This window comes from Scleropages formosus, chromosome 5 (assembly GCF_900964775.1).
Source record: "Scleropages formosus chromosome 5, fSclFor1.1, whole genome shotgun sequence".
Taxonomy (NCBI): domain Eukaryota; kingdom Metazoa; phylum Chordata; class Actinopteri; order Osteoglossiformes; family Osteoglossidae; genus Scleropages; species Scleropages formosus.
The window spans coordinates 14,662,873-14,807,051 of record NC_041810.1 but is presented as its reverse complement, the minus strand read 5'-3'; the positions used below and the strand labels follow the sequence as shown (position 1 = coordinate 14,807,051).

Here is a 144,179-nt window from a genome sequence, read left to right as displayed (position 1 = left end):
ATGATGACTAATAGGTACACCAGAACATCAAGTTGTAATGCATGAATTCACTCATGTTTAACTGAGCAAAAAGGATTTATGTCAGTAATTATTTAGTTTTCTTAATGTAGTAGTGGTGACTAGATAGCAATATGTATCCAATTTGGCTGCTTCTGTCAATATCAACTTAAAAAAAAACAAACACACACACACACACACACACAGTCTGAAGTAGTGTCGCGACGAGCTGGAGCCTAACCCGATAATAGGGCGTAAGGCTGGAGGGGGAGGGGACACACCCAGGACGGGATGCCAGTCCATCACAAGGCACCCCAAGCGGGACTCAAACCTCAGACCCAGGAGAGAGCAGGACCCGCTCAAACCCGCTGCGCTGCTGCGCCACCACGCCTCTCTTAAAAAAAAATAAATAAATTTATCTATTTATGAAAGAGATGTTAAAAAAGTCATGTGGGTTTGAAAAATAGAAATGTTGAAGTTGTTTCATCATTTATGCAGAGTGTTTTTCCACGTAAGCTGGTAATAAATTTTTGGATTTACAAAATGTAGCTGAGCTCCTGACCACCAAGAATAAAGCATGAAGAGTTTACTGATAATGTTTACAGGTTCACTGACCTCATCTTTAACTATATTTCCTCACCTATAAAAGACAAAGTTCATTATGATTTCTGGTTCTGAATACACGATCAGTGAAATGAAACACCTTGCAGTTCTTGCAGTCTTTTGCTGATCAATAGCTGCTCCTTACCCTCCCAGTGATAAATAAATGAGAAGCTTCATATTCAGCTTTTATGAACTCTGAAATCTATGCATAATGTCATTGCAATTAATTGAAGTACACAAATCGATAATTAATTTGTAACTTTTCAAATCTTGCTGGGAGAATTTTAATGCTGTAAATCATTTCACCAATAAATACCAACAAACATTCTTTCTATACTGATAATCTAAGCTCAAGAAAATATCTGCATTTCCAACTCACTGAAAAATTGTTAGTGATTCTCAGCTCATGGGCTGTGGGTTCAGATGTGGGTCTATCGCTAGCTCAATCCGTGTGGAGTTTGCGTCTCCTCTCCCACGTGCGTTTCCTCCAGGTGCTCTGGTTTCCTCTCACAATCCAGTGATGTGTTTCGGTTGGATCATTGACCGTGAACTGCCCACAGCACGTGTATGTGTGAGTAAATGAGTGTGTGTCATTACCCTGTGATGGACTGATGTTTCATTCAGGGTGTACCCTACCTCATGCTGTGTGCTTTCAGGTTAGACTCTAGACCACTGTGACAGTAATATGGACAAGTGGTTAACAATGATGGATGGATGGATGGATGGATGGATGGATGGATGGATGGATGGATAGAATAGTTACTCAGAGCTAAGGGTACCCAGAGTTAAATACCTCTGTGGTCTGCAGCAATCATCAAACAATACATCATGACACAGGAAATCGGAGCACATTTCAACTTGATTTTGGCAAACTTCACTGAACTGGTGAAAAGAGCATTTACAAAAAGCAGAAACAGGTCTTAGATGTCATGTATAGATGTTCCTGAGATAAAATCCTTCCCTCTCACCATATCCTGACCTGCAGACTTCCGTGTAAAAAGGCCTGGTCACCCTTAAGTAATGAGACATGCTTCGGTGAACATCCCACCCACCTGCTTGCGGACCTCGGAGCATGGCGGCTCAGTCCCCTAAGATGACCCTTTAGACGAAGGAGGTTTAGATTCCTCCAGCAGGGATCCTCTTTCGCCAGGACATACCGGGTGCTGTTTTTAAACTAGGCTTCGCCTGTTTGGGTGGTCCTGTCACAGACTGTTAGCTGAACTGTTGGGTGAGCAACATATACGTGCATGAGCTTTCAGTCATGAATTTGAATGACAACCATTCATACAGAAAAGCCCCTGCAGGAAAGCAAGGTCACTCTACAGTGATGGGGTTTGGAGCTTTAAGGCAGTGTGACATGTGCCCCTTTGAGGAATGTCAGAAATCCCTAATATGGTAACCATTAAGGTGAAAACAGGAGAAGAGTGAATTCCTTCCCTTCCTCACTCCCTCTGTGTAGGTGTGTTCTCCGTCACCGTGGCCCTGACAAAACTGTTTTTTGTTAAACCGCTGATTCTCTACAACAGCCGAACAGCATCTGCTTCACCTCCACATCCATTCAGATTTCACTGGCATTATGCAGAAGACATAAAAAAAACGTTTAAAAAAACTCGTAGGGGGTTTTGACTGATATTCATGATGCAAACTGGATTGCAACAGTGAAAAATATCAATTTCAAGGCCAATTTGCTTTAGAATACGTTGACATGATCCTCCAGTGAACCAAACACAAAGTCCATAGACAAAGGACTAAGACGCCAACATCCCCAGAGGACAAAAACACTCATTGTCAAACATTTCAGTAAAAGCGCATCTAAACGTCTACAGTTAACCTGCAGATGCCAAAAACGTTATTCCAAACAATGAAAGCATTTTAGGTGCACTGGGAATTTTGCCAGCAGAGGCAAAAATATATCTCTTAGCAGTGTTTAAAGAGACGTTTCATACTGCTACAGAAGTCGCTGAAGGAAAACCTTTCCTCTTTTCTACTGGAGTCCTTTGAAAGATTCCAGGTAGAAGTAGGGCAGTGCCGGCGGGGGACAGGGTGGGTTCAGATGACAGCTTTCTGGCAGATAAAGCAGAAATACCGAAATTGTTTTATTTTACAACAGAAAACAGGGCATCGTTAAAGGCCCGACGTGTTTTGGCAGCGAAGGATCGACACCGACAGAGGCCCGAGCGGAGTTCGACCGAAATTCACCTTGACAGCTGCCGAGGCCAAATGCGCCACAAGATGTTACCGCGTAAGCTCTTGTCGGCTTGGATTCTTTGACTCGTCGCAAACTTACAAGTTTGAAAGTTTCACAAATGTCAAAGGCTTTTTCATTTACGAACATCTTCCACGAATATCCTTCCAAAATCCATCATGGATGTCAGGCCTGAAGCCAGAAAAATGTCTTGGAAAAATAACTTCTGTATGGGACTTGGGCAGCATCAGACTTAATGTGCAGATTTTCATTAAACGGACTGCAGCGCCTGCCGATTTCCACATAAAACAGCTCCGGAACAAATTGGTTGGATGGTCTCATTAGGCAATTTGTAATCTTCATTCACTTTGACTCAACCTACATCTTACATTACTACTACTTTTAGCCATGCCTTTTATAGCTTCAAACACTGTTTTCCAGGCAAATACGGAAACATATAAATTATTTCCTCCTAATGCTATTTTGGTGCAATGATTAATTACACTTATTACATTACATTTTACCATAATAAGAACAAGCTTTACTGATATATTTAAAGACAGACTTGAAAGGAAATTATGTGACAAGGATGTCAAGTAGAGACTAGATACTGCAAGTCTGTACAGATGGCATGGTGGCACAGCAAGTAGCACTGCTGTCTCACAGCGCCTGGGTGGTGTGAGAAAATGTGGGCTTGATCCCTGCTCAGCCTGCGTGGAGTTTGCATGTTCCCCCCGGTGTCTGCGTGGGTTTCCTCCGGGTGCTCTGGTTTCCTCCCACAGTCCAAAGACATGCTGTTCAGGTTCCCCCATAGTGTGTGAGTGACAGAGAGAGTGTGTTCCACTGATGTATGGATGAGTGACCCATTGTAAGTAGTGTGTCTAGCAGTGTAAGTCACCGTGGTGAATAAGGTGTGTGGGCTGGTAACACTACATAGTATCCATTGTAAGTTGCTCTGGAGAAAAACATCTGCTAAGTGAATAAATGTAATGTTTCTGTTGTGAATAATGGATGATTTTTTTCAACTGGGTTCAATGAAACAAAATCAGCTGTTGCTTCTTTGAGCAGTGATAAAAGAGGACTTTTTTTCAGCACCTCCTTAACTCTTTACATTTGAAATGTCATTGTGCACCATGAAAGATGATAATGTGTAATAAAGAAAAGGTAAAGGTAATTATAGATACTCTGCTATGAATTATTATCCATAAAATGCAATTTGCGTTATAATTTTAGACGTGCTGATGAGCCTAATGTGCTGTTGGTAGAAATATGAGTGGCGTGGAATCACTGCCGTAGTTCTAAAAGATTCTCAGAAATGTTGGGGGAAGCCAGAATAACCATCTGCTGGATAATGTGGACTGCAGTCTGGATGGAAGTTCAAGAGCCTGTGCTAACAGATGCTTCACTTTGGGAATAATTTACTTGACGTCACTGCTTACACTGGTATGTGTACAATCAGCTACCCAGAGAAAAGAATCTGGGACCCCTGTCATTCACTAAAAGGTGATCCCTCTGAAATGGATGTGCACTCAGCTGCACCATGCCACTTGGTTCAGAACCACATGATCGAGCTCCGACATGCATTATGTCATCCATGCTATTGCTTGGTATGGTCGTTCACACCTTCTGATGCCTGAAATGCTTTCCAGCTGGTTAACCTATCTGTTTTATACTGGGACAGTTCCTTTTTTACCATACTATTTGTTAACTAGTTCCAGAACAAACATTTCAGCTGATTTGCAGTATGTAATTTTGAGTCCACCTATTGCAAATGGTACAGCAATAAACAGCTTTCAATGTGATGAAATGGAACAGCATTATGGATCATTGCTGTTTTATGTCTAATATTTGACTATTTTAAAGTATTTTTTGCTTGTATGAAAAAAAAACAAAATGCACATGAAAGAATAATGGATATATTTATGCCATCATCCCGGTAATTCTGTATTATTAAATATTTGCTGTGTCATTGGAATAAGAGTTTATTTCTCATTTATACCAATGACAAAGTCAACTAGAAATACATAAAAGGCTGATTAAGGGGTTGTTTGTATTCCGCCTTTATGCGGACTCCTTTCATTTGAAAATTATTTGCCATTTCTTTCCATATTTCCATGCCTAAAACTATGTAATTGTAAGCCACACTGATGCTATTTTGGACCTCACTTTAGACTATGTTTGACCAAAATACAAAAAAAATAAAAAAACTTGACCACTCAAAATGGAATGAAATACCCCTGTTATGGTTTGGCTGGATCATAGTGCGGCTGCTGTTCGACAAATAATTGCTCAGAAGTTGCAGGGCTCCTTGGAGGAGCTGCACTCTCCCCCACAGAAACATGAACTGAGTTCAAACCCATTTTAATATGGAACAGTTGTATTACGGCTTTTTCCAAAGACAGAAGCCAAAGCGGCCGAGGGCTGTTAGGCAGCAAGAAAGGCCGGTGTGACAGGCGTTGAGGTAAAACTAGGGAGCAGAATCACCACCTGCGAACATCAGCTCTACAGGGCGTTGAAAATCTTTGCTTCGCCAGAAAAGCTTGGGAAGAGTATTTTAGCTCCCCCATCTCTGCCATGTGTGGCTGCCCCCCTCCCTGCACCAGGACCCCACCCCCAAAAAGTTAAATACAGGGCTTCTGAACCCGCGGTCTGTGGACCCCCTTGGGGCTCTGTAGATGATCTTCGGGGGTCTGTGAACTGCAGGCTTGCTTTGAAAACAACACCGTCCAACTGAAAAAGCTAAACATAAAAACACAGTGTGCTATTACTCTCAATCAGATAATTCTGCAAAATAAATTTACTGCAGTATTTTGTATGAATTTCAAGATAGTTTTCTAAGAGGGGTCCTTAGCTTTCATCTGATTCTTCAAGGGGTCTGTGTATTAGACCCTCTGATTTAATGGATAAGAAGTGTAGGTAATAAGGTGCTGCTACACATTTCAATCAAAAATTAAGCTACATTTATCAACAACTTTTTTTTTCATAAATATACCCTCTAGCCCTAGCTGTCGCAAAATCCTCTAAAAAATTTTAATGAACGCAGTTTCCGTGACAGAAGAGTCCAAGTCTATTTATCACGTTTATCCCTTGTACCTTGTGACTGTGGTGGATCTTTGCGTTCAAAGTCATTAGAAATCGACATATCGTGTGGGGTCAACGTGTGAGGAAAAGGGCCCAACTAGTGCACTGATGAAGAAACATGCAAAAAATGGTTTCCATTGGCAATGAGTCTTTGGCCAGGATGACCATCCAGTTGAAGAAAATGGGGGGGGGCTGGCTGTCCGCAGCTAGCGCTCACCTCCATTTCCATAAAAGAAACCCTTTCTGTGAGACCAGTAACTGCTATGTTTCGGTCCAGATCTGTACACCCCACAAAATAAAAATAAAACATTATACTTACTCACTCGCAGCTGACACTTTTCTCCAAAGCAACTCGATATGTTAAGCTACAAGCAGTGATTTACCCAGTTAAACAGCTGGGTAATTTAATTACCGTTTCAATTCAGGGTACGCACCTTGATCCAAGCACCGTTGTACTACAGCATGATGTGGGATTTGAACCAGGGCCTTTGGATGGGCAATGGCCGCTCTGCTACTTCCAAACTGGCTTCACCAAAAAAGTAAAAAAAGAAAAAAGCTGAAATCTTTTTAACTCCTTTGAGGTGCCTGTATGCCGTACCTGCAAATAAGAGCAGAGAAAATGGCCAGGGAAGAGTGACACGCTCGTGCAGCGGAGCGAGCCGGGAGTCAGCATTTCCACGGGAAAATTTCAGCAGAGCTGAGCCGTCCCTGCTCGCCCAGAGATACCGCCACCGCTCCCGTCGGCACCAGCGAGGCCCAGACAGCACACGGAAACTGAAATTAGCCGCTGAACCAAAGGGAAGGTGCCTGCTCGCTCTTTTTTGGACGCATCTGTTTAATCCATGGGTGTATGCAAAATTACATTACTACCACATAACTTTTCCCCTTCTGATTCAAAATGACCAGATCCCTGCGTTGGGGCCCGATGTGTCGTTTCCTGCAGCTCATGCACATAGCGCTGGGCAGAGAGAGGCAGAAAATAATTTACTTTAAACTGTACAATTCATGGCTTATCCTTTTCAAACACAAAACAGAACTACATTTTTCTGTACATAAATTATTAGAGAACTGAAATATTATGACAACTCTACCCATAAATAGCAATTTCACCGTTTTCTTTTTCTTTCCCTGTAACAAAAAGCTCGAGTGAGATACTCTTTGCCTTTTTTGTGCAAGCTGAAAACTCAGTGGAAGCTGAAGTATTTGGACGTCTTTATCTTCCTGAACTTGGCCCGTGACCGAGCTGCGCTCCGGAGCGCTGCAGGTGTTTTGACTACAGTCTGCCCGATTGTATCGGAAAGCAGACGCGGGCCCCGATACAGCAGCTGCGCCCGATAGCTGGGGAACGTGCGCCGGGGCTGCGGCGTCCGTAAAGATGGAGATAAAGTGGCGCACAAAGTCCGTCTTTCTGCGCGGCTGTTTTCCGCAGCATTTGAGACTTTCGTCTCGTGCGCCCTTCACTGGTCCGTCAGAGCGCGTCACAAACACCACCTACATCTAGCGCTCAGAGACCCACGAGGACACGTCGCGATGTCCGAACCATCATCGCGAAAGAATATGAGCCTTTCTGCACAGCACGGGACTCATTTTCTGCTGTTCTTTATCCGCCGCTGCTTTTGACCCTTACACCTGGAAGCGTGGGTGAAAATCTGGGAGCCCCTCCTTGTCCCTCTCCTCGTAGAGCTCTCCAGACGGCTGCAAAAATAAAAATGTAGGTCATGTCAACAGATTATGTTGCCGGTGTAACGTTCACTGCGCTCTCAAATACAATATTGCGAGCCCTCAGATTCATACTTCTTCCTCCATCATGTCCCGACTGAACAAGACAATGTAGCAAAAGCAAAAACTTTTGTACACACACACATCATCTGAATCGCTTGTCCCATACGGGGTCGCGGGGAGCCGGAGCCCAACCCGGCAACACAGGGCAAAAGGCCGGAGGGGGAGGGGACACACCCAGGATGGGACGCCACTCCGTCGCAAGGCATTCCCAAGGGGGACTCGAACCCCAGACCCACCAGAGAGCAGGACCCGGTCCAACCCACTGCACCACTGCGCCCCCTAAAACTTCTACTTTTACTTTTACTTTAAATTTACTAAGACGGGCCCACAAGGCCTGCTAGATGTTCGGAGCAGCTAGATGCTCTATTGCTCATCTGTATTCTCATACAACACAATCTCTATTTCGAGTCTCAGTTATAGGTTTCAACGGAAAGAACAGCTGAAACATGAAGTATACTGTTCACATCATTAATCTTGAGGCCCGCCGATGGTAATTACCACTGCTTCCCTCTGGACACTTTGTCTGCCGCACGGGACAAAGCACATAAAGGAGCAACAGGATAGATTTCACTTAATAACAGTAAGGAACCCCTCCCCACCCCCAACGACCTCTGTTCTATTTTCCCCTTCTCTTGTTACGTTTAAGTCTCATGCCGGTCACACACCAAGAATAAGTTCCCAAACATATGTTTAGTTAGACGGATGCCATTCTAACACAAACACTTGTCATCTATCTATCTATCTACTGTTGATCTACTAAATCTACAGACTCTTAGACCATCAGCTCATGACACAGTGAGTAACACGTATGGTCTACCAGTGTCTTGTGCTCAATCCTTACTCTAAGTGTCAACGTGGAACACCTGGGGCGCGGCGCAGACTAATGCATAAAAGGCAGCGTCAGACCAAGAACTGAAGCGGAACCTTGTTCAGCCTTGTAGCTTGCGACCTCCTTACTGATTCTCTACTGATCCCTGAGTCCTTTCCCTGTCCCGGAACCCTAGTCCTTAGTCCTCGTACCTCCTTATGATCATCGAACCCTTGCCTGGGTACCGACCTTCCCTTTTGGATTGTCCCTGTAATGACGTTCGCGCCTCGAAGACCTTTTGCCTGTCCTGTGACGAAGTCTCTTGGATTTCCCATAATAATGCCCGTATTCCGCTCTGCGCTTGGGTCCGCCGCTTCCTTCCGGAACCATCCATGACACTGAGCATGAAGTACTGCTGAAAAGCTGTGAAAATAAAGAACCATGCATCCAGCACACTTTTTTGGGTCTGACAGGACATTTCTTCAAAACGAGGTGGTTCTGGCTGGTAAGATGCACTGCGGAGGCCACCATAACCTCCCAGCTCCCCCTTCGCTTGGCTTCAAGGCTCAGCAAACACTCTGTCCTATGTTCCAGCTGGCTAGACCTGTAACCAAAACCAGGCCATTGCTAACTTGTTCCACATTATGTGGTGTTTAATCATGTGAGTATCTGAAAATTCGAAAGGGCTTATCATAGAAGCCCTGCGGGGATCAATACAATTGGACCGAATGTGATTTATAACACATACACTTTTTTAGGTATTATGGCTCAGAGTGTTTTGGGGAAACTGTTTACAGAGCCTCACCGATGCCGCAAAACTGAGTAACTGAGAAACTGCAACAAGAAAACCGCAGACTGTTTGCTCGTACCATTCGTTAATTTCTTCACTGAAAAGAAATGTTCATTTGTTTACCAGAAAAGAAAATATTATCTGGTTGGAACATGATTCCATTAAACACAACTCAAAGTAAAACCAGTGGCAACAGCAGCACACTGTGGCTGGGATGCCCTTCCTCACTGGGTTCCCTACCATTGCAATGAGCATTTCAAAAAACCAAACACTGATGCTGTGGGATTATATTTTTTCACTGTTTATGTTTTTCTTTACCACATTTTGTGCTCCTTGATCCTCTTCCCCTTTTAACGCATGGAGAGCAGCATAAATGTGAAGCACACTGGTAAAAGACAGATTCCTACACCCAGCTCATGGGGAGCTGAAGAGCCCTGAGGCCCAATTGTGCTGGAACTCTAGGGTGCTTCCAAATCGAATGTGCGCATATGTACAGGCAGTGACAGATTTACCGCAGTGCATCTTCCAGCTAAGATGCTGTTTCAATACCTCCCCTGTGGTCATTGTTCAGATTTCTCAAGACTTCACCTTAAGAACAGTTTGGAAAGACTAAGAACACAAAATTGGTCAAAGGCATCTGTGTTCAGTCGATCTGAAGCATCACATTTCATCACAGCAGGGTTTGCAATAACTTCTGTCAGACCCGTAAACAAAAATAATGCTTCAAAAAGGTAACCTTCAATGACACTATTCTATCTTATAGAAGTTCATTATTATTATCATCGTGTATTTATGTGTTTGTTTGTTTATTTACTTATCAATATACAGTACTGTGCAAAAGTTTTAGGCACTTGGGGAAAGAAGCTGTAAAGTGAGAATAATTCCAAAATTACAGAAGTACAGGTCCTAATTAATAAACTTCCTACAAAGCTTAGTAACCATCTATCGTCAACAACCATTTGGCGCGGCAGGTTTGGCCGGGTCCCGCTCTCTGGTGGGTCTGGGGTTCGAGTCCTGCTTGGGGTGCCTTGCGATAGACTGGCGTCCCGTCCTGGGTGTGTCCCCTCCTCCTCAGCTTTGCGCCCTGTGTTGCCGAGTTAGGCTCCGGTTCACGGTGACCCCGCTTGGGATAAGTGGTTTCAGATGGTGTGTGTGTGTGTACTGTAATACTGTAACTTTTTGCAAAAGGAATGCTTGGAAATCTAAAATATGCTCTTTCCCCATTGACACTAATGCAGAAGACATTAAATAACCATCTAAAACAAATATTTTGTAAAACATCTAAGTGCCTAAGACGTTTGCACAGTACTGTATATATTTTTATTGATTTTTTCATTCATTTTTACTTTCTTTAGAAACTAGGGAGAGATTATGAGACTATAGGACCGTTGGTATTGTAGTAGTTTGGAATACTGACCTTTAATATAAATGTTGTCAGTTCAAATCCCACCCCCTAACACCGATGTACTGCTTTTCAGAAATGCCTTTTCTCTCAGCTTTTGTAATATAAGCCCCCGGCTGTATAAACGAGTAAACAGTCACACATTTGTGGAGGCTGCAACATGCACGGCAGCAAGTGCTGCTGCTTCCACTCAAGGAGCCCAGGTTTGAGTACCGCCTTGAGCTGTAGTGCCCTTGAGGAAGGTACTTATGAAAAATTGCCCCAGTGGAAATTAGAAAGCTGTAAATAGGCAGATCTGTAAGAACAGGTAAGAAAATCATGAGCTAGATAAATGAATGCTTATTTCACAACTTTTCGGTTGTTCTTGCTTAGTACATGATGGTATACACTGATGTGGTCAACGTGATGGTTCCTTTTACATTATTGATAGCCCTGTGAACGTGCTCTGAATCTCTCCTCATGACAGAGCACTACATAAGAATAAATGTTACTTGTACATTAATTAATGATGGGAAATACATTCAGGGTACAGTCACTGAGCGTTTCAACCTCAGGGCGGAAGCCTGAATCTGGCTTTCGGGCTTCTGAAGATGCCTGAACATTAAGAGCGGTGTTTTATATATTTAAGAGACAAATTGATGTCACACAAGTCTCTCTCATTCGGGTGTCTGAGATGAGGGGGAGGAGCAAGGACATGGCTTTCTTAGAAATAATGAAATACACAAGGGGGAAGACAGCATCTCACAAAAGATAATTAGCAAAAGGCCTTGAACGGTCTGTCGATTACACCTAAATTCAGAGGCCCTCGTGGATGAGCACACAGGTTATTGTATGTATATTTAATATCCTAACATCCCAATTTAGGTCTGGTTTACATGTGAAAGGCCCTTGATTGCCTTTTAGCTGCATGGAATCTAAGCTTTTTTCAGGCACATTATCATGATTATCAGACTTTAGTCTGTGGGAGCTGAGGTCACTTAATTATCCTTTATGTTTGAAATTCAATAGAAATTATACGCACAGTGCCTTAGGACAAAATTGTCTTTATAGTACTGTATAAAGAGCTAAATCAGATCATTAATTAATGCTTTCTCACCAGTATGACATAGCTTTTATAATTTAACAGACGTTAATTTAGTGAGGGAATGTTTTTATTCTCGAAATTTCCGAATAGCAATTATTTAAATTAAAAAAATTAAAAAAGAATAAGTCATTGCTTTAACTGGAGGAGAACATGCTTTTGTGTCAGTCAGTTTGTCAGAGATACTCACACAGCAGAACAAAAACATTATGCCTTCTTTCTGACGGGGAAAGAAAAAAAGAAACTCTTGAAATATTTGCAAATGCTAGATTTTTATGACAGCCAATACAGTGAGTCACTGTTCAGAATGGAGGGGACTCATTATTCTCTTAGTCATTAAGTGGATTTTCACAGATGCCGCCAACAAATATGGGCGGAAGGCATCGCTGAGAGCAGGAAGCGAATAAAGCAACTTTGCATTCCTGTCAACGGGCACCTGTGCGGCAGCTGTTTCGACTGAAAGTCGAAGACGTGCCCACACACCACAGCTGGCTTTCCGCCTTCCACAGGCCTGCTCTGCTTGGGATGAAATATTGATGCAGGCGCAGACTCTGATGCAAATCTCGGATGCCGAACCGGGCCTAGAGGACCTACTTCCGCTCTGGGTGGGGCGGAGCGCTGATTAGCGACGCTGGCTCCCAAGCAGATGGGGGGAGTGATCCAGCCATGCTACCTCTCACCTTCGAGCATTTTAATTGATCTGTGGGGGAGGGGCAGGACGCAGCACGCACGTGTGGCGAGCGGAGTGGGGGTGCGGCTCCTTTGCTCATTACCGCGGCAAACAAAAGCCGGCAAGCAAGCCCGAGAATTAGCAGCCTGGCCGGGTTGAAGCGTAATTACCTGATGAATATGGACGAGTGCCCTTCAGCTCGCATGGCCGGTCTGCCGAAAAGTGATAACGACTCCCTTTGTGGATCATCAAGGGCACTAATACTCCCCAGTCCCGGTCTCTCTATTCCCGCCTGTCGACTCACCCCTGAAACAAGAAAGAAGGCAGTCAGCTGAGACCCGTACATTTCTATCCCAAGGTTAGGGGTTCCATTTATTACAACAGGGTGAAAAGAACAGTCTTTTTTCTGCTGTGGTTTGAGCAAGGCAAAGCAATACACTTGCTCTGTGTGGAAAAATAGCTTGCCTTCCTTGCATGTTACAAACATCAGGTACAGTTCCTATCTGAGCATTATTTGGTTATTCAGCTTTTAAACAGGGCTCTAGTGTCACCAGTGAAAAGGTGTGTGTGTACTGTAAAAGCACATATTCTATCAGCATTATGCGAGGAAGCAGCTGAATTCATATCGCTGCTCAATCGTGCTCAAAGCATACTCTCCTGCGCTTGTTTTGGAATATGCGGTAACATTAGAGAGTGTCTCTCCGTCACTCCTCCTACTGGAACATCTGTGATGCAAATAGTCCAGCTGGAATGCAACCCTTCCCCATCTCCCTGACGAAACTGCCAGTACGCACATTAAAGGCAATTTAGAGTCACCAATTTACCTGAAACACGTCTTTGGATTGTGGGAGGTAACCAGAGCACCTGGAGGAAGCCCATGTCACCTCGGGAAGAGCATGCAAACTCTGGTTTCAAAAACTATATCTGAACCCAGAGCCAGGGGACTGTAAAGCATCAGCACTACCGGCTGAGCAACTGTGCCGTCCTATTTTGTCACATTAATCAAGGGACATTCTTTGAATGGGCCAATGTACAGTACTTAGTGAAATTAAAACAACATATTAGCTGAAATGGGAAAAGAAAAAGTAAGTTACTAAAGAGTTTCCTGGGATCATGTGCTCAGTAGGTTTTTTGGCTCCCGCTGCAGTTTGCACTGCCTTCTTCACAGCACTTTGAGCCATACTGGCTAATTAATCGGTGGGTCTCTTCAGTCTGCGGTAGACAGGTGAGACAGCCAGAAAGATGATTCACATCAGCTCATTAATTTCCAGGCCCTTCCATCATGCTGCTCATCTGCTCCTGATTGCTGTGGCATCTCTGGGGCTGTTACTCACGGGGTGCCACCCGGTCCGGCTGTGGCGGACGGGGCCGGGAGACGCGGGACCCCGGCTTCCTCCGTGACCCCTTCCCAAGATGCACTCAGCTTTGAGGCGCGTTTCAGGTCGTCCTGATTTGGTCACATGGCAACCCATTGACCCATATAGACCAGTTAGGTCCACAGACACAAGCGCCATCTTGCTGTTCGTTTGTTTCTTCTTTTCCTTGCAAGTGGACAATTTGAAGGTACAACCACAAATGCTGGATAACAAATATCCAAAGACAATAGCAAATAAGCGAACATGTACATTCATCTCAGTACACAAATGTAAACTGTAAGTGTATCTGACAAAGTGGCAAAAATTCAAACTCGTAGCTCAAACTTTCATGTTTGCACAAGCATGCTGCTGGTTGGATATATGCCAGAGAACACAGAAATGTGTACCTGTGTGGACCGATGGGCTGCGTTTACATAAAGGGCACACGTTCTGAAGGACAAAGGCAACCGCAGATGATAAATAGCCTCAGACTGGGGTTCGGCTGCACGGAATCCCGCCGAGCGAAATGAACGGAAAGCTGAACTCCGTTTTCTAGACAAGACGGAACAGTGACCAAGACCAATCTCTTATGTATCCCATCATTATCTGCTTTTCAGGCTTCTCCGTGAACCTCGCTGTGGGCTTATGGGATGTGCCATATGAGTGTCACATGGTCTTTCAAGTGGCTAACTGCACAGTTAGCTCTAGGGCAACACATAAAACGTGTCTAATTTAGACGAGATGGCCTTTTATCCCAGAGTCCGTGAGCAGCCCCACCCAAACAAGCCGCACCGGAGGGCTTTTCTCTTTAATTCGTTAATAAACCCATTAGCTAGTATATGGGCCCCGGACAATTACGTACAAACAAAGCTTACAGCGTTTAGCCAAATCTACTCTGAACAGTTTTTGTCGCAAACTCAGAATTCGCACACATGCCCGCACTTGCATTTCTAAACTTCCACGACTTCTGCAAAAGATAAATGAAGACTCAGCAAACGCCTGAGACACCTTTCGGCCACCGATTCCTTCTGTTGGCACTTTTGCCATTGTGGGCCCGTGCCGTGTTTTGATACATTCTCAAAAAGCTCAGATTAGCGGGTCTCTGCTAGCCGAGGTGCTGGCAGCGTCTTGCTCGTGCTGCAAAAACCGTACCGGTTCAAGCGTTGCCCACCCTTGGGTACGCAAACATCCTTTGCCGAAGGAATCCGTGGAGTCGGATAGGCCAGTGTGGCACGAGGGCGAGTTTGAGATCTCGAGATTGTGAGACAAGATCTGGGCCTTTGAAAAAAGCACTCAAAATATGTCCTGACAGTGATCTGCCACTCAGATTTACTCAGGACTTTTGATCTTATGCCACGTACTTGGCAGAAATTCTACCTTTGCTTCCTTGCGCCAAGGGACCCGGGACGCGAACCGCATTCCCAGTGTAACCATATCCCCCCAACTATATGAAACTGTCTTCACATCTCTGCTAGAAGCTGATACTTCATACGGCACGCAATAGGAGTAAAAACTACCACTTGGTATTGGGGGGGTTGCTTCTGGCAAATGTGTTGTCTGGAGAAACCGTTATGTTGTGCCTCGTGGAATTCCTCTCATAACTCGTATATCTCCAAGAATGACACCCTGATGAAGTGTCCTGTGGCTCCTGCTCTAAATACGGACGGTGCGTGCCACATACCACGCGTGTATGTGTGCTCGCGTGCGTGCGGTAAGTGTACCGCGTCTGGGTATTCCGTGTGAGCTGTGTCTCCTGGAAGCTTCTCGCTGCAGAACCAAGCTACTTCTGCTGTTTTTCCCTCGCTGCGAGCAAAAACGGGCCGATCTGCCAACATTTTCTTTGCCAAATGTTTGCTGGATCAGAGCTGGCAGGCCTCGCTAAATGCTTACTGTGTTCAACATCTGTTTTGCTGCAACCGCATGAGAAGGGAAAAGAGGTACTTTTATAAATACACATATATTTATAAACATATAACATATATCTTCTATATACAGTATATTCCCTGTTAAGGTGCAAATGAACATTGTGGTGTTAATATACAGTACGAAAGAGATGCCTGACAGTCTCACAGAATGCCAGTCTAGCGCTTAGTCTAGCATGTCTAGCAGCATAAACGGATCCAGTCCATCTCTTCTCCTCTCCGTTCATTTCTGCGAGTCCTCGTTAACAACCGTTGAGTCGAGGCTAACTGACAAAGGCTGGATGAGTTATGTATTTCTCCCACTTATCTTATAAAGACATTTGCTTTGCTCCTCAACGACCAGGCTACATGGATGTCTAATAGTATGGTAGGGATTATCATGATCATGTTTTTGCTTTCAGTTAATAAAAAATTAATGGAATTAATGATGTGCACTGTAAATCCAGCACAATACCAGAGGGTGAATATAACAATAGCATTAGTGTTCTTAACCAAGGAATCATACTTAAGAAATACCATTACAAAACTGTACTATTATTTCATGCCTTACCATAGCCAATACAAAAGCTAACAGTATAATTAGGCTCAGGGTATGGAAATGTCTGTACAGAAAATTAATAATAATAATAATAATAATAATAATAATAATAATTTAACTGAAAGTGGCTTTCAGTATTAGGTTTGTACTCTTAGCTCTTTTCAACAATTTATACAGTACGGTAATTGTTACTGGAGTAATTGCTCAATGGTACTACAGCAGGGGGTTGGATTTCAACCCGGGTCTTAAAATTGGTCCTTCCACTTTCACGTATGAATGTAATAAACAATGCAGTCAGCCATTAAAAATTTCATATTGTTCAGTTAAATTGCAAAGTGCCTGGTGAAAAACGGCTGAAACAATTTTTAGATCTGAAATTGAAATTAGAAGCGCTGACTGTTTGGGGAATTTAATTTACTTTCACAACAAACTCCCTTCCAAACAATGGAAATCACAGCGGCACACGCATGAATAAACAGCAGCACTTCAAAAGCTCTGGACTTGCGCTGATCCATTTTTTTTTTGGTTCTAACTGTGGTAGCTCAACCATACCTCGTTCATCCCCCTGCAATGCATACTAATTAATAACCCTACCCACCGATTCTATGCAACCTGGATTAATCAAGGTAAAGTTAGTGGGAAAAAAGTAATGTAGCTTGTTATGTCCATATGGTAAGGTGGTGTATCTGAAATTTTCATGCAGCTGTCTCCTTCAAATGAAACAATAATGTGTGCTGTATAATAACCAGCTTTGACTAAATGGGACCTTAACTTTCACAACTATGAGATGGAAACGAGAAGTGCTGAAAATTTGGTGTTTACCTAGGTGGGCCTCCAGCTGCTGTTCACATGCAGGGTTCTGATGCATCAAGTTCGGCAATATGATACTTTTATATTAACGTGAAGTCAGTAAAACTGCATGTTTACTTCCGGTTATGTATCGCTGTTATCGTTTTACACTTTGAAAGGAAACTTTCAAGTCTGAGCAATGCTCCGTGAGCCACAGCTTTTTCTCGTATCTGGATTCTTGCGGGGTTCTGCCAGTGCCCGGAAGTGGTGTCGACACTTGACCCTTGGTCTAGAAGCGGGAGGGAGACTTTCTGGCATGTTTCAGAAGAGCAGAATAACAGAACAGAATACCCTTTCCCTATCCTTACATGCGCAGTATGCATAACAGGTGGACAGTGCCCATTTCCAAGCAAAGCTGTCCTCGATGAAAACTAAAACTGAAACATCAGTAACAGCAATGCTGATCACTTCCTTTAACTGCCGTGCACTAAGAACTCATTATTCAGTGACTGTAGATTGTAGATACTTCAACGTGTGACTGTAGAGACTTCATCATCTATTATGTTGTAGAGACCTTACTATTTTACTGTGGTCGGTTTTCTCATAGACTAACTTTCCCTCACTACCAACACATTGTACTAAAGAACATAAGGATATTAGGTTATTGTCAACCTTTAACTAGTTGATCCATTTGCCCAAGGCAGCTTACAGAGCTAGGAGCTAAAGTTACAATGACTTACCCATTTAAGCTGCAGGCTACTGTTATTGTATCAATACAGTACTGTGTTCAAGTGTACCACAGGAGGAGTGGCAATCTGAACCTGTGCTCTTCACAATGCAAGGCAACAGCCCTAGCCACTAACCCACCTGCTGCTATAAGTGATGCAGAAAAATAAAGAGCAGCTTGTCACATTTTTTCAGCCGTTAGGATATTTCACAAGTTATATGAAGACTCCCATTAATACTAACGACCTAGTATTACAGATACAGATACAATATTATCGTCGATCACTGCATATGTGATTACATGGGTGATCAGCGCAGAACTCATTTGCATAATCACAGAGTGTACATTGAGATAAAATTGCTTTGCACGGACTTTTAAAACACATTGCACAAAATAAAAATTATCTATGGAAACATTTGCGTTTCCTTTAACCGTCGGCCAATTGTACGGCCCGCGCTGCTCCGTCTCGCCGCTAGAGGGAGCCGGGGCGTAGTCGGTCGGACACAACGATTGACAGCTCTTCCGTGCTCCTTCAGCCCTGTCTGACGTCGGTTTGTTTTCCGCGGCCACATGTTTTGGATGGAGGACAATGCGTAGTTTATGAGGCTGGACAGGACCTTACCGCTCAATCAGCTGCAGCGGCTCATGTTCAGTACGCAGCAGTGACAGGAGCAGGTGCTGCAAACTCATCGGAGCCCCTTATCAACAGGGTCTTTCTCTAAATATGAAGGCATCACCTGTTCATTACAGCAAACAGAGCTGCCATTATTCTCCTCAGCATCTGAGCTGTCACTACACAATTTCTCTTTTTCCTGGCTTGTCCTGTACTGTAACCAGTCATGTCAACTTATAAAATAAAGTCTGTGTTGTACCACATCTTGATTTGTTTAATCAGAAGTCAACGGTAATGGTCATAAATTTGAATCATATAGGGAATGCTTTCTGCCCACATATATACAACCATATCTAACCATGTATAAAGAGTGAAATTCAACTTTTTCTTTCGTGTTGTGCATTGAATCATATCTTCAAAACATCAGTGTTGCTCTTTTTTGGACACCTGAAGAAAGCAGCCTATCTTTGATGGTAAACATGGTGGATGACTGAGTCCTTTCAGGGCATCCGTGAGGACACCACAGATTAGACACACTTGTGGTCCAGCATTATCAGTGCCTCACATTTCGCGCTTTTGTTTATGGGCTTCTAGTAAAAATAGTTTTGTGGGCTTCAGATCACCAGACCGACAAACTCCTTCCAAAAGCGGGGCTTAGAGAAGCATTGTGCTCCCTTTAGTCCTGTTCCAACATGAAAGGTGAACTCAAGGCTGTACTGGGTGTGGTGTGAATACTTTTTTTTTTAATCTTTCTGCTCCTTCAGGTAAGGGATATGAACAGGGACTGCTGCTTGGTGGGGACTTAAATATCAGACCAAGTGCAATGGCCACCAATTCATTACTCAGAACTTATTAAACAAATGTGTGTAGAATGGGATGCAACCGACCTCATCTTTGTTTCGTGATGGATTCCTGACAGAATCATTCTGTAGCCTTCATACACTTTGACTCACCAATGGCCTGCCGGCCAAGTGATAACAAGGTCAGCAGCCAGAGATTGTTCTGAAAACTTTGTGGTGTCAAACCATAAAAATATAATCAGTCACTGCAAATGTATAAATATCATTAGCATACATCCGTTACAACAACAAAAATACTACTACTACTAATAATAATAATAATAATAATAATAATAATGATGATGATGATGAAGTATTCCGGGGCATGGCAGCTGACCTCAGAAACAGTGTACATTTTTTGCAAATGATTAAATTAATTACATGTTAAAATGGGCACACGTAACGTATTCACATAACACTAATATCTCATGTAATGTACTGACGCAATGAGACGTGGTCATTTTCCGTTCTTTCTTCTGTCCTCCTGGCTCATTCATCTCTTTGGCCAATGCGGTCCTTCAGGAGTCCCTGAAAACAAAGGTCACCAACAGCAGGACCCTCAGAGCTCTGAGTCTGAGTCCACCCCGTAAAGGTCACCGTTTAGCACCGACCCAAATGTTGACAGATGCAGTCTGATGCCACAAAGACCGCAGAGGCATTAAATGAGAAATCACAGTAATGCCTAGCACTGTGGCTGGGAGAGAAGACAGAAAGGGACTGTTTATACATTTTAACCCCCTACCAGCCCCAGACACCCACCACTCCTTCACTGATTTGAATGATTTTACATTAAAATGGAAACTTCTTGCAGACTATACACGGATACAAAAAAAAGAGAAAAGTTGCATAATGTGATACAACGTCTTTCTTCCTAGAAAGTCCTTTTCTGTCCTTTTGTACCACACTGTAATGACTGTGTACATCACGATGGAAGCCGAGGCAGGTGTTTAAATATGCATTTTCAATATAGGAGGAAATGGACAACATCTCTGCTACGAAGGAAGAATATAAATAACTCTAGAGGAAATAGGTGCAGCATCGAACCGCATATTAGGTATTCATCAGGTATTCCCGCAATTACCTGTGCAGTGACTGAAAGCCTATTTAAATTCCATGTGCTTGCTCCACTAAACCAAACGACTTGTCAGACTTAAAATACTGACACGAATAAAAGGCTTACCTTTAATTACCCACAGTTATGCAACATCCTGTATCTTCATTGTTCAGCATGTAGTTACAGAGTAACAGAGCATGAGCTAATCGTGTGCGATGTATTTAAAACTTAATTTGGCCGTATCAGCTTTACCATGTTATGGTCAGTCTTACTGTTGCCTGGAACGTTAAACAGTGTGAAACGCTGGTGGTCAGTTCAGGATGCTACAGCTCTTTCATGTAGCAAAGTCCATTGTAACTGTCAAAACCTGAAGGGCAATTCTCTCGCTCCTGACCGGTAAGCAGACGTGTCTACAAGCTGGGAGAACTCGTGATAAGATTTGGACCACACGTCTCACATTTTCTGAGGCTCCAGCAGCTCGGGTTATTGCTTGGCCAAGTGGGAACGGCGGTATTTTCAGATCTGAGATGTCAGTTTGTCACCTGCAAGAAGTGAGAAATGCGCTGGCGTTCTACTCCCGGAGGAGAAATACATCCCCTTTACCCCAGCAGATGAGTACACGGGCCTGGCGCGACTCAGATCTGTGAGGATGCCTTTCCGGAATCTGGTAGAGAGTCCGTCAAGCTGACGCTCAATGGAAACTGCTCTCCTTCTGTTTCAGGCACCGATTGCCTTTCTTCTTCACTCAGGTGTCTTTGTCACTCGCTGCTGGATGCTGCGGGGCACTTCTCTCCTGCGGTCTTGAGAAAGATGTCTTTCACCTTCCCTTTCTCTAACGCTGCCAGGATTTCCTCTCGGCCACACGAGCTCTTAAATGTTGGTCTTGGCGCTGAGAAGAAGCCAAAGTGGACCCCCGAGCTAGACAGTCCTTTCCTGGCCGGGTAGCGGAGCTGGGGAACGGAAACATTTAGCTGACTGGTGGAATTAGAAACTGTGGCTCCAGCATCTGAACTGTTGATGAAGACTTATCGCTGGCCAACACCTGTCAATACAATTTTTGTCTGCTATATATGCACACACACTTGGGTATTCCAACCAAATAAGACTGAACTGTTTTCAGTAACTCTTTCACTTATGCTTAAAGATAAAACGAAAATCTTAGCAGATGATGTCAGACTCATTTATGTAGCTGTCAGGAGAGAAATGAGTCTGGAAGAGATGGGTGAGATGCCCTTTAATGCTGGGAGGGATTCGGCAAAACTGAGGGACAGAGGGAGTTCATTTGACCACGTTTAGGCAAAATCAGGAACCAGCATGCTTTTGATTCTGCACCTCACATGTCAGCTTTGACTGGTAATGCTTTGAATGAGATTCTGCTGCATATATTTCCTTCTCCAGTTAAAAACAGCGTATAGTAGAATTAAAATGCTGACACATTAGCATTTGATATTTGGCAGCATGTGACATTTGATATAGATAGGTTAGGAAGTCTAGAGGACCGAACACGTACTTCCACCGCCATTGAGGAGCTGACCCACGTTCGACCCGAAGTTCCACAGGCGTTGATGTCAGCGCAGCTAGAAGAGGTCTTCTCAACCGCTGCCAAACACACAACTTGAAGCTAGCGTTGGTACATCTAAAAGTTTGTTCTTTCGGCTTGGTTCGGATCGCTAGTTTTCAAAAAAAAAAAAAAAAAAGAAAAAAAGTACAAGCTTTTCATTACATTTATTTAGCCCACGTTCTCTCCAAAGTGACTTCCAATGAACTCTATGTAGTGGTATCAACCCACACACCTTATTCACCGAGGTGACTTACACTGCTAGATACACTACTTACGCTGAGTTATTCATCTATGCATCAGTGAAACATACTCACTCCGTGACACTCAAACACTACGGGGGAACCTGAACAGCATGTCTTTGGACTGTGGGAGGAAACCCACGCAGACACTGGGAGAACATCCAAACTCCACACAGACTGAGAGGGGATCAAACCCACGTCCTCTCGCATCACCCAGGCGCTGCGAGACAGCAGCGCTACTCGCTGTGCCACCGTGCCGCTATTTAGTTTTTATATGATAGATTGTGCTTTTCTGTGAAAAAACTGTTTTTTTGACAAATTCATTCAGCGTTGATATTGCTAGAGAATATTTACACATGATTAACTACCGAGTTCTGAATATTACATTGTCTTGTTCTGGACAGACATGATACTAAGCGTATCATTGCGAGGACCCTTCCCATGTAAGAGCACCATTTCGGTGGTTCGAGCTCATTAAAGGCATATGGGAAAAAAAATTCTCCTTGGGCTTCAGCCCACGAATGAGGGATGTCAATTATGGGCTCACTTCAATAACCGCCGGTGCGAATCGAACCCTGATCTACCCAGAGGAAATGACCTCTGAGTAAGGTGTCTGGTTATGGCAAATGAAACCCAACTTAGAGAACCGGCTCAGTAGTTTTCATTCTGCAGCTAAACGTAACACTGAAAAGTTCTTTGTTTCAAGGTTAACGTGTTATTAATATTGAATTTTTCTGTGCATATATCTTTCTAGTGCTCTTACTTACTTGGCTCCCTGAAATTAATACAAATATTCTTCCCTATTAAATGGAAACTCCTTCAAGACAAGGTCTGGCAGCCTAAGCTTAAACTAAAGAAGGAACAGGGAGGGAGAAAGTGGAAGTCATGGAAGTAATCTCCAATCAGTTATATTCTAAAGGCCAAAACTATGGAAAATCCCTCATTTCTCTGTTAAGGTGAAACAAAGGAAGCCATTGAGAGTTGGGATTTTATTTTGAAAAAACACAAATAAACATCTCCAGTGATGCTACGTAGCCAATACTAACACACCGTTGAAAAAGAAAGAAGTCTAAACAGAGGAATGACATGCCTCCAACATAAATATAACATTGCCGGAACACCAAAGTGATGGTTGTGTAAGAGACGCCTGTGACAGTGATTCCTCCAGCTGTCGCCCCCAGAATGACGCTGTTACAGTCCATTAGAACAGCACCAGCACGACCACTGTAATCATCAGGGCAACATAAATGTTTCCCGCGGAGTACGTCGAGTTGTGGAGAAGCACATTCCCAGGGAACCATATCCCTTACATGGCAGGTCCATTTAATGTGAGGATCTGACAGCTGGAAGCAACAACAAATTCCTGTCGATAGCGAAGAGAGGGAATCATTGTGAAAAGGGGGAAAGGGGCGTGAGCCAGAAGCATTATCTCATCCCGAGCAAATCTGTCACTTACAGCAAGTGTCCTTGCTCTGCACGTACAGCGCTACAGTCAAGATACACAGGACAAGGTGTTACACCCTATGCGTATATTACGAGGGTTGTACACAAGGAGCCGGTCCAACGAACTGCTCCATGAAGCCACGGAGAAAAACATCCAGCGTTGCCGTCATACATCTACCGTGAAACCCATGCGCCGATCGCTCGGAGCAGAACGGTTTTATGCATCCTGATGATACCGCTCCCCCGTTGGCTAGATTTGCATGAACCTATCATAAAGATGGGTGCTTTCACGTTCTTCAAAGAGTTGCTCAGGTTACCAAGTCTCATCCCGTGGGCTCAGTGAAGGTGAACAATTCCAAGATGTTTTTTTTTTTTTAAGGCCAGCTGGCCTACAGAAGCAAGTCGCTACTGGAAAGGTGATCACCGTATGTTTAAAATTTTACTGTCCTGCTATCTTATTTTTTTGTTTGACCCGATGGCTCCAATGCATTTTGATATCTCCGTTTTAATTCGTTCAGGATAAAAGTCGGACCGAGTTCTCGTTAAATGATTCTCACCCCCTTCTGGAGTGAACACCAAAAACAACAGAGCCCATTCTGTGCTTTTAAATGATACCACATGTTTGCTGGAGGGGATTGGACAACTTCCTAGAAATTCTAGAAATATATTGAAAAATGCTTTTTTGCAGTTGTTTCCGGAATTTTTCGGAGACTCATGTGGAAGACTTACACAGCGTTGTGCTATTCCTTTGATGATTTTGTCTATTTCTGACATATCCTAGGGTGACCTAGACATTTAATGGTTTTAATTGTATAAAAGTGTACATTAGTATAAAACGTAACCTTTAATGTAATACCTAAAATTTGTGTACGTACTGAAATAATTTATGAGAATCAATACTAGTTCCCTTTTTCGCTTAATATGGTCACATTTCTTTCGTAAATATCCAATTTTACTGACCTTTCTATACCTCAATCGGGCTTTATAGTAAATCACAGTCATTATATAATTTATCTGCGATATAAACGTCAGAACCAAAAACTTTTAAATCTAACCACACGTGCAGTATACACCCTGCACTTACGTGCATATGTGACCACTTGCAACTTCTTTTTTAGTTACTCCTCCCTTGACGTTCCCAGTCCACAGTAGCGGGACGAGTAAAAAGAGTTTCGCTGGGCCGTCTTAGTTAACCAGATCAAACAACACACAGAGTTATGGATGATCACTTTGTGGGACATGTCACACGTAACTAAAAATGGCAAGAGCCAGGAAGCGCCCAACAGCTGCCTTTATGGTGTTCGTAAAATCTTTATGCACATCTTGCACGGAAGTTCCTACGGCAGTAAGTGCGTTAAAAACCAAAGCAGTTAACACCTTTATGGGGTTTCCAGCACTCTCTCAATGTCCATATGAACTACTTAATGTTAATGTTACTCTTTCCTCTTCTTCCCTTAAGAAACAGATGGAGATTCTGTAGCTGGAATCAATATAAATACTGACATTTAAAATTTTTTTTTTAACTGCAACCTTCTTCCTGCACGGATACCTTTTTATACCAACGAAACCAGTACATGACTTCAGTCAGACCAGCTATCAGTAGTTTGTTTGGTCTGCTCTATCTGCCATGGACTCTTCCAGCCCATGATAAAAGGTTTATCAGAACAGTGTCAACAAGCCATACAACAAGAAATGATCGAAAGTTAATCTCATTCTCTTCTGCTGTGGTGCTGGAACTAAAGTTTCTAGCAGATGATTTTCCCATGCACGCACTTCCGATCGGGCCACGACCGGTCGGTTTATTCTCTTCAGGACATTCCGCAGAATGAGAACCATTTGCCATTTTGCCCCGGAGTCGTCGCCCTGCGGTCATCACAGCCTTCGCTCTGCTCCACGGCGAATCGTTGGGAAAGCATGCCCGGAAGCCACATGAAGCCCACCATAATCGCAGGCGCTCTCGGCTGACGTGACCACCCTCGTGGAGGGAGAGCGGGACGGCCGAGCCGGGTGATGTCATACTGCAGATCGCATGGTGCGTTGGGTCTCGCAAAGCAGCTTCTATATGGGCACGCTGTGATACTGCATGTAACAGTAACTGTAATTTAAATAATAACACTTCAAATACAGTACAAGATGGCTATAATAGTTACACATAGGCTGTTAACCTAAACTTTTTGCTTTCTGGTGCAATTATTGATTTTTATTTAGATGACATCTTTATCCACGGTCACTTAGAGCGTTTAGTATATATGCTAAACTACTTAGATTTTTCACACAATTATACTGCTAGGTAAATACTGTTGTATCCATTCAGAGAAAGTACAGGGGTGCTACAGCGAGAGCAGGGTTCAAATCTGGGCTTTTAAACTGTGAGGTTAAGGCTCACATTAACCTATTTTAAAACATGCTTCAATTACATTTCCTTACGTGTGCGCTCTCGCACACTTAATACAACCACAAACGCAATGTTAAGACGGATTTCTTCGCGAATGTCTCTTCCAAACACGCACTGTACTTCTCCGTCGTCTTCTTCTCTGCTTTACGGCCATCTGGCCTGAATAAGACACGGACCCCTAGGCTGTGACAATAGCCTTGATTATCTCGCTGACCGCACGTACTGTGCAGCGATGCTCATCATCGCTAATGGCACCTTTTCTTAATGCCATTCACGCTGCTGATGACAGTAGTGGCCAAACAACTGCCAATCAGAAGGGACATCTTGATTGATTCGCATCCTTGAAGAAAAGCCCGGAAGAGATCATCATCATCATCATCATCATCATCGGTTCTGTCACAAAATGACTGACAGCTGATGTGTTCGCAGTTAGGTGATGCAACACCTCCGGGACAGGACGGTGCTCTAAACACAGAAAGAGCCTAAATTCTGCAAATGACATTTATTCTTCCTCGCTGGCAGTGTCCACAAAGACACCCTGCAGCCGCTTCCTTAAAACTTCAAGAACGGACTTGCTCTGTTTCCATGGTGACCAAACGGTCAAATTACCAAGTGCAGCTGGTCTTAAACAGTAATGGCTGGAGTTACATAAAGAGACACCTGTCAACATCGGCTAACAGCCCTATTGTATAATGACCGCAGCCACAGCGGCAAGTGGGGAGAGAACACATCCGTACGTCTGTTTAATGGTCCTCAAACTCTCCGGGAACAGTAGCGCTGAGCAAAGCTAATTTCCTTAAGTCCAAAACGACCTTTCTTACATTAGACCAAAGATTTAGACATGAGCGGAACAATGAGGGAAGCAGTTCTAAACACACTGAGGCCTAGCAGGGAGGTTATATATGGCAAGCGGTGTGAAACGGGACTCAAAGCAGCTGTTGTTATGAGCGCATTAGCCAGGCAGCAGTCTTCAATGGCCAGCTGGAGGCGCTATTTTCCGAACAGCTGCTCCGCCGTGCACATGTGTGCATTCGCCGGCCTGAACTACCACATCCGGTAGAGGCAGGGAGCCAAACAAGCGGGCTGGACTGTAGACGTGAAGACCCCCTGTGCCTTGTGCTGTCTTCCCCTGCATGAAGGAGTAACAATCACTCTTCGGAGATGCAGATGTAATGTATGAATGGGGCTAACAAAACTAAAGATGTACCTCTTTATACTGTATATGTGAATATCGCACACACGTTGACCGAAGCCGCTGGTCCCGAGCGGGGTCGCGACAACACGGGGCACAAGTCCGAAGGGGCAGGGGACACACCCGGGACGGGACGCCAGTCCATCGCAAGGCACCCCAAGCGGAACTTGAACCCCAGACCCGCCAGAGAGTAGGACCCGGTCAAACCCGCTGCACCGCCGCACCCCCTATATGTGAATATATTTATATATATTCATTCAGTCAGTGATTCAGATAAATTTTGCCTGTGATGAACTGATGCCCCATAAAGGGTGTGCCCTAACTATAGTAACTGCCCTATACCTCTGGGATAGGTTCTGGACTGCTGTGACATAGACTCAGAAATTGGTTAAGGAAGGTTAATGTGAGTGAATCAATTTTATAAATGGTACTTGATCACAGCAACACAGAAGCGAAAGCACTGAGGTACGTAAAACATAAAACGAGGACAAAGGGTCAAAAAGTTGCAGTATTTCACAGGTTTGACTCTATACCACTTCCTAATACGTTCCTATATGCTTCTTTATAAAAATGCAAGACTTTGCACACGCCACAGACATTAGAGGAGGATACACATGGTCTCAGGTGCCGAATGTGACACGACACACACACACACACACACACACACACACACACACACACACACACACACACACACACACACACACAGGTGCAGGAAGCGCAGGTTGGAGTGTGACGCAGAGGCCCATCAGCTTCCCACCCCCACTTTCCGGTGTCAAGAGCGGTTAATGTTACATCCCCTTCGGCTGCTGACATACCTCTGCTGGTCGAGGCTCTGCGAAGCAGAACCCCAAATAGAACAAAGCGCTCCATCAGGTCAGACACAAAGCGGGGTCCCTGGGACGTGGCAGCAACTGTTCTTTTCCCTCCGCTTCCACAGGACAAGTGACAAATGTCAGACGCGGGATGTTCTGGCTTTAAAAATAAATGCCTAAGAAACTCGAACCTGGAGAAGGGTTTTAATGCAAAGCTTCCAGCTGTTTCTCGGTCTAGACGAACAGGCGTTAGAAATTAATCTTTGACACATGAAGCTAAAGTGGAAAAAAGGAAAAACGCAGCGTGGGGCCTCTGTGAACGCTGAAGTGTGACAGCAGCTGGATGACCCGTCACGACAGAGGGACGCTCGGGTCGTCGATCGCGTCCTGAGCCGCGCGGAAATGCTGCCGCTAGAAGACGAGGAGGAAAATACAGCGGAGGGGCAGATGCCTCGGTTGGAAACCAGCGACCGAGGGGTCGGAGCCACCGTGAACGTCGTGGGTCCAGACTGACGAATGACAATCCAGGCCGATTCACGATAAGTGGTACGAACGAGTGAAAAGCTGGATACTGGGAGACCGAGTAACCGGGGATGAGCGTAACGCAAAACAGCGAGACGGAACAGTGTGTTTGGAAACCATCTCAGGGGTCAGAACCTTCTGGCAGCTGCTGATGCTCTTCCAGGTGCTCCGACTTTCAAACAGTAAGAAATACGAAGGATACCGAGGATACTTGGAGGAGGCCTTTTAAGGATTGTATGGATGGTTGTTGCACACATTCTCATTTATCCTTAGTATTAATACTTTTCCACATCTCGCTCTCAAAGGTGACCATATGACTAGGGTGCTACACAAAATTAACGTTAATTTGTTGTCGGTTCACGGAATATTCTTTGGATCAACATCTATCTTATCCTGCGCAATATACATTAATAATGTAAATAAATTCACCACAACTACCATTCCAGTCCAATTTATGATCTCAATGCAAGTACATATTCAGGTATTATAAGTTATATTTTAAAACGGCAAGACCTTCAGGTGTGAAATGCGATGATTCAGAACCTGCGACACACCTGCACCACTTTTCCAGTGCAGGACCTCAGTGGTCCGCTCTACCCTGGAAACACAGGGTGTGAGGAAGAGTACAAGCTGGATGGAACACCAGTCCATCACAGGGAAACCACACACATATTCACACACAACACAGGCAGTTAAGAGTTACTAATTCACCTAAAACGCACATCTCTGGACTGTGGGAAGAAACCAGAGCACCTGGAGGAAACCTATGCAAACACAGGGACAATGCGCTAACCCCACACAGACTGAGCTGGATTCAATCCCATGTCCAAACCCACCACCAGCGCTACTCCCCGGGTCACTGTGCCCCCTTTAATTTTGCAACATTAACATAATTTTTTTTTTTTTTTTTTGTGAGAGCTCACTTTTTATCTTCCTGCTCTCAGCACCATGATGATTATGAAGCATTAAATGAAAGGTACCCTCATCAGGCAATGGGAAACTACAGTTTTCTTTGACACATTTTGAGATATTCTGCATTGACGGGCTTAATGACAGCGGACTTCACTTTCATGTTCCCTTCATTAAAATCAGGAGCTTTGTTTGGGCGCCGAAGCCATTTTCCCTTTGTCCGATTACGTTCCGTACCTTGCAAGGAATCAGCGAAACAAGTTCAATTAGACTCAATTTTCTCTTCTGTGGCTTTGATTAAGCCTCTCCCAAAAAATAACACGCTGATACTCTGCATGAGCAATTACAGTCATAGAAAAGCAAATTGCTTTTATGCAAATGTAAACAGCTTTGATGCCAAATATCGCGAGTCGGAAATAATGATCAGCTCGTCTTGAGCTGTAAGACAATGAACGCACATATTTGGTGGGGTTCTTCAGGCTCGTATTCTTCATTATTGGCTTTCGGTATGAATCGCAACACTTAAAATACGAAGATCAGGCTTGCGGGATAGCGGTGGCTAATTTGTTCTCTTTCTGAACTATTTGGTCTACAGACTTACGGTAAAAATGCCACAGTGCCGTAGCTCTAGCAGAGAAATGGCCTCACGATCAAGTGACCTATGAGCAATTTAGCAATTATTAATTAACTTATCAATAGGTTAGGCTCCTTCCACATGGAAACCTCTCATACGTGGAAATGTTGGCATCCTCGTTGTTGAGTACCGCTGAGTGGATGCTGAGTCTTGCGAATCACGCATATAGCGTTTTTCTGCAATTTTATGCCTTTCATGTATGTCCTTAGTGCTGAAAGGGATGCCTCCGTTCTCAGTGTCCATCCATTTTATTATTGGTTATCTTCTTTTATTACTATTTTGTATTCATTTACGCGACGCTTTTCTCGAAAGTAACTTATACTGTTAAGCCACTGCTTACACAGCAGGATAATTTTTACATGTATAAATGCTTGTCAATCATACAACTGGCTCATTTTAACTGTACCAGTTCAGGATACATACATGATTTAGGGTATGACAGCAGGAGGTAGGACTCGAACCTGGGTTCTGCAAGTGCAAGGCAGGAACTCCAACTGGCGAATCGCATTCGGCCCCTTCCTATTCTTCTTTTTCCCCCTAAGCATCATTCTCTTTTATAGAATGCAGCCTTTAGATTGTGTGTCCAAAGTATGAAAGCCTCAGTATTATATGGAAAACGAGCATATAATTGATTCAACTTACGTATGCATTTCTACGTGTTTTAAGAAGTAAGAGCCTTGCTTTTGGTGAAGTCTTCATAAAGATTAGAGTGCGTGAAAGAGCTGAGTCAGCAGAAAACATCTGGATCGGAAAGAAAAATCCTCACTCGCAAAAAAAATTTTAAAAAAAAACCAGTTGTGCTGTTCACCCGAACCCACCTTTGGAAAACAGAGACGGCATGAACTGCGGGAAAAAAAAGGAAACAATATCATGTTCTGAGGAGCACCTGGACCGCAGTGCGCTGCAACGGCTGATCCCAGCAAGCTGCCCTCTGGGAAAACTGGTGAGCCACAAAAAGCCTCTTGTAAGAGGTGAGGGAGCAGCGCCCGTGTGCGAGGGGAGCGCTGCCTACGGCACATTGCTTCACTGACCGCAGAAACGTTTTTTACTCTGGGACAAAAGGACACCAGCAGGCTGCGTTCCACCTTCCGCGAGGTGGCTCTTGATTGACACCTGCAGCCGGTGACTCACAGCCGCCCTCAGCCTTGGGGGGACGCGGTGGTCGGAGAAAAATGGTGCGGTAATCAGACTAAAGCCCCGCCACGGTGTCTTGCTCACCTGTATGACCAGCTGACCCCCCGCGGGGCCAGACTCACGCAGACACCGAGATAACAAACACGCTGGGAACCGTGGAGTCAGCAAGGTGCGGAAAGATCCGGAACACCCATTACGAAGCCGCATCCCTTCTTGCTCTAAGGATCTCGAAGGAGGCTCAGCCGCAGATCTGCAACCCCAAACAAAGGTGCCGTCACGTGTCGAAGGAGCGTTTAAATGTGGAAGGATTCGCCTTCATCTACGGCCTTTTTGAAGCTGCCTGTTCAGACCCATTTAAGCTTCTTTATTTTGTTTGCATTCCTCGATGTCTGTTTAGATGGCATATGAACAACTGCAGCGCGCTCAGCTTCCAGAGAAAAACACATATTCAACTCTAATTCACAGCTCCGACATTTCGGCATGAAGACCTTCGTGAATTAAGAGGACTTTACTGAGCATCCGTTACCGTAAACTATACATGTCAGTACCGGGGCAGCAGGTGGCGTAGTGGTTCGCGCTGTAGTACGCACGAGCAAGGTATTTACCCTGAGCTTACACGGTAAAAATTACCCAAATGTATAAATGGGTAAATAATTGAACGCAGCTTCGTTTACTAACCTAACATTGTAATTTGTCTTGGAGAAATGTACCATTTAAAAGGAATAAATAACAATAATAATGTCCAAAAGGCAAGTTGAGAAAGTTTTAAATGCAGTAAACGGCTGTTTTGATCCAAAGCCGCTGAAGTCGCAAAAACCCCAAAAGCTGGGTGTTTTTAAAGCCCGGGCAGGAAGTAATTAATCACCCCGTACCGCAGCGGGCCCTACCGCCCTCGCGTCCATCTAGGAGCCGTTAGCACCGTTACGTTCCGAAAGGGCTGCGGCGCGAACGCATCTCGGCGGCGCAAAAGTCCTGGACACGCAGAGACGGTGAATTATAACCAAACATCCACCAGAAAGCCAAAACATGCCAAGGGCTGGATATCATTAGCGCAACTGGGCTAAATGCTACCCTGAAGGCCTCTTCCACAGAGCAGTCGTGAGACTTTAGACTTCAGAGCGGCATACTCTCTGGGGGAGGAGGAGGAGGCTTCTTCAGCATTGAACCATCAGTGTTGCTGTTCATTTGTGTGCACCCTACCTATCTATCTATCTATCTATCTATCTATCTTTGCAATTCAAAACGAGACTCGGCACACCATACAAGAACGAACCTGTTGGGGAACTCAAAAGCAGCACTCCCAGATGAGGCGTAGCAACTGTGGGACAAACAAGAGTTACTGGAACAATGGAGGATACATCGCTCCCACCCACTGTTGTTACACCTGGGATCTTTAGGTATTTCATCACCTCCTCATTGTCGTATCCCGACGAGCCTCGCGCAACCGCTGTAACATCTCTCACTCCATCTCTCGGGGGTTCTGCTGGCTACAGGGTGTGTATAAATAGTCGTTCATTGTCTGTGCCTCGGTGTACCTGTGCTAATGAACCTCGACTCAGGCGAGTCTGCGAAGAGGCGGCTGGAGGGCTGGTCCCCGCTGAACACCTGCTACAGTTCTGCGAATCGTTCTAAAGATAGTTATTGAAACACCAGGCTTCTGCCATTGCGGCTAAAGACGAACACATCTTTACACGGCGAGCGTGCAGGGTGGCGTCGGGGTGCCGGGTGATGTTGCGGCCACGGCTTCGGTTCCCGAGCCTTTCCTCGGAGGCCACCGGGCCTTCCGGTCATCCGTCCCACCCCACCGCAAGCACAGATCATCCATCGATCGAGGGACTGATTACTTGTTTAGATGAGTGATGAGCGCTAGCGGGAGAACAGAAAGAGATGTGTTCACGGAAAAAACGTCGGGCAAAACCGGGGATTTCCATGGAGATTGAGGAAGGCTCGGTTAAGGTCTCGGAGCGGGAGCCACAAAGTTTAGGTTCAAAACCACGGAAGACACTTCGGAACCGTCTCCTTACAGCTCGTGAGCCAAGTTCAAATCCCCGCTCCTGCTACAGAACCCATGAGCAAGGTACTTAGTGTAAACTGATCAAATTTGCCAGGCCAAATAAATGGCAAATTCGCTGTAAACGGAAGTGTAATGAAGAAACTTAACACTGTAAGTTGCTATGGAGAAAAATGATATATAAATTAACTAATAATTACTTCGAATATGCCACTACAACTTCTTCTCTATATGTAAATAACGAACATTTATTTATGAAAGTTGGATCCAGTGATGAAAAACTGCACAGCAGGCAAACAGACGTACAGCGAGTCCCAAATACGCACGAAAACGTCCACGTTACCCAGCAAGCTACTATTGTATAGAAAAGCTGTATCGTGGGATTTGAGTCACACGGTCACAGCGGTGGACGTATAGCGGGAAGCTGAGCGGACGATGCAGCGCATGAGCTCCAGGGCATAATGGAAATCACAGATGTGGGCCAAGCTTCAGACAGTAACTCATGTTTATGATGAGTGTGGGGGGGGCTGTTGCGGTCTGCAGAGAATTTGGAAATTGTGTCTTTTCACGGTTAAGGCTAGACACCAAAAGCATTCTCGCAGTATATAACGGTCTGATGGTTACTCTGTGCAACTCATCTGCTACATAGGCAACGCATCCACACTTACGTAAGATGCAAAAATTGTGAGGCAGATAAATGAACAGTGTATCAGTGTTAACGCTTTACAAAACACCAATGGAAAAACACATATTCATTATTATATATCACATCGGTGAGACTGCATAGTGGCATTGCAACTAGAACCTAACAGCTCCCAGGCTGTGGGTTTGGACGTTATCCGTATATTCACGTGGGTTTCCTCCAGGTGCTCTGGTTTCCTCTCACAGTCCAAAGACATGTGTTCCAGATGTACTGGTACCTGTAGCGTGTGTGCGTGTGTGTGATGGATTGCTGTACCCCGCCTCGTGCACTTTGTTTCCAGAGATTCGTTCCAGACCACTGCGACCCTGAACTGGATAAGCAGTGGATGCATATTAAACTAATGGTATCCGTTAATTTAATGTGGTGCCGTTATATATACTTACGCGAAGGGTTTTTGTCTTGAAAACAACTACTTACACAAAGTTCCAACTATCCATCTATTTAAACGCCAAGCGAGTATGAATGTCTTTTCCAGAATCTCCACGACTTGCTTTAATTCCGTCGCTCCAATGTTCTGACCCAACTAGGTACCGGGTTCACGGGAACAGAGTGGGTACGGAGACCCGTATCACATGACGCGGGCTCCCATGCGCTCGTCGCCATGTCCAGTCAAAGCGGCCGTTGTTGCCCTTAGCCGCGGGACTCCCCGACGTGTGTGTTCAATTAGCGCCGTGACGCAGGAGAATTTTACAGAGCGCACATGTGAAAATGATCAGCTGAGATGGAAACCTTCCGCCACCGCAACACGGGCTGCGCGCATCAGCGGTCCAAAGAGCTGGGCATCGTTCCTCCCCCATTCCGCCCCTCCCAGCTTGAGTTTTGGATGGAAATGTGCTGGCGGAGCCCCGGACCCTCGCCCCCTTATCGCTTTTTTCCATCTGCGACTGCAAGAAAGGAGCATTTTGTTTGCCTTTTTTGGAAGTTAGACAGCTATTCCGCTTTGTGCACCCGTTTAGCTGAAGGATGCCAAATTAGCCTTTATTGCTCTGTTTATATAATACAAATGGACCTGACAGAAATCCCCCGAAATTTCAGTTCAATAAATTGGTTTGAATGAGCTAAGCCTGGCCAAAGAGAACGGTGTTTTACTCTGGGTAACGTTACCCGAGTGTCACTAGCTCTTTTGATTGGACATCCGAGATTCTGCTTATGTGGTAAAACTGTGTCATATGGTGTGCCCCAGGGGACTGTCCTTGGCCCCTCACTTTCTTACATTTTCGTCCTCTCACTGGAGACATTAATCAAGAGATTCTGCTGCGTTCCATCTACCAAGACCAACAGGTTGGCTTGCACTCAACACTTCCAGGCACCCGAGCTCCTTCACAGCGTGATGGGCTTTATTAGATATCAGAAGTATCGTGTTCCTTTGTAACAAAGATGAAGAAAACATCACAAGAGCTTTTTTTGAGCGTGAAATGTCACTCGCATAACTGTGAAGCAAAAAGATGAAAAAAATGAAAGCCTTACATCGTCATACTGAAGATAATTCCTATGCGAGGCCAGTGAGCTTGTGTCGCACGCAGTAAACCCTCTTCCGTCTTTATGGTTTCCGATGCCAAGGAGTTAGTGACACTCAGAGGTACACTTTTCACTACATAAATGCTGTAACATATTTTATCTGGGGAAAAGAAGCGAACATAGCAGTCAAAAATACGTTATTATGATCTGATGTTCACCCCAGGCCCTGGAGTGGTCGTGTTGTAGTAAATTTAGTAAAGTACTTAACCCTAACTGCTGTAGTAAATACTATCAGCTCTACAGTTTAGTAAAGCTTTTAAGTTATTTTGGATGAGAGGGTCAGCCTTTATTATTTATTAATTTACCGATGTATACTATGGTACAATGATTTACCCATTCATACAGCTGGGTAATTTTTACTGGAGCTATTCAGTGTAAGTGCTGAATGTACCTGCAGTCAAATAATAATAATAATGATAATAATGAACAATGGGAGGGCTCAACAGGTACTGCATAAGATTATTTGAAAATGATCAACTGCTGCTGGCAGAGCAAAGCAAGCACGCAGAGAGAAATGAGATGCGACCCGCCCCTTCTTTTTCGCTCTTCATTAAAACGCTGTCACCGCGAGAGAAGGCCAGCATCCAGTCCCAGAGTTTAGAGCGGGAATGCGGAATGGCGGCAAATTAACTCGGGGTCCGAGCAGCTGCGGGGTCAGCGGTGCGGAGGAAATGACGCTCTGACGAAATTAAGGTCCTGAAAATACGACAAACATCAGACGAGCAGACAGAATGACAGAACGCAGGGTTGCAGGCCAGGCAGTATACTGGGTACATAGAGCGTAATACAAAGAACATCATGACATTCAGAGCAAAATCACCACAAAGCTTTCCTTAGGGGGGACTTGAAAAACATCTAAAAATAAGCTCAGGCTTCAATTTCTCGCGCCGCTGGCCAAAACATGATTGATAATAAGCTGAACGCGTTGTTCGGTTGCACTGGGACGGCGCAATATACGATGCCTCCTGTCTGCAATGAGAGTGGGTGTAAAGTGGGAAGGAGGGAACGGCTAAGCCCGAAGCACAGCCGTGGAGCGACGTGACGACACATCGAACGGTACGCTTTCCGGAAAAGAACGTGATCGCAACCTGGGGGCACCGTTTTCACACAACTCCCCGTGACCCTCTGATGTACGCTCCTGGCCTTTGGGTTCATATTTAATAGCGGAGCGCAAATTGGGCATCGGACTTTTTCGACGTCAGTTCGGTCCTTAAGTCATGCCTTTTCGCCGGACACGTGGGTCACTGGTACAACACTCATTAAAGCTAAATTCATGAAAAAAAGAAATACTGAGAGGACGAACACTTTATCGCTGGCAAAGATTTCAACTGTTTGGCCATGCAAAGACTTCTGTGTTACCCTCCAACAAGCTGTTACTCTTCAGTTTGTAGCTCATTGAGACTGAATGTGGAATTTACATTACATTTACTATTTAGCAGATGCTTTTCTCCAAAATGAGGGTATGCGGTGGCGTAGTGGGCTTGGCTGGGTCCTGCTCTCTGGTGGGTCTGGGGTTCGAGTCCTGCTTGGGGTGCCTTGTGATGGACTGGCGTCCCGTCCTGGGTGTGTCACCTCCCCCTTCGGCCTTGCGCCCTGCGTTGCCGGGTTAGGCTCCGGCTCGCCGTGACCCAGCTTGGGACAAGCGGCTTCAGCCAATGTATATGTGTGTGTGTGTGTGTGTGTGTGTGTGTGTGTGTTTTCTCCAAAATGACTTCAAATGAACTCTATATAGTGTCATCAGCCCACACACATCACTCACCAAGGCGACCCACACCACCCACACCAGGCCAACCATGCACACATCATCAAAACACACTCTTTCTGCCACCCACACGCCACAGGGAACCCAAACAGCATGTCTTTGGACTGTGGGAGGAAACCAGAGCACCCGGAGGAAACCCGTGCAGACTCCACACAGACTGAGCGAGGACTGAACCCACATCCTCTCGCACCACCGAGGCGCTGTGAGAGAGCAGCGCTACTCGCTACGGCGCCCAATTATGATCAATTAATCAATTAATTCAATGCAATCACACTAAATGTCAGAATATCCGATAAGATTGTTTCACCGTTCTGTTAAATGAAGTTGATTCTGAGTGCAAATGAGTTTTTTTTGGTGTTGGTGGATCACAGTATTGACATCGAAGCAGCAGCATCATCACAGGTAGAGGTGAAACAAAACTGTCAATAATGACATCGGTACCAACTGTGACATCACCGCCTATGTTGACATCACACTCAGCAATGACATTAATGCCAATTCTGACATCACAGCTAATGATGACATCTCAACTAAGAAGAACACCCAGCTGTTCCATGCACTGGGCCTGTTTACCGAGATTATACTGCTTTCCACGTTGATTTCCTGCACATTCCCGTTTTCACCCTTGACAAAGAAGGATGCTTGCACTGTATCCGATACATTATTATATCACTGTTCGTTTACTCTAAGGTCACTAACCTAACCCATTCATTTATTTTACATGTGCTCCACATGTTTTCCAACGCAAGTACAACGGCTGGACCTGAAGAGATACATCTCAGAACCACTAACGCAACACTTTGCCTTTACCTGCTCTTACACAAACTGCTTGTAATACGCAGTGAATATAATCCTTCTCTAGTGATTTACCGTCAATTAAATTTATGACCACTACCCTGTTATTCTGATGCTTCGAAGTGTTACCTCTTAAAGCGTTCAGTCTATCTTAAGCTTCATATTGAAGTGCATTTCAAAGGTACACAATCACATGGTCTTATTCACTCTCTGGATCAAGCTGTTGAAAATCGGCTCTTTCCTGCATACGTACAACTCATCAATGTAGCGTTACCTCTTCAGGGGCGCATCCTTTTGGGTCGATTCGCAGCACCCTTCTGAAACTGGGCAGCTCATCTTCTCCCTTCCGTGAGAGAAGCAGCTATAATAGGTATTGCATGGGAAGCCTGGCGACCCCCCGCTTGCAGCGATTCACGGAACTACCGTGCAGTCTCTTTAGGGCCCACGGACGTAACCCGAAAAAGAGCAGCAAGGTGGTGCAGCGGTTAAAGCTTTCACCTTGACAATTATCGAAGGGCCTGGCTTGAAATCCCACTTCCTGCTGTGGTACCCTTGATCAAGGTACTTACCCTGAATTACCTTACACGGGTGAATAAAGGGGTAAATTAAATAATAGAAAATAGCTGAGAATAAAAATGTAAGACTTTAAGATTTTTTGGATAAACGTGTCCAGTGGATGAATACATTATAACAGACCTGTTTGGCTTTGCTGATTTCAATTATAAAACTGTGATGAAGATCCAACAGCAGCTTCCTCTGTTTGGTTTGAGGTATTTCCCCTTGGCAAGGGTTGCCAGTATCTGCTTCTCCAAAGCACTCTCAGTTTATTGCTTTACGGTTTACAACATTGACTGCTCTCCGAAGGTTTCGGAGGCGAACGGCACAAAATGAGGCTTCCGATCCAAAATGCGCCCGACCAGAGAATGCGTACTTACAAGAATTTATCTGTGAGGTTTTAGGTGAAATGTGTTGTCACTGATATCTGATTCTTTTCCCTAGATGCCACTGGAAAGAACAACAGCAGCTCTGAGCTTTCTGAATATGGCTCTTTGTGATTAGGATGCTCACCATCTGCGTGTGACCATGTGCTTCGGCAATACACATTCTGTCAAAGCATGCTGTTGCATGACAAACAAATGATTTTTTAACAGAGTATATGACTGTATACATTATGCGCTAATTGTACAAGAAGAAATGTCAGAAGTACGCAGGCTCTTGCTGGACGTAATGAAATTCCACTCTTAACGGCTTCCCGTTCCACCAGAGGCTGGAGAAGGACAGAGGGTAAGGTATGTATCTGGGCAAAACTGGTACCTCACAGCTCCAGGGATGAGGGATCAAATTTGGCTCAGTCTGTGTGGAGTTGGCATGTTCTCCCTGTGTTCACATGGGTTTCCTCCAGGTGCTCTGGTTTCGCTCCCACAGTCCAAAGACGTCTATTTCCAATGGACTGGTGAATCTACATTGCCCTTAGTATGTCTGTGTGTGTGAGATTCATTGCTCTAAACAGGTGAATGACTGTACAAAATTTAGTGCAGTGTATCCATCACTTTAAGTCGCCTTGGATAAAGGTGTTAATGACATAATTAATAATCATTACATGTTGCTTAAAAAAAATTATCAGCTAAACATCCATCCATCCATTTTTATGCCCGCTTGTCCTTCTAGGGTTACAGCGGCAACAGGGAGAGCGGAGATTCCCAGCCACCCCTGTCCCCCGCAACTTCCTCCGGCTCAGCCCGGGGGATCCCGGCCACTCCCAGGCCGAGCGGGAGATACGATCCCTCCGGCGGGTCCCGGGCCGACCTCGGGGCCTCGTCCCGGTCGGCCGTGCCTAGCGTACCTCCAAAGGGAGGCGGCCGGGGGGCATCCTTACCAGATGCCCGAACCACCTCAACCGGCTCCTCTCGATGCGGAGGAGCAGCGGTTCTACTCCGAGTTCCTCCCGGACGGCCGAACTCCTCACCCTGTCACGGAGAGCGAGTCCCAGCACCCTGCGGAGAAAACTCGTTACAGCCGCTCGTATCCGCGATCTTATTCTTTCGGTCGTTACCCGGAGTTCACGGCCATAGGTGAGGGTGGGGACGTAGACCAACCGGTAAATAGAGAGCCTTGCCTTATGGCTCGGCTCCCTCTTCACCGCTACGGTCCGGTACGGCGACCGCATTACCGCCGTCGCTGCTCCCAGTCTGCAGCCGATCTCACGCTCCCTTCTCCCCTTGCTCGTCAACGAGACCCCAAGATGCTTAAACTCCTCCACCTGAGGCAAATTTCCTCCCCTTACCTGAAGGGGGCATGCCATCCTTTTTCGTGAGAGAACCATGGACTCAGACTTGGAGGTGCTGATCCTCATACCAACCGCTTCACACGCAACTGCAAACCGTTCCAGCGTGTCCTGGAGGCATCCGTGTGACGGTCCCAAAAGGACATCATCATCTGCAAAAAAGCAGATACATCATCTTCCGGCCCCCACACAGAATGCCCTCCTGACCTCGGCTCAGCTAAATAAATAAATGCAAATGTGAGGTGACTCAGGGATTGACATACAGTCCAGTCCAGGCTATTCAGGAACGTGGCTGCAGCCCCAGCAGCAGCAATCTCTAGAGTGCTTCTGTCTGTGGGGGTGGGGAGGTTTCATGTCCCGAAGCTCCTTTGCCCAAGTATGTTTTGCTAAAGGACTTCCAGAGAGTCACATTAATATGCATCTCAACATCCTACAACCACATATACCTCAATGTAATAATCAGGGTTCGAGGGTATGAATGGTGAGGAACCACAAGGCCACACGGCACACCGAGGAATGCAGAAGAAGCATAATGTGCCCCCCAACCAGGCCGTGCGGCTCCGCTTAGGCCAACGGCTCGATCCCGACGCTGAAACGCCAGGTCGTTCCTCACAGCGGCGGGCAACGCTCGGCTGCCCCACGTTTACTAATTGTTTTGTCTCCAGGAGATCCTTAACCATGCACCTCTGACCCTATGGACAGCAGTGTGCAATGAGAATATCTGTATCTTGAGAGATGCAGTTGACATTTAGGCCCTTTCTGGAAAATTTCCTCTGTGGTTTGAGGACATTGGATGGGGAGAGAGAGAGAGAGAGAGAGAGAGGCATCGGCTCTCGCACCCACATCCTCTCTGCCATTGCGCTGCATCATGAGTTTGATGAAAGGCACATTATTCAATGTCTGCAAGTAATCTAATGTAGTGCCTCTCCGTACGCTGCGAGCCTGTCAGCGAGAGCTGTGAAATATCTTACGTCTCATGTTTCATCTTCTCCCCGTGTCCGCAGTTTTGGGGGAGGAGGCCAGAGACAATACACTAACGGGTATAAGGATGGGCAGTCTGGCACAGATTGTATGCGTCTAAGATTAATGTGAGGACAGCAAATCCCAGTTGCTAGCAATTTCATTTAAAATGGCAGAGCCGATCAGCAGCTCTTCCCTTCGTCCCAGATACAAAACATTTAGTAAATACTCTGTTTCAACATGTAACGCATACAATGCTTACTTAGGGTATAAAGAGTCTGAAACAGCCTGCGGTAAAAAGGATAGAGGGTAAGAACCGATAGAGCCGAACAATCGATCAAGGTTCTCCCCTAGAACTGCTCCAGTCCAAATGACCCATGATGATAAACGACTAAATCATTTTAATTTCAGTTCATTATTTTCAGCTCAAAGCGTCAGTGATACTAATTTGTGTTGGAAATCAGTGATACTAATTTGCGTTGTAAATGTGGATTTAAATTATTTTAATGCATCCGATAAAAGTCGATTACAGTGAGTTTTGACTTAAGTGAATGATGTGAAAAGAAGTCGCTCAGCGCCGCTCAGTCTCATTACGAGCGATCGCAACGAGCGGCAATTCGGAGCAGAAGCAAAAAGGTTCGCGCGATGCTAATTGAACATGTGGAAGTGTGACAATAGTGACATCTGGCGGTTACAAGGTGCTACTGCAGAACAGCGGATAACGGGCTTCACTCACCTTCACTGTTACTTTCCACAACATTTTAACGCTATATATATACATACATACATATGCTCATTTAATTCTTAATTTACTGTGAACTAAAGACGCATTTTGTTTATATAGCATGATATTAACTTGGTCATTTTTTTCAAGACATTGCTTGCCGTTTAGAACTATGCAAAACGGTGACAGAGTCGGTGGGTTATATGTATATTTAATGTGCACTTACATTACTCTGGAAAAATGATCTGATATGTAGTGGTCGGGACAAAATCTGCAGCATTTATACATCAGTTCCATTCTGGTGAGCTCCACCATTACTTTAATGTCTGCTTTGCGTTGAGTTACGCCTGCAGCCCGACCAGGGAGGAAGGATGGAAATGCAGAGTTTGTTCAAAGGAGGTGTGGGATGTAGGGAGGGAAGTGTGCGCCTTCTGCTGCCCACTGAGGCTCCAAGGCTGAGTGGGGTGGGGTGAAACCCTTGAGAAAAACACGAGGACTGTTTCAAGGCCAAATTCTATTCAACAAACTGAGCAGCAGGTGGCGTAGCAGTTAGAGCTCTCTAATCCCACCTCCAGCTCTAGTGCCCTGATCTTTCCACTTATTCTGAACTGACGCAGTAAAAATTACTCTACAATACAGAGAGTAATTTATATAATAATTTATAGAATAATTTTTTTCTATGAGACGTACGTCGCTTTGGAGAAAAGCGCGTGCTAAATGAATTAATTTAAATATAATAATAATAATAATAATAATAATAATAATAATAATAATAATAATAATAATAACAACAACAACAACAACAACAACAACAACAACAACGTAAGTGTTATTGCGTACAAACCCAACATTGGACATTGTCTTGGATGAAGATCTCACATAAATGAACTATACAAATATATCTAATTAGACTATTTAGATTTAGTCTTGCAATTAGCGCATTAGCCAATTAACAATTAATATTAATAAATACTTCTTTTATAGAGGTAACTTCTACAATTAGACGTTCTCTGAATAGGTAAACGCGTTTTAAGTTCATTCGTCACTCTTTCTAATTAAAATAAAATGCTTCCGATAAAAATTTTAAGGGTGATGATAAAATTACCTTATGGTTTTCTTTCTTTTCAAACGTTTAACTTGCGGTTAATTATTATGTTCAGGAGCACTGATGCAGAAAATAAACTATCTATCGAAATAACTCGTTTAAAGAAATAAGTAAGAGCCGTTTCACTATTACAGATTTCAGTTCTCACAATACAGAAGAAGAAGGGGAAGGAAGGAGGAGGAGGAGGAGAGAAGAGAAGAGAAGAGAAAAAAGAAAAAAGAAAAAAAAAAAAAAAACATTCTCCGTACATCAAACGCAACAAACTGACGGTATTTAAAGAGTTCACGTCCTCGGACAGATGAATTTACTGCCAATGAAGGCGGGACGAAATTCAACTCCAGCTCTGATTGGACAGCAGTGAACTCTGATTGGTCTCACCGCTAGCAAACTTGGCCAATGAAACAACAAACTAAGTCAGCTTACTGAATGTTAACAAGTTCACCGTGAACATGACTGGTGAACTCCACAGATGACGTCATAGTTCAGGTAATACTGATTTGATAAGCATTAAGGAGGGAAAGATTAAAATTCAAAAGTAAGAAAAAGAGGGTGGCAAAAATGTAACAGACTAAAAGCACATTTTCCACACCATGTGCTCGAGTGAAACTAAAAATTGTCAGTGTCGAAATCTGAAAGTGTAAAAGAGTTACAATTTTGAAAAGTTAAAAAATACAATTCCTCCAAAAATTTCAGTAAAGTAAATATGGCTTGCTGGGAACTACTCTTTGTTCAGATTCAGCCCAGAAGCCGTGAGTCTGGCCAACCATGCTGCCCAGTAATAACCAGAAATAAGAAAAATTTAACTATAATTAAAAATGAAAAAAACACACACACTTTCTAAACCACTTGTCCCATACAGGGTTGCAGGGAACTGGAGCCAACCCAGCAACACAGGGCACAAGGCCAGAGGGGGAGGGGACACACCCAGGACAGAACACCAGTCCATTGCAAGGCACCCCAAGCAGGACTTGAACCCCAGACTCACTGGAGAGCAGGACCCAGTCCAACCCACTGCGCCACCGCATCCCCTCAAACACAAACAAGTTCCTGAAATTAATTCTACAGTAAAAGTATTGTTGGGTATATATCTGCCTTTGACAAAAAGAATATACTGCTTTCCAGTTTAATAATTTGTTTTGTTTACGCATATTATTCAGTGCTATATTTTACGAAAAAATGCCCAGAAAACAATTTTTTTTTAAAAATCCATGTCTGTTACTCTGTAACACTTCAGAATGCTTAGACAGTCATACTGTTCCTTGGAGATAGATGTATACAGTACATTTGCCTTGAGAAACAAACAAACAAAAAAAAAATGGAAAGGAACACGATTCAATAGCAAAACCTGTACTTTCAATAACACCTGCATGCTGCTGTAAGTACGGCAGTGAAGCGGCGGAAATACAAAGAGTAAAATTCTGAACACCGTGCACTTTAGCTGCCCTTGTTGTCTTCCATTTGTTTTCCCTTGATTGCAAACCCTGAGCTGGCCAATATTTGCAAGGGCCATGACATACGAAAGCATTGCAATGACACAAACAAACACTGCAACGAAGCAAAGTTAACTGCGAATTAAAAACATCCTCCTCATTATGGGATTAACATAATCAGGTTACGAGCCTGGCAGAACGCAGTGGCTGGGAAAGGGCCTAATCTTCTTTGATATGGGAACATCCACAAGGAGTCGGTCCCTCTTACAGACCGAACAGCCAGCCCAGACTAATGTGTTCTTGAATTACTCTTGTCCAGTCCTATGTCTGTTGACCTAAATTGTCTGATGAACTGCTCATTTCCAAAGTGACCTAAATCCTTCTTCGTTCCGAGCCCGTCTGTGTAAGCAAAGCAAGTTCTTGCAGGTATGCACTCATCAAAGGAAAAGTTGTTATTGTCAAACGCACTTAACCCTAAGAATAATTCGGCTTGTCATCTGAAAAAATCATCCACCTCATCAATTATACAGCTATGCGGATTTGATTGAAACCATGAGTCCTGCTGCTGCATTGTTCTCCCAGAAGCGCGATGCTGCGGTGAAAAAGTGTCAGTATCGCAGAGCACCACTAGATGGCACTGTTCCCCAATCTGAGACACTTCAATAGTAACTAGTCGTTCGGTTTGTTCGCCTATGTAATGCAGAAATTTCATCTCATTTTGTTTTTTTTTCCAAGTACTAATTTTTATGAAAACACGAGATTGGCGCTACTGACTACTTACGAAAGCAGTAGAAGGTAATCATATCATGAATATCAAACCTTGTTTTAGTAGTTCAACAAAATAATATCTTGACATAACCAGCAACGGACGAAGTTTTTCTCAGATCGAAAAAAAAAAATCACCGCATTTCTCATGTTTAAACGGTTTCAGCGGGATTTTGATTTGGGGAACTGATGAAAAACAAGGCACTATCTTAATGCTGAACAACAATATCTGTATAGTATTACTCTGTTTTAAACATGCTCATTGATTCTGCCTTGATGATCGGGTTCCTTTTCTAACTGCGCATATGCCTTACGCTTTACAAAATCATTAGAAAAAACTGATATTACTTATCTTCAACAGCTGTGGATCAGGAGTGGAGGACCTCATCAGACCCTCTCACATTTTACCAGTAATAAAACACACTGAGAAATAAGAGCCTCCGCGGATCCCCATTCGGGACATGAACTAACTGTCCCATCGAGAAAACTCCCGGCTCCTCCCACTGCCTCTTTGCCCGTCGATCATTTTGAGTGACATCCCCTCCTGCCACTCCCATTCAGAGTTGCCCTGCACAATGGGCAGGAGCGAGGCGGGGTTACAAGAAAGAGGCCAATCGGGTGCGGGGTGGGCTGGGCTTCGCGGTGAGTTCCGAAGAAGCTCCGTCCCAATGAGTGAAGTTGGTTCTCGGCTGTGGAGCCCGAGGCTGCGCTGAGACTACCTGGAACCTCGATCTCGTCCGTCCCGTCCTTCATCACCCTCCTTCCATTTCTCACTCCTCACTTTGACGGAGGGGGAAATCCTTCATCTTCCTAAAACCGCCGGACCTTCGCGGAGTTCTGTGCTTTTAGACGTGATCTGTGTCATTTTGCCACACTTTTGCGCTTCTTTTCTGTTTTTCGACACGCACGACACACGGGACTCGTGTTTTGGGGTTTTGAGGAGAAGAAGATGGACTGTCCTCCTGCCGCGCAACTTGCACCGCTCTCACCGACAAGCTGAGGACACATCATCGACATCATCATCGCGGCTGCAGTCCTCCACCTGAGGATGCGCGCACATCATCAGCCTTGGGACTTTTGCAAACAATAAAACATCGCAAAAATACGCCAGTTCCCAAAGCGGGGGAACAATCATCAAATCAGCGCACATCCGAAAAGTCCGCAGCGGTACCGATCGCCGATCGACGCGTCTCGGGAGCGGTCATGCGCGTCGCCCCGCGCGTCCTCCTGTTAAAGTGACACCAGCAGTCGATGCGCACGAGACCCGGGAGCTGTCCCGAGCAGGCGGACCGCACACTTTCGGACCATGGCTCTTGCGGCGGGGGCTCTGAGCCGCGCGCCGCTGCTCGCGCTCGTGCTGTGCAGCGTGTGGGCGCGTGGCGGCGCGAGCCAGGCGCGCCAGGACTTCCAGGTGGTGGAGGAGCAGCCCGTGGGCACCACGGTGGGCACGATCGAGACGAGGCCCGGCTTCACGTATCGCTTCAGCGAGATGCACCGGCTGTTCGCCATCAACGCCTCCACTGGCACCATCTACACTAGGGCTGTGATTGACAGGGAGGCCCTGCAGAGCAGCGTGGTCAATGTGGTGGTGCTGTCCAGTCAGCCCACCTACCCCACGGAGGTACGCATCCAGGTGCTGGACATCAATGACAATGCCCCCGTGTTCCCCGACCCCTCCATACTGGTGTCCTTCAAGGAGGACGCCAGCAGCGGCAGGCAGGTCATCCTGGACACGGCCACCGACTCGGACATCGGCACCAACGGTGTGGACCACACCACGTACCGAATCGTGGAGGGCAACGAGCGGGGCAAGTTCCGCCTGGACATCACCGTGAACCCCAGCGGCGAGGGGGCCTTCCTGCACCTGGTCTCCACCGGCGGGCTGGACCGGGAGCTCACGCCCTTCTATCAGCTCCTCATAGAGGTCGAGGACAAGGGTGAGCCCAAGAAGTTCGGCTACCTGCAGGTGAATGTCACGGTCCAGGATGTGAACGACAACCCTCCCGTGTTTGACGACGACCACTACAGCGCCGCCGTCCTCGAGGACGCGGCGATCGGCTTCAGCGTTTTGCAGATCGCCGCGAAGGATCGGGACGAGGGGACCAACGCGGACATCAGGTACTCCCTGGACGAGGGAACGCCTTTCCAAATCGACCCGGAATCGGGCACCGTTACCATAAAGGAGCCTTTAGATTTCGAGAGCAGAAGGGAGTATTCACTGACCATTCATGCTACGGACAGCGGGGTGCCCCCCCTCTCAGGTAGGTCAGAAGCCACCATTAAGCTTTTGGATGTGAATGACAATGACCCTGTGGTGAAGTTCAGGTATTTCCCCATTAGCTCCAAATACGCCTCCGTGGATGAAAACGCTCCGATCGGCACGGTCGTGGCCCTCTTGACCGTGTCAGATTCGGACTCCCCCGCCGCCAACGGGAATATATCCGTCTCAATTCTGGGGGGGAACGAGCAAAGACATTTTGAGGTTCGCTCATCTCCGGTGCCGAATTTGAGCCTCATCAAAGTGGCCAGCGTGTTAGACCGAGAGCGCATCTCCTCCTACAACTTGACCGTCTCCGTGTCTGACAACGGAAAGCCCGAGGCCCGGTCTTCATTTGCCAGCCTGGTCATTTTTGTGAACGATATCAATGACCACCCCCCCATATTCCAGGAGGCTCTGTACAGGGTGGACATCAGCGAGGACCTTCCCAAAGGCAGCTACATTAAAGGGGTCTCGGCGACAGATGGCGACTCCGGGCAGAACGCCAACTTGCGCTATTCTCTGGTGTCTGGAAACAGTTTGGGCTGGTTCACCATCAGCGAGAACAGCGGCCTGGTCACCAGCGCCGCCCTGCTGGACAGGGAGGTGGCGTCTCAAGTGGTGTTGAACATCAGCGCCAAAGACCAAGGAGTGCAGCCGCGGGTCTCCTACACCACGCTGATCGTGAACATAACGGACGTCAATGACCAGGTGCCCACCTTCACGCAGAGCTCGTACCACGTCTCCCTGGTGGAGCGCTCCGCGGCCGGCACCGAGCTCCTGGTCCTGTCGGCTACTGACGGCGACCTGGGAGCCAACGGGACTCTTCGTTTCTCCTTCGACCCCGAAACTCCGCCCACTGTTAAGGACACGTTCCGCCTCGATGCGGTTTCTGGCAGGCTGAGCACAGCTGCGGAGCTGGACAGAGAGGTCCAGGGGACATACCTCCTCCACGTCCGTGCGACGGACTCAGGTGAACCGCCGCTTTACTCTGTTGCCGAGGTGAACGTGACGCTCAAAGACATCAACGACAATCGACCCATCTTCTACCCTGTGCAATACTTTGCCAACATCAAAGAAAACGAACCTCCTGGTTCGTACGTGACCACGGTGTCCGCCACGGACCCCGACTTGGGCCACAATGGCACGGTGAAGTACATCATCACGGCAGGGGACACGTTTCGGTTCCACGTCAGCAGTAGCACGGGAAAGATCACCACGCTGGTCTCACTGGACAGGGAGGAGAAGACAGCCTACCAGCTGCAGGTGACAGCAGTGGACGGCGGCAATCTGCGGTCAGAAACGCACGCCATCGTAACCATCACGGTCATAGACACGCAGGACAACCCACCCTCCTTCAGCCAGAGCATCTACAGTTTTGTCATGTTCGAAAACATTGCTTTAAATACAGTCATTGGCGCTGTGTCTGCATCCACGCTTGATCTGAACACAAATATCACATATCTAATAACCTCCGGGGACCAAAGGGGCCTTTTTACCATTAACAGTGTCACGGGTCAGATTACAGCCTCAGGTCTCATAGACCGAGAGGAGCAATCGTTGTACCAGCTCAAAGTCATAGCGAGGGGTGGCGAGGTAACGGGCCAGGCCCTTGTGAACATCACGGTTAAGGATCTGAATGACAACGCCCCCCGCTTTTTGCATGCGGTTGAGCACATCAGCGCGGTGGAGAGCTGGGGTGCAGGCCACCACATTTTCCAGGCTAAGGCTATGGACCCTGATGAGGGCTCAAATGGGATGGTGTCCTACAGCCTCAGGCAGAACCCCAAGGGACTCTTCCACATACATGAGAAGCGAGGCCTCATTACCTTGACGGGGCCCCTGGAGGTAACGACCAGCCCCTACCAGGTAGAGGTGGTGGCATCCGACATGGGGGTCCCCCAGCGCTCCTCCAGCCTGATCGTGACGGTCAGCGTGTATGACGTCAACGACAACGCCCCGGTGTTCGATCAGCTGTCTTACGAGGTCACCATTCTGGAGTCAGAACCTGTGAACAGCCGGTTCTTTAAAGTGGAGGCCACTGACAAAGACTCGGGTCCAAATGGAGACATCATGTATGACATAGTCGGAGGGAACACGGGGGACGTTTTCGGCATTTTTCCTGATGGTCAGCTGTATATCAAAGACGAGTTAGACAGAGAGGTTCAGGAGAGGTATGACCTGCTGGTGGTGGCGTCAGACAGAGCTGTGGAACCCCTGAGCGCTACAGTCAACGTCACGGTTATCCTGGACGACGTGAACGACAACCGGCCCCTCTTTAACAGCACCAACTATGTGTTCTACTTTGAGGAGGAGCAGAAAAGGGGCTCATTGGTGGGGCGGGTCTTTGCTGAGGACAAAGATTACGGGCCCAACAGTGAGGTCAGGTATGCCTTTGAGATGCCACAGCCAAACTTTGAGCTGAATGCCATCACGGGGGAGCTGACCAGCACGCTACAACTGGACCGCGAGTCGCTGATGAGGCAGCGGGGTGCTGCTGTGTTTAGCTTCTCCGTCGTGTCCTCGGACCAGGGGCTGCCCAAGCCGCTGAACGACCAGGCCAAGGTGCAGGTTTACATCGGGGACATCAACGACAATCCGCCCAAGTTCACCAAAGACGTTTATCGCGCCTCCATCTCCGAGTCGGCCCAAAACATGACCCAGCTGTTGCGCGTGTCTGCGTCTGATGTCGACGAGAACAACAATGGACTCGTGCGCTATCGCATCAAAGAAGGGAACGAGGAGAAGCAATTCGCTATTGACAGCAGCTCTGGACAGATCACACTGGTGGGCAAGCTTGACTATGAGGCGACCTCCTCTTACTCACTCAAGATCATAGCAGTTGATTCAGGGCTGGTGCCCCTTTCATCATCATGCCTGCTAAGCATCAGCGTCCTGGATGAGAATGACAACTCCCCGTCCTTCCCAAAGTCTGCCCTGAGCGTGGACGTTCTGGAGAACATGAGGATCGGAGAGCTGGTGGCCTCAGTGACGGCCACTGACTCGGACTCGGGGGACAACGCTGAGGTGACCTACAGCATCTCCACCACAAATAACCACGGCACGTTCAGCATCAGCGCCAACACCGGGAGCATTTTCCTCGTGAAGAAGCTGGATTTTGAAACGCAGTCTATCTACAAGCTCAACATCACAGCCAAAGACAATGGGAGACCCCCGAGGTCCTCGTCCATTCCGGTCACGATCCACGTCAGGGATTTCAACGATAACCCTCCAAGTTTTGATCCCGGCGACATCTTTAAGTCCATCTCGGAAAACATCCCGCTGGGTTCTTCGATCATGACTGTGACTGCGCACGACACGGACGCGGACATAAACGGACAGCTAGAATATTCCATCATTCAGCAGACACCACGAGGAAACCACTTCGCCATCGACTCCATTGCTGGCGTGATTTACACGAACAAGGAGATTGACAGGGAGTTCTCCAATCTCTTTGAGCTGACAGTGAAGGCCATGGACCAGGCGGTCCCAGTGGAGTTCAGGCGCTTTGCTCTAAAAAATGTCACAATTTGGGTGACCGATCAGAACGATAACATCCCAGTGTTTATCTCCCAGAATGCTCTCGTTGCCGAATCCACAATCGTCATCGGTTCCATCCTCACCACCGTGGTGGCCTTTGACCCTGACGAGGGGGCCAACGGGGAGGTGGAGTATGAGCTGGTGAAGGGTGACTCTGACACGTTCATCATGGACCGCTACAGCGGGGACATCCGGCTCGCCTCGCCGCTGGTGCCCTCGCGCCTCGTCTACAGCCTCACCGTGTCGGCCACCGACCACGGAACGGAGCGGAAGGCGTCCCAGTCAGAGCTGACCATCATCCTCCAGGGTGTAGACGGACCTGTCTTCTCCCAGACCAAATACATCACCATCCTAAAGGAGGGCCAGCCTCCCGGGACCAACGTCATCTCCCTGGATGCCTCCAGCCCTCGCGGCTCCGGAACCAGGGTGGAATATTACATTGTATCGGTGCGGTGCGACGGCAAGTCCGTGGGGCGCCTCTTCACGATCGGCCGGCAGACGGGAGTGATCCAGACGGCCGCTGAGCTGGACCGCGAGCAGGGCTCCGACCTCTACCTGCTGGACGTGTATGCCATGGAGGCCGACTCGACTTTACCCCGCACCCAGCGAGCCGAGGTAAGCGCTTCCTCTTCCTGTTTTTACTACGGTGCCCTGCTGCCGCTGGCTGGAAATCCCTTTTTCCAAGCGATTTATTTCTTTCGTTCATCTCATTAATTTTTCTTGATTAATTGAAGTTGTTCAGGCATTGAATGACAGGAGCTACGAGCACAAGCGTGCAAGTGAGAAACACCAAAGCACCTCCACCTAAAGCGTTTGCATCCTCATTACTTGAAATATTCCTTACGTATTTTTATAACGCCGCGTGTTATTCAATATAAACTGCCCCACATGTTTGTAGGAAGGATTTGGCAACGTGACTTTATTGTTCCAGTTCCCAAAGAAGTGCAGCCATAACAATATCCCAGGCAGCAGCCCGACTTTTCCGGGAAAGAGGGGGAAGAGCAGGGCGTCCTGGGTTCTGCCAGGCGCTGCTGTTATTGGCCCTCGGCTGCTTATTTGTGGGTATGAAAGACGTTCAGGAAAAGCAAAGGCAAGGGGCACCTCGGCTTGATTTAGGGTGTTTATTGTGGAGCTGCGTTCTGATGAGCAAGTGTGACACGAGGTCCCAGAAATAGACGAATAAATTAAAGCAATGCATGCTGGAGCTTTAACCGGGAACCGGTTTGTCTGGGACGGAGGGAGAAAAAAGTGAGGCTTCACGCGACTGTGTTGGAACATGGTGGTTGCGAGGGACATTTCTAAATGACCATGAAATTGTGCCTCAACCCCTTCTGGAGAAAAAATGCAGAAGAATTTAATTGCCGAGGCTCGGGTCACCGTGGACCGCGGCGAGCGTGTGCCGTAGGTTGGATTGCTTGCGTAAAGTCAGATTCGGTAGCAGAATCCTGGCCTCTCTCTAAATACATTTTCAAAATGCAGTTCGGTGTCAGTATTTCGGACTCGAACCTATATTTGTGCATTGCAGGCCCTGTGCTATGCAGTCTATAAACTCAGTATATTTATTTTTTTATTTACTTACTTACTGTGTAATTTATTTTGCAACCGCTCCTTAACATAAGCTATTATACATCAATAATAATTTGCCATGTTGATGGGTATTGCAGGTTCTTTTCTATAAGAACTTTTTTGTTTTGTAGTCTTATGTATTTGCTCCGTAATGTATTTTGTGTCCAGTCAAGTACGGTTAAAACACAGAACCATTCATTCAAAGTGACTCGTATGTTCAAGCAGAGCTCTGACAGTGGTACGAAAACGGATGGCTTCAAATCACAGCTCGGTCTCTGATGGGGATTGGTTCTCACCAGTCCGTAATGGTTTGGTTGCGTACCTTTGTTGCTGGTACACTCTAGAGCCAGCAGGGGGAGTAGTGGTTAGCGCCATGACCTTGCAATCAAAGGACTCTGCGTCAAATCCCCATAACATAAGTAACATAAGTAAAAATCACCCAGCAGAATAAGTGGAGAAAGTGTCAGCTAAATGAATAAATAATTTTTAAATTAATTTTTTCTTTTTTTTGTGGATTTTGCACTCCTGTGTAACATCACCGCAGGGTTTTATTTCAGTTCGGCGAGAGATGACTTCAGCACCACAGAAGTCTGTTAGTCATTTTCTTCATTGTTCAAACATTACAGCTTTTGCTTTGCTGTTCTGAGGCTGTGAAGTTACTTTTTCCTCAGTTACGAGCTACGCACTCCCCCCCCCCCCAGTCCATTACAGTCCGAATCATTTGTAAACCGCAGGCTCATGGTGCAGGCAGATCTCCTCTGATCCAGATAAACCTCCCTTCTGGATGCCATTCCCGGCAGAAGGTGGGACCAAGGAACGTTTCAAAAATTTTTTGTCCTTAAAAAACAGGGAAAACTGGGGCCGCTGACAGGAAGAGGCTGCCAATAAAAACGCTTTGCCCTTTCTCACTTCCTCTTTCGGAAAAGCCAGGAGGAATGTCTCTTTTTCCTGTTGACTTCGCAGAAAAGGAGCAATCATTTTTTTTTTTTTTACATGTAATAAGTTTGTGATATTTTTGGAAAGTTAAGGACAGCAAAAATTCCATTAATCTTGATGCGTCAGTTATAAACGTGTTAAACTACTTAGAAAACATGCCTGTTGCGGTAGCACATTTGTAAGGTTTTTAATTCTGTTAAAGCTCATTTCCCCTTTCTACATTTTCTATGATGACGTTAATATCACTTTTTATTTATTTATCCCAAGGAACTACCGGTTCATATAGTTAGGTGTTTTACTCTAAGAATTCAGGTTTATTACCCTTTCTCTGGAGTACTAACACATAGGCCCTGGGACTTGAACAAACATCCTTCAGTTTCAAGTCTGTTAACCAATCAACCCCCTGCTGTCAAGGACACTGCATGGATTATGGTCCGGTGACTACACATGTATTAGCTAATCATTATTAATTATTATTTATGTGACACTTTTCTCCGAGAAGATTTACAGTGTGAGGTGTGAGCACTGAGCTCCTTACATTGATTTCCCCAGTTATACCACTGGGTGATTTGTACTGTGTCAGATCGGAGCAAGCACCTCTATTAAGGGTGGGGCGGCACGGTGGCACAGTGAGTAGCACTGCTGTCTCACAGCGCCTGGGTGGCGTGAGAGGACATGGGTTCGACCCCCGCTCAGTCTGTGTGGAGTTTGCATGTTCTCCCTGTGTCTGCGTGGGTTTCCTGTGGGTGCTCTGGTTTCCTCCCACAGTCCAAAGACATGCTGTTCAGGTTCACCCATAGTGTGTGAGTGACAAAGAGAGAGTGTGTTCCACTGATGTATGGATGAGTGACCCACTGTAAGTAGTGTATCTAGCAGTGTAAGTCACCTTGGTGAATAAGGTTTGTGGGCTGATGACACTACATAGAGTTCATTGGAAGTCGCTTTGGAGAAAAGCATCTGCTAAGTGAATAAATGTAAGGGTATTACAGAAAGAGGCGGATTTTAAAGCAGCGTCTTTTCCCTTGCAAGGCGACAGCTCTAACCACTTCGCCGCCTGCTGTCCGCACACCTGGCTTTCACATATAGCGGGACGCCGAGCTGAACTTTGCCTAACGGCTCCCCTTCACCTACTGTGCATCGGGATGGACCCTCCCTACCACAGAAGAGCCGTGGCGCTTTTTGCTGTAGCCCATCAGCCAAGTTCTCCATGGGAACAAACCCAGGCCAGCTGCCAGTTCCATCTTTTTGTTTAAAAATCATAGATATCGTCTTGCTCACCTCACACAGCTGTCTGCTGGAATTAGCTGTTTACCTTTGCTGGTTGTATCCAAAGAGATTTAAGGCCTTCCATGCGGCTTGATTTTTTGACAGGGGCCCAGAGCAGTAAGAGAGAGATTATTTTTTGTGGGTTTGGACGGGGCGCTCAGGACTCCCGCCAGCAGTCGCCGATGCTACGGGGCAGCGCGCAGATGGCCGGGGCAGATAGAGGGGTCTTATTATTGTTTGTTTTACTCAGCGCTGTCGAGCACGACTCGCCGGAGTGTGGAGAGCCCGCGGGGGCCCCGTGGGCCGAGGCCTCGGGGGAAGGCTAGCCGTGCGCGGCCCCTCGCATTCCGCCAACTATCCATCTTCCCCCGAGGGAAAGGGAAAGTCTGTTGCCAGACACCCCGTGAGCAAAACGGACCGAGCAACATTGTTCTTGAACTCTCGTCTCCTCCGGCGGGGAAAGAGAGAATAACAAAAAAAGGGAAGCGGTGCGTCGTGTTTGAAAAAACGCGATGTGACTGAAGAGGCCCGTTTCGGAGCAGGGAAGGAAGGGCAGCTCTTTCTCAGCCCCCGGCTTTTTGAATCGGGTACTCGATCGCTTCCCGGATCCTCCGCCTGTCCGATTGTGCGCTGGAGACCGTATCGGGATGCATCAACTCGGCCGACCTCGTCCCGCTGAAACTCGATGAAGGCCCTAAAAGCGTTGCGCGCCGGATCCCGACACCTGAGCGGGCGGAGCGGCGTGGCGCTCGGTCGCGCCCCGGCCATGTGAAATCAGGGGAGGTCAGCCACCCCTCAGACTGTAAATTCGTCCCATAATTTCCCAGAAGTTGGTGGGCTCTTCGAGGGCTAACCTAAGCGTGGAGGCAGATGTGAAGGGCCTCTGCTGCTTATTACCGCCGAAGTAGGTGGTCCTTTGGGGTCAAAGATCATGCAGCGCACCAGGGTATTCTCCCCAGGGTCTCAGGAGTGTTCTTATCTGAATCCTTGTAAGAGAGAAACACCAGAAAGGAGTCTATGACCCCCCCAACCCCCCAAAAAGCACCCTATTTCCAGGCTTACCGCCCGCAGTGTCCCTCCAAATCTCCACAGGGAGGTTCCTGCACGGATGTTTCCTCCATCGTTTCCCTCCGTTTCCTTGAGCTGAACGCCATCACTGCTACAGGGGCCGGTCTCATCCGGGAGGGTAGAGCCTCAGCCCGTCGCGCTCACATCTCTCCCCGCCCTCTGGGTTTGCGTGTCCCACGAACGCGGCGGCATCCGGTGAGCGTGCGCCCTGTGTTTGTTCAGTAACGACGATACCCTCGGGCTGCACGGCCGCCTGACACCCAACACTTATCGCCCCTCGGGGGCCGCGTGTCCCAGTAGGTCGGAGGGTCGCGTCCGCAGTCAGACCCACAGTTCCCCCGAAGCTCGCCCCGAGCGCGACATAACAGTAGTATAACGCCTCGGCCAAGCGTATCTGATCTGATGGCGAGCGTGATAATTACGGAGCTTTATTTCAGCTCTGCATCAAATCGGATGGGAGAACGGAGAGACGAGCCGCCTTCTTCCCACCTAATTTTACTGCCATTAATTGAGTAAACCTGACCCTTTCCCTGATCGTTAATTCGGTGAGATTATTTAGTCGTGCCCTGCTTCCCTCTGTGTCGGACTCCAAGCATCTCTTTCTTTTTCAGCCATGCCAGATGTGTGGGAGTCAAAGAAATTAATGACATTGACCCGGGTCACGCTAGCTCTGCGTCTCCTGCATGCCGTTTATTTTTACTTGGGAGATACATTTCTTTCTGCAGCGAGTGTGATCGTTGTGCCTCATTTGCAGCGTGCGCCCCGTATACGGGCCGCACGGTCGGGGTGGTTTGGGGCGTGCGGCCCTCGCTTCGCTTGGAGCGTCCGCTCAGAAGGCCCAGGGACGCGGGGGGTGTCTCTCACACCGGGGGGTGGGGTTTAGCAATTTGTCTCAGAGGATTTCAGAACAAAACAACAGCCGTTCCGCGACCGTGCGCTCCGCGTGCAACGGTCGGCAGACCGCTGCCAAGCGGAGAATTGGATTTGTAGGAGCAGACTGAAGAATGTGGTGTTTTTCGAACGTTCCTTTGGGGGACAAGTCATATGTTTTCCTCCTTACAGTCCTACATCCTCGTGCATCCTTCTTGTCTACTGCTGCGTGGTTACGGTCTGTGCCTGACGGTAGGTCAAGGTCAGTGCCGGAGTGACCGGTCTTCTTAGAGGACGTGGCCTCTGAATGGTGCTGAAGGGCCAGCAGGTGGCGTAGCGGTTAGAGCTGTCGCCTTGCGATCAAAAGACCCCAGGTTTCGTTCCCACTCCTGCTGTAGTGCCTTTGAGCGTTATCCTGCTGTACAAATGGGTAAATCGGTGTACTAACCTAACATTGTAAGTCGCTTTAAAAAAGCGTCACATGTAAATGGTCCCGTGACAAGCGAGCGTGGCGGTTGCACACTGCGACCTGTTTAATTTATTCGTATCGAAAGATGAACTGCCAGATTGGAGTTTGCGGCTTGCACTTTTCGACTCTTTTGTTCCGAATCGGCTGGAGACGCTCCCGGTTTATTTTAGCAGGCAAGTTCAATAAATCACGTGTGAGGAAAGAGGCTTTTGACGGGGGGGGTTTATTTATTGACAGGGTTTATTTTCTGAATTCCAGGGTGACATGGAACAGGGTATCACTTACAGCAGAAGTGTGTGTGTGTGTGTGTGTGCGCGTGTGTGTGTTCCTGCCTCGGAAGCCGAATGCAGGCATACGACGACGGCAATACAGAGAGGTGCAAAACGGAGACATTACTTAAGAAAGCTTGGAATCCGCACACACCGCGTGCGATAAAATATGAAAATGCTCCGCGGAAAAATTCTCGAGGTCTCCTCCCGGCTGATCTGCAATTGCTTTAAAACAAGTTTAAAAAAAGTTGCTCAGTAGCCTCTCGGTGGACTTCTTTACGCAAATCCCGCACATCTTTAAACGTGCCTGTGGATCTGCGTCCGTGGGCCTGTTTATGTAATGCTTACCAGCGCCGCCGTGCGCTTTGCTGGCTGACTCACATGTGTGGGACACGAAGACACGCACATGCAGAAAGGTAACATTTAAATGTAATAATTCCCAGATTCCTCAACAGCTTTGGGCCGCAGGGCTGCTGCTTCCAGCTGCGCCTTTGCTATCTCCAAGACGTTGCAATCACTTTCCTTGCTGTCCTGCTGCACTCGGTGCTACGTGCGGGATGCGGCCGGAAAACCAGCAGAGCAGAGGCAGCGCGGTGGCACAGCAGGTAGCGTCGGTGCCTCACGGGTCCTGTGTTTAAATCCAACTCGGTCTGTGTGGAGTTTGTATGTTCTCCCCGTGTTTGAATGGGTTTCTTCTAGGTGCTCTGCTTTCCTCCCTCTGCCTAAAGAGTGCGTCATGGAAAAATCGCCCTCGGTGTCTGGACGAGGGCGTGTGATTGCCCTGTGATGGACTGCCATATACTGACTTATACTTCCGTGATAGGCTCCAGACCATCGAGGCCCTGCACCGGAGCAGTTGTTGTCGACAACGCGTGGGTTAGCTGTTTCCAGCCCTGTATGAGTATACAGGCTCGGTCTCAACGCCCCGCCAGGTGGACTGCTGTCTTTACACACTACCTTCAGCCGAGGCACTTCAAACATTTCCCAGCGGGTTAAGCAGTAGCCTGCCAATGATGCGAATCACAAATGGTGTTACAGTTAGAGAGCGATTTTTAGGGTTTGATGACAGCCCCAAAACAGCCTTCGCAGGCTTAACTCTGCACTTTTCATTGCACAAACATGCACCGTTTGTTAGCGATTCCATTTTGACTGCTTCTGGTCACGCATTCCCTTCTGAGCCACCGTCAGCGGGCCCAGTGTCCCCGCTCTAGACGGACCTCGGTTTCAAACCCAGTGACCCTCGTGGCTTGTGAAGAAAAGCAGAAGGGATCCCTCCGCGTCGTGGGGAGGGGGCGAAGTGGGCTGCTGACGTTGACCCGCCCCCGCATGCACGCGTGTGTGAGGAAGCCCCCCCCATGCACCCTACTCCCCCTGACGAATTAATGATCTAGGAGTGGCGGGAGCTGGGAGCGTAGCGGCATTGCTGCGGGGGAGAAGGCTCACTCTGGAGACAGGAGAGATAGACTGGCACCAGGGACGACACTCCGCTGCTGTTATCTCCCCTGTGTTTTATGATTTTTTTCCACCGTCGGAGGATGCCGGCTCCTCAGACCGCGGCAGCCGGATCCCATTCAGAGACAGCTATGCCCTTCAGCTCCATTTGGCATCGCAGGCAAGCGTGTCCATCCTAGGGGATTTTGTGGGAATCATGGCACGGTATGCTTTGAAGTAAGCAGAAAGTGTAGTAAAAATCTTTTGCCTCATGTTTACCAACAATTAGAGCTGGAAAGACATGCAAACAGGTGGCACGCAGACGAAGCCGAGGGTGGAAAGTGGATTCGCGCCATCTGATTCCAGTATTGTTATGCTGCGGTGACCCTCTTGACCCTCACAGATGATAGTGGATGAAGAGTCAGTAATGGCAGTCTTCAAAAGGGGGAAAAAGTTCTCACGTAAAGTGCGAGTCTGAAAGCAAAAACGAATACAACAGCAGTGAGAAGTTTGAGTCAACTTGCTGGAAACTAGATTTCCCCCCCCCCCCCCCCCCCCACATTTGGCATTCGGGTAACAAGTTTGATGTGGAAAATGAGGTGCCATGTGTTCCCGTCTCTTCTACGGCGGGTCCCGGAGGTGCAGGACACCTGTGGGTTGCTTTGCTTGCTTTCACGAGTCAAGTGCGTTATCGGTCCCAAGACGATAGCCTATACCGTACAAAGCTAAGCATTAGAGAATAGCTGAGGAGGAACCAAAGGGGAACATGGAAAGCAATGCCGCAGACATTCATGGCGGGAAACCGAATATTACAAGCACACAAACATACACAACAACCCACGCCACTAACACGACAAATATGTGCGCAACAAACATTTGCACAACACACCACAATTGCTCCTGAGCATTACTGAAACTGTAAGAACACGCTGTGGAGCATGGGATGATAGGAAGGCTCCTATTACGCTGCTTTACAATATTGCACTTACACACACGCATCATCTGAAACTGCTTGTCCCAAGTGGGGTCGCGGGGAGCCGGAGCTAAACCCGGCAACACGGGGCAAAGAGCTGGAGGGGGAGGGGACACACCCAGGACGGGACGCCAGTCCGTTGCAAGGCACCCCAAGCGGGACTCGAACCCCAGACCCACCGGAGAGCAGGACCCGGTCCAACCCACTGCACCACCGCACCCCCCTTATGTAGATATTGTGAGACAATATTATGAGGACGGATAAAAACGGCAAATTGACGAGAACTTTAAAGAAAAAAGGAGTTAAGATGCATGAAAAAAGCCCAATCAAATTCACGAGCTGAAGAACTTTGGTTTATATTGTATGTTACTGTTCTGATAACAGAGTGAAGTACAGTAGTAGAGTAGTTACGCATCACTAAGTAATTAAAAGTGCAAACTGTGGCATCTGGATGTGGTAACATGAAGCAAACTGAGTCAACTCACATACCAGTTCACTTTGTTTTACTGAGAGTGACTCTAAGCACCAGTAAATTTACTGCCTTTTTTGTGAGATGCTGTTTTCTGAGCGGGGGAGAGGGAGCAGAGTTTAAATAGCTGGCCATTTTGGTGAGCGTTGCTTGTTTTTCCCCACATTTTGCTGTCTAATTGATAACATCTGGAGAGCAGATTATGTGTTGATGGCGAGTCCAACGTGACTCGAGTACCGGCTTCCCATTGGCCCACCTGAGCTCTTTGCTCGGCCTCTCCGTGCTCCCGTTGCGTGGGACTCTGCCGTATCTCTGCGGAATTGTGCCGTTTTGCCCGTAACGGCAGCATACGAGGGTGGGGGTGTAATCTGCATGAGACTATACACAATAAAGTTGCATTTTGTCTCCAAAATTGCACGTATTTTTCCTTTTCCGACGCAAACTACACTGGACCCTCTGCTTCCATTAGACTGGGGTCCCAAAATGTTTTTTTTTTTATTCTCTTTTGTTAACATCCAGACATGGACGACAATCAGCTCCTTTTCCATTAAAGTGATCCTAACCTCAGAAGTTTAAATAAAAGGATAATTAATGGACTAAAGAGAGCATTCGGTTCATGCCGCTGTAACTCGTGACATTGATTAATTAGCTCTAAAAGAGTGGCTTTTCTCTATTAGAACCAATGTAAATTATTTAAATTCCTTCTGAATGGAAATGGACTGGGAATTGGAGCCAACATGTCGTGAGATGTATTATAAAGGACGAAACCAGAAAATATGCATATTAAAAGCACTGCTATAGTAATCCTGAAGTATATTAGATAGGGAGAGCGATAGCCTTTACCGCGTTTCTTTTTTTTCACACAGTTATTGAATTAAAACTGCTTCCTGTGGAAGGGGCCTCTTTTAAAGGTGACCCTCAGGGTTAAATCACTCATTTGGCCTTGTTTAGGTTCAGAGCTGCTTTAATTTGTTTAAAAGGCCATTTTCTCCTTTCCTGAAATGGAGATGGTTCTTTTCCAGCTCCGCGCCGGGCAGAGGGGCGCACGTCTCTCGGGCGGCGGTTAAAAGTTTATCGTCCTGAATCTGGGCAGACGGATCGCGAGCCGAAGTCAGGCGACAGTGTGTGTTTAAGGCCTGCTGTTTAGTGTTCCCATTTTCTTACCCCGTTAAAAGGCCTTTCCTAATGAAGTTTGTTCTTATTGGGAGTTGTTACCATGGACGGTATGTCATAATATGCCAGGTAGCACATTAAGATTAATAACTCTGCTCTCTAAGAGATTTAAAAGTTTTTCTTCCTAGACATTATCTCGCGACGGGAAACAACAAAAAAAAACAAAAAACACGAGAGACACGTACAAATGGAGACAATGTAAGGCCACGTCTAGAGATTCACATCATAAATCAGTCTTACCCATAGAGCAGCTTCATTCAGAATCTCATCTGGAGCCAAGTAAGTGCTTCAGCTGCAGTTTCCTTCAAAGCTGGGGTTTCCTTTTTCTGTTTCTTTCCATAGTGTCCTCAAGGTGAAGCAGTTAAAACAAAGAAGTTATTTACATTTATTTTGCTGACAATTTTCTCCAAAACGACTTACGGTGTTAGGCTCCTTAAAATTATTTATACTGCCTTTAACGATTTATGTCTTTATACAGCAGGATAATTTTAACTGGAGCAATTCAGTGTAAGTACCTTGATCAAGGATACTGAAGTAGGAGATGGGATTGAACTGTGGGCCCTTGAAGTCCAAAGACAGCACCTCCAACCATTATGGGACCTCCTCCTTCAGAGCAAAAGACGAAGACCACACTCACACGTGCGTTTTCATTTAGCAGATGCTCTTCTGCAAAGCGTCATATAACTCGGCGTAAACAAAACAGTGTTTCACAACAGACCCAGGATTATGAAAGCATAGCTTGTTTTTAATGATACCACCATGTTGCTGGTTCACATCCCTCAAGTATCTCCTACAGAAATGACATTCAAAAAGCAAATACGTAGATAATCATAGCAGATGGTGTTGGACTCATTTATGTGGCTGTCGGGAGATCAGGAGAGAAACAGGTCTGGAACAGATTGGTTTGAGACCTTCTTGAATGCTGTGAAGGACTCGGCAGCTCTGAGGGACAGAGGGAGTAGTTCCAGCACATCAGGGCAAAAACTGAGAACTGATTTGGACGTTTGTTTTTGGGTTCAAGCTTAGTGTAACTGGTTAGGGTACACCCCGAGTGTGATCCGTGTGAACAAGACCTTTAATGCAACAGAAGTCAGCAACACCAATTGACTTGCAAGAGCAGGTAAAGACAGCAGCCTATAGACTTACGGAATATAGCTAGCAGAGATACTGGTGTTTGTGTGCGTGCGCGACACCAGCCGAGCGCAATCTCCACACGCTGCCTTTGTCTTCCTGACATCTAACAAGTCTGTGACACCAAGACAGTGATCCGGATGGCTCTTCCCATGGTTCCCCGCTGCAGGCTGGAACACGACCCAGCGGCCCGTCTCTCCTCCTTTGTCCTCCGTAGGTGGCCTTCCCATCCACGCCGGCCGATGTCCTCTGTGCCTTGTGACGGGCTCACACTCTCGCTTTTCACTCCTGTGGCTGCTTTCCAGCCAAATACTGGCACTTTTACTCGCTAAAATATTGGTCTCTTTTAGTTCGGACTCTTTTTCTTCTTTACTAAGGTTGTCAGACAGTAGTAAATAGAGGTTTCCATACTTTCTGGGTTGTAACAATGCTGTGCGATAAGATCCCAATCAATTATTGGCTCCCTTTTAAGTTGAAATGAAGTTTTCATCAGCACATCGCTGTCTGCGCGTGTAGTCGTCAACTCGAACACCTGAGAGACTCCTGTAGACACTGCCTGGGCCCTTGACCACGTCTCCTTCATCCTTGCGTTTCAGGATCACATTGCCCCCCGTGGTCTGGTTTATTGTGCGTTTGCATGCTGTGGTGTCCCAATGGGTGTTGATGTGTTCGTTGTGCTGGTCATATGGAGTCAATCATGCGACTACGTTTTGATCTCCTGACTGCCAAATGACCTGTCTGCCCCCTGCATTAAGTTTCATTGCAATATTGAAGATAACCTGCTGGCTGGAATTAGTGAAACTGTATTTCATTGCTGCCACAGAATGCTGTATAGGGAATTATGCACAAAATACAAAAAAGTGTTTTGTCTAGTAAAATTAAAGCTAATGAGTGAGATCTCAGTTCTACGTATAAAACATTTTTAAGAAATGACAATTATGTTGGATGTTTATTCACAGATCCTATGTTATATGCATGCGTCTTTTCCTTACCATGTTTAACGTTAGCTATTGCATCCATTCAGTTGTGAGCATATAAATACTCCAATATAAGGAAAGATGTTCTTAAATTAGCATTGTTACAAAATGACATCAAAATCTAGGGCATTAAAATGAGCATACATAGATTCTGGAAAAGCATTATATAGTTTCTGATTCATTCTGAATTACAAAGTAGATGAGTTTTGATGACATGCCGATTATGCTTTTGCAGAATGCTTCAGTATGACACAGAGCTGCTTTCAGTAGACTGTCCTTCCTTGAGTGCAACAAGAGCACACCACTCCCCCTTCGTTGTGACCCCCCCCAGTTGGATTCTAGCCTTAACTAGCCTACCATTCCCACCCCACTGTCCACCTCCAAGGCCAAGATGTCTCACATTCATATTGAGCACTTTGGACATATAGTCATCCAAGTCAGCAAAAACTGCATAAAAGCAAGAGTAGAACAATACAGAAATGACAGAAGAATATGGAAATGTGGGGCTGGTGGTGTAGGCTCTTTACAGTTAGAATCCCCATTCTTGATGTAGTACCCTTGATCGAGGTACTTACTCTCAGTTTATGCAGCAAAGAGTACCCAGCTGTATAAATGGGTAAATCTTTGTAAAGAGCTTGGTAAACCTATCACTGTTGGTCACCTTGGACAGGAGCTCATAATAATAATAATAATATAATAATAAACAATCATTATTATTATTATTATTATTATTATTATTATTATTATTACGGTAATGTGAAAAAGGGGTTTTCTGCATATCTGCAGCTGAAAACCTGAAAAGCAGGCAACATCAGTTTCACCTGATATCTCATTACTCAAAGCACCTCTTCATTTCTTCAGTAAATGTGCGAACCATTGCATACCCGACTTCCATATTGCTGCGGCTCTCCTTGCCTAAACCGTACATGACAAATTATTATATGATCTCCCCTTTCTGTTGTTGTTTTGCCAAGCCACATCCATTAACTCCGCTTCCTTCCCAATTAATTTTAATGAAACTAGCTGAAAACCCCAAAGCGTTCCTTCAAGTTTACGGCAGGGGTGTGTTCTTACATCAGGGGGTCTCTTTAAATTCTTGCTTTGGTACTGAGGATGAATATGATTTTCATAGGCCATGTTACCCTTTCTTTGATTTGTTTCCATCATGAAGAGTATTCTGTGAGAAAAACACTCGCTGATACAACGGCAATGAGAGGGAAGGGCATTTTGTGGGGAGGAAAGTGGAATTTGGTCAATCGTTTCTTTAATGTCAGAGGAAGATGTCATATTTGCTTTGCTCTTGCTGACAGTTGAGGTCACGGCGCCTGAATGGAGAATGGCAACCACGCACTTGGTGATGGACCCAAACCTCTGGAAGTTACTGTGGGATGCGTAAAACTTACCACTCCGGCAAAATCCATTCCCATTCCAAAGCATTGGCTTTTAGTCGAATTCCTGCAATTTTCAGGGTATTAATCTTTCTGGGGTGAGCAAGAAAGTTTTTTTTTTCCCTCTAAAAACTTGCCATCAACAAGGCTTTTCAAAGTAATGCTCTTAGCAGGTCATTAAGCTTTCTGGGAGTTTTTCAGCAAGTTAGCCCAAACACTAAGACCCTGTGTCTTTCACTTCTGATTAGTGACACTTTAATAAAGTCATTTGAAGTTCAGTGGACTGAATTTTCCACCTTTTCTAATGTTTCTATGGTCACAGGGAAACGACCTGTATTCAGGCCTGTATACAATCTTTTAAATGCAAATCCTTTAAAAGTAACTGTGTAATTCTGTGTCTCGCTCTCTCGGGCTGGCTGAAGGAGAAAGCACTTCTTATATACGTCCACAGCGCCGTTTTTCTTTCTGTCGTCCTGATCTGACAGCAATTGACTAAACCAACCCTTAAAGCGTGACAAAAGATTGGCAAAAACTTTACACTTTTTTTTCTGCTGAGCCACTTTTTGATGGGCCAAAGCAGACAAAGGCCGCGTCTCTTCCACTTGATTTGATTGCAAGGCTTGAGTAAAAGTTCAGTTTAAAATTTTTTTAAACATTCCCAACAGACCCCCCCACCCCGAGTTCCCGAAAAAAATACTATGTCGAATTGGCCACAATAAAATCACTTACGGCAAGCTCCCACGGAAGGAATTAATGTATTTTGTATTGGCCACCGAGGGGAGAGATGACCCCCCCCAACACGTGAGAAACCCCCGGTCAAGAAATTACTGCTGTCACCCACTTCAGAGGCAACCCGGGAGGCAGGTCATTGACTGAGTTTCCCGACGAGGCAGCCTTTTGGGAGCTGATAGGTCGGGTATTGACAGCCCCCTGTGGAAGGGGAGGAGAGCGTGCAGCTGCTTTGTAGCACGGTTTGTTGGGGAAAAACAAGAGACGTAGGAGACAAAGCTGTGAATGGAAACAGTGGCTCCTGTGTCCCACTTGTGACCGCTCCCCCGGTCCTTGTGCCTCTGCTTCGGTGAAGTGGTACCCTCCGCCCACCCTCAATCCCTCTCACCACTTTCTCCGTTTCCCTTCAAGTGGTCCCAGCTGGAGCCAGTGTTTCCAGCGCCATCATTTACCGGTTTGTTCACGGGGTTCTAGCGCACCACCGGAAATTATGTCATTGAAGAATCGAGACAAGAGTCCCTCGGTAGACAGACACACGCTTATTGGCCTTCCCCCGAACCGTGAGCTCGCTTCTTTCTGTCAGAAGAGCAGGCGCGTCCCCTTCGAGCTCCTGTTCGCCTCTGGCGAAGGGGTCAGGCAGTAGTCTTCTCCTTGGGTCTGCTCATTTTCACCGGCCTTCTGCCAAGAAGGAGATATGTGGGGGTGCTTGCGTTCCAACTCCTGTCGCCAAAGGATCTGACATTTCACCTCATTTGCTCTCCAGTGGGGTTGCAAAAAGTCTTACCCCTTCATACAAACCGAAATTCAGAAATTTCAACTGTGGATTGACTCACGTTCAAAGTTTCTCACAGAACCATGCTTTACAGTGCGGCACTTTCCGTGAAGGACTTATTCTTTACTCTGTTAAGGACCAAAGCTCTTTGAAGTGTTAATTTGCCCCAGCCGTATGTTGTGCTCCCCTAAAACTTTCCCTCGGTGTTTCAGGACCCACTCCGATCTCTGAGCTCTTTACCGTAATCCCCGGTGCTTGCGACTGCGTCCCCCAGTTATGCGGAGATTGTGAAGAATGGTCATGTGCTGAGCTGATTCTGGTAAATATAGTGACCTAGGGATAAACCCCTGGGCTTTTTTTGTGGGGTAAAAAAAAGGAAGAGGAAGACTGAGCTAAGATAGATGTCTGGAAGTGCAGAGTAATTGAGTACGTAGGAATACACACTGCAGGCATTAATCTCTACATGATGGCTGGGTGTGTTATCGTCAAACTGAGGCACTGTAGATCATCTCAAACAGTACACCCCTTAAAAAACTTAAACCAAGCAGAGCTTTTCAGTGTCTTAAAAATTAAAAGTTATACGCTTTGAATTTGTCTGCACGTTGTTTAGAATTGACTCAGGCTGAGCTACTGTATGGAAGCTACCAGAACGGAGAGCTGCAGTTACACTCCGCCCTTGAAAACCATGTGTATTTTAGCAAATTGCGGTCCGATTTAGGTCACGAGTGTTTTTATGCTTTGAAAAAGGACTAGAATCTTTTTCTGCCGCGGTACATTCTGATGAGGTAGTTCCGCAAGGCTTTCTCTTGCAGTTGCCCTGCTAGGAGGCCTCTGCTTCGGAGCCTTTGATTGGCGTCAGGCCGGCTGAAGGGTTGGAGCTGCGGTCCGCAGCGGGCCACGGCGGTGGCACTGCTTGGGACCAAGGAGATTATGTCTTACCAGGCTAAGATGTCACATGGTGGTCTTTGTCCACCTCAAAGGGACCTTACCATTCTTTTCCACCACTTATTATCATGTTCCATAAAGAATTCGAGAGCTGGGAGTGAAGAAAAAAAAAACATTTGTGAAAGTGACTAACAGGAATTTCCATGGATTAGATCAGTTCACTTTCTTCTCTCTTTTGTGACTTTTTTCCTTCCCTTCCCTTCAACAAAGCTTCACCGAGGCGCCTTTTTGAAGCGCAAGGCTGTGATTTGGAACTTGTCCTTTCATGAGTCCCGGTGAATTTTGATGTCAGTTAATGAGGTTTTGGCTACTCTGGCAAAGACGTGACACTAAGCAGTGCTGACCCAATTCTGTGGTTTAGCTTCTCCCCCGGCTGAGGGGAGCGTGGCTGTGTCTGTAATCACCATACAATATCTGTACAATATTTGGTATGAAACCATCGTACTCATCACTTTCGCAAGAAGCAGTAATGCATAGTACAAGCACAGGTATTAATGTCGGCGCTGCATACAGTGAGATGGAGCAGTGTAAACTTGAATGAAATTCAAATCAAATACAGGTCTCATTTCTACCTTAGATATAAGCGCTAATAATGTGATCACGCTGATTTTTGACAATTAAATACTGATGAAACTTCTTGGTACCATATTCCAGTAAGACATGAAGGCCTTACTTATGGACTTACAAGTAAATCATTGAATTGTTCTCTTTGGTCTAGGTGAGTTCAAGAAGTATTTTCCAATTCTCCCCAAAGTGTGGTATCCCTTAGCATTTGGTTCCATCCATTAGCATCATTTTATATCTGTTAGCATCAGTTAACACCCATTCACGCTGGTTAGTTGTGGTCTCTAGGATTTGTTCTCCTTGTTTTCTTTGGGTCAGGTGTGGCCAGGGTACACTGAGAAGCATTTGACACGTCTCCTCGAAAGGATGGTATCTGTTAGCATCCACTAGCATTCGTTAGTATCCATTAGCATCCTGCGGTGTCCGTTCGCCCCTCTCGGTGGCCGTCCGTATCCGTTAGCCGCGGTCTCCAGGGATTGTTTAACTTGGGAAATCCAGGCCTGGTCTGTCCGCCGGATGTTTTAACCATCAGCAGACACTGTGGTCACCGTCTGACTAGTTTGTCCTAATTGTCATTACTTCATTCACAAAGGATGTTTCCATTCTGGGAAATGTTTAAAGCAAAGTAGCTAAAAACTGGAGTTTTAATGCTTTTTTTAAAGGATTGCTTATTGCACGCTATACACGCGATACGCGTTTTCATTACACAGTTTTAAAACTGAACCAGTAATATTATTACTGAAATGTGGGTAGATAAAATACAATTTATTATTAACAAATATTTCCATTGGGTTTCACAACAAGTTTACATTTTTAAGTAAAGTTTACTCTTGGTACATCTAAGCATTGCAGCAGAATGCATTAAACTAGGACGAAAATGCACTTTTACTTGAAAAGGGCTTGAAAAATCCTTTTAAATGCACTTTGACTGTACAATTATCAATGCCTCCCTTTTTAATCGCCCGACTTTATATATGTCTTTCTGCAGCGAGGGCTTTTAATGCGGGTGCGAGGCCGCAGCCACCGTCCAGGTTCGACGGGTCTGCAGGAAGTTGTCTGTATCCTCCGTCTGCTCCCCTTTCCATCTGCATCCGTCTGCGAATCTTCTCGGCACTGCAGTGCCTATCTGTTCGCATGGGGCCCAGATTGACGTGGCCCCCGAGGCGGTGATAAAAAGACCACTGAAGTGGGAGTCCTTTGACTGAGAGGATTTCCAAGGCTTTGCAGGCGGTGGTGATAAACCGGGCCCCGTTGCAGACACGGTGGTCCCACCAGTTTACTGCATGGCAATAAATACATTAGTAATCAAGAGCGAGGCCTGCTCACTAGTGCCCCCAGTGGTGACTGTGGGTCAACTTTGTTAATGAACTATAAGGAGATTAAAGTCTCAAGTTTATGACACTTCTGTGCTTCCAGGAACTAATTTAATTTCGCTCGGTTCTGATATAGAAATATATTTTGTCGCTTCAGCTCAGCCTTTTTTCATTTATTAACTGTAAGAGATTATCTTTTTTACTCATCACTCACAGAGCAGTTTATACAATATAAGCACTCATAATCTTGTGCAAGAAACCAATAAATCTTTCTTAGAAAATATATTTTGTCAAAGTTAAGGACAACTGCCAAGGTGACGTAAACAAATCTGGGACTCGGTCATTTTTCAAACTTACTATTCATAACATTTAAATTGATTAGTAGAAGACTATTGCATGATATGTGTTTATACTGTACAAACTCACCATTTTCATTGTGACACCAAAAATTATGGTGATTGAGAAGTTTATGGGAGAAATTGTCTCCGGTTTGATTTCTGCAGGCAGTAATGCAGGATTTAATTGCAGCTCGGTACCGCGAGGGTCCGAAACGGACAGCGCTCATTGCTTTGGACCTGCTGCCCCCACAAGCTTCTTGTACCCAAACATTTCCGTTTGTGGACCGTGAGGCAGATGCCACTGAGCTCAAGCCGAGGCTTATGTGGAAATGTGAGAGCCACCCACACAACGGCAGACCGGTTGCTTTCTTACCTCTGTCTCTTTCAGTTCTTCATATAGTGAGTCGATCATGTCTGCGGCTCTCAGCTAAATAAAACCCCCACCGTCTGCGCAACTCCCAGAGGTTCTTCTTGCGAGATACATCTTGCAAAGCACGTCCTGGAACAATAAAAAGCTCCATTTTTCTTAGACGTGTAAAGGGCTCGGGTGATGTCACTATAAGGATGCTGATTGTCCCCTTGACACAGGCTCTAATAGGAAACAGGGGATCCTTCCCTGGGCCTGCCGTGGGTTGTGGGGGTCCGGGGAGAACTGGGGGGGGGGGGGCAAGGATGACACATAAAGGCCGAAGCAGTAAATGGCGGGGTTCTCCGTCCCGCGGATCTGTTTGCAGCCTTCGAGCACGGAGGCCATTGCTCTGCTGCCTGGGGGGCTGTCAGCTACTGATGGTGCTGTTATTCAGGCCGGTTTGGAGGGGGTCGCGGAAGCCCCCACAGTGGCCGCTCGTTAAAACGCATGAATTAATGAAGTGCTGGTGCTGGGAATGCCCCACACCCCCCCGCTGCTGCCCCCACCAATACCGCGCAGCTTCCTTAGCATTTCTATGGGCCCCTCTTTTCATCCTGTCGGCATTTTCTCCTCTTTTCATCGCCCCATCCCAAACCTAATTTAATCCCTTGGATTTATGCTGGGTTGGGAACAGCTACCGATGAGCACTTTTAATAAGCAAAATTAAACTAGGCTTTGGGAAGTCACAAACAATGCAAATGGAAAGAAGCACAGTGGTGAAAGAAGCAGCTCCAAAGTGCTTCTTTTTTCATGAGTTCAGTTTTCAGAATTGATTTTTTTAGCGCCATTCCCAACAGGTTGCCGCTGAGCTTGGTTCTTTTTTAAGAAATTGAAAACTTGGGTAACAAGTACCTAAAATAAGCTGTTCTTAAATCACTGTCCTCCTCTTGTGGACCGCAGGCCATCTGCGGACGTTCACGCAGCCATAAAGCCCCAAATCTGTCAGCTCCGAAAGCTCCTTCAGGTTACTGTTAGGTGTTTTCTCGGAATAGAAAAATTTTAGAGCAACATTGTCCTATATTACATCTTTGCATTAGCAGCTGAGCTGAGTCAGGTCACTTATACCGGTTGTCCTAGAACTGACTGATTCATGCCATTCCTCCCTGGCTGAGTTTTCTGGTGATTCACATGAAAATTCACATTGAAATTGTGGCTTGAGGAATGCGTGTAGATGGCATGTCCACTGCAGTTTATACCCCTGAGTCATTTCTTTTTTATGAAGTATTACTTTATTATGATAAATCAGCCCTGTAAATTTTAAGATGAACTGGAGATGCACAGAAGTCTCGCAGCAATCCATCTCGACGTGGAACGCAACGTTTCGCAGATAAAAAGGATCACTTTGAGGGAACCTTTGGTGTGGTGCCAGCTCTTAATGGGAGCTCTGCTCATACTTTGCATTTATCAGCTGTTACACTTGAAAGCCCACTGGAGGCAAGGAGGCTGGGGCTCTCCTTCGCACGGCCCCGATGTTTCACTACAGAAGCCTTAAAAAAGCACGCGCACACGCACACGCACACGCACACGCACACGCACACACACACGCACACGCACACACACACACACACACACGCGCGCGCGCGCGCTCACCCGCACACCATATTGCATCTGATATCCCCAACAAGCAAACTCTGCTGCAAAGTCCCTTTTGTACCCTAGGAGGGAAAAGGGTGTTTGGCTTTGTACCCCATTAGAATAAAAGTGGGAAAGTGCAGAGCACGCCTTTACACACTGATTAGGAAACGCGATAAGGCAGCGGCAGTGTTTCCTTCACAAAAGCATGTTTCACGCCACTCGCTTATATCTGTATGGCCACGTAACTGATGCAGACTTACAACTGTCTGGCTACACCAATTTCCAAGGCATGCACTTAAGTGCTACCATTAAGCAGTTATTTCAGAATTCTGTCCACAGTAGGAATTGCAACTTGCATTGAGGGACTTCTGTTTTGCACAGCCACTAATGTGAGCTCGTACATTTTAAAGTCATCATTGTTTTTTCCATTCGTCCGACACCTTCGTCCAAGGTGGCTCACAATATTAAGTTTGTGCACTTAGCTACTTACAGTGATTCACCCATTCATACAGCAAGGTAGTTTTACTGTGTCAGTTCAGGTTAAGTACCTTTATTAAGGGCACTACAGCAGGAGGCCAGATTCAAACCTGGGTCCTTCAAGGCAAAAGCTCTAGTCACTATGGCACCTGTTGCGAGAAAGCTAGTCCTGGACTCAACTGGAGTGCATTAGAGTGTGTTGCTGTGAGACTGCAGTTACAAATTTCTACTAACTTTATTATAGCGCCAGGGGGTCGGAATTAAGCAGGTCAGCAAGTGATCAACAGCAAACCATGTTCAAGGCTACAATAGAAAGGCCCTCCCTGAATTGAACTGAACTGAACTGAACTGAACTGAATTGACTTTATTGTCATTATACTGCTGTGCAATACAAAGAAATTACAGTGGTACTCCCTGAGTTCTTTAGACAACAATATAAAACACGACACATAAAAATAAAAATTGAACATTTTTAACAGATAACACAGTAAATAAATCCTACTGCCATTATGTGAGATATGGTGGACCTGAAAATTACTTCAGCTACTTTTCTCCAAGGTGACTTACAATGTTAGGTCTATATGTTAAGCTAAAACCTAGATCAAAGGTACAACAGCAGCAGCAGGGATGAAAACCTGTGGGCTTTGAGCGCAAGGTGGCCACTGGCTCCTTCTCCCCCTGCAGTGCTGTATTACTGCTTTGCTCACGCTATGCTGAACGTGGAGGTGTGTGTGTAGTGCATATCAGTGGACCGCAGGTAGCAGCGATCCACTTCCCCAAAGCCTGTGCCTTTTACAGCATTTAAAGAGCTGCACTGAGCACTGTTAAAGTGGTTATAAAATTAGCCAATTAGAAGGCGCAGGAAAAGGATCGAGGTGTGCGTGCGTGCGTGCGTGCGTGCGTGCGTGCGTGTGTGTGAGAGAGAGAGAGGGAGAGCGAGAGAAAGAGAGAGGCTGAACGCACTTTGAAACCCAATGACAATTAATCATTCTGTCGGGAAAATGAATGGTGCCTCACATCCCAGGACTGTGACTTACAATTAAATAGTCACACAATGGCACTCACATCGGTGAGTCTGCTCAAGTCTACCCTGTCTCCCCCCCTCTTTCTGGGGCATTTCTTTCTTTTCCTCACACCCTGGCCATTGAGAAATAACAGAACTGTGGAACCAGATAATGGCTAGGAATGCCCTGAGCCATTATGTTTCAATGAGGTGGGACAAGCGCTGGTACCCGTTAGACGGTCCGCCGGCGATACTACCGTACCCCTGCAACAGCCCCGGGAGGCTTTTCATGGATGCGGTGGGACAGAGCTTGACAGCTAAGTAGAGGGACCTTACAGTTGCCATGAAACAAATAACTCAAAGGTTTAACACAGGTAACATATCATATTGCTTGTTCCAGTTTTATACGTTTTTGTACATTATTATTTATTAATTTAGCGAATGCTTTCCTTTAAGGCGATCTACAACGTGAGGTTTGTACACTAAGGTACTTAAAATGATTTACTCATTTACCCACCTGGGTATTTTTTACTAGAGCCATTCAGGGTAAACACTAATATGAGATGCAGCTGAGATTCAAAGCTGAATCTTTTGACCGCATGGAGATGCTTGTGACAACCACATAACCGCCTAACCCATATATATTTGAAGATGTATCTCTGTATATAAACCTAAATACATATAAGAGGTGCTGTCTTGCCCTCAGTGGACTCAGGTTTGAATTTCACTTCCTGCTGTAGTACCCCTGAGCAAGGTAATCACCCAAAGGTGATACGGTAAAAATTACCCTGCTGTATAAATGGGTAAATCAGTGTTGTCTAAAGGGAAAAAAAAGCAGTTTTTAAATGAGGTTTTTGATGTCCAACTAGACAGAACAAAACTGAAGCATTACCCTGCTTTTGTTTGTTCAATAATAATGCATAAGAGCCTTTGAGCTCATTTGGGCTGCGGGCAATACTTCCGACCGTAGCGAAGGGCCTCCGACGCCTGAAAGGCTTTAATTAGCATCGATAGCACTTTAATTATCTCATTTGTTTTAACGGCAGATGCTGTGTGGAGCGCTGGGTAAAATAAACAGGAATGCTATCCTTACGGAACCCATGGAAAAGGACCAAGCCGTGAAACTGCGTAATTTAAAATTCCCATTTTTCACACAATGTTTAGTACTCTTCCTTCGGTAACTGGCAAGTTGTTTCTATGACGTTCTGTAATGTCACGGTTAACTTTTGCTCTGGTTTTTAGACATTTTATATTAATTATTTTTCAAAATCGAGCCATTTGAAAGCCCCACAATGGATACATGGCATCAGCCATGTGTGAAGGTCTGCTGGCTTTGAACGCAGAGGCACTCAGAAAAGTAGGGGACGGTGTCTGACAGTTGGACTGCAGAACCCCAAAAGTGTGCGGCACTACACATGAGCAGGGATCTGACTTATTCACAGTATAACATTTCAGAAAAAGGGAGAACGAAAATTATTCAACAGAAAATAGCATCAGACTTTTCCATTGGCAGTCTAGGGGTTTTGCCAAAAATAACAAGTAAAAGGAGTCTGTAGTTAAGAAAGTTTACTCCATTTTGGAACAGAAATGCAATGGCCTTTCTTGAACTCGACCAAAAAATTACTGTTGTCACGCTCACAAATTTTCTGGCTCCACGGAGCAAATGTTCGCGAAATCCTTGCGCGTATCTTATCCCCTGACGTGAGGTCGGTTGAACGTGCGCCCATCTCCTGCAACACACGGGGTAAACTGACGACGAATTCACGCGTACGCCATCTTCTCAAGTTTGGCTCCGGCGAGATTAATGTCTTCTCTAAACGATGAAGGGATATTTACGTCAAGAAGAGTGCCACATTAAAGCCAAACGTGAACTGAACTTTGGCGCTGCTTCTTTTTCTTAAGTAGCTTTCTTTATTTATGCTTAAATTATGGAAGGACAGCATCAAGATCCTTCCGAGATAGCCTAACCCCTCTTTATGCCCAAACGACCGCCACTGACCACAGAAAAATGTGTTCGAAAAGCAGAAAATGAGATTCGGAAGTCTAGAGGAAGAACTTTGAGTCGAAAAACTGCGACGTGTGACTTAAGGACTTGTCAGCATCAGTGAAGGAGTGGACTCAGCAGTGGACTAGAATGTTTGATAAACTGCCATCCTATGACACATAGAGTGGTAAATCCTCAATATACAAAGTGTAATAAATGATACATGCAGGGGTGTGGTGGTGGCGCAGTGGCACACTGGTACAGTGGGTTGACCTGGGTCCTGCTCTCCGGTGGGTCTGGGGTTCAAGTCCTGCTTGGGGTGCCTTGTGATGGACTGGCGTCCTGTCCGGGGTGTGTCCCCTCTCCCTCCGGCCTTACACCCTGTGTTGCCGGGTTAGGCTCCATCTCTCTGTGACTCTGCATGGGACAAGTGGTTTCAGCCTGTGTGTGTGTGTAATAAATGTTACATTGATGATATCCCCCCTATAAAGCATGGAGTGCACAGGTGCATGCAGATTTGCACATCCACACATCTCATCTATCCGCTGTATGAAGGCCTGGAGGAATTTACGTTGTAGCTTTACGCTAAACTCTAGAAAAACTGAAACGAAAAAAAAGGAAACGCTTCGTGCGGCAATCTGGATTGGAGCTGACTTTCCTGACACGACTCGTCTGCTCGAAAGGATGATGCTGGACAAGGGCTCTTTACGGAGGAACTCGACAGATGTGATACGGGGGTACGAAGGAGGACTTGCTGGATGCGAGTGTTGTTTCAACACTCTCTGAAAAAGGGCACAGCTGTCCTCCTCACCTCACCGCTGCACCAGGCAGCTTGCACTGATTAAAATCAACGACTTTGCAGCTTTATGGAGAGCTAAAAACTTGTGGTGTCCAAGGGGGGCTCTAAATCATATTGCATCACCTTATCCTCTGCCTCGAAACGCGCATGGAGCCGTCGCTCGCCTTTATTTATGTCTCCCTGCGGCCTATTTCTTATTTGTGATTTAAAATTACAAATGGTAACTGGTTCAAAATGTTGCATTCCATCACAAAAGAGCCTGAGTGCTTGTAATTGCAGAAAGATAATGTGGCGTTTGCCATAACGCTGGTGCGGAAACGGCTGCTTTAGGTTTTCTTTAGAATAAGGTGATCGTTTAATTATTCATCTAACAAGTTTCTGTAAAACAACATACAGTGTTGAGCTACTTGCAATGATGTACCCATTCATACTGCAGGGTAATTTTTACTCTATCAATTCATGGTACAGTAGGTGCCTTGCTCAAGAGCGCTATAGCAGGAGCTGGGATTCGGTCCCAAGTCCACTGAGTGCGAAGCAGCAACTTTAACCACGACGTCATTTGCTGTTCATACTGAAAAACACACATCACACGCACATACATCATCTGAAACCGCTTCTCCCAAGCGGAGCCTAACCCGGCAACACAGGGCATGGGGCTGGAGGGGGAGGGGACACACCCAGGACGGGACACCAGGCCATCGCAAGGCACCCCAAGCGGGACTTGAACCCCAGACCCACCAGAGAGCAGGACCGGGTCCAACCCTCTGCACCACCGCACCCCCTATACTGAAAAACATTTTCCATAATGAATGACCTTTAGGTCCATTTTGCATTGTGTCACATACAAGGCCCTCAGTCTTATTTACCCATCCAGTATTATTTATTGCTTCAGCTGATTTTCATGATGTTTCTGTCATCACCACTTATATTAAAATGTGCCAAACATGATGTTAAAACAGACGTTATTTGTATGTCAGAATCAACGGTCTCCTGGTAGAGGAAAGTTGCACGCTATCTTGGTTTCCAATGTGCCGCATTAAAGCGGTTTCCATACTTTAAAGAACTTTTCAGAAAACTCCTCCATCCTCTGCACACCATTTAAAGGACGTCCTTCGCAACAGTACAAGTGTCATTTTATGGCGACGATCCATTTTATTAAGGTATGAATGCTCTCCTTGCTAATAGCATGATAGAAATTATGACCCAGGCATTCCAGGTTCATCCCGGTGTGGACTTTATTCTAAACAGAGCTGAAGGAATGAAATCAAGCCCTGTCCTTAATACGGTTCACAGCTGCTAGAGCATTAATTGCCAGAGGCCTTTTGTACAGGATCAGTCAGAACAAGTGATTATGGATCCTGACATCGAACGCTGACAAAATGTTCCGCCGGCCCAGAATTACAAAAATCAGAGTTACACATTTCCCTCTGTTTAAAATCATTTTCCTCCTCTAAACAGTTGTTCGAATTCTGTCTCCTTTCACCGTTTGTTAGAAACTTGGGGCTCTAAGCACTCGTATCTCAACCTGGGTGGAACCGTGGGAAACGTGATCGCTCTTCACCTGGCTTGCTCTTCGACCTTCAGATTTGTAAATTATTGCACTGTGGTTCACTGCCTGACGTGATGGGTTCTAACGTGACACGTTGGGAAAGACGAGAAATCCGTCCGACACGGTGAGGCCAGGAGCGCAGGTGCTGGCAGTGGGAGCCTTTGCCCACGTTGCATTCCCCTGTCACGGTTTCTCGTGCGGCCTCTCCTGCCCACTTCCATATGTTATCCTTGCATTTGATTGCGACCTGGAGGTCCATTGCCCTAGGTTATCATCATAACATGCTGACAGTAGGTGGACGGAGCCCACCTCGGCAGTCCGTCGTGGTCGGGGTAAACCTCTCTTCCCAGCTCCACACATTCAGGACTCTGCATCGCCTGCCCGCTCAAGCCAAGTTACCCTCAACCGTGAAAACTCGGCTGTCAAACGAGCCCGTTTCCGCTGGTGGGTCGACTTTTATCCCTCTGACAGCGGTATGAAGCCAAGTGTCTGTTCGGCCTTACTGAGAAATTGCAAGTCCTTGTTGTCACCAAGGTGTTCCTGTCAAATGAACCTGTTTGCCTGCTGGTCTTATGAGGATGCCTTAAATGCAACCGGGTCAGCTTTCATACCAAATGGCCCGATTGCTGTCTGGCAGCACCTAATCTGGATTACCGATTTACGTCTGCAGATTAGTCGACCATTACTTAACAGCACTCTGTTCAATACATCCGTGACTAAGGGTTACGTACACGCCGCTACGTTTCTTTCCTGTCTTTGAGCAGTCAAGCCCCTTTGTGTTTCGCTGTGGGGGCGGGGGTTCGCCGTCGTAGAATTGGCCTAGAGAATTCTTCCCCTGAAACACAAGCTAGCGCCCAGGCGGGGCAGAAGTCCGGGCCGTGTGCATTTCCTGCGGAGCGCCCAGCCGGGTCATTTCTCGTGCCAAGTGTAGGTTTCAGCTGTGCGCCCTGACCTGGCATGGGGGAATGCTGACTGCTTCTGTCTCTCAGGAGATCGTATGTGACACCCTAAGCCTTTTAACCCATCCATGGCCTCTCCCCGAAATCCTCCACCATCCCCCGACTGACAGCGGACAGACATTGGATTACATGTCGCCTTTTTTCTTCCGCTGCATAAAGGGCCACTTGGCTGCGATGTCCCTTTTTTCAGTTGGCACTTCATGCCAACTAAAGTTCAGCGTTAGTCCAATGCAGCTGTCAGTTGTACACAGCGGCAACTGGGTACTGTGAGTACTGCAAATTATATTATTATTGTCGTATTTTTCACACTGTTTTTGTTTCTGTTCATCACTTACTTTGATCTTCTCCTTTGCGCAGTTAGACGAAACATCGCTTACTTACTGTGTATGCGTGCAAGTAACAATCAAAGCTGCTTTTCTCATTGGTTCGTTATTTAAAATGATAGAATAAATGAGAGCAGTTTGAAGAAAGTTAAGAAAATATCTTTTTAACACCCAATTTCTTTAATTGCATGTATGCTGTATTTCATTATTTATACGCAGTGTTTCATCCAAAGGTTTTATTGATGCTGCGCATCTAGTGTCGGTAGACTAAACGCTTGTGTCGTTTATGTAAATGCAAAAACGCAGTTTTGTTTATTGCAACATACATTTCGATCAGGATGTCCTGCCTAGACGTGTTTTTTTTTTTTTCCCTTTGATTTTTTCCAAGCGCCTGTCTCAGTGAGATGGCTAAGCCACGTACGTCTGGGTTTGAGGAAGGTTGTTGGACAAACAGGCTCACGACCCTCGTGAAGAGTCCCGGCATTCACCGGGGTTAAGTAGTTCGTCGGCGCTAGAGTGTCGGAGAGGGGGAATGGAATCCCATGGGAGCACGAGGTCCTGCGTACAGTTTGTTCAACTGGCAGGAGAAAACAGCCCGGGAAAGAAAAGGGTTTGAAAAGCAACGACCATCAACAACGGAGCGAGCGCCCCCTCCCCGAATGCCTGGCCCCGCCCCCAGCCCCCTCCTCCCCCTGCAACCTCTTCAGCTTCTGACCGTTGACTAAGGATGGGAGGAGCCGGGGGCTCAGAGAGACACAAAGTGGATCTCAAGCCAGAATTAGGCAGAAGGTAACAAATGGCAATGTTTTGTCAAACTGGGGAGATGACCCGGGAGCAGTCAGAAGCCCAAAGAAAGTCATTGCCCGAGGGGATTAATAATGACCCGTCATGGGCTGTGAGGCCGCCCGTCTCCGGAGGCCATGCAGGGTGCACACAGGAGAAGTTGGCCAAAGTGTTCAGATTCATCGGCAGTTGTTTTTCATCACTCTGGCCTCATTAATGGGTTTATGACCAGAAAATGAATCGCCGATAAGTCCTTGCATGAGAATTGAGATGAATTGTGTTATAAACTATTCAGCTGCGCTCAAGCATGCACTGCACAAAACACATTAGCCGTGAAATGGAATTACCATAAGGCTTTCTAAATGTTTCTTTTTGTCCCACTGAAAAGGCCACGGAAAAAAAAAAAGCCCCAGAGCTGTAGTTACCGGTTGATGCCAAAGATGTGTGAGACTCATTTAGTTAGTTGCCTGAAAAAAAGATAATAATAAAAAAGACTTCTTTGTATTAATGTTCTGTGTGAAAGTGTCAGTGGCAATTCACAGGAACATCCGTCAAAAGCGATGTCATGGAATCTCAAAGGTATCGCATTGCCCCGCCATTGTGAATGTATGTAGCCTCTAATAAGATACGACAGAAAACTAATTGCAATCATTTTTCTTAGGCGTCCGCTAGAAGGCACGGTTTTCTCAGCTCCCTCTTGCTGTAAATCAAGCAGCGAGTGGTTAAAGCAGTACGGGATGGGTCCTGGTAGGAATGGACGGACGGAGGTGTAGGTGTGCGCTGAGAGTGCATTATAGTGCTCTGGGCATTAAGTGACTCATGAAGCTAAAATTGCCATGTAACTTATATGTTCACCTGCAGTACCGGTCAAAAGCCTGAGTGCACGTGGGCAACCCGGGAAACACCTCCATGGGACAAACTAGACAGAGGAGCGAAGACATGGAAGCGCATTTCCTGCTCAAACTTATTAACCAAATGCCTCATAAAATAGAAAAATTAATTTCCAGAAAACCGTACTCAAACTTTTCACGGGTACCGTTAGTAAAATAAGTGGGCTTCGGGAGTTGAGGTTTGCCACCTACACTGGCTACCTAAATAAGGCCATTGAATAATAAAATCAGGAGTAAATTGAGGAATATTTTGAGACCTGCAAGTTGCTCTTGCATTTTAGGGAAAACGAGTATATTGGAAGCTGATCCAAAAAGGATGTGAAAACACATGCATATGTTAATGAGGATGGACAGCCTTACAAGCAGAGCCATCCTGCCCATGAAAGGGGAGCGAAGCCCACAGGCCCTCCTTGTGTGAGGTTTGCTGAAAGGCATCTTGGGTCTGCGCTCTGTCTCCCTGAATGGCCCCAGGGACGGGGAGCTGCTGCTTTTCTCTCGGCTTCCTTGGCAGATATCTTTTAAGCAGCCGCATGCTAAATGCATCAACGTTTTTCTCCTGCGTCCTTCTTTTTTTTCCAGCTCTCAGAAAGTCTTCGAATCAAATCGAGTTGCCAAACGTTTCCTGTCAGGTCCTCAATGAATGACACAGGCATATGGTACGTGAAATGAGTAATAGCGATGCTGCTTTTGAAAAAAAAAGAAAAGAAATAAGGGTCTTTTTTTATATTAAGCAGCTGGATTTTTACGATTGAAACCAAGTTAAACTCATGCCAGACGAAATCAGTTCCATTCCCTCGCTTGCCTTCATAGACTTTTAAATGAATACATTTTGCTTTTTTCCCCTTGACTTTTCATTGGCTGCCCGCAAGAGTCTGGGATCATAAAACTTTCACATTTCAATATTCTACAATTACCCACAGATCCCCACTGCTGCCAACATGGTTAAGTTAGTTAATGGGCTCATCTCATACACAACTAGTAGGACTACTGGCCAAGCCCAGACAGACAATATCATGTTTCGTAAAAAAGTCCCCCAAAAAGGCTGCATTAGCGGGGGGGGGGGGATGTTAACATCTTTCCCGATAAGTGTAATCATCTCAACATGGCAACTGTGTTGTAGCAACAATCACTGCGTTACTGCATGATGTAAGAATGTCATGTGTGAGGTTGGGATTAGAAATCAAGAAAATAGAGAGGGGAAGAGAAAAGCAAATGAAGAACATTGGACGCACAACGGTACGATTATGGTTTGCTAGTGTGTGGAGGCGGCATGAGATGGAGTGTGTCCTGCCTGGCCCCTCGTACCCCTCGAAGGCCGTTAAACAGTTGGAGCCTTGGATGCCTCTCTGTACCAGTCCCGCCGATCGGGTGCCCACCGCTGCGATTCTCTTTCCCCCCATTGTTACTGTTTGCTGGATTTTCACATAAACAGAAGCAGCAGGGTGCCTTGCACTCACAGAAACAGTCCTATTAAAGTTTTAATCGTATTTCTCCCCCCCCATGCATACCCCCTACCCCCGTTGTCCCACTCCCACTTACTAATCCACCAGTCATTCAGAGAAGGGGGGAGAAAGAGAGAGAGAGAGAGCGAGAGAGAGAGGGATGTAGAGTCACCCTGACCCCTCGTGCCCTCATCAGTGTTCGGTTGAAGGGGGCGGCACAGAGGAAGATGCTGCGGCGCGCACATCTGATCAGGGGATCAAGTCCAGAAAGCTGGCGACAACGAAGGGATTAGGCAGCAGAAGGGGGTACCCCTTTTACCTCACTGGTCTCCATAGACATGCCGAGTCCCAAGGTCTCTCATTACGACCATGTGACACACACTCCCATCCGGAAAGATTTCTGTGGTTGTGCTATGATGCAATACTGTCCGTGCCAAATGACGGAAATGTTCACCTTGGCGCACAGTGCAGAGTCGTCTGGCCGCTCCTAGTTGCTAGATGGTCGGTGGCGTTTATCGTAGCTTCAACACTGAAGAGTAAGAAATGGAAAGGGAAGCTGCTTTGAGGTTTGAGAGTAATGTGATCCATGTCATTTTCCCAACCCAGGGGGTACGTGTTCTGACAGTTTCGGGGCCTGTGACCTTGTGCTGCGGCCTCTGGTTTGATAATGGACACATTGTGCGTGACCCTTTAAGAAATTCCACAACAAGCATGGTAGCCTTAATTGGTGGTCAGTGGTATACAGTCTCAGATTTGCATAGGCGTTTCAATGTTTTACAAGCAGAACTTCAGCTGAATTAGCCATGCTAGAATGAATTTCATCTTAGGTACCGTTAAACCTTTGTCTTAACTTTACATGTAGTTTTAAGATTACAATTACGATCACGAGTTTTTTCCAATTGCGATTTTTACAATTACGCATTTTGTTGCGCTAGTGCATCAGCCTGGATGTCGTATTTATCAAAAACATATTGTTCTTGTTTCGCCATGAAGTGCTATGATGAGCCCTGTGACTTGTGTGGCGCATCGGTCTTTTTTCACTTACCAGCCCCAACTGGCCTACTTCAGTAGCTTCTATCTTTGGCTCAGAGCTTTTCCCTCCTTTTTTCACTGTACATTTTACATTTAATCCGCGACATTTACAGAAGTCATATCTAAATGCTTAAACTGTCTGGTAGAGTCCGGTGCGCTTTATCCAAAGAGAAACAGAAGATAATTTTTCCCTTTGTGGGGAAAACAGTGAACTTTAGGCAAGACTATTACACGTGTTTTCTTTCCTCCAAAATCGTGAGCATCAATCACAGGTTGACAGCACCCATTAAACAGATTTTGAAATGATCTTTTAAAGCTGCAGAGCTCCTTCCTCCATTCTTGGATCCCGAAATCTCTGGCTTGAAAGAGATGTGCCTCGTATTCCCCTGATTTACAAGTTTTTTTGGCACTCGTATCCCAGGGGTGTAAGTTGAAACTAAGTGCGGGGGCGCTCAGTATTATCTTCCATTCTAAGAACTTTATTATTAAATGTAAAAGTTACCAGCCATACTTAAACAAAGTATGAAACACGATATGGTCATTTTAACAGGATTGTCATTGCAAATTTTACGGGTTAACAAAAAACCAAAACACATCTGAGGTTTCTTTTTGTAGTGCACTGTTATTAGGAGCATAATAATAATAATAATAATAATAATAGTAATGACAAGCACTTTATTAATTTCTTTGGCACACTTCACTGCTTTTTAAAGCCGTAATCTCAGATAGCGGTAGAAAGCAAGGTTTGATAAGAACTCTTGCCTCACGCGAACACGTTGGCCCCAGACTGCAGACCAACTCGTCTCGCTCCGCTTCCATATCAATACGTGCGTTTTTTTGCCAACGCTGATGATAAACTTTTTTTCCTTATGCATTCTTCTTGTGGTTATCTTCAAAGCATTTTTGGGAAAACATTATCGTTCTTCATCTCAGGGGAAAAAAGGTGGGGTTTGTTTGATCTGCTTGTGTTTTGGTTGCACTCTTTTATCTGGGATCCCAGGGATTTAATAAAACAACATCTGAAATCCCCCAATACAACGATGTTGTATAGTGCGGCAAGATCCATTTTAAGAATCAAGCTAGCCGATCATCGAAATTAAACTTGTCAAATGGAAAAAATATGACAAATGAAGAAAATATAACACATATAAATAGCCTTAGTAGCTGTAGGTAATGCAAGAAATGGATTCTTGAAATTTATAATGTAGCTTAATGTGCACCAAGGATGTCCATAAAACAATGGCTTGATCTAAACAGACTGTGTGTTATGAGTTTTACAGGATTATGTATTCCTTCCAAACGTATCGAGAAAACATGGCTTGGCAAAGGCCGCCGGGGCTCCGAAAGGAAGCACAAGACAAGCTGTCTCTTAACAGCAAGTGAAGTGCTCCTTTGAGAGGATGGGGATCCCTTTTATTAAAACCACTTGTCCAGTGTTGACTCCTCTCTGCCTTGTTGGTTACATAAGACGAGGTGCTTTGTGATGGTCCCCAGGCTTTTCGAGAGGGTTTTTTTCTCCTTTTTCCCTTCTCCGAAAAAGGTTTTTGGTCTGGGCAAGGAGGCCCATCCTCATCCTCTTGTTTGGCCAGCTCCTATCAGCTCTGTCTGCAGTCCGGGCCGATGCTTGCACCCTGGATCGGACGAGCTGCTGTCTGGGAAAGTGCGGGGCCGCGTGTCTGGAAGAGCTCTCCAGTCGGGAGATTAATTCCCACCACATCTTTTGTTTGACAGGTCACACCGGTCATGATCACGTACGTGGAAAAAGGGAACGGGTAATTTGTCTCTGAAGTGCGTCCCTCATTGTTTGCTTATGTTGCTTTTTGTGAACCCAGAAATTGAGCTTGAAACTGGGCTCAGAAACTGTGATGCTGGCCTTCGAAACGCACGGGTACTTAAGCTAACATCACCATAAATCTTCAGGTGTCACATCCAAACATTTCGAATGAGTGAGGAGAGAGCGATGGAGATGCAAAATAAAGATGGTTTTTGTGTGCAGCTCAACTCGCAGGAAATGAGTTATGTGGCAGATGCAGCTCAGTTGCCATGCTCTACTCTTAGCTCCTATGTCAGGGCATTCATCAAGTCTGCTGCCTTCTTGCCATGAGTTCTTTTTTCTTATGAATAATGCAAACAACAGAAGGAGTGGCTGTTGTTTTAGGGTAACTGGGGTGCATTAGCAAAGGGAAGAAAATTGTTTTAGATGACAAAACATAATGTCCAAAGTGAGCCTTATTAAATTATTCCATACCATATGCTGCATGGTGTTTCAATCAGGTTATACAGATTGATGAGCTATAAAATTAGGCATCTGGTTGATGGTGTTTGGCTTCTGACTGCCAGATAATGACCAGCTTGTGCTTATAAAGCGTAGCCAAAGACTAGACAAATGACGTGGCTCCGCAACATCTACCGGGACTACGTTTCCCAGTGGTGCTCCGCGCAGCCTCCGCTTGGCCGTGGCTGCGGCAGTCCAACCTTGGTCCTGGGTGCGGAGGCGGTTGCAGCCTTGAGATGTGGAAACAATGTTCTGGTTGATCACTGATGCAGGGTTTAGCTTCATGGGCTTTTTTAAAAATTTGTACCCCAAATACCAAAAATCCCCATGGTTTCATTAATAAGAGAACAACATTTTTCTGCAATTACAAAGCCCTTACTCTTGACCAAAATTGGCTCCAGATGCATATTTGCATTACAAACAAATATTGCATCGACTTATTATTTTTTAACTGAATCTTTTTTATCGTTTTACACCCAGGTTTGTTTTTTGCCATTTATTTTATGCGTTGCCAGCATCTGACTCATTTTCTAGCACTGAGAAATTTTGGCTTTACTTTATAATTAAGTGTTATGTGTGAAATGGTCTACATATTCCAGGTTTTTTTCCCCTTAATTCCAAGGCTGCGGCAAAACTGGTAAATAAATCAGTAAGTAAAAGTGATTTTACAGTTTTTGGGGCACACGTGCATGAGTATGTATTCATGTGCAATGCATTCATTCATTCATTGGCTCTCTGCAAAATGATGGATTATGTTTATAATTGGCAGCAGGTGGCGTAGTTGTTAGAGTTGTTGCCGTGCAATCAAAATCATCCCACCTCCTGCTGTAGTGCCCTTGATCAAGGTACTTACCTTGAATCAATACAGTAAGAATTACCCAGCTATAAAAGGGGTAAATCATTGTACAAACCTGAGTTAGCTCACTTGGAGGAAGGTGTCAGTTAAACAAATAGTCATAATTTAAAAGTAACTGTAGTAAAGTGGCATGCCACTGACCCTTGGAAGTGTCACAAACACCCAGGCTCGATTCACCTCACTAGCCGTTTATTAATAATTTATAGACCGTTTTGTGATAGTGGGCAACATGGTGCCTGTTTTTAAGGCCCTCCCCTTTAGCCTTCCCTCTCCAGTTTTATTCCGTAACTGATAAATTCTTTTATGAGTGAAGACAACTGTAAAAGTTGGACGGTGGACATGGAGCGGCCATGAATCACACACACGAATACTCATCTGCCTCAATTTATTGTTCCGAGCATTACTCATTCCTGCAGCCAGGACCGTGGCTGAGCACAGGTCGATTTATTGCACGTCTTTCTGAGCAGAAGAAACACTGAGCGGCGCACAAGAGATGGACAATCGGACAGCGTGGACGCTGCTCTGATTTCCCTTCCCTGGCTCCTCCTGGCCGGGCCCCCATGCAGAGTCAAATCACCTACGTCTGTGTTTCCTGCCTTTCTGCACTTAAGATTTCCGTTTATTTTTTCCCCTACTTTTTAAAATATATATATTTTTCAGGGAGACCCCTGAAATACAATACTACATCTACTTTATATTTCCTCAACCGGCTTGCCAGAGATAGACTGAATGTGGAGTCAAGCTGTTTCCGAGGTTTTGTGCCATTAAATGGCTCCGGTTCCCAATATTCCATCTTTTGCGTTTGTTTTAAAAATAAAAGGTTTCACCCCGGGTGGACCTGCCTCGTATTTAGTAAGGGAGAGAAAGTGTGGAGATGACTGCTGCGGAAAGCTTAGCGTCTCTTTACGGGCCCTGTGAAAAAAGGAGGTTTCCGTAGCAGCCGGCTAATGGCGGGATAACCGGGGCAGTTAGAGATGCACGTAGCTCCGCTGGACACGTGGTTCCCCTGTTGGGCTCTGGTCCATATCAGGGGAACGGTCACTCAATCTGATTTTCTATAATTGTGTTCTTGAGAAACTGAAAACAAACATTAAACGGCAGTTTCGAAGTACTTCTCGGCAGATGATGCATATGAATGCCGAACTCAGATCCGGCCATTTAACTGCATGGCAAACACAATAAATAGTGGGTGAAATCACATTAATTTAACTTGTCTAACATGTCTTAATCTAACATGTTTAATGTACGGTTGTGGCTTTGAAATGAAGTAATGTGTAGTACACTGTAGGGATGCAGATATCTTCATCATAGTAGCTCAAATTCCCAAATAAACATAAATCAGTCCCCATCAGTTCAAACACACAGCTCACACTCTCTCCTCCCCCCTGGCAAGAAGTTCACTCTTTGCTATGAGCACTAGCACCACAAGACTCAGGGACAGTTTCTAGCCACAAGCCATAAGGTTAGTCAACACCCACCAACACTTACAGCTGCATGAAAAGACTAGACCTGATAAGTTTATATGCACACTTGTCTGGATGCTGTATATGTTTCAGTGTTATATTTAATGTCTGTTTATTGGTGTTGTATTTACTGTCTCTGTATTTGTTGCCTAGTCTGTATTTATAGCATTTGCGGGAGACGCACAAGCGAGACGTTCAGGTGTGATGAACACCTGTACTTCGCACAGTAACTTTAATGCAATAAATGAATCCGAAATCCACCCCAGTTAACTCCAGCGACGGGAGCGGGATTCAAACTAGCAACCTTGAGGCTATCAGCCATCGTCCCTAACCCCTACACTATCCGTTACACTCCTTTTCTTTAATTGTGTCCCCTCAACACGCACTTATATGTATACCTTACCGTAAAGTTGTTTGACTATTGGGTAAAGTAATGGTAAACCGGTCTCGAGCAGATGGCTTTTCTGAAGAAATCGTCTTTTTTGGCTCTTGCAGCTTGTGCAGTTTGTATCTACAAAGAGGCCATAGTGATGCCTGTGAAGGCTTTTGCTTTTCCTTGTCAGTAATTAGAAGAGTACAACTGCACGTGTCCCTGCAAGATAATTGGCTAATTTATAAAAATAAGCTTTTGGACATTGCGACTTATCACAAACAATGGCGCTTAGGGTATTGGCACTTTGTTAATCATTTATACACCATATCAATAATAGAGTCGGGGACTGGTGAACAGCTGCAGCCTGAAACCGTAGCAGGTGAAATGCAATAGTTTTCCTGTAAACCAATGTGTTTCACCTATCCTAGGCCCACTGCCTTTCCTTGAGTGATGGGTATAGTATAGAACAAGACCTCTTCATCTTCCGTTCCCTTCTGACCTCGCTTCCTATACGCCACAAGAATTTTCCACCGAGGCCTTAGAAAGCAGCCCCTCGCCGGAGCACTAGCAGCACAGACTGACACTACGTGGCATAATTATTTCTCATAACGGCATCATCTTCCCTATAATTAGCCGTGCGCTGGAGTCTCCCGCATTATTTACATATCAAGAGGACGAGATAATTATTAATCGTTTATTGGCATAACAGGTTCTGCTGCAGTCTGGCTTGACTTGACTTTAGGAGGCAGGAAGAATCATAACTCACCAAACTGATGCATCTGCTTCCATCCTTACGTTCACTGAAGATCACCATATGCTTTTTGAACTGGAACCTGGAAAAAAAGGAGGGGTTTGTTACCTTAATGCCAGGATTAAGGTTTTTTGGGATTGCCGTCAAACCCTTCTGATTGTTTCTCCAAGAGGATGGCTATTTTTAAGCATTTCATCTAAGGATATGCAGAATGGCTCGGTCAAGAAAAGGCTTGTTATTTTTTCCATTTATTTTGACATGTATTAGTGAAATCATTTTAAAATGCATGAATTCACATGGCTGCTTCATTTATTTTGGATAGTCTGTGAAATATCCTTAGTGGATTATACGGATGGTATTTAGAAACCTTGCCTGCTGGGGAGAAGATCACCTACTACTGTACATACTTGATGACTGGATTCCTAGAGGTCCTATTTTTCCATCACTAGTAAAATAAATAAAACCCCATGTCTCTCTTCCTCAGTCTGGTGGTCTGTGGACACTTGGCCCGTTGCATTGACTTGAGCCACGGAGAACTCTGGGTGCACCGTGGGTTAAAACACGGTCATCGTGGACATCATTCAGCTGTTCTATGTGTGTTCATGTGATTACCATGCGTTGTCTGAGAAGGAGGTAAAACATATGTCTGGTTTGCTTGCCGGGCAAAGGAACGTCTGTAATCTCTGTCAACATTAATATACATGTTTGCTCTTGGACATTTCAAACACTGCAATTTCATATTTATAGGATCCATAAACAAGGAGTGCCAAATGAATGTTTGTTTATGATTTGAATCCCACGTTGTTTACCGCTCGCAAAACACTTATTTACATCAGCAGACATTACAGGATCAAATCTGAATCGCAGGATAAAATTGCAAATGTTGCTTTTCTGGGCCAGTCGCGGACGGGTAAACAGATGACAAGCACATTTTACACCATTTTGTATTTCTGTCTGGCAGTGTTTACTGGTGGAGGAGCATGGGCTGACCTAGGCGCCAAAGGTCTCACTGATACACAAGAAAGAACGGAGATGTTGAGGGGCCACTTAACATCAGCCACCTAGCACTCCAGGGAAATACAGTCCATGTTCCAGCCCATGCTGCTGATGGCTGGATAATAGAATATTTTAGGCAGAAGATAGAAATTATATTTAAAAATATATATATGGCCCGGGGGGGCGCAGTGGCACAGTGGGTTGGACCGGATCCTGCTCTCCGGTGGGTCTGGGGTTCAAGTCCCGCTTGGGGTGCCTTGCGGTGGACTGGCATCCCCTCCTGGGTGTGTCCCCTCCCCCTCCATCCTTACGTCCTGTGTTGCCGGGTTAGGCTCCGACTTCCCACGACCCCGTATGGGTCAAGCAGTTTCAGAAAATGTGCACGCATGTGTGTATATACAGCCCTGCGGTAGTACTCTTGATCAAGCACTTTCCCTGAATTGCTCCAGTAAATTACCCAGTTGTATAAGTGGGTTAATCACTGGAAATAGTTTACTTTGTTATACTAAACATAATAGTTAATAACAATAAAGATTTACCCAACCAGCTACCAAATATTCACAAAGATCTGCAAAATTTTACAGTAGTTCACTGTCTGCACAATGATAGGCAGGAACACAAGTTGCTGCTGTAATCCACTTAAGCTCCCAAGTTGATATTTTATATTTTTTAAACATTGGAGAAACAAGAAAAAATGTGTGTCCGTTTTATTCCCTCCAGGTGGAAATAACACTTCAGGACATCAACGACAACCCACCAGTTTTTCCGAGCGACATGCTTGATGTGACCATTGAGGAGAACGTTGGAGATGGATTCAAGATAATGCAACTAACAGCCACAGACGCAGACGAGGTAAAGTTTCCTTGTTCTCCTGCGCTTTCGGCTGGGACGTCTGTTTAAATATTTCCAGACATCAGCGTGGTGTCTTTTGTCGTACGGTCTAACAGTGAGGTGTCAATAAAATCCCTTTTGGCGTGTTTTTTTCTAGTCTGTGAAGCATGGAACAAAGGCGTTCATAAATCTGACCATTTAGAAGTTGGTAGGCATGGAATGAGTGTGCTTCACATCAGAAACTCTGTTACTATAAAACTCAAGTCACTTGTTTCCACGATCTTGCATAATATTCAAGGGACTGTTCCTGCAGATATCACTGATGTCTTTGAGTACGACACCCCTTCATATTGAAATCTATTTTACATACAGCTGTATGGTGGTACAACAGGCAGCACCCATGCCTCGTAGCTCTGTGGTTTTGGATCGGCGTTTCAATCCGGCTCAGTCTCTATGGAGTTTGCATGTTCTCGTTGTCTTCACGTGGGTTTGCTCACAAATTCTAAGGAGAACGGTAAACCACCTAGAGTACATGCCCTCTCCTACCTCGGAAACCACGTGAATGGTTGTCGTGAGTTGATTTTGACTCGAACGAACCTTGCCCTCACCCCTCAACGGTAAAATAGTCTTGAATTAGTCCGCCTGACATTTGACATCTTAGAGAGTGGGATAATGAGATGAGAAAATTTGTTTAAAAAAAAGTGTCACTTTGAGAAATAACAAAGTTGGTTTTTGTTACCCGCCCGGCATTTTCATTGTCCAAGTCATACAGTTCTGAATTCTCCCACAAATTATCTCACCGCAATTATGAGTTCTTGGCCTGAGAGGCTTGGTTGCTGTTTGAGGTGGAGTGTGTCCCCACACTTCTCCTCGACATGATACCTGAGAAGTCCCGAAGCCGCAGCTTCAAGGGCCACAAGGGTAACGCATACCGATTGATTCCTCACATTGTGCAGACGGTCCCCGAGCGGCTGCTCTAGTTCACATTACATCACCGACTTCACTCCTGATTATAAAAGGACTTAATCTTCCACAACTCGGGACAGGATGTGGACACAAAACCCGCTGCTGGCTGAAACTCATTCATCCTTAACATCTCGGAGGTCTGCAGCTTCAAACAGGGCGCATGGAGTGCAAGCAGCTCTCAGCTGAGATGGGCTGTGGAGGCCATTTTCAAAGTAGACCATCACCCATACTCTTGGTGAACGCTAATGTGATAACCTGGAGGTATTACTTAATGTATGTCTTGAATCGTCACTTTAGTGGAAAGCGACTCACTTTGGGGAACTCCATCCTCCCAGTGGAAATGTCCTCTCTCATGAACTGGGCTTTGACTCGTATCGTGTGTCTCAGCGCTCAACATGAAAGCCTCACACTGTTGAGGGTTTGAAAGGGATGAAGAGAGAAACTGATATCCAACCCTTGCATTTGTTGCAGCTGCTCCACAACTGTTACTTTGTCTGTGGTTGTCAATATAAATAAGTGACATAAATTATACATAATCTATATAATTTAAAGAGGTCATCATAGCTATGTAAGATTGAAAAGATGGTGGCACATCATACAATTTCATTACATACCTTCCTAGCATATGAATTTTGCTGAAACAATAATTTACATGAAATAAAACGCAAGCACTGACAATGATATGGTTTAAGACGAAGAAACAAGATTTACATTTTATGTTTTTTTTTTTAATTAATACTCATAACTTTGCTTCAACACATATCATCTGATGATGTATTTTAAAATCTCTAACTGGGCTGAAGTGTTTTTTAAAAAATATATACAATCTTCTAAACAAAGGAAAATCTTGGATATGGTTGTTCTCCAGAGGACACTGTCTTATTTTTTACTTTGCTGTTGCCAAAAAGTAAAGTATGATGCAGCATTTTGACACAAGGCATTGGGACAGAAAAGCTACACATGGTGAAATTGGGATCTTTCCTGCCCAGAATATTTTAAGATTGCCACATTAGTAATTTCAAGGTCCACTGTAAATAAAATTTGAAAACGCCCAGATAGTCTGTCAGTAGGGAGATAATTGCAATAGCAGGTGGTGTTGTGGTTAGAGCTGCTTCCTTTGGAGTCAAAGAACCCAGGTCTTAATCCCACCACTTGCTGTCCTACCCTTGATCAAGGTACTTTGCCTAAATTGATACAGTAAAAATTACCCAGGTGTATAAATGAGAAAATAATTTTAAGTCACCCATGAAAGAGTGATAGCTAAAACAAGGTTCTAGTGACTGGTACTGGGTATGCTAGTTTCCGTTCAAAAGGATCTACTAATAATTTGCCATCAGATGTTTACTGATGACAATCTAAAATTATAAACTGATTTGTCTGCACTCTATGAGGCAATAAGTAAATTCACTTACATTTTCACTATGTCACAAGTGTGAATTCACCTAGGCACCTTGGGAAACAGCTGTAGGTGACAAACCGGACAGAAGAACGAAAGCAAAGCAACGCACATGTCCTACGTTTATGGGAATTGCTGCAGAAGAGATGGGAAGACACGGTATCTCATTTCCGCATCAAACTTGTTAAATGAATTCTGAAAGCCAGCAAAAATTAGTCTGCAGCACTCAGACTTTGGACTAGTAGTGCAAATTAGATTGAGTTGACTTTTATTTCAACATGGTTTGAATCATCCATGTATACAACTCAACTGAATCGGGGAATGAGAAGGAGTTGTACTCTTAGTCAGCTATGGGTCTTATTTGATCAGATGTTCCAGAACTTATGGCTCATTTTTGGGCACACCACACTTTTGCCATTTGATGGTGATGAAAAAGTCATTAACTGCCCACGCTGCAGCACCAGGTGCCCGCGCTGCTCGAATGTGGAAGTGTAGGGGCATTCAAGCACTTCCAGAAGGCCATGTGTGTGATACCCTGAAATACCGCCAGACTCTCAAGTGTCTGGCAGAACCTCTTTGACTGGGTGAAATCAAACATGATTTACTGGGTGTAATTCATGTCAGGTTAACATTTACATTTAAGAAAAAAGGGCAAAGTAAGCCATGGTGTGGCACGATAATTACCTCGATGATTAGCGTTGATGTACGTGAATTATGTTAAAGCCATTATTCTGAGTACCTGGTCGAGGACTCTGGTTTTCTCAGAATGAAACATGTTTTGGCCCAAAATGTGTTTTGGTAATATCACATTGCTTACACATGGATTAGCAGCATATTCAATCACTGCTGAAGATCGCCAGTTCAGATTACTCCTTGTAGCCTCTTGCCAAATTCCTTTTGCATCAGTGTATACACAATGAATTCATGTTTGCAAAATCCTTGGTGCTCGATGCACTTGTGGCAGCACAAGGTCACAAAGCTGCAGCATGTAGGCATGGATATAGTTGTTAATTATTCGTCTGAACCTCATTTTACTGCCATCTGAGACCAGCTCAGTGTCGACCGCTTCCAAAATGGCTCACCTGTTAAAAGGGTTTTGCTGTAAGACTTGTCACTTGATCGAATGCCTTTTCCTCTACTGGGTTGAGGGAGGGTCATAAAATAGGAAAGTTCTTAGTGAAGGTGAGGATTGTAACTCTGGGGACAGGGACCGTTCTCAGGGCTGAGCCCTTTCCCCTGTTCCCCTTCCTTCCACGAATCCCCATCAAATAATTCACTGGCCAGTGGGGGGTATCGGGGGTCTGCATCACTGGCTGCTGCAGTGGCAGTCCAGGTGGCTGATGGCTTTCCCAGAGACCCCCGGGCTGATTGATGACAGCTGGGCTGGTTCAGCGACAGCGCCCCATTTTTCCAGTAAAGAAAAACACCGGTGCGCTATTCCCAGTCAGAAGCTGTTGCGTTAAGGAAGAAAATCCAAGAAATCAAGTACAACCAACTTGATTTCACAGCTGACGGCTTAATATAACTGCAGGAGACGCCCTAATTGACATATCTGGTGTGATTTGTGCTGACATTATTTGTTTGCCAAAGTGTGCCCCGAGAGATCAGGAAATAGTCCAGTGGACTGCTTGTTGACCTGCTGTGATACGACTGAAATAACAGGAAATCTTAATCTGGACTTTTCTTGAGTATTTATTTGCCTAGTGTGTGGACGAACTCTTAAAAAAGAGCGAACACCTTTTTTTCCTCCAAATCTTTCTAGGTGATATTTGAGACATTTGGACTTGTTGGTGGCTGTATCGTGTTGCAAATGTGTAGTTATGTCTTGAAGTTGTTGGCCTGTCATCTTAGAGCCTAGTCTTTCATTTCCATGTGCATACCAGTCATTTTTGCCTTAGTAACCAAGGGATTAGTTTGCTGAATTTATAGAGGAAGGCTGTAGTGTCCTTAAAGTTCAAAGACTCCAAGAAAGCTGGGAAAAACAATATTAAGTGCACTCATTTTTTGCTTTCCTCCTAACTAATAAATCTGCTTAAACCTGAGATAGGGTCTTGAAAATGTCTTTCATATTTATATATCCATTCATTAGCAATAATCTTTGTTAAATGCAGGGTAGTGGTGGTGTAGTGTCTACCCTGGAAACACAGTGTGTGAAGCAGGATACATCCTGGAATGGATGCTAGTCTATCACAGGGCAGTCACTCACACTTATTCACTCCTACACACACACACACAATGGGAAATTCAGAGCCACCAGTTCATGTTAAATACATGTCCTTTGACTGTCGGAGGAAACCAGAGCACCTATAGGAAACCCATGCGAACACAGGAAGAACATACTGAGCTGGATTCAAATCCACATCCAACTAGTCAACCAGAATCCATGAGACATCAGTGTACCACCATGACAACCTATGTGCTACATGATAAGGCTAATGGTTAAAAAAAATCAATTAAACAAAACATTACAGTTGTTCTTCTGTCTGTTTCTGCTAGGGACCCAATGCTTTGGTGACCTACACCATCATCAGCGGCGCAGATGACAGCTTCCGCATCGACCCAGAGTCTGGAGACCTCATTGCCACCAAACGCCTGGACAGAGAGCGAAGGTCCAAGTACTCGCTCCTGGTTCGTGCAGATGATGGCAAGCAGTCATCAGACATGCGAGTCAACATCACGGTCAGCGATGTCAATGACCACACGCCCAAGTTCTCTCGGGCCGTGTATTCGTTCGACCTTCCCGAGGACATGGCACCAGGTACGGGTTTGGAGTTGGTTACGTGCAGCCTCTTTAACATCTTTTTTCGTTTTAATACGACTGTGGCAGACTGAACAAACTGCTTCCATACTTTCATGGCTGGGCCAGCAACCACTTCTCTCAAGCCAACGCGAGAGATTGCTTCATGCTTGTTAGTGTTTGGCCAGCCTGCGTTCCAAAGCCCGCAAGAAGACCATAATAACTGCTGTTGTTTTCAGTGCTCTTATAGTGCTTGTGTGTCAAGCACTCTTGCATAAAAAATGGAAAAAATCCCATGGTGCTCAGTCTCGTGGGTGTTGTCACCAGGACTGAACAGGAGTTACAACAATTTGATGTTTTTAAACTCTTGTTTCTTGGGCTTGCCCTCAGGCTCCATCGTAGCGGCCATCCTGGCCCGAGACGGCGACTCGGGGACTAACGGTGAGATCACATACTCCCTGGAGGAGGAGGACGATGACCGCGTGTTCCTGCTGAACCCAGTGACGGGTGTTTTCAATGTAACGCGGCAACTGGATTATGAGGTGCAGCAGTTCTATGTGTTGACGGCACGTGCTGAGGATGGGGGCAACCAGGCAAGTTCTGTGAGGGTCTACTTCAATGTGCTGGACGTCAATGACAACCGGCCCATCTTCAACAGCAGTGACTGGAGCACCTCTGTCATGGAGAACATCCCACCAGGTTCCAGCATCATCTCTTTGAAGGCTAGTGATGCGGATGATGGTACGTCTCTGGCAGCATTAGCCCAACTAGCATTGATGACAAAGCTCTAAAACACATTCATCTTTGGTTGCAGTACATGATTCATCTGATACTGGATAAATTACATGACTGCAGATACTGGAGGGGTTTAAACAACCACTGTACCTACTGAATTATTAGTATTAATAATTATTTATTGGACTCCTTTGTCCAAGGTAACTCACAACATTAGGTTTGTACAGTAAGCTGCCTAGAATGAATAAATGTACTCATTTATGGATGTACAGAAGTGCCTTTGCATCCAGTCTAACTTACATATACAGAGAGGTCATTTTTACTGCATTAGTTTACAGAAAGAACCTTGATCAAGAGAACTCAAGTGGAAGCAGGAAATTGAACCTAGGTTTCTCCATAGCAAGGTGGCAGTGCTAACCACTATGCTACTTGCTGCCCATTGAGTGTTAAAGGACTAGTCGATGGAAAAGATGAACAGAAGCTTGAGACATGTGCATATATCTGCATCATGTGCACTGGTAATTAATGAATAATGGATGGTTGGATAGAGAGGTGGAACAATCAGTTGACTGAATGATCAATGTATCATGTTCTTTTATGAGGTTATTCAAAATGCCTCACCATAACATTAACAAGTGATGTATTTAGCCAGTCTTACAAAATATTGGTTGACTGAATTAAATGAGAAGGTACTCTGTTGCATTTGATTTGTCCACACTAATTTCTCCATATCTGACTTTTTGCACGGTATCACTAAAGACCTTCACTTTGGAGCAGCACAATAAGCTCTTTTTGTCCCATATATGTGAAATAAACTGGACTTTTGTGTTTGTCTTCCTCCGGTGTGCACACACTGACCTTGAAGCCCTGTTTCTGATAGCCACACAATGACTTTCATTGAGAAAGCCCCATTGTTGGAGTTTCCTTCACCTTGACGTGTGCTGACAAAGCAGCGACTCGTGTTGTAAACAAAGACAAGCTATACACATCCTTCGATAACACACTGTTTGTGTGCAGGATTTGAAGTGGACAAGAATGGAGCTTGTTCCCCATCTGCCTCACAGAAATATTAACTGCATCCTTGCAGTCCATGCACATCCAGAGATCGAGCAGCATTCAATAACTGGTCATCCTGATCAATGAATCCCACAACATATTACATGGATTGTTTATTGACTCCCAGAAACATGAAAACTTGCTTCTGTAATTGATAAATTGAAATAGCATCTTTTTGAGCACAAGATATAGAGTAGTAACATAGTTCCAGGACTGAATGGAAGTTTTGGATCTTTCTTTTTCTAAGACTGAAACTTAGTGCAAACATAAACATTCTTGTTCTCTCAATAAAATGTCAGGATGTACTCTATCTTACTATAGATGGATGTACAGTACTTCAGTCACATTTTAAAAACTGCTCTATTTTGCTTTTTTGTATTAATATATCCTTAATTATCTGTTTTTTTAAGTAGCAATATTTGCAAAAGTTGAACAAATGCCAAGGAACATTGTTTTTATTGTGGTACCCTTTCATAATAATTTATTGTTATCTTCAAGTAGAAGAATGACGATGTCAGCCAGAAACATTTAAACAATGTGAGGAAAAGTACGCAGATAACAACCATTATATATTAATGCAAGTATGTATACCTGTACAATATATGTATAAATATCCCAGGAAGTCTCCTTAAAAGAATGCAAAGTGTCAGGATATTTCACAATAAAAGCTGGAATTAGTGTTTTTTTTTTTTACGTAGCTGATTTATGATCTGCGTTAGAAAACTAAGTCAGAGATCGATGGCCAAAATGCAACAAAAATGTATAATCGGGTAGATAATGAAAACATGAATGATCTGGATGAATAATAAGTCCTTCTGGCTCTTTTTTTGCAAGGTCCCAATGCTCAGATGGCCTATAGTATCACATCAGGCGACTCTTTGGGCCAGTTCACGATCAACAGTGATGGAGTTCTGAAAACCAAGCAAACCTTGGACAGGGAAACCCAGTCTTTCTACAACCTCTTGGTTACGGTGAACGACCTGGCGCTTCCCCCCATGACCCGCTTTACTAGCACGGCACAGGTCTCCATCATCCTGCTGGATGTAAATGACTGTGCGCCCAGTTTCACATCTCAGAAGATGACCTACATCCAGGAGAACACACCTGTGGACACAGTGGTCTTCACTGCCCAGGCCACCGACTTGGACAGTGGCCCCAACAGCTATGTGGAGTACTCATTGCGTGGCCCTTTTGGGAATAAGTTCAGCATCGGCACAGTCGATGGGAATGTCCGTCTCGTCAGCGAACTGGACCGAGAGGAGCTGTCCAACTACACGCTCACCATCGTGGCAACAGACAAGGGAGAGCCTGCCCTTTCGGCCATCATGGACGTCACCGTGATTGTGCTGGATGTCAATGACAATACGCCGAGCTTCTCCCAGAACATATACGACATCGAGATCGAGGAGAACACCCTGACTGGCACCGACGTCTTGCAGGTGTCTGCCACGGATGCGGACGAGGGCACCAATGGCCAGATACGTTTCTCCATCAGCGGCGGCAGTGCCAATGGGGACTTCCGCATCGACTCGGTGACCGGAATGATCTCTGTTGTCAAGCATCTAGACCTGGAAATCAAGTCCTCTTACTCTCTGGTGGTCCAGGCCACAGACCGTGGCAGCAACCAGAGGACGGATCGGGCTACAGTCAACATTGTGCTGCTGGACGTGAATGATTGTGCTCCGGTGTTCGAGCTGTCTCCCTACACTGTGTCTGTGAAGGAGAATATGAAGAGCCTCCCAAAGGTCATACTGCAGGTCAGCAATGTATTACACTAATCTTACTACTACAAAAATGTTTTGGATTCATGGAGTGTTTCATTCTTTTGAACATACCCCCACCAATCAGTGTTTCACATATAGCTCCTTTATAACTTGGCAACGTTTAGAAAAACTGATGTTCTGTTCTATGAAAAGAATATCTTTGTGCTTAAATGGGATTTGGAATTTGGAATTTTGCAGACGTTTACAATGGAATTTTCCAGTAAGATATTGCTAGATTATGTGTATTTCAAAAAATGTCTTTTTTAGGTATCTACATTGCACGCTCCTGACCAAGCTGTTGAATGTGTCAAAGCACTTCTCTTTAACGGTATTATTATATTAAAGAAGTGACTCTGCCCTCTGTAATTGACCTCTGATGGTTGGTAAACACAACTAATGGGTTTCTAAATAATGGGCCATCTACTTAGACCAGATGGATAGCAATTTTCTGGGGGCCATGAGAAATGAGGAATTTGGACCTAAAAATAGTCTAATAAACTGTTAAAGCAGTGTCAGAGGTAAGAGGGGAAGGTAATAGTGCTCCGGTGCACAAGGGAAACAAGCCCCAGCTGCCACGTCGGGACATGGGCCAGCAGACATAGCACACAGAAACACAAGAGCCTTCTGGTTTTGGTGTAGCTCTGGTCATAGGAGCATCTGTGCTTGAGAAGGGCAGCACGTTCAATAACAAAGAGTCGGAGGTGTGAAGAAGGACATCCGGGTTCATGACTCCCTGTGGCCCGCAGATGGGGTCTGTTTTTTTTGCTCTGGGCCAATGAGTATCTGGATCTCTGTCTGCTGTAGGTGGTGGCCAGGGATGATGACCAGGGTGCCAACGGCCAACTGAGCTACGCCTTGAGTGGTGGGAATGAGGGTGGGGTGTTCAGTCTCTCCTCCAGCGGTCAGCTTAGTGTCACCCAGAGTCTGGATCGCGAGGCCCAGGAGAGCTACACGCTAGTTGTCACAGCGACTGATTCAGGTATGGCCACAGATATATGAAATTTGCATGCTTTCAGTTCCATAAATATTTTCGCAGCAAAATCAGCATTACAACTCCGCGAGAATTTATGTGATCATTGCATATTCAAAATGAGCTCCCTTCAGAGTCAAGCTTATTTAACTCTCCCCTTATTAAAGGGTGGTGATCCCAAGCCATAAGAACTGAAGCTGTTCCTAAATTTCACGAGACATCTTCATAGTCAGGGATCATCTTTACGGGCATACATAATTTGACTAGCAAAATATTTGTTAATACACCCTTTACATGACCTAATGTGAATGTATTCCATATTAAGTGTTGTACTGTATGTGTTACAGATTACATTTGACTTATGTCTATCATTTCCCGAAATTATTTGGAACATCTTGAAATCATTATATCTTGTGAATGAGCTCCATTACTTCTAGGATGTGTCTGGAAAATGTCAGAGCCATAATCAGAGTTAGGCATCTGCAGGGAAGAGTTCATGCGCGTCTATAAAACTGAATTATGCTGTTGGAATGGAAGATGAACGAGTGTCGCCAAATGAGTCTTGACTATTTGCACTTTCGGCATCCTAATTAAAACAGTGCTTTGAAACAGCTGCTTGTAATTCTAAAGTGAACGCCCTAGAGAGTGTTCCACCAATCAGGAATGACAAGTCCATGACTAGTTGCTGCAGAATAAAGTATGAGGTTGGTGAAATGGTGTAATATGTATCACGCTTAATGAAAACGGAAGCATCACTATGATGTTTTGGCTCGCTCTGTGTTGCTCTTTAAAGCCTTGGGATTTTGAGAATGAATGAATGAATGAATGAATGAATATACTTGCTGGTTTGGCTGCTGTGACCATCAAACATCTAATGTTACCAACCAACTAACTGGCACCTCTGTAAATGTTGTAGTAAGTTATGGCACACCAAGGAACTTTGCGAAGCTCACTGCTTCCAGATAAAAACAACAAGTTTATTCCATTTGATTGTAAAACATGCCTGGGACCCATCCAGTGGCTCCCTAATTTTGAGGTCACGGATGCTTGATACCTCCAATTCATCTTAACTCCTTATGGTCCTTCACTAAACAATGCAACCAGTAAAAGAAGTTCCTCCTTAAGTACTAGCAGTTGCAGCAAGTCCTTAGTACAGCTCCACTGGCGATCTGGGTACGATTCAATTGGAATTATGGGTTTGACTTCTGTGGCATTGAGGGTAGGACTTCACTGGTGTCATGGGTATGACTCTAGTGGCATTGAGTAGGACTCCACTGGTGTTATGGATATGACTCCAGTGGCATTATGGGTAGGACTGGTATTGTGGGCGTTAGAAGATAAAAGGTTACATTAAAATGCATATTCCTGTTAAAAAAAACACACCCTTTAAGCTAAATATACATTTGCTTTCAGCTACTTTGTTTTCAATTCAGCCAAAGGGTCTCCTGTTTAGGGCAAAAAAAGCCTCGCTAATGTCGGTTTACTCTGCAGGAAAACAGAAAAAGAAGATTATTGTGCAGCCGCCGCACGGCGTCCTTCGATTATAAAGGAAGCGAGTCCGAGGCAACGTAACGGTTCCTGAACGTTCCCCGTTGGAGCGAAGCGAAGCAGACACGAGGGCTGCAGGGCCGTCGAACAGAAGCTTATTAACAGCACTGCCTTGTGTTGCGTTTCAGTCCTAGACATGCATACAGGATAATGAATATATCAGAAAACGCCAGGCACTGTGAGTGATCACAAAGGATGGATCTCTCACTTACATTTTCCAGGCATTTTTGAGGCACAGACAGCAGGGAAACGATTATTCAGTTCGGTGCCTGGCAAAAAAATCCACTAGGTAGACGGCAGAAGATGGCAGCTAGTCTACCCTATCTGCAACCACTTTAATCACGGAAATTTCATACTTGTCTTCTCTCAGACCGGAGGAAAGCAAATAAAAAAAAAAAAATGTAAATACACATTTTGGTTTATAGGCTTTGACTTCCATTTAACGGGCTTAGTGGAGCATTAGCCTGAGCTCTCCAAGAAATAATATCCTTTCGTTACAAAACAGAACTTCGTATGGAACTTATTTTTGTATCATATTTACGCTCTCTGTTTTTTTTTTTTTTTTCGTTTTTTTACAGAGGTTCTTTTAAAAAGAAAAATCATTTAAGACAACAGTCGGATACAGGAAAAATACGTAATGGTGGAAATAAGAAGAATATTTAAAAATTTTTTAATATATGGATTGTGGAGTGAATTCCACTGGGTTTGGCAGGATGCTGAGTGAGGCTGGTCTTTTGCAGCGCTTTAAAGGTTTCTGTAACGTAAAACCCACTTCTCACGGCGTTTGCGGCATTTCCAGTCTGGACGGCTGGAGGAGATCTCATGAAATGGCTGGAAACAAAGGAGGGTTTCTGGTGCTGGTTCTCATAACGGTTCCTGGCCAGGGAGCAGGAATTCGCCCATGACACCCCCCCCCCATGTTTTTAGGAATTGCGCACCCAGGGCCGGCCGTGGCACAAGCAGCGCACGTGTAAAGGTGTTCTTACGAAGGGTGTTGTTGGCAAGGAGGGAGTCGGACCTTTGCTGTGGAAATTTGCTGGACAAGGAGAGAAAACAACGATGCGAACAGACGAATGCAGCTCAATAACATCTGGGCTCGACTGTAGAAAAATGAGGTTTTTAATCTGAACTCGCAAATGCATGCTTAATGGTCTCCTGCAGAACAGGCGTGGAGCTCGCCGAGGGTCCTCCATCCTTCTCCTCCTCCTCCTCCGTCCTACAACCACGTCCTGTTAACAAGTTCTCAGTGCAACAATACAGCTGACTGTTTAGCTGTTTATTGAGACTGCCTGTTTGTAGTAACAATTACCTCCCACCTCTGGTAAATGTTTCCACTCTGACATGTTTTCAACCCCAGTGAGACGGATCGTATGCGCGTTCATATTCTGAATTTGTGGCTTGCGTAGAGGACGAGGACAATGGGGAGCAACCAGAAATGTTGCCAGTTCATATCTCTTTCGGCGCTGTGCTGTCGTACCCTCGAGGGATGTGCACCGGAGGTTGCAGACTTTCAGCGTGGCACCCGTCTTTTTGGATTACTGTGATTATTTATTCATCGTTATGCAAGGCAAAGTTACGTTTACATACGACAGTAACGGAGTAATGCTTCAGTTCCGCTCTGTCCAATGGGCATTTTTGATAGCAACATCCTCACTTGAAAACAACAAACATTTGTTCCTTTTCTCCGAAGCAACTTCCACCGATTTACCCATCATTTGCGCAATTTTTACCGTATCATTCAGGGTCCTACAGCGGAAGGTGGGGTTTAAACTGGTATCCCTTGCAAGGCAGCAGCTGCATCACCTACTGTCACTGATATTCTGATTTAACACCAGTTCGCATCACGTTTCCACAGAACATGACACGCACACTCCACACGCGTCTCTTACGCGCCACGCGGTGCACTCGAGCGGTTTCTTCATATGCGGACACGTCCGATCCTTAAACCGGAGGCCGTGAACTCTCGCAGGATGCCATTCGGACCTTCGGTTCGTCCACGAGGACTGCAAGCGTCATACACAGACAGTGCGCAGACTCATTTGTGCTCTCGAACCCCACACATCGCCCTGCTAGGGGAATCGTGCCGAGCGAATGTTGACTACATAAAGGCTGTAAAGTCCCGCATGCCAGTCAGCGTGAGCTGTTTCACCACAATCTGCCTTTTCAGTGAGATTTTCCCCCTTCCCCTGCCTTGTTGTGTGCCCCTTGACAATGCTAAACTCCATGCCGTCCTCATTTTTTGGGCAGCGTGTTTGGGAAACTTGGCCCTGCAGTATACTATGTCACAGTAGGTATTGTGTCCAAGAAGCTAGTCAGAAAGCTGTATATTTTATGAAAAACGTCTCCCTTACAGCTTCTGGAGAAACTATTGCCGTCTCCGTCGCCGTGGCAACCGTTTTATTTATCGGTTGCGTGGACACGCAGCTGGGCCGGCCTCGTGCCTTGCGACGGACCCCGTGTCCCGGGATGGATGTCATCTGCGTATCGTGTAATGAGACGACGGGACATGTTTGAAACAACACGCCGAAGGCCCTTGTTTTCATTTGTTGCATTTGAAGCGACTGGGATGTCCGATTCCAATTTAAGGAGCAAAATATTTGTAAAGGCCCGGCCAGTCATGTTTGCGGCACGCGTGACACGAGCTCGCGGTACGGTCTGCCCTCGCATTCAGAGCATTTGTTTCTAATGAATCTCGGTAAATAGGTAGAGGGTTTTGTTTTATGGACTGTTTAGCTTGTGTGTGCACAAAAACTTTTCATATCTGCCAGCGCTGTATAAATCACAGGTTGTTGACCTGATGTGTAGTGTGCGCAGCTGTATGAGAAACAGGCTTGTTTACTCGGTTCTGGAACTTTCCTGCCGAGCCGCCCGGAGACGTAAGATGGGCGAAAAGTGGCCTGGACGACAGAGGCACCTCGCAAACGCTGGACCCTCGGCGTGGGGCGGACCGCCGACACGGGAAACAGCGGGCGCGTGTTTTCCATCGCTGTCGATGGCGTAATTCTCACAAGCTCAGCTAGGTTGTTTATGCATCATCTGCGTCTTCCCGTTATTTTATTTCATTAAATTTTCATATGTTCGCCATCTGTTTTCGCTCATAGGACGTGTGTGAGAAATCGCTACGTCTCCCTTTAATTAAACAGCGTTGCTTCATAATGCCGACCTCAGTAATCCGTAGCGGTTATTAGATGCTGGTGATTCTCTGCCTTTTTAAACGCTTACCGTCACACAGCCTTTTAATGGCCCCGTGTTGTAGCGGCGGAACAATGCACGCGGACCGCTATAAATAGGGTATAAGAGTAGGCATTTTGCAGGGTCCGGTCCGTCTACGTGGTCGAGGCTCAGATTTCTCAGGTCCGCAAACCCATTTTAAATTCTGCTGCGGTAGGATTAGCAAAGGAAGCAGCTCGGGGAAAGAAACCACATATAGCCCCGGTGAGAAAAGGGAAGGATATACTGAGAGCCTACGTAGAGAGCCCTTGGCTACACAGCCACGGGGGCAAATCCTCTCTTCTCTGGCTGCTTCTGTTGTCCCCGCCGTTGAGAAAAGCGCCCTTTCACACCCATGCTGAGGGCGCTGTGTTTGCACTTCTACTTTCAAAGGCTAAATGGCTGCTTAGCATATAAAGAAATTCAATGACCACTCTGTTCAAAGTCTGGCTCTTTCGAACGGCACAATGGCCTCCTGGAAACCCCTGCTCCACTGTACGTTTCCCGTTGACGCCCTCTTAGCCTCGACTGCGGCGAAGAGGTTCGGACGCTCACTGTGAGCATACCGCGTGTCTGAAAGTTATTTAGTCGGATTTAAATATGTACAAATATACAGCACACGGTGCATCTGTAGGGTACGCATAAATTCATTTAACTGTCACTTACAGCGTTAGCTTTGTACGCTAAGCTGCTTACACTGATTTACCTATTTGGTGAGCTGGGTAATTTTAATGTATCATTTCGAGGTAAATACCTTGATGAAGGGTACTGCAGCAGAACTGGAACCCGAGTCCCTTGACCACAGCTCTAACCATGCTACCCCCACGGTTTTACCCCTTGCTTCTGTGGAAATTCTTGTGGATATTAAATGCATTAAAATGCAGTGCCAAGCTGACAAACGTCAGGTCGATCCTTGTTAACGCGAGGTTGCCGCTGCCAAATTACTATTGAAATTAGCCACGATAAACCTTTGAAAGAGTCAGTTCCTGAAACTTCCAGCCAGCCGGTGTAGCAAGAGAATTCCAGCAAAACAAAATATCAGGTTCCTCCAGTGAACTTTCATAGACCTGCACCGCTCTTCTTGCACTTGGGAGCTTTTTAGCGACGACGCGGCCTTGCTGACTTTTTCCCTGCACTTTTTGGAGCGCTTAACAATGGCTGGAATTCCGCATAAGTGTAAATAGTTTTAACGTGTCTAATAAGGTTTTTAAGAGTCAATGTGGCCCCGCTCGCCAGGATTTGTGTGTTTTGAAGCATGCTCACTTGCTCACCGTGTGACCCATGGAAAGTTCGCGTTATTACATCACCTGCACGTACCTCTGATTTCACGCTTGGGTGTCAAAAGGCTGAAATTTGTTTCCTTGCTTTTTATTAAGATGACAATTTCTCATTTACAAACACTAAGGCTTGTACAAGTAAACAGGCACACACACATCATCTGAAACTGCTCGTCCCATGCGGGGTCGCAGGGAGCCGGAGCCTAACCCGCATGGGATCCATCGCAAGGCACCCCAAGCCAGGTCAAACCCGCTGTGCCACCGCACCCCCACATGTACAAATAGAAGGAGTTTTTAATTTTATGCTCTTTGGCCAACATTTGCAGGTTCCGATGGAATGATAGACACGTTATTGTTTTCTTTATGCCTGTAGAGTTTTACTGGATGACATCATGGAAAATGCATCTTAATAACATCTAACTGAGACCTGTGTTTGAGATGCAGTTCAAATATTTTGCATCACTGAACATTTTTAAAAGGAGGAAATGGTGAATCTTTACAGTGTGAGTGTTTGTGCCTGGGTGGAGATGGATTAGACAGACAATGAACCATATTTCATTTCAAGGTGTACGCGTACAGAATAACGGAATGACCAGTGACCTTTCTGAAAGACATAGGGAAACCCTCCAACCTCTCTAAATGAGGAAAAACATTTTAAATGTAATATTTCAAGTTGTCTATTTTTGAAGGGTCCTGCTGAGTTTTCAGTTACTGGGTTTGGAACTTCCTTCCCCTCGGTCCAGTATTTAATTACAGTTTACTATATTCCGTTGGCCATATTGGCTGATTTTCTGTAAGAAAAAAAGTGTTGATTTCATTAGGTTTGGCAAACCGAGGTTCCTCTGCCCCTCCACTTGCCATCTATTCAGCCATGTTTGACAGCACTATTAAAAGGGGCTTTGTCGCAAAGCAACGGTGACCAGGAGGGAGAAAAATGTCCATTTCTGCAAAAAATGTGGGTGACTTTCCACAAGTAATGATGTGCTTAATTGGCAGGACCGCCTCCCACCCCAAACAGAACAGTCTAGAGCAAGTTCATAAACCGTAATTAACAGTGCAGCTTTGTGCTCGCAAGTACAGATGGCTGTCCCATAAACGTACATGTTCATCTGTCTCCCTAAGTCAACCTGTTGAACCTCGGGGCTTTAATGAACCCTGCACTCTTCCTTAAAAACCACAAATTAAAGAGGAGAAGAAAGAGAGAGGTGACCAGTCCTTAACAACACATATAAAAGCAAATTGCACAGATTTTATTTATTATTAACCATCATTTTTTCTGACATTTTCTTCCAACGTCAACTTTCCGCACTAAGCTACTTACAGTTTACCCACTGATACAGCTGGACAATTTTTACTGTATCAGTTTAGGGTAATTACCTCGATCAAGGGTATTATGGCGGCAGTGTAGTCTGAGACCTGGGACATTTAATTGCAAGGCGACAGCTTTAACCACTATGCCCCCCACTGACCCGAGCAGAAAACCGACATTTAAATGAAAAAAAACAGACGTGGTCACTACAGCGCGAGACACACCCACACTCACCCAAACCTTTGTGTGGGAAACTTCCATTGCCTCTGTGTGAGTATACTCAAATTTATATATCATCAGTAAAACATGGCTGTTGAGAAAATTTAGTCAAATATAGATAAAAATTCAGCTATTTCAGTTGTCTGGAGTAAGCTGGTCTGGCAAACAAATATGTAATGTCAGGTTATTCATTTCTTCTACAGTTTACATAACCTGCAATTTGGCCTAAGTGTCCCATATTTGATTAGTATAATTTAAAAAGGTGGATATAGTAATTACCCCTCCCACACACATATTCCACTTCGCATCCCAGAGATACGGCGATGCTAAGAGCTAATGTGATTTGTTCCCCAGCAATGTGTACTAATTAGGTACTTAGACGCTGCCATATGTTTATGCGAGACAATGCTTTACTGTGCAGGACTTAAGGCTCGTCTTAGGAGGAGAGCTGTCTACGTGTGTTTAAGATGAAGCGGAGAAACAGATGGCGAAGCAACAGGTCAGCGGTTAGGTGGACACACACCCATATCGATTTCCTTTTCTTTCTGAAAGGCTCATCGCAGCAACGCGTGCGCAGTCCGAATGCCCAACGAATCCGTCTGCCTTAAGCGTTGCTGTCGTGCGATCGCACTTACAGTACGGAGGACACGTGCATGAGCCGTGAGAAAGAGCGTTTGTCTAAGGTCTGGGGGTTTTTTGCCGGGCGAAGCATCGGGGAGTCGAGCCGTTCACTTTTTGGGCCTCCACTGCAGCCTACGACATTTCTGAAGTTATCTAAATACCGTCAGCCTGTGGTTCTCCCTAGAATGACGAGGACGACTTTGAGTTCTCCTCGGGACAAGCCTTTGGCTCGCGGAGCATCGGCATGCATGCGGAGCAGCTGATTTCAGCCCCGGGCCTCTGGGGCAATCCAGGCCTCCGAGCTGGAGAGACGCATCATAAAAAAAAAAATCTTGCAGCGCTGATGGGAAAAGCACATTTCCCGGGCTGGGACTTGCCTCCCTTCTGCTTCTTGCAGTGAAAGCTTTGTGTACATGTCCACCAGCATTGCCTACGTCTGTTGGCAAAACAGTTTGTAATCCAAACAAGGCCAGTATTGTAGCATATACAGTTTACGCGGAGAGGGATGAGTAAGTGTGCTGATGCATGCGCCTTTTGAAGAACACGCAAATGAAAGCAAGCGGGGAGTGTTGCCCAAAGAGAGTTTGAGATGCTGGAATCAAGGTGCCCTAGAGTGGCTCCAGGTGGGATGCAAATAGACAGCAGGTTTGCATATGGGTGTGCTTCGGTGAACATGTGCGGAGGCTCGCAGTTGAGAGTTTGCGTTCGCTTTTGAAAGCGGTGAGGGCGGGATACGGCAGAGCCACTTGAAAGGCCGCTTCCCTCTTGGCGAAAATCGATGGCGCTCTGAGCGTTGCGACCCGGAGGACTCCATGTGCTTGCTGGCATTTACAAAGTGAGCGAAGGCCCAAAGGTTTATTTATCCCACCCGGCACCCTACCCCTTGTTGAGGATCTGCTCGAGGTATGGGTGACGCGCACTTGTGCCGCTGCAAAAATTGGCACAAGCTCCGGCTCCAGATGTGCACTTCTCAGTCAGGGGTCATAATTCCCGTGGAATTTGGAATAAAACTGTACGCCGCGGGTGCTGTCCTGAAATGTCACTGTGAATTTCACACCACGCCATGGGGGATGGGGGGTGGCAGTGGTGGTGGGGGGTTTGAGATATACCGGTAGCTCCTGGCCGGGGGGGTCGGTCGAACAGCCCTGTGGTTTCCTGCTCGCTCATAAATAGCAGCAGTGCACCAAGAACTGCTGGGACAGCAGAAAAGAGGCATTCTGGGAATGCAGCCTGCCTATGGAAACAGTATTTTTTACCACAGTTCATGGCAGCAAGCGGGGGACTGAGCTGCAGGCAACCTATGCAGATTTCCACCCGGCTCTTTCCACGATGGGATGATGTCATGCGAACACCCCCGATCCCTCCGCTGCGTTCCCCCAATGCCGTCGATCACGTCCGCTGATGCAACCGAGCGGCAGCCGCTGATTTAGTGCTCGTGACACTTCTTTTGCTGGACTTGTGCCAAAAAATTAGGTGAAACTCAAGCCTGGAAGGGAGTTTTCATCTTCAGTGTACTGCTGAATTTGAGAAGTGAATAAAGTCATGCCAGATGCAGATGCGCAGCCACACTGTCTGTTTCCACACTAAGGTTGTTATTTCAAATGTGTCGCCTGTTGCTCCAATATCTTTCACTTCAGTCTGCTGGCAAAAGAAAATATATAAACCTATTTATAAGTCACAGTCTTAGGGTGAAGTCATTGAGTCCTCCTGTAGCCTGCGCTCGCAGTTCGCCCTCCAACGTCCATCCCGGTTGCTTTCGACTTCAGGTTAACCTTTAAGGGGTTAAAGTTGTTAGGCGCTTTTGTCAGGGTTTTACCCCACTAAAGAGGAACTGCAGAAAGTGAATCATCTCAAGCTGTAGACCAGGTCAATGCAGGTTCAAGAGAAGGTTCCTGCAGATCAATGCTAGATCTTGGCAGATTGATGCTGAACGAAGCTGAATTCCTGCAAGACCGATGCTGGATTAGTGAGTCACTTAGCAGGGAAAGCAAGCAATAATGTTGGCAGGGGGGTGGAGGGGGGTCACCCGAGTGCACGGCCGCTCGCTCATCAACTCGAGCGGCTGCGCTGTACTCGACTCCCTTTCTCCGATGGTAAACAGGTTGTGATGTCACATCCCCGAGAAGCAAAATGACTGGACAGGGGCCAGGCAGTGAGAAACAACGAGGGCTTCGACTCAGAGGACAAAAAAAAAAAAATCAGACTTTGTCAAACGGGTTTCACTCAACATAAAGCGGTCAAGTCGCTGACCTTTAAGGTCACCTTAGTCATAAACGTTTGGACACAGAACAAAAATTCTGACCTAAACACCCAAACAGTTGGCCTTCCTTTCCAACACTCTCGTCTCGTGATTACACGGAATGCACTCACTGAGTGAGCTGTGTCCTGAAACACCGCGGCTAACCGTAACAGCCACACACACCTGAAGAAAACAGATTTGAAATTAAGAGGATTACTGTTATGCCTGTTGCTGCTGAGCTGCAGATGAGTGTACATCGTCAGAGCTCCGAAATGATGACATGCACCTCGCTCGTCCCATTGGAGGCCGCTGCCGCCCCACAACTCGCAGGTGCTCCTGCAACGTGACCGTGGTCCATTTCTGCTAACTTGCACATGCCTACTTACTGCATTTTTTTTGGTGCGAGCGTTGAACGCGTACAAATAGATGAGAGGGCATTAGAGTACACACAAATGGCATAACATAGATAGGTACACTGCATTAAATAAAGTTTATGTGTATGTAGCTCTCTCAGAGTGCGAGGCAAGAGCTATGGAAAAGTATATAAGGAAACATGGCGCCTTGTGACGGACTGGCGTCCCGTCCTGGGTGTGTCCCCTCCCCCTCCGACCCTACGCCCTATGTTGCCGGGTAGGCTCCGGCTCCCCGCGACCCCGTATGGGACAAGCGGTTCAGAAAATGTGTGTGTGTGTGTGTGTGTGCATTATTAATAACTATATCCGCCATTATTAACATAATCAAGGGCGAATGCCCATGAATTCAAAATACGTAAAATCGTTGAAAACAAACATTGCGAAAAAAAGCCAGGTTTTGAATGCGAGGAAACAAAAATCCAGAGGAAAAAAAAAGAAACATCTCTAGGGCCCCAAGGCCAGATGGCCACCCACCTCCTAGCAGGTGGTGTAGTAGTGGGAGCTGTCACCTTGCACTTGAAGTAACTGGGTTCGAATCCCCCTCCCGTTCCAGCACCCTCCATTAAGTTACTTACCCTGAACTGATTCAGTAAGAACGACCCAGCTGTGTAAATGGGTAAATTGGTGTAAGCAGTTCAGCATAAAAACTGAACATTTTAAGTTGAAAGTGTCTGCAAAATTAGCTGGAGGTACTCAGGCTGTTAAAATATACACTAGCGTTCAAAAGCTTGGAATCACCCAGAAATGTTTGTGTTTTCATAGAAATTGATACTTTTATTCACCAAGATAGCATTAAGTTGATCAGAAATGATAGTCAATAAATTGATAATATCATAAAATTATTTTTACTTTATATAATTCACCAAAGAATCCTCCATTGTGCTTGCAAGCCCATCAAAGACAGCATGCTGGCTTTCTGTTTCTTCATCAGATAGGTTTTGCATAGCTTAGAGGTATGCTTCTGATCATCATCCTACTGTATGATGAAAGTGGTGCCAACGTTGGGTGGCACGGTGGCACAATGAGTAGCTCTGCTGTCTCACAGTGCCTGGCTGGTGCGAGAGAACGTGGGTTTGATCCCTGCTCAGTCTCTGTGGAGTTTGCATGTTCTCCCTCTGTCTGTGTGGGTTTCCTCTGGGTGCTTTGGTTTCCTCCCACAGTCCAAAGACATGCTGTTCAGGTTCCCCCTGTGTGTGAGTGACAGAGAGAGTGTATTTCACTGATGTATGGATGAATGACAGTGTAAGTAGTGTATCTAGCAGTGCAAGTTACCTTGGTGAATAAGGTGTGTGGTCTCATAACACTACATAGAGTTCATTGAAAGTTGCTTTGGAGAAAAGCATCTGCTAAGTGAGAAAATGTAAATGAAGCCCTGACCACAGGAGATGGCATGATGCTGTAAAATAGAGATTTAATAGAGTGGTAAAATTTCTGTTTCATTATTCCTTGCACTGTGTAAATCTCCCACCTTACAAGTACCAAAGCAGCCCCATACCATTTTTCCTCCACCAGTGCTTGACAGAAGGCATCAGGCACTCCTCCAGCATCCTTTAATTTGCTCTACATCTCACGTATGTTTTCTTCCTTGATCCAAACACCTCAAACCTTAGATTCATCCGTCCATGTTAAAATTTTCCAGCCATTGACCGTCTTGCCGGTATTCTTTTGCCTATTAGCCAGTTTGAGATATGGCTTTTTCTTTCAAACTCTACCTTTTCGGCCAGAATCTCCAAATAGTCTTTTCACTCTTACAGAGGACACTGGTATTTGCTTTGTACTGTTGAAAGAAGCAACCAACTGAAGACCTGTAAGGTGTCTGTTTCTCAGACTACAAACTCATGTATTAATCCTTTCGTGCAGTTGGACCTTCCGCTTCTTTCTCTATCCTGGTTAAATCCAGTTTGCCCTCTTTTCTCAAGACAGTAGTGGACACCTTTGTATGAAATCTTCAGTTTCATGGCAATCTGATGCATTAAGCAGTAACAGCCATTTACAACATTAGTGCTGATGTCTTGGCTGTACTTTAAAACCAATTTGATGGACCTTGATCAGAAAGTATCAGTTCTTTCAAAAACATGAGCATTTCTAGGTGATTCCAAAATTTTGAAAGGCAGCGTATTTGTAAATATATATGTGTGTTCCGTAGGTATGCTTTTCCATGAAATGTCATCTTTATCTCAGACAATAAGACGAAGGCTGTCCCCTGGTCCAGAACTCTGTTCAGAAGTGCAGAGTCCAGCCCTTCTGTATAACTGATAGCAGCACTACAACTGTTTATATGGCGCTGATACATTGAGGTGTCTGAATTTCAAGTTCAATGAATGTAAAAGGACGGTAAAGACGGTCTCCCATTTTCCCATCAGCAACTTTGCCGATTAACAATCAAAGAACGTTAATTCCTTTCGAGCTGTAAAGGCCTCGACCCCGGTTTCGTCAAAGGTTTTGCACCTCAGAAAAGGAGATGTTGTACGAAGGAAAAAGGAAAATGAGAACATAGCATGATTCATCTTCTTTTTGCCTCCACAGAAGAAAAGTTTGAGGCCTGTGGTTTCTGAGGCTGGTATTTTTGGATATTGCTTGGATCTTACGTTTTTTTCTGTTTGTGTGTTTCAGTGTTTATGTTTAGCTGTGGAGGAATGCGCTCTGAACAGTTTGTTTATGCACTTACGCAGAATTACATTAACAGTGAGCGTTTCCAAGCTAGCCTTGGATATATGTGCAAATGTAATAAAACAAATGTTCGCGTCCTTGTTTGTGTCCCCCTCACCCCCAACGTGAACGTTTATCGCCCGTCCTTCGGCTCGCCGCTCCTCCGTCTTTCCTTAATCGGGCTGCTCAAAGGAAAGGCCCCCAGCAAAGCCGCTCCCCCACGTTAATCGCTTTGAGACCATGACAAATGGACGACGCAAAGCACATGCTGTCAATTATTCCGACTTTCACCAGCGCGAGACCTGGCCTAAGAAACCGGTCCTTTGTGTCCCTCATGCAAGACTCATATTTTCCCCCAAATCCTGTAGGACTCAGGTTCAACAGGGATTAAAGTACAGGGTCTTCTGCCAACTTTTTATTGTTATTCTTTTCTTATGTTATGTTAGCGCTCCACTGTTTGCAAGTTTAAGCGTTTGATGTTATCTGGGGGCCCGATATAACGTTAAGTGCAAATGAATTTTAATCGTGTTCTAAAGTAACGTAACGGAGCAGATGTGATCTTTTTTTGATATTATGCTAAGCTATTATTTCTCATCTGCTCTTGATTAGAATCCAGGCCCGCTGAGCTTTGCGAGGTTTTCGTGTTTTTGTGCCTGTGTGTCACACGGAGTGGAGAAACGGTTTGATTTTGACTCAAAATGGCTCTTTCTCCGTTTCTTGAATTGCTGCGCGTAAGCTGGACAGTGATCCACTTTCTCTTTCCCATCCCATCAGACCATGGTTACAAACACACAAAACATGGGAAAACACCCCACCCAGACCGCTCTGTAGGGGACCTTCTAAGCAAAGCATGACTTTTTATAACTCTTTCAGAAACTTCGGTAAACTTTAAGTGATCTGTTGGTTTCTATATTTGCCGGTTTGCCTACCAAAGTTAGAAGACGAACAAATGTTTTGAACCACAAAAACTGAACAAATGTTTTGTATTCTCTCTCTCTCTCTTCCTCTCACTGTCCACCCACCTCTTTACCATAAGGTTCCCCATCACTCAGCGGTACCGGCACCATCGTCATCGAGGTAGAGGATGTCAACGATAACGCCCCGCTCTTCGCCGCCGCTTCCTTCCACACCGCGGTGCCGGAGGATTCGCCCACTGGGACTGACGTCCTGCTGGTCAACGGCTCGGATGCAGATGCTGGCCTCAACGGCGTGATCAGGTGCAGACCGCGGGAGGGCATGCATTCCCACAAGGTGGGGGCTCGGGTCACAGCCCCACCCCGCCCTCATTGCTCACTGGTTACCCCCTGGGACTCAAGCAGAGGGCCAGAGCAGAAAATCTTCAGCCTGGAAAACATAGTAATGAGGAAGTTAATTGGTGGTGACAGAACTAGAGATGCCCATCATGGGCTCTGACTAGTTTGAAACAGGGTGCAAAACCAGATTCAATTAGTTAGTTTCCATTCACACACTACTTAAGAAAACGGAGTCCTTTTTCTTTGACGTAGTCTGTATTACTAGATGAGTATATGTACGCTCTTATTCCTCTAACTTTACTCTTTATCTAACTTTACCCTTGGATTAATTTCTTTTTGCTCTGTTTTGGGGTGGGACGTCCTTGTGAAAGGGTTTGGGAACTACGAGCATTTGGACTTGCGCGTCCATCCGGAGAGCTTTATTTCTAGGTCATGCTGGAAAATTCAGAAAAATAGAATGAAACCTGATGCCATTCTGTAACCCAAAAATATGACTTTCTGGTCACGGAGAATTCTGCAATACATCCAGCGCTTAACTGCAGAAGAGGACAGTTTTTATTTAAATACCCCTGTGTGCTGCAATGAAAACAAACCGCTGTGATCCAAACTCTCTAAAATAAACATTAGAGACAACTTTTTACAGACGTCTTAAAAAATTGGTAAATCTATTATTTATTTTGACTGTGTAAAGACACATTAGTGCGCTGTCCTTTGTTACGCGTTAGGCCCCGAGACTCAGAAAGGTTTGCAATAGTGCCCTCTGCAGGATTAGCTTCGCATTGCCAGGTTGGTCAATGCCCACCTGTGTTTCTGAGTTCAAACTTTGAAGAGATGCATTAATGACCTGAATAATTTCACTTTACTACCATATGCTTTCTTCATTTATCATTTGCCTCTCTGCCGTCTTTCTTTCCACCATGTCTGCTGGTTGCTTGTTAATTGGATGTTATACAATTTTCTTCTCATTTTGGGTCCTGCAGTTACAGCCTCACCGGGGGCGATGGCCAGTTCTCCATCAACCCTGCCACGGGGCAGATTATCACCAGTTCATTCCTCGACCGGGAGGGTCGGAGCAGCTACCAGCTACTTGTGTTGGCTTCCGATGGTGGGCAACCCGTGGGCCTGTCCAGTTCCGCCACAGTGTCAGTGGTGGTGACCGATGTCAACGACAATCCGCCCCGCTTCCACCACCATCCCTATGTCACCCACGTGCCAGCATCCACCTCAGCTGGTAGGTGTGGCGCCGGGAATCCGTGCATGGCATGTAATGTTCGTTAATCCAATAAGGTCCTCATTTATTTCCCCGACAGTGACACACTTTCCAAATTCTTATAACATTTCTACTGAAATTTCAAAACTTTTAAAAGTTTTCCTTTTTTTTTTAAATTTAGGAAGCAAATAAGGTAGGCTGCTGAATGGAAGACGTATAACTGACCAAAAGCATATATGTAAATACTTCATAGACTTTACACTGAAATTGTATAGGTGGAGTTTAAGAAGCGACTGGAATTAACTACTGAATGGAAGAATACCTTGCAACTTGAGATAGATTAAATGTTGTTATTGTCAAGTGCTATTTTTTAGTACATTAATAATCCACTGTGAAAGTGTAACCAGGATGTTCTCAAAAAATGTGATTACATGGAAATCACTTTTGCACTGCAAACTTTCACCTTACTTGGTGGTGCCTTTTACGATTTTATTTACTAACACATCATCACTATAGCTGATCAGAGGCTTTACGAGGATCTCTTATATTCCTGCCTTTGTCTTGCTTGCGTTCAGGTTCTCTGGTCTTCGCGGTGACTGTGACTGATGAGGATACCGGCCAAAATGCTCAGCTGCACTACTCCCTAATGGGCAGAAACTCTGAGAAGTTCAAGATCGACCCCGTAAGAGGGGCTATAACAGCCAGCGAGAAACTGACAGGAAACTCAGAGGTGACCTTCACCGTTCGGGTCAAGGATGGTGGGCCCACCCCCAGGACTGATACCACGACTGTGACTGTCAGGTTCGTGACCGGTGCCGACTTCCCGGTCATCAAGATGGAACAGACAACTTTCACCTTCCCTGAAAGTCAAGCCACAAACACTCTTGTGACCAAGGTTTCTGGATCCTCGCCCCGAGGGGGCTCACTGTCGTACTACATTGCCAGCGGGAACCTTGACGGTGCATTTCATGTGGACCAGCAGACAGGAGAGCTTTCCATCAGGAAGGACCTTGATTTTGAAAACATACAGAAGTATGTTCTTTGGATTGAAGCCAGGGACCAAGGATTTCCTCCCTATTCATCCTACAAGAAAGTGGAAATAACCATACTGGACATCAACGACAACCATCCTGTTTTTGAACAAGAACCATTCCGAGCTGACATCTTAGAGAACCTCTCTCCTCAGAGGGTGCTTGTGGTTTCAGCTGTCGATCAAGACAGCGGGCTAAACGGACAACTGGAGTACTCCATCGTGGATGGAAACAAGGAAAACAGCTTCAGTATTAACCGGGCAACAGGAGAAATTCGAACCACAAGGCCACTCGACAGAGAGAAAGTGGCACAATATGAGCTGAAGGTGCGAGCAACAGATCGGGGATCTCCGCCGAAAAGCACAGCTGTTAAAGTTCTGATCGGCGTCCTAGACGTCAACGACAACGCTCCCAGGTTTTCCCAGATATTTAGCGCAACAGTTCCTGAAAATGCCCCCACAGGTTACACTGTGGCACGTGTCACGACTTCAGATGAAGACGCTGGCACCAATGCCATAAGCCGTTATTCTATAGCTGACACAAGCCTTCCCTTCACAGTTAACCCAGACACAGGAGACATCAGCATCAGCAGGCCTCTCAACAGAGAAGATACTGACCGCTACATCGTCAAAGTCTCTGCCCATGACTCGGGCTGGACTGTCAGTACAGATGTGACCATATTTGTGACAGATGTAAATGACAATGCTCCGCGCTTCAGTCGCCCATCCTACTACCTAGACTACCCGGAGATGACCGAAATCGGATCTGTTGTGACTCGTGTGTCCGCAACTGACCCGGATGAAGGCGTCAACGGCCAGATATTCTACTTCATAAGATCGCAGTCCGAATTCTTCAGAATCAACTCCAGCTCTGGGGAAATATTTATCAAGCAGCAACTGAGGTATCAGAACTCCAGCAGACACAGTAATGCTAACATCAACCGGCAGAGTTTTATTGTCACCGCATCAGACAGAGGAGCCCATCCTCTGATGAGTGAGACGACCGTCATTGTGAACATTGTAGACAGCAACGACAATCCTCCTGAATTTGAGTCTGCTACCTACTTCACCCCAGTCACTAAGAGTGTCAAAGTGGGCACCAGGCTTCTCAGGGTAGTGGCTGTGGATAAGAAAGACTTTGGCCTGAACTCAGAAGTGGAATACTCAGTATCAGGTGGAAACAGCTCAGGCAAGTTTCGTCTGGATAAACAGAGCGGGTGGCTCACCGTGGCCACTCCGCTAACCTCAGACATAAATCAAGTTTTCCATGTTGAAATCACAGCTAAAGACAAAGGGAGCCCCCCGCTCGCATCCAAAACGACAGTGCGGGTCGCAGTGACAGAGGAGAACCACCACACACCAGAGTTCTCCCAGAGCCACGTTACGGCCACCGTGCAGGAGAGCCTCGGCGTTGGCACCACCATAAGAACGCTGTCTGCCAGGGACAAGGACAGGGAAATGAACGGCCTCATCACATACAACATTACCTCAGGCAATGGAGCTGGCCTCTTTGCCCTTAACAGCAAGACAGGGGCTCTGACCTTGGCCAAGTCACTGGACTATGAGCAAAAGCAAATTCATGAGCTTAGAGTTACTGCCACAGATGGAGGCTGGATTGCGAAGACCGGTTACGTCACGGTCACAATCCATGTGACTGACGTGAACGACAACCCACCCGTGTTCGATCCAGATGAGTACTTCCCAACCGTACAGGAGAACGTCCCCAGCGGCACAGTTGTAGTACGCTTGAATGCCACTGACAAGGATTCAGGGTCAAATGCAGTCATTGCGTATGCGATCCAGTCTTCTGATAGCGACTTGTTTGTCATCGATCCTAACACAGGCACTATCACCACGCAGGGCTTCCTGGATTACGAGGCAAAGCAGACCTACCACCTTACAGTGAAGGCCTTCAATGTCCCAGATGAGGAGCGCTGCAGTTTCGCCAATGTCAACGTCCAGCTGAAAGGAGCCAATGAGTATGTGCCCCGCTTTGTCTCCAAGCAGTACTACTTTGAGGTCTCTGAAGCTGCCCCCAAAGGCACGGTGGTTGGCGAGGTCTTTGCAAGTGACCGTGATCTTGGGCCAGATGGAGAAGTACATTACCTGATTTTTGGAAGGAGCAGGAAGAAAGGATTCAGCATCAACAAGAAGACAGGGCAAGTTTACGTGACGGGTCCCCTTGATCGCGAAAAAGAAGAAAAGATCTCTCTCAGGGTTCTTGCAAAGAATGCTGGGAGCATTAGAGGGTCAGACATCGATGAAGTTTTTGTTAACATCACCATTCTGGATGCCAACGATCCACCCGTCTTCTCCACGGAGCTGTATGACGTGCAGATCAGCGAGGGCCTTTCCCCAGGAAGCCTGGTTACCTTTGTCAGTGCGGAAGACTCAGACTCCGTCCCCAGCTGGAGCAGGTTCTCCTATTCCATAGCTCCCAATAATGAGAAAAATGCTTTCACAATTAATCCTCAGACGGGTCAAGTTTCAGTAGCTGCCGAGCTTGACAGGGAGTCCACACCTGTTTACAATCTGACCCTGCTGGCAATAGACACTGGATCACCCTCTGCTACAGGGAGTGCTGTTCTGCTTGTGACTTTGGAGGATATTAATGACAACGGCCCCACCCTGGTCACCACAAAGGGGGATGTGATGGAGAACCAGCATGCGGGGACACCCGTCATGACCCTGAGCTCCACCGACCCAGATCTTCCCCCCAACCAAGGCCCCTTCACATACAGCCTGCTCGGTGGGAGCTCTTCCACCAGCTACTTCAGCCTAAGCGCTGCAGGTGTGTTGACCACCAGCAGGGAGATCGACAGAGAGCAGATCAGCGACTTTTACCTCTCAGTGCTGATCCGGGACTCAGGAGTTCCCCAGATGTCCTCGACGGGAACAGTTCACGTTCAGATCGGTGACCAAAATGACAACCCCTCAGAGCCACGAACAGTAGAGATCTTTGTGCATTACTTTGGGAACCTCTTCCCTGGTGGTTCTCTGGGCAGCGTGAGACCACAGGATCCGGACGTGCAGGACACTTTCCGCTGCTCCCTCACCTCAACTGTACCCAGCCTCTTCAGTATCATGCCAGGTACCTGTGACCTTCATTCACACGCTCGCTCTACGGACGGCACATTTGACTTCACTGTGCGCAGCAACGACGGGCTCCACAGTGCAGTTGACAGCAAGGTACGTGTCTTCTTCATGGGCTTTAGCAATTCCACTGTGGACAACAGCATCTTGATTCGCCTTCATGTCCAAGAGGTGAGGGACTTCCTCAACAACCATTACCTGAGCTTCCTGGGCATCGCAAATGCACAGCTGGCTGGCCTGGGCACTGCTGTGCAGGTGTATGGAGCTTTCGAGCAGAACAACCAGACCTTCCTGATGGCTGCAATCAAACGGGGCCACGGACAATATGTCAACCCCAGTGGAGTTGCCACCTTCTTTCAGAGCATCAAGGACATCCTCCAGCGACAGAGTGGAGTACGGATCGATGCAGTAGACTATGACTCCTGCACCCACAACCCTTGTCAAAATGGGGGCAGCTGTAAGAGGCGACTGGCGGTGGGGCAAGAAATGAAAATGGAGGAGAGCATGCCCGTTATCCTGGTTTCCAACCAGCCCCTACAGCCCTATGCCTGCAGCTGCCTGCCAGGCTATGCTGGGCCACTCTGCGAAGCTGACATTGACGAGTGTCTGCCAGACCCGTGCCACAATGGGGGGACCTGCCACAACCTGATAGGGGGCTTCTCCTGCACCTGCCCTGAGGGCTTCACTGGGATGGCCTGTGAGCGGGATATCAACGAGTGTCTGTCCAATCCCTGCAAGAACGGGGCACTCTGCCAGAACTTCCCCGGGGGCTTCAACTGTCTTTGCAAATCCGGATTCACAGGTATCTTTTCGTGCCGCCGACCTAACCCAGGCTCCACACATCCCGCAGATACAGATGTTAGAAACAAGTACAGCCTCTTGCACACGACTGGAGTTTCATTCCAACAAAAATATTTGCTTCCAAATGATTGCAGAAGTGTTTCAACCCCAGGCTGCTTGTGATGCCAAAACCAGTTTGTTTTCGGGATTACAAGTTGGGGGATATCGGCCGTAATGCACATCAGCTTGTCGTGTTTATTTTAATAAAAGGGATGATGCAAAATTGACCCAAGTAAGGCCTTACTTCTGAGTGCTTGCAGTTCACTGTTATCATTTTCCTCCACATGGCTCGCTTCCTGCAACTCTTGAGCATGTTTAAACTTCCAAAACTCTGTTTGCTACAGATCAGGAATGCTTCCCCTGTTGGCGCAGCTTGCAAATGGGGTAATACAGTACCTCATGTGGGTCATCTGTGTCTGTGAAAGGCTCTTATTAATTTTCTTAGCCTTCCAGTAGTATATCTGAATAAACCAAAGCTGACTGGTTCTTGGGTCAGTTCACTGTCATACAGCCACATTAAAATCATTTCTATGTTATCTGCATACATCACTGGATTAACAGCAATGTCTACCGCGGATGGATTTTTAACTACTTAGAAAGCTCAACACACCTTGTTTGCCCAGCTGCAGTCTGGGGTATTTGATGACATTTATAAACAGGACCTGCACACACGTTTCTCCTTGGCAAGGAACTACAGTTTCCACATTGTCCTTTATCATCTTGATCGGAAGACGCGCGCGGCCTTCCTAACGAAATATACCTGTTTAACTTACAGTAGTCTGTGTGCCCTGCTGGTGAACTCTTCATTTCCTGTTTTGCTGGCTTAGGTTATGACAAAGTAATGCTCCCCAATTAAGTTATTTATGTTACATTTTTGAAATCAGCAGCCTAAATGCTACAAAAACAAACCACAGATAAACGATAGACTGCTCTTACGCTCATGGTTGACACATGCCCAGGATCATCTCTTCACAATTTATCAAAGTGGACTCTCTGTTGTTTTTTTCCATGCCCATTACGTGTTCATCATGCAGACGTGCTCTATGGGGCTCCGAGATCCAGCTAATTACAGATATCCGATGCTCTGTTTTAACTGCAAGAGAATAGTCTTACATTAGCATATTCCTATCTAATGTACCACTTTACAAGGTAAAAGATTGATTTGAATGTTATTGATTTCAAAGCTAGGAAACATGCAGAAGGTTGAGTCAAAATCTGATGGATTACGGAGACCCCTGAGTGTGTCTACATGACCATTTGTACCCGTGCATCTCCCTTATCCATTTCCACGTTATTTTGTGAACCCAGGGAAGTCGTGCGAGTCTGCCATCGATTACTGTGAGTGTAATCCATGTTTTAATGGCGGATCCTGTCAGAGCAGAATGGATGGATATAGTTGTCATTGCCCATTCGGTGAGTGAACGATTGCCTTGCCTACTGAAGCCAACATCCAGAGTCGGCCTTTGCTACCGCATTTGCTTAATCACCTTGTACAGTGCTTTGGACCACAGAAATAAACAATGACCTTAGGCCCCTGTGTGCCAAAGAGAAATTAATTTGCAGAATGAATTTATGTCCTAAAGGCATTTTAAAAGTCCAGAAGGTAGTTAACACGATGCTGAATGATGGATTGGTTGTGTTTCAGACCTCTGCCTTTCATAAAGGTGACTTCATACAGTATTTTAAACCATTTCTGCCATATCCATACTTTTATTACACATTCTCATTTTGTTAAATTTTTGTGTAGTGTCATACTATGTAAAGCATTCGTATCACATCATTACAGCATCCATGCCAAAAGCAGATGCTGTCTCATATATAGATCAAAGGTATTTAGAATGACTTTGAACTGTGAGATAACTGCTCTTTAATGGATTTAATGCATGAAGCCACATTGATTGCTGGTTTAATTTTTGCTCATTAATTATATCTTCCCCCAGGCGTCTTTGGTAAACACTGTGAACTCAATAGCTATGGCTTTGAGGATCTGTCGTACATGGAGTTTCCGAGCCTGGACCCTAACAACAACTATATCTATATCAAGTTTGCCACTGTCAAAAAGGATGCACTCCTCATGTATAACTATGACAACCAGACCGGGGAAAAAGGAGAGTTCCTGGCTCTGGAGATTGCCGATGGCCAAATGCGATTCTCTTTTAACTTGGGAAGCGGGACCTATAAACTCACGACCACAAAAAAAGTTTCAGATGGAGAGTTTCATACAGTCATAGCAAGAAGAGCTGGAATGGTGAGTGACATCTCTTTTCATATAAAGTCAGTCATTGCAAAATATTATTCCTGAGCTGTTTTCAGCATACTGACATAACAGACGTTTGTTATATTCTATATGCAGTAACAGTATATAACTTTTACAACAGTCTTCTGCACAAGGAAAGTGCCTTTGTTCTGGTTTTTATGATAAATACTTGATTAAAACATTTATTTATTCAGCAGACACTTTTCTCCAAAGCAACTTCCAATGAACTCTATGTAGTGTCATCAGCCCACACACCTTATTCACCAAGGTGACTTACACTGCTAGACACACTACTTACACTGGGTCACTCATCAATACACCAATGGAACACACTCTCTCCCTGTCACTCACACACTATGGGGGAACCTGAACAGCATGTCTTGGGACTGTGGGAGGAAACCCACACAAACAAAGAGAGAACATGCAAACTCCACACAGACTGAGCAGGGAATCGAACCCACATCCTCTCGCACCAGGCAGGCACTGTGAGACAGCAGTGCTGCTCGCTGTGCCACCGATTCTTATAATTTGAATGCTGGAAGCGGTATCCAAAGTGGTGCATAGCACTTCACATGAAGAGTTTTAAACCCCTAACTTATAATTAAACTGCCTACATTGATAGTTTTTCTTGTGCCTTCCGCAGTTTATAATTTTGTTTAAAAACTTGGGCCGTTGTGATTTGTGTTTGAGGTTCGTGGTCATTCCTTCAAGCAGGTTCTTTGCTTTTCGCTCAAGATTTTGTACTCTCGTCTGCCGTTTTCCAAGCAGGCCGGAAAAAGAATCACCAGCTTGTCAGGGGTTTTATAACGGCGAGTCTCCGGCAGGACTTCAAATCGGTCATTTCCCACAGTGTCGCGGGATTTCGTAGGAAGCTGGTAAAATCATTAAAATGTCAGTTTGGAGATGGTGCGGAGTGACACGATGGAAAGGTACACAACGCAAGAGTTGTGATCCTACCCTATGGCTTTGCAGGCCCTCCATGAGAACTGTGATAATACTGTATTACCAATCCTAACAATAAAGCTCGCCAAGCTTAAAAGTAAGAGTAGAATAGGCTTGTGGTGAACTTTAAATCGTCTATTCCCTCAGGTTGTGTAAAACAAACCTGATGGCTGTGTTTGGTAGATCAGTTGCGGGCTATCCGCTGGTCCAGCAAAGGTATTTTGGGTTCCTCTATCTAACTTTTCAGCATATGTTAAATCCATAAGCGTGCTCCTGGCCTCCCTGGTGGCATATAAAATTACTTAACGTGAACGGTGGAGTTTGGAGGCGCTGCAGTCGGGGTCACTTGAGAAACAAAAAGAATAAACCGAAAATCACAACAAAACAACTATGATTTGCATGACCTACATGGCAGTGTCACTGTGTTTCAGATTTCCTACATAGTTTTTGTGAAATTAATATATGAACAAAAGCGTGTTAATACTGAATGAAATCCCAAAAGTAACTTTGGTCTCAGCCATTGCCTAACATCATCCTTAAAAAAATGGAAAAAAGAGAAATGTGATTATCTGTCATCCTCACAAACTGGCCTCTTTCAACAGCTTTGCCCATTCTCTGCTGCTTTGTGTTGGCATTTGGTAAAATATTCATTTTGGCCAAAGGGAAATTTATTTAACACAAATATTGACCGTTGCAACAGTTTCAAACTCATGTTGTGTTGCCTGTTTCTAGAAAGACCTACTGGGATTGACATTTACTCAGGAATGCTCTCTGAAGGTGCCTCTTTCTAGCCTTGCTAGGGGGGTTGAGGATAGACATTTTTTAGCAGAATTCAATGCTGATACTGATATTAGTGTTTATCCTGCTGCTGTACTGCCAGTCAAACACTAACACACTCATCTTTGATTAGGAACGCAGTTTAACTTGGTTTTAGGAGGTGCTGTACAGGTGCAATCTATTCACAAGATGGATTTGACAATGACTGCATGCATGCTCTTGTGTCAGTCTGCTGGACCAGAAGGATACACTACACGGTCCTGGGTCAGATCTGCTTGTTTTGCTCACAACGCATCCCAAGCTTTTGTTTACACTCGGCACAGAAGGCGTTTCGAAAAATTCTTCATTTTTCTATGCTTTCTCCCTATTAAGATTGGCTTTGGTCTTTGGTCAAGAAGGAAAAGACAGAGTTTAGCGTGTGTGTGAATGGAGCGCAGGGGATGGATATAAAGGCACTTCCTGAAAATGCTAAGGTAGCAAGGTGTATTTTAACATTGCGGACAACATCCCTACATGATCTTCTCAGGTTCTAGTAAAAGGCAGCTGCTGACATCATTGAAATGTTTTTGAATTTAAAATATACATAGTGACATAAATGAGGGCAGTTAGGGACATATTCATTGGAGCCTTTACCTGGCACTTAAAAGGATGCTGGTTCAAATCTCCCTGCTGTAGTACACTTGATCAAGGTAATTACCTAGAATTGATACAGTAAAAATTACCCTGCTGGATAAATGGGGTAAATTACTGTAAATCTAACTGTTGAATACTATTAGTCACCTTGGACAAAGGTGTCAGATAAATGAAGGTTATTAATAGGAGGTCATTGCGGTTCAGACAATGTGTGTGGGTGTTTGTGTCATTATAAGTGGCTTTGGAGAAAATCGTCTGCTGAGACAATAAATATAAACCATGTACTGTAGGAATGAGTTCAGTTTTGCTGCCATTGCTGTGTTACCGTAGTTCTGCATTTTTATGAATTCTTCATAGTTGGTTATCGCAGTGGAAACTGGCCTGGTTTCACCTTTTAGTTCCGTTTCATTGCAGTTCTGTTCCCTTCCATATTGTGCAATGTTTCCTGGCATCTGAAAGGTACAACTGACCACTATATGCTCTCACTGTGCAACGCAGGCTGCGTCGCTGACTGTGGACTTGTGCGACGAGGGCCAGGAACCGGGTTACTGCGCTGTGAGCAATGTTGCTGTCCATGCAGACTGGTGAGTGGGAGATTGTGGTGGGTGGGTGAGTCTTGTGGCTCTTTTACCATCAGCTTTTCATGACAAAGAAAACTCCAGAGAAACATTTGTTTTGTTTGATTTTACCAAACCACCACAAAAGAGCTTCTTGGAAAAGTCAAGCAGATGGTACATTCAGGGAGGGGGTGTGGCACAATGGCTGGCGGGGAGGGATCCAAAACGAATTTGTCAGATGACGGGCACGGTTTATTTGCAGGGGAGTGGCAGTTACTGACCTCCTGTGTGTTGGCAGGATCCTGGACGTGCAGCCCAACCGCCTTTCTGTGGGGGGTGTCCGGTCCTTTGAGGACATCCTTCAGCGCCCAGGCCAAGTCAGCACCCACGACTTTGTCGGCTGCATTATGGAGTTCGCTGTCAACGGCCGTCCGCTGGAGCCCGGCCAGGCCTTGGCTTCCCAGGGCATCCTGGACAGGTTCTGATGCACCCCCTTTGGCACATGTGTATTCAGTCATCTACAGTCCACATTAGCTCCGCTAAGGGGGCTGTTCATCCACATATCAGTAAAATGCCACTTGATCCTGACAGATGTCCCCGACTGGAAGGTGCCTGCACTGCCAACCCCTGCCGGCATGGTGCTACTTGTGTTGACCGCTGGTCCTGGCAGCAGTGTAGATGCACGGAGGGATTCACCGGGAAGTACTGTGAAAAATGTAAGCACCGAAAAGAAGTCAGCTGTTAAGTAATTTTTTAAATGAGTCTGAAAATTTCTGAACGAGGGCCAGGTTAGTACAGCCCAGAGGGGGAAGGGTGTGTCCTCACCGAGCTCTGCTGTTCCCTCCGGCAGACATGACCGCAGACACGGCGCTGTCCCTGGACGGAAACGGACGCCTGGATTACACTATGAGCCGGAGCCGTAGGCGTGACCTCCTGCTTGCCAGGAGTCTGCAGGGACATTCTCAAGACCCGCCGGGCCGGAGCAGCCTGGAGGTCCGCTTCCGCACCCGCAGCAAGAGCGGGACCCTGCTGCACATCCAGGAGAGCAGCAACTACACCACGGTGAAGGTGAGGCCCGGCAGTCAGGCCGAGAACGACGCTCTAGGGTCTGGCACCACCTTTTCTAGAACTCTCGGCACTATCATGCACAGTGTCCCTGGGCCCACATCCAGGGACTGAGGACTGATTCACCTTCATAGCCATTCCTCCAATCAAGTTCTCTCCCTTGGGTGAATGAAGGGCCTCTTCAGTTTAGTTTTTCCAAATTTGACTGGCCTCCAGAAAAACCACTACTGTGAGGACATGAGGGGTAATACTGACGTCTCGGTTAATAAATATCACAACAAGAGGCAGAGTAGCTACTATTCAAATCTGTTTTCCAGATCTTGTTCCAAAATGTTTTGATCGGGGATTTTTCCGTTGCCAGATATTTAAGTTTTGCAACATGTGAATGATTGCTCCAATCTGACACTGTACTTTCATACGTTCCTCTTTAAAAGAAAGGCACGAGGTAATTCTTTGGTATGGGGTGCAACATATCAATAATAATACACGTTCCATTTACACAAAACAAAAGACTTTTTATGAAGCAGATAAATGGTTCAGTTAATACAGTTTTCTTACCCAATACAGTAGGAAATCTCTCGGTGACACCCAGCATTTTCTCATGAATTAAAAATGTGTTTAAGTTGGAATCAAAAGCTGAAACATTTTCTAGATCATACCCTGTATATCTTAGTTACATTAAATATAATGCATATAAGCTAAAAAATACAACCAGTGTAATATAAAGCAACTTTACTGGATATAGTTTAGAAATTACATCAAGATAAGGAGTACTTATAAACTTCAAGCCGTGAAGTGTCAAGCATGAAATGTGGTAAAGTGTCAAGTGTGAAATAAGGTACAATTTTGAAAGAATGAACATTTAAAACAAATCCATAAACCTAGCTGGTCAGAGCCATTGCCTTACAGTCAAAAGACATGAGTTCCAATCCCTCTTTCTGCTGTAGTACCCTTGATGAAGCTACTTACCCTGGACCAATACAATAAAATTACCCAGCTGTAAAAACTGAATCACTTCACATAGCTTACTGTAAAGACCTAACATTGTAGGGTACCTTGGAAAAAAGCACAAGCTAAATAATTGTAATAACAGTACTGTCAACTGTTGGCAACATTTTTAATCCTCGTGCAAAATCTAAGCGAAACTTATTTCCTTTTCCCATTAAGGGTAAACAGTGAAGGGTCGCCTGTTCTTGTTAACTGCTGCTTTCCGTTAATTTGTTGATCTGATTGTACAATGAGTAGACACACTGCCTCTGCAACTTGTTTTACATAAGTAGCGCCTGAAAGTAAAATACCACCCTGTCTTTTTCTCCAGCTCAAGAATGGGAACCTCCACTATGTTTCGGATGCCGGCATCGGCGGGAAGGTGGAGAGGACCCTCACGGAGGTTTCCTTCGCAGACGGACAGTGGCACACCCTCCTGCTTCAGCGAAACAGGACGACCACCTCCCTCCTTGCTGACGGCACCCACTTAAAGGAAATTCTACATCGCACCCAGGACTTTGGTGGGGTCAACGTCCTGACCCTCTCGCTTGGGGAAATACCCTTGGGACCGACCCAACAGAAATCCACTTCAGGTACATTTGTGCTGCTCAGCTGAGCGCAGCACCCAAGTTTTCTAACAGTTACTGCTCATCAGACTACAGCAAGCTGGCAATTTTGGCAGTTATAAGCTATAATTTTCTTGGTTTAATGCAGAACAACCAAGGAATGAAGTTTGGGTTGGGATGCTATTACAAGATATTTTAATGGTTTAATGAACATAATTGCTTCAGATTATTTCCTGGGTAAAAAAACACATTGCCGAGTTCATTCCTAAGGACGTGTGACTAGTTAGTTGCTGCCCTCTGGGTTTAACAGTAGCACAGGAAGAAGTCTGAACCTCAGCAAACTGTCATATAACTCATCAGAATGTGAGCTTTTCCTCAGTCCCACTCATGACCTACCATCCAAATAGTGTGTCATCAGCATATGACTGTAATATCTTAAAGGTGGTGTAAATGAAATTAATTGGAGTGTGCGTGTGTGTTAAAGACCCTGGGGGCATCAATTATCCAATTTCAGCCAACTGTGTGGTCACCTGAGAAATGACACTTGGCGATGTTGAGGCAGCCCTAGGAAAAAACCTGAAAGCTGGCATCACTGGGAAACAGAAACGCATGTGCTGAAACTAATGTCTTAAATATGACACAAGCAAGCAGGGTGCCATGTGACTTAAGAACCTTTCCATTTGCCACAGTTTCTATTCTGTATTACATATCAATCAATCCAGTATGAATCTGGTATTAACAGTTTTCAACAGAAAGTAACAATAGATTTCTAGAAGCATCACAAGGAAGGATGCAAGTGTTTTCAGACATCGAAACAGCTGTTCCCTTTCCTGTTTGCAGGTTTTGACGGCTGTATCGCCTACGTGAAGTACAACGGAGAGAGCCTGCCCTTCAGTGGAGAGCACAGCGCCGTCACTATCTCCAAGACCCACCCGTCCATCAAGGTGGGCTGCCGAGGTCCAGATGTGTGCGCCAGCAGCCCCTGCTGGGACGGCCTCTTGTGCGTCAACCAGTGGTACGACTACCAGTGCGTGCCCCCAGGTGACTGCTCATCCAGTCCCTGTCGGAACGGGGGCAGCTGTGAACCACACCCCCGCTCGGGGTTCACCTGTGCCTGCACAGAGTTCTACACTGGAAAGACCTGTGAAACACTGGTTGCCTGCTTGGGTACTCATTGCCCCCCAGGCACCGTGTGCAAGATGGCCAGCAATGGAGGCTCCGTGTGCAGCCCCGCTCCAACAGAGGGGCCGACGCTGCCCATCTGGGCCGTGCCAGCCATTGTGGGTAGCTGTGCGACAGTGTTGGCCCTGGTCGTGCTTAGTCTTATCCTGTGCAACCACTGCAAGGGCCGCCGCACTAGTGTTCCCAAGGAGGAGAAGAAGCCAAAGGAGAAGAAGAAGAAGAAGAAGGGTAGCGAGAACGTGGCCTTTGATGACCCCGATAATATCCCGCCATATGGGGACGACATGACGGTGCGGAAGCAGCCCGAGGGGAACCCCAAGCCTGACATCATCGAGAGAGAAAACCCCTACCTGATCTACGACGAGACTGATCTTCCTCATGGCAATGAAACTATCCCAAGTGCGCCATGTGCTCCCTGCGTAGGTCCTGATGCTGACATCGAGCACTATGACATTGACAACGCCAGCAGCATTGCTCCCTCTGATGCAGACATTGTTCAGCACTACAAGCAGTTCCGCAGCCACACGCCTAAGTTCTCCATCCAGAGGCACAGCCCACTAGGCTTCGCTCGTCAGTCTCCATTGCCCCTGGGAGCCAGCAGCTACACCTACCAGCCTGCCTACACCCAAGGACTGCGCTCAACCCCACTGAGTCATTCCACTTGCCCTACGCCAAACCCTCTGTCCCGGCACAGCCCGGCCCCCTTCACCAAGCCGTCATCCTTCTACCGCAGTAGTCCGGCGCGGGAGCTAGGCCTGGCTCGTAGAGAGGGCAGTCCGCTGGACCTGCATAACGAGGCATGTCAGCCGGCCATGTTCAACTATGCCACCCGCCTGGGCAGGAGGAGCAAGAGTCCCCAGACTATGGCGGGCCACGGCTCAAGGCCAGGCAGCCGTCTCAAGCAGCCCATCGAGCAGATCCCCTTGGAGACGGGGCCCCCTGTGGGGCTTTCGATCGAGGAGGTGGAGCGTCTAAACACACCGCGACCTCGCAACCCGAGTATCTGCAGCGCTGACCACGGTCGCTCTTCCTCTGAGGAGGACTGCCGCCGACCCCTGTCGCGGGTAAGGAACCCTGCCGATGGGATCCCTGCTCCGGAGTCTTCCTCCGAGAGTGACTCGCATGACTCATTTACATGCTCTGAGATGGAGTATGACCGGGAGAAACCAGCCGCCTATGGCTCCCGTGTGCCCAAGTTGTCCCAAGTCAACGAGTCGGACGCTGATGACGAGGAGTACGGCGGCCGGCTCAAGCAACGTCGTTACTCCAGCCGGCGGGCCGAGGGGGGGCCCAGCAGCCCCCAGGTTCCCCTAACTGACCACCACACCCTACCCCATAAACTGGGTCAGCCGGCTGGAAGCTTCAACTGGGACAACTTGTTGAACTGGGGTCCTGGCTTTGGCCATTATGTTGATGTCTTCAAGGACCTGGCTATGCTTCCTGAAAAAGCAGCTGCAAAAGACATTGAAATGAACAGCGGGGACGGATCCGTAACCATTTTAAACGAAGGGGAGGCAGAGCAATATGTATAGGACTTTATTTATATAAACTCTTTATTTTGTACTGTTTTATCAAAACGTAAAATTTAAATACTGAGCAAGGGCCCTCGAATAAATAATTTTATCTTTTGTTGTTCAGATCTGACGAACTTAAATGCAGTAAGGCAGACGTGACATCTGAACTTGTTACCTGCTGAGCTCTTTGAGACAGTCGGCATGGCACAATCGCTCTTGATGAATGCAATCTGTTGGACACCTTCACATGCTGTATTGACCAATGTTAAATGATTTGGAAAAATATACAAGCGCAGCCTTGTTAGTTTAGGAGTAAGGAATTTTAACAGTTACTGTCAAAATTTCACTTTTATATTTTTAACGGTAACAATGACAAAAATGTAATTTGCATAGGAAGAACCGGTGAAACCACAGATAAGAGTTACGAGCGACATTTTGCATGGGTCACCGAGGCAGTTTCTTGTCATGCGGTCTTTCCAGAGGATCCAGGTGGTTTTGATTAGTCTCTCCCGAAGCGTTGCGTTCAGTGCACGTGGCAGAAAGCAACCACGCTAATCGGGCCCTGACATTCTTGCAAAGCAACAAGGCTACCCACCTTTTGCTCACAGTATGTTACCACTCAGAGGAACGGTGGGCATTTTAAAAGCTCAGATTAACGAATCACTGCCTTACAGACATTTGAGGATTTGCTTGAAAATGAGAGAAATATTCTCCTCAGCTTGTTTTTTCTTTCATTATTCCTTTGGAGTTGAGTATTTGGCAAATGTCGTCGCCCCTGTCTGTTGGCTGGTGTTTCTTGTCAACCGGCGAAAGGCAAATCTGGACTGTGCCTAGAGGATTCTGGACAAGTTCCCTGATCCGCAGAGACGATGAAGTCATGTACAGTTTCACTTAAATGAAAGTCTTGAAGGAACTTGTTCTCTGTGTTTTGTTTTCAGTTTTCAAGAAAAAAAGTGTACGGTTTATACATTTGTACTGTTTAATAACTTAAATGACTTAAGCTGTGTTTTTATGGATATTTTCATATGCTGAAAATAATGTTCTTACTTTCAGGGAAAGTAAGATGAATTACTTATTTTTTACATTTGTTACTTACGTAACACTGGTATTTTCCACTTTTGATAAAACTGTAACATACTGTATGCTTTATACATGTAAAAGCCAATAACAGAATAAAAATATTTATGTAAAATCTGTTTAACACGTGGTCATTGTTAAAATGAGAGTAGCTACACGGAGAACAACATTTTAGTTCCTCGAGGGCCTCTGTAATAAACCTGACTTCAAAGTAGCCTTTCCTAAATCTTCCTTCAATAATGCAGTAAGGTTCTTTCCCCCTTTCAGATTGGACATTAAGTAGAGCCCCTGCTGAACTAAACATCTGAAAAGGTTGAAATGAAACGAAGCCATGATGGTTGGGGCCAAACATAACATGGACAAGACCCCACGATGCACACCCTGTCCGGTTTTCACCACTTATTTACATCTGGCTTATTGGGCAGAACATATTTTTGGAGCCCTCGCTGCCTGTGGGTCATGCGGCGCTTATCTTTCTCCCCATCGAGAGCCTGGGTTTGAGGAAGCGGGATGCTGGGAGCTGCCATGGAGTGACAACCCAGCCTTGTGGGCTCTGGCAGACAGTGGAACGCTAACATGGCTCTCTAGACACCGTCGCTCCAAGCTGGAGGTAGAATAATAATGACAGTGTAGCTGCCAGGGAAACGACGTTAAATTTAAAGATGAAAGAAAAGGAATTCAAGCAAACTTCACACCCACCAGTCTCTGTTATATATGTGAGTGAAAAGTTAGAATGTTAAAATGCAACCAAGGAGCAAAGAAAATGGATAGTCCATTTGGACAGTCAGTAAAACAGAAATTTGCTATGTTGTGCATATGTTTATAAATGTAATGTTGGCTCTGTGTGTATCTGTAGGAAACACAAGCTTTTGTATTTGCCTGTATATTAGAGAGTTTAAGACTTTACTCCACAGCAAATGGGTCCCTAACATTGGCATACGTTGTGACCTTTAGCATTTATGTTCACGTTGATGTCACCGGTCACGTTGCTGCCGGACCATTCTTCTTTGCAGGGCAAATTTTGAGTCACTGGTTTGTAAGGCCAACTTACACTCCTCAAAAATAAAGTTTGTGTTTTTTGGGCCAGACAAGTTTGATTTCAAGCAAGTGTACTTAAAACTGTGATTGGTTCTGTATGCAAGTATGGTACTTTGTCTCTCTATGAGTTAAGAGCAGTCAGTCATACTACTTTATGGTCTGTTGTGTATTTTGTGTAACTATACAACTATACATATAATTTTGCAATGACAGCATGTTTCAATCTCTTCAAAGGGGTTTGCAGTTGTCTCTCAGCACTTTAGCAGGTATTTGCTGATGCTCCCAATTTTGCTGATTTGCAGAGACTCTTTACTTTAAACTCAAGAAAACCCAAATAAATGAGATAACCCGTATACCAAATCAAAGCAAAAATGCAGGCATGTATCAGTGGTACAGCCTTTAAGAAACACTATGGTTTGAAGGACAAAGCTCACTTTTGTAACTGGTAGCACTTATGCTCATTCATATATTCAAACCCACATGGAAGTGGCTTCTTTCAAGACCCAGAGTCTCCCAAAATAAATGGAAGCGTGTAGAGTCCATAAATCAGTTGACAGCAGTAGGAGAAGACGGTTGCGTTTCCATCATTTCATCTTTCCCAGAGCTCTGCAGCTATTCATCCGCAATGTGTGGTGAAAAATCATTGTGGACCTTCTGAATCAGCATTCAGATTGTGGATATTTTACTGCATAATAAAACCTTTCTGCGTGGTATTTTTACCAAGGAGATTTTTTCAGGAGATGTAGGATACTGTATGTCCTAACTTAAAACGGGCAGAAAATATTGTAAAAACAAAATTACCCTTACCCTGAACTGATGCAGCAAAAATAACCAAGCTGTACAAATGAGTAAATCATCATAATCAGCCCCGTATAGTATACCTAATATTGCCTTGGACTAGGGTGACAGTTGAATGAATTAATGCAAATAATGTTCAGTTTCTACCAAAGCAATTCAAACGCTGATGGTCAGACAACTGTAAGTCTCTTTATTTACTCCACATAGATCTTCTCTTGTGAGAAAGTGCATTCAACTTGGACTAGGACTGAAGAGGTTAGTGGGGAAACGACCTTTGAGCTACCGGCAGCTAGGTGGAATTTGGAGCCATTTTAATGTGAGACAAATGTCGAAGAGGACACCCATTCGCCTGTTAAGTACTTACATCTGAAACAACAGCAGATCTACAAATTATCACCCGATCTTAAAGGATGCCTAAAAATTCACATCTGTATAAAAGCTGTGGGATTGCTTTGGATAGTTGTGCTCTATGCCGAACAGGCTCAGGCCAAGTGATGCCTTTCAACAGACATGAAAGCGTTGGGGAAATCGAACCGTGGGAAGTTGAAAACAAACACTTGCACTTGTGTACCACTGCCAGTCATTGCAGTTGTTTTCTCTCCAAACACTGCTGTGGCTTTCAGGGCACGTGTGGGAGAACACGAGGGTCCCTTCTGCTCCACACCCCTCGCTCGAAAACACTGCTCTAAATCGTGCTTGGCGTTGGGATCCTGCTGTCCAACATCTCAATGGCTTAATAAAGTGATGTTTGTAAATACAGGTGAACGCCACTGCAGCACTGTTGCTGGGTTTTTTGTTGCCACTCAACAGTAGGCTTCAACATCACAGACCGAAGGCCAACTGAATACATCTGCTTTCAATTCGAACATGATATACTGCTGCCTCAGCATTTTTCCTTAATTCGGGAGAATGCTGACTTAAGGGTCGCCCCGTTCCTTGGTTTGGCAGTGTATGATAGCGCATCAGTGGGGGAGGCAGCAAAGTCGTTACCATGGAATCTCTCTTATCCACAACTTTGAGAATAAAATATTTCCTTAGTGCGTTTTTGATCACTGACAGAGCACACCATTTGAAGGTTATTCTCTGTTTTATATTAAACTTCACATAAAGACTTAGTCGATGCTAAATGACTAAAACAGAAAATATTGCAGAGACCTTTGCCATGCACTAATGTTTTCCTTCTGTCATCTGTTTCTTTAATTAAGTTTGCTCTTATTATGCTGACTTAATGATCATATCCCAATGAAAATTTTGAGACATGTCAGCCCCGTAGCTTACTCAGTATTACGAGCTAAACAATTTAAGAAAATCAGTTTTTTTTATGAGGTGTTAGATTTTAAAAGTTTATGGAACTGATCCCATTGAGTGTTTCTGAATAAGAAGATAATTCAGACATTTTACACATTCCACGTAGTATGACCCATTAATCAGTAATTCTGTTGCTAAATAATTTCTGTGAAACAAGTCAAAATGATGGGGCCAAAATAGCTCAGTTGGGAGAGCATCAAAGTCCTTAGTTTAACCCTGGGTTTTGGCCTAATATCTTCCGTGTGAATTTCCTTGCAAGGATTAATATAATATCTATCCGAAAAGGTGTAAATTCCACCTACTGAAAGCGATTGCCCACTGTTACCTGTGCAGATACAGATATGTTGTCTTTCCTGATAATATAATATGACCGTCATGATGCTGAGATTCAGAACACTTCCCCCTGAGATGGGGTCTATTTAGGTCTGCATTTGCATTTATTTAACATCCGTTTTTCTTGAAGGCAATGTTGAGCTACTTACATCGACTGACCCACTTATACAGATGAGTAACTTTTACTGTATCAGTTGAGGGTTAGGGCTTTGATCAAGAGATTTGAACCTGGGTCCTCTGAGTGGAAAGCAGCAGCTCTAACTATAATACCACCTACTGTCTGTAGTTTTGTGAATGAAGGTTCTGCCCACGAGATGCAAAAATAACACTGCACTGGCAGGTACTCTTGTTAACAGAAGAAACATCAAGGTAAATGTCACACTGGCTCAATCAGCACCGATCCAACAAAAATGTTGCCCTGCATGGAGGAGAGATTTGGAAAACCTGACCTCCCCGAGGACTGAGGTTCTGCCCTGACTTTATGTTACCAACCTGTCAATTTCTCCACCATGTTCCAGAGTCTTAACACAGGGATGACAAAAGTTGTCACAGCAGCCCCCCTCCCGAAGAGCAGAAAAAGATCAAAGCAACTAAGCGGATTTTCTTGCTCTTATTGCGAAATGGTGAAGGGCGTGGGAGCACATCACTCAAGTGTCAGCCATGTCAGTCATAAAACACTGGGTCCAGAATGTGTCGAGTACAAATTAAAGCTTATTTTGCGCTTGTCACAGGGCATGCTGTCAAACTTTCTTACTCCTTTTCCCATTTAAAAAGTGGCATGAGAAAAAGAGGCAGGAGGAGTTCCCATCTTCTGGAACTCTAACATGGGTTTATGGAGCATTGCTCTGAATGCATACACACTTTGCAAATGAGAACAGAATGGAATTGGTGTGAAATTTAGTCATTAAAGTATAAACTATCCTTCAATTAAACATAGAAAGTTATAAAATAATCTTAGTTTTGAACTAAATGTCTAATTCGGCTCACCTCTGATACAGCAGACCACTTTGACAGAAAGGCTGAAACGGATACTTTATTGCCTATGTCGAATATGTTGACCTTTTTACATTTACATTTATTCTTTTAGCTGACACTTTTCTCCAAAGCTACTTACAATGTTAAGGTCACAATTATTACATGAATAAATTTATTACAAAAATTTTTAATTAACTGTAAATGCTTTACAATTTAAATTGCATGCTTTGCTACTTCTAGTCCTAGATATTAAGCAAAAATTTTTAGATTTTACATTATGTAGTGCTGCTCACATTTGCATCTCCATTAAGTCTTAATTTTTACTTTTTTATAGAAATAGTACAAAAACATACAAACAAAGTTGAAAATAAGTCACAAAATCATTCTAAAATTTGTAAAATGTGTAATTTATCTTGTAAAAACTTAGAGTGAATGGAAGATAATATGTGATTGAAGAGCTAGAATAAAGCTTTATATCTGGTCTTACATTAAGTACAGTTTTAAGTCCCATATCCAAAATAAACTGTACTGTAGTAACTGGCTTATCTTCTGTTAATAAGACATGCTAGCGTCAATCTAGCCATCCATCAACTTACTTAATAAAAGCAGGACTGGGTTTCGTTCCACGGTCCTGAAACATCTGCTGTAAGTACATTTCTTTGGGTTTGTGAATGGACATTTGCAGCATTTTAACTTGTCATTCTGTGAGGGGTTTCACGGGCCTAACTTTAATTAGCATGCATGCATGCCTATTTAGCGGTGAATAAATCACATACAAATAAATGCCATTCCTTTAACGTGAGGAATGTGCTGTTTTGGCAGCTGTTTAAAGCAAATTAATTTTCACAATAACGCTCATTGACTAATCGTCCTTCTGCTCATTGGGGGCCCGAATTGGCCGTATAAATCTGCTGTGCGGTTTTTTCCCATGCCCCACTATCTTTTCCACAGTCCTGGGGCTTTTCATTCAGCCAGACTGCTCCTCTGTAGACTTAATGCCATTTCCAAGGTCTGGTCTTCATGCTAATTGTCGCTCAATGCTGCCGTTTCCTCCCACCTACATAATGCACCTTGTTTCCTTGGCTCAATCACCACTTGGCCATTCAGAACCATTAAAGTGCAGTGGAACCAACAAAAAAAGGGGGCCTGTTGGACTAACGCTCGTACAGCCTGGTCTTATAAAATCGAGCGGTTGCGATGATGGATTTTCAAAATGTTCAGGTATCTGGGGAACCAGGCATCGAATTCCCTGCTCCCGCCGTGTTAAGTGAGACCGACGGAGCATCTTGGAGAACCGAACTCCAAACAGCAGTTCTGAGATCCCTCAAATGTTGCGGTGTAACAAAAATCTCATGGATGTGGGAAACGGTAAATGAAGGAGTCCAATGTGTACGCTTTACTGAACATGCATTCAATTTCAGTTTTGTTTAAGCTTAATTTGGTTGGATTTAGAAGCATTTCCATTTTCTATACAATTCACATGTAGTCCCGACACTTGAGCGGAGAGTCATGTAAAAAGTGCTTAGCAGACATCATTCCTCCTATATAAAAATTATTCAAACTGTTTTTTTAAAAAGATTTTTTACTTTTTTTTAAAAAATTTTTTTAAAGGAAAACTGACAAAATTTTAAGGAGGATTTTGCATTTCCAACCCCAAATACACGCGTAACTAATTCTCCATATGCAGTCCTAGTCTACGTTCAGACAGGACCTTTATCATGAAAGTTCTTTCTCCAAATCTTGATGAATATCTGACAAAACATTTTATAAGTCACGCACATCATGGTCACAAAAAGTCACATCACACTGTAGACATTTTCAAGTATTAAGTTTCACATGATTTCATGAGAAGAAAATGTTGAGTACATTTTATGGTTATTTTTAGGTGGTGCTAACACAAAATAGGTAAAATGCAAAACAAAAACACAGATAAAAAAAATAGGTTTTGAAAAAATTTTTTAAATCCCAGCGTACAGTCAAGGTTTAGAAAAATCCAGGAAGGCACAGAGAAGCCTCCGGGTTGGATCGAAAGAGTCTTCCTCAAAAGAAACGAATTCTGCTAATTGTGTCCGAGCAGAGCCCGCATTGGCTGTCTCCAGCTCAGGGGACAGAGTGGATGCACTGGGAGCCAAGAGACCAAAAACATGGCCCATTAACATCCATTCAGCTGCAGAGTCTTTGATCTTCCCAGAAAAGTGGAGCAACTCATATGAAAAGAAAAAACACAAAACTGAATCAACAATTCAAATGCAGCCAATTATTACACCATAAATAAAAGTCTAATTAACAGAAATTGCTTCCATATAGTTACTATTTTTATGTCCCATTATTTTCGTACGTAAACTTTAAAGAATTCAGCCTTTGCTCGATGTTTGCCCGAGTTATGATGTAAATGCTTAATTTCAGACTTGAGTTTGGCAGTAATTAAAATTATGAGTAAATATTTACTTTTTGGTGAAATCGTAACATCTGTTTTTGTTTTTGTGGAATGCACTGCACATTATGACCTTAATTATGCAGGCCACATTAATTTTCAGAGTCTGATTAATCATCAGAATCTTCTTGTAAGTCATTTTCGCATTGAGGATTTAATATTTATTGGGAAATGTTCTTGGTTACACTGAATCGTGTGTAGATTCCTTAAAGCAATTAGAGTAAAGTTTAAGTCCCCCCCCTTTCTAAGCGAATCTTCTTCACAAAGTGTCTGAGACAATATCACACATAGCAGCATTACCAGGAAAGAGGAAACAATATATTTGAAGCTGAAGCTGGACATACAATACAGTGCAAAATGTCATTTCTTACTTGTTTTAACATTAAACATATTAAACACTTAGCTTTATGTCTTAAATATTTAGTTTTGTGGACTTAGTCAAGGTAACTGACAATAAAATCCCTTTGTCCTGATACCAACATACAAACATGAGCTGTACTAAGTTTTCTGGTTGCATATTTCACAGGAGGAATTTATATATGTGTACACACTGTATATAAATACAGATATTTACATTTACATTTATTCACTTAGCAGACGCTTTTCTCCAAAGCGACTTCCAGTGAATTCTATGTAGTGTTATGAGCCCACACACCTTATTCATCAAGGTGATCTACACTGCTAGATACACTACTTACAATGGGTCACTCATCCATACATCATATATATATATACCATATAAAAAAATTTCCCCACTCGCCCCCTTTTGCGGGCGGTCTTACTCCTTCAAGCTCGGCTCCTCTACCAGAGGTCTGGGAGCTTGAGGGTTCTGCGCAGTATCTTAGCTGTTCCTAGGACCGCGCTCTTCTGGACAGAGATCTCGGATGTTGTTCCCGGGATCTGCCGGAGCCACTCTCCCAGCTTAGGGGTCACGGCCCCAGGTGTTCCGATTACCACGGGAACCACTGTCGCCTTCACCTTCCACATCTTTTCTAGCTCCTCTCTCAGTCCTTGGCATTTCTCAAGCTTCTCATGTTCTTTCTTTCTGATGTTGCCATCGCTTGGGATGGCAACATCTATCACTACGGCTTTCATATATATATATACACACACATACATACAGATATATACAAACACACACATTGCACATATACACACACACAACTTACTATGATCATGTACTTTTTATATATTTATGTCCTTTAAATAAATTTCACATATGTGTAAGTAGTATAGTAAACTTGCCATCTGTAACTATTTCATCTGATGTATTACAGCTTTTTATTTAAAAACTTTTTTTTTTTACCTTTAATTACTAGGTAACTTGGTACTACTTAGAGTAAGTACTTTGATGAAGGGAAGTACAGCAAGAGCAGGGATTCTCATTAGTCCTTTGACTGCAAGGTGACAGCTGTAACCGGCACACTTTCTGCAACCCAAAAGAAGTTAATCTCACTCATGCGCCAAGTAGCCGATGCCAGTGTTTACAGCGAAAAAGTTCAGGATAAAAGGCAAGACAGCAGTGGAAGGACTGCAATTCACACAGTAAACCACTAGGTTATAGGACATCATCCTCAGTGCTACATTACTGACCGTCCCATAATAATAAAACCCAGACACAAAGTAACACTGTTCAAATAACTAACAAATGAAAATATTCCAGTCAGCTCCAATGTGCCAAATGATAAAACCCTAGAGAGTAAGTTATATCCTCTGAATTTGCTCTACTCAGCCAGGCAGTATATCTAGGCAATGCTTCACCTAGGATATCGAAATTGGACAGTAGGATGCACTTAATTGGATACATTCTGTTTAAGAAGCACACACAGTGCTACATAATTAGTAAATCTTCCGCAAGGCAGCTACACAACCGAGGAGCAGCAGCCTACTGTAACGTTTTTTTAAGGGAGGGTGTGCAGGACATGTACACGGACAGTAGCTGCTAGAGAAGGATAACAAACATACGTGCGAAGTGCAGGTAAATGCGTCCCGTTACAGTGACTTTTAGGTTATACATTACCCAGCTGTATAATAAAACTAGAAGCTATTGAAGAGTAACATTCAACGTTTAATTGCTCACCCACTCACTTTTGTTAACTGCTTGTCTTTGTGAGGGTCGAGGCGGTCCGGAGCCTATCCCGAAATCACTTGGCACCAGGCCAAGAGGGGCACACCCCGAATGACAGGATGGTTTGTTTATATTTATGCTTATTCATTTAGCAGACACTTTTCTCCAAAGCAACATACATCTAATAGAAAATACGATGTGTGCATTACGTTAGGAGAAAGAGAGACTTAGATGCAGATGCATGATGCTTAAGTACAATTAGTTTGTTTCTTTCCGCCATAAGAAGCAATATTCATCACACAAGTAGCTGGATAAAACTTTATCTGAACACAGACAATTCCTAATCACTTTCCTAGTCATTTTTTTTTTCTAATAACTAAACATTTTTATGTTACGTTACAGGAGTAGCTGCGTGAAGGTTTATCCATTGATTAACAGGTATGATCTCCAAGTTATAGAACATGAACATTTACACATTAAATCAAATTAAGAGATCATGGGCAAAGTGAGCCGGGAAGACATGAGTTTTCAGACCCATCTTAAATGTGGACAGAGATTCAGCAGTTCTGAGTGAGAGGGGGAGGTTGTTCCACCACAACGGAGCCAGAACCGAGAACCTCCGTGCTTTTGCTGCTTTTGTTTGTTACAACATTGTCATGGGTGAGAACTGCCATTCAACACTGCCCTGTGTGCAGCCTTCTTAGTAAATCCACCAAAATCAAATAGAGATAACCAACAAGAAATATCTGTACCGCTGCCCACATTCACACGCTAGTTTAGGAGGTTTGTGCGATTTGCATATTGGTGAATATAACCACAAACTGTGAGTGACAAATACTCTCCACTCTCTGGTCTGGAACTTACTTCTACAGTTAGATGTTCATTCCAAAAAGCAAATTCGTCATTTGACTAAAGTAAACTACTACAGAGCAGTAATTGCTAATTCTGAAACCAATTGCTAATCACTGATTGCTACTGACAATAGAGGATTACTCAGTCTATAAAATTAACAGACATATCCAACATTTAACTTTCAACTTGCCCCAGCATCGATACAAAAAATTGTTAGTGCATAGACTAGAATAAATAAAACTCACCAAATCACTCTTTTAAAAATGAATTGACTTGTTTAACTGTTACACAAGTCAAATTTCAGAACACAGAAAAACACATTCTTAACGTATTACACATATTTAAACTCGCATTTTTTCCTGAATTCACTAGCTCGGAAGGGAAAGAACACGATTGTCTATGAAGACGGGATGAAGCTTCAGCTCTGACTGGTTAAAGCTAAACTGTGGCTGGTTTCAACGCCAGCAAACCTGGCCAACGAAATCAACAAAACAAGTGAGCCGACCGCGACGAGAGCGTTTTAATCGTTCACCGCAAACACGACTGTGGTGAAATTCTCAAATGGCTTCATGGTTCACCGAAATACTGAATTGATTCATTTTAAGAAGAGAGTTAAAAATTAAAAGTGAATGACTAGAGGGTGACAGAAATGTAACAGAGTAAAAGTAGCTTTTTTCTTTGCAAAAGTAAAAAGCATCGATGTCAAAATTTACTGGGAAAAGTACAATTTCTCAAGAAAATTATGTAGCTATAACGGAGTAACTGCAGATATCCCAAGTCTCAGGGAAATCGGTGTATGCTCCCTTACTCACACGAGTGATCCATAAACTCCCGGGAAACGCTTCCCGCTCCCGATTTTTTCAGTTTGAAAAATCATCTGCGAATTATGTAATTAAACAGCTGCCATTTAAGTCCCAGTGCTCCACGCAACGAAAATCTCAAAACCCACCCTAGATATTCATTCGGCTGGGATTATACACTTGTGCAAAATGGATTTAATTCACGCCAGTTGAGCACACTGCGTTCATTCTCCTCACTAGATCAATACATTCACTTTTTAACCTTTTTAATACTGAAAAACCCTATGTGGGAAAACAAAGTGGGGGTGGTGAGAACCGGTGCCACAGACCCGATTTACTATTAACTTGTTAACTGGAGTGGTGTCAGTCAGCTTCCAGAACTTGGCTTTGTGTTCAGCCCACAGTGAGTCGCATTGCGTGGAAACGCCAAGAAAACAAAAGGGATGTTGTCCTGAGCCTCCTGCTACCTGCTTGTACAAATTACCATTTGTAACATACCTGAAATCCTTGGGGACCCGGAGCGAGTGTAAAATTGTCTTACTTTAGCGCAGCGGCTGTTGCCTGTGGCTGCGTTCAAACCATTTCCATTTGTCTTTAGTTACTGGCATTACTCACCGACAGTTTCTGCACTCCAGCGTTGATCCCTTTATGCAAGCCTTATGGGAAATAAAAATGATGAAGCTTTTTGAACCTGCAGTCCACAAACTGCTGCCACTGCTCTGCAGCTGCAGGAACTGTGATTCAACGCATAAAAAAAGCTTCATTTTGGGCTTCTATGACAAATAAGTATGACCTCAAGTCTTCTTTGAACTTCTTCAAGCTAAAAGCCTTTTGAACTTCTACAAATTATTTTTCCATGTCTTTTTTTCCCCCCTTTTCTTATTGATTTAAACTCTTATTCAATGCTTTTAAACGTCTTTTTCTCTCGGAGTGATAAACATTCGGTTTAATGATGGCGTTGCCTGGATTGCCTTGCAACTGTCTCTGCAGCTAATGGACACTATTATTATATTTCTGTGTTACTGTTACTATGTATATTGCTTCTTCAGCATTCTGTACCTGTTTTGTGTTTCTAAGAATCATCTTTTGTCGCTGCGGCCATGCTCACAGAAAGAAGAACACAGAATATTC

The 144,179-nt window shown here is 45.2% G+C and overlaps 1 protein-coding gene across 1 annotated transcript; it reads left to right on the top strand.

Moving 5' to 3' along the window:
- The first annotated feature begins 45,829 nt into the window (after window positions 1-45,829).
- Window positions 45,830-132,444, top strand: fat4 (FAT atypical cadherin 4). Its single transcript, XM_029251938.1, has 17 exons — window positions 45,830-51,549; window positions 90,241-90,372; window positions 95,210-95,471; window positions 95,841-96,191; window positions 98,076-98,998; window positions 99,809-99,983; window positions 114,496-114,676; window positions 115,693-115,943; window positions 116,498-120,847; window positions 122,194-122,298; window positions 122,826-123,133; window positions 125,993-126,078; window positions 126,350-126,529; window positions 126,643-126,767; window positions 126,902-127,119; window positions 128,435-128,696; window positions 129,510-132,444. The coding sequence occupies exons 1-17, from the start codon at window positions 46,444-46,446 to the stop codon at window positions 131,381-131,383; spliced, it is 14,889 nt and encodes a 4,962-aa protein (XP_029107771.1). The 5' UTR covers window positions 45,830-46,443; the 3' UTR covers window positions 131,384-132,444.
- Window positions 132,445-144,179: the final 11,735 nt, after the last annotated feature.

What these genes read in the sequence shown, in the direction of transcription:
- fat4 (XM_029251938.1), top strand. Translation starts at nt 46,444, where the DNA reads ATGGCTCTTGCGGCGGGGGCTCTGAGCCGCGCGCCGCTGCTCGCGCTC. An exon ending in CCCGCACCCAGCGAGCCGAG is followed by an intron (nt 51,550 to 90,240) that starts GTAAGCGCTTCC and finishes TATTCCCTCCAG; the next exon opens with GTGGAAATAACACTTCAGGA. An exon ending in TTGCAAATCCGGATTCACAG is followed by an intron (nt 120,848 to 122,193) that starts GTATCTTTTCGT and finishes TTGTGAACCCAG; the next exon opens with GGAAGTCGTGCGAGTCTGCC.